The sequence below is a fragment of the Ornithorhynchus anatinus genome, unplaced genomic scaffold (assembly GCF_004115215.2).
Source record: "Ornithorhynchus anatinus isolate Pmale09 unplaced genomic scaffold, mOrnAna1.pri.v4 scaffold_264_arrow_ctg1, whole genome shotgun sequence".
Lineage (NCBI taxonomy): Eukaryota > Metazoa > Chordata > Mammalia > Monotremata > Ornithorhynchidae > Ornithorhynchus > Ornithorhynchus anatinus.
Genome location: NW_024396743.1, coordinates 1043272 through 1179520, shown reverse-complemented (window position 1 = coordinate 1179520; position 136249 = coordinate 1043272). Strand labels below are relative to the sequence as shown.

Genomic DNA, 136249 nt, shown 5'->3' with positions numbered 1-136249 from the left:
ACGGTTAAATTGTAAGCTCTTTGAGGGCGGGGATCGTGCCTTCTATTTCTATTGGACTCTCAAGTTCTAAATACAGTACTCAGCATACGACCAGCGCTCTAAAGGTACTAGGGATGGAACGATTATTGTTTCAAACTCCATCCTCCATCCCACTCTGGGACAGGACCACGGGCCTAGTGGAAAGAGCCCGGGTCTGGGAGTCAGAGGACCTGGATTCTGATCCCGGCTCTGCCACGTGTCAGCTGTGTGACTTTGGACAAGTCACTTCCCTTCTCAGTGCCTCATCTGTAAAATGGGGATTAAGACCGTGAGCCCCAGGTGGGACATGGGCTGTGTCCAACCTGAATCTACTCCCACCCTTAGTACGGTGCCTGGCCCATAGTAAGCGCTTAACAAGTACCATTTAAAAAAACCCTTTCCTGTGACTCCATCAGCTACTTCTGTTGCTATACCGCCCTCTCCCAAGTGCTTAGTACAGTGCTGTGCACACAGTAAGCGCTTGATAAATACGATCGACTGGCTGCCCGACTACTTCTAGAGTGCCCTCCACCAGCGTCCTTGCTCTCCATCCGGCAGCGTCGGCCCCAGAGCCCGGCTCAGCCTGCCCGCTGCTCGGCTCCTCTCCCCAGCGTGGTGCCAGGAGCCCTGGCAGGAGAAGGGCATCCACCATCCAAGTTCTTATTATTTTTAGAAATAAAAATGTCTCCATCCCAGCCCAACCGGGGAGCGTAAATGGGAAAAGGCCCCAGTCCGATGGGGGCTGTTGGTCCCGAGTCCAGCTGCCCCATCCTCGGCCACGGGGGCGGACCGGCCGGCTTGTCGGCCTGGAGCCGTCTGACTTGAACCGCCAGGCCACCCAGGCCGCTCTCCTCTGCCCGGTCCACCAGGTAAGGGTGCATCTCCCTGCCCTACCGCTTTCCTTCCTCTTTTCCAGGGAATGGCAGTCAAGCAATTCTTAGTATTTACTGAGTGCTTACTGTGTGCAGAGCACTGTACTGATGCTTGGAAGAGTACAGTACAATAGGGAAGCAGCGTGGCTCAGTGGAAAGAGCCAGGGTTTGGGAGTCAGAGGTCATGGGTTCTAATCCTGGCTCTGCCACTTATCGGCTGTGTGACTTTGGGCAAGTCACTTCACTTCTCTGTGCCTCAGTTCCCTCATCTGTTAAATGGGGATGAAGACTGTGAGCCCCACGTGGGACAACCTGATCACTTTAATCACCCCAGCGCTTAGAACAGTGCTTTGCACATAGTAAGCGCTTAACAAATACCATCATTGTTATTATCATTATTATTATTATTAAGGTCAGTAGCCACATTCCCCACCCATAACAGTAAGGACTCAATAAATACGACTGAATGAACGAGGTTACAGACTAGCTTACATAGACTGGAGAGGCAGCGTGGCCTAGTAGAAAGATCCCGGGCCTGGGAGTCAGAGGACCTGGGTTCTAATCCTGGCTCTGCCACTTGTCTGCTGAGTGACCTTGGGCAAGTCACTTCACTTCTCTGGGCCTCAGTCACCTCCTCTGTAAAATGGGGAGTAAGATGGTGAGCCCTGTGGGGGACAGGGACCATGTCCCACCCAGTCGTCTTGTATCTACTCCAGCACTTAGTACAGTGCCTGTCAGTGAGAGCTTAACACTTTAAAAAAAAACAACAACAACAAAAAACCTAGAACCCAGGTCTTCTGACTCCCAGGCGCGGCTCTCTCCCCAGCCTGTGCCGCCTCACAGCAGCTCACGCTTTGATCAGAGTAGTCACTAGCCTCACATCGCAGCATCGGTTGAAGGAGTCGTTGTACTACGATTTTGAGTCACTGCAGGAGGCTGCAGAGGTAGAAGCTAGATCTGCTGACTGCAGTGGGAGTTCTGCAGCTTCTGGGAAGAACTTGCCCTACTTAAGTTGAACGGCAAAAAGCCTCCTTTTCTTCCTAAAGACCTTATGGCAGGTCTGCTCCTCCGGACACTCCTGCTCATTTTGGATCCGCTTTCCCTTAGGATCTTTCTCTTTCTTTTATGGTTTTCATTAAGCACTTACTGTGTGCCAGTCACTGCACTAAGCACTCGAGTACATACGAGCTAATCAGGTTGGACCCAATCCGTGTCCCACATGGGGCTCACGGTCTTCATCCCCCTTTCACAGATGAGGGAACCGAGGCACAGAGAAGTGACGGGAACTCGCCAGACAAGTGGCAGAGCTGGGATTAGAACTCAGGTCCTCTGACTTCCAGGCCCATGCGCTATCACTGCTTCTCTTGTTGGTTGATTTATCTCAGCCCAGGGGGTGGAGGAAGCAGAGAGGGTCTTACCGTCTTCACCGGTGGCTTTGGGCAGGCCAGAATCGGGCATGTCCCTTGGGTTAGATGGATTGCATTGTGTGGAAGCTGTAATCAGTCAATCAGTGGTATTTAGTGAGCACTTACTGTATGCAGAATGCTGGACTAAGCACTTGGGAAAGCACAAAATGGTAGACGGATCCTAGCCAAAAGGTGCTGACAGTTTACAGGGGAAGGCAGGCAGGCATCAAACTAAACCACAGATGTGTGGGGAGGGTTAGATCTGTAAAATTTTTCCCCTCTCCGAGGGCACCTTCTCTTCCCTATTGTATATGAGCATTCAACTCCTGCTGTGTTGGCTGCTGGAGAGGAGAGGAGACAGGTGTTAACAAAAACAGCTCCACCTGCTTTTCCCCACCTAAGTAGGAGTCATTGAATGATGCTATTGTTTTCCCTCATTCCAATGAGATGCTGCTCGGGTTGCTTGTTTTCTAAAGTTTCAGCCTTGGACTGACTCAGGTTGTAGTGTGATACATATTAATCATATAACAGAGTTGTTAGACCCATTCCCTGCCCACAAGGAGCTACAGTCCAGAGCGGAGGCAGATTTTAAAATAAACTGCAGATATATACGTAAATGCTGTGCATCTGGTGGGATGAATATCAAGTTCTTAGAAGGGACAGATCGATTGCATGTCCCCAACCTTAAATTCCCTCCCTCTCCAAACACACTCTTCTTCAAAGCCCTCCTCCTCCTCCAGGAAGCCTTCGCCAATTAATTCCCAACACTCAAGTGGCATATTCTAAAACAGCCGTTCATAGCACTTAGACAATGATTCCCAACTCAACCCTTATGTCCATTCACTCTACATTCCTCACACTTCCTTCTGCTCCTTGGTATTATAAACTCCTTGAGGGCAGGGATCGTGTCTAAAAACTTTATTGCAGTCCCCTGAACGCTTAGTACAATGCTGGGCCCCTATTAGGTGGTCAGTAAATGCTGTTGATTAGTCATTTGTCAATGTAGTCTGTAAGCTCTTGTAAATTCTTGGAAGCTTAGTAAGCTGTTCACCGTCATAAAACTGTCTGCTTTAGAGTAATAGTAGCATTGACTGAGCGCTTACTGTGTGCTGGAAAGGAATATACAGTTGGGAATTAGATATGGCCTTGTGGGGTTCACAATTTTAAAGACAATCTCAGACTTTTAGTTCTTTGAGAGCAGGCACTGTGTGTCTTGTACAGTCCTCTGCGCTCCTTAGACACTCCGTCCACGCCGATGAGCAGCGTGGTCCGATGGCTAGAGCATGGGCCGGGGAATCAAGAGGACCTGGGTTCTAATCCCGGCTCCGTGACTCGTCTGCTGTGACACCTTGGGCAAGTCTTTTCATTTCTCTGGGCTGCAGTTCCGTCATCTGTAAAACAGGGATTAAGATCGAGTCCCATGTGGAACAGGGACTAGGTCCAACTCGATTTGCTTGTATAGAATAGATCCCAGCACTTAGTACAGTACCTGGAACATAGTAAGCACTTAACAAATACTGCAATTATTATTGTTATTGTCAATACATTCGATTGACTGACTTGGACATCATCGGTCAAGGATGCATACGGCACGGACAGCCCTGCCCCTCGAGAGCTAAGAGAGCAGTTTGGGGTCCTTGGGCACCTTTGCTCCAAGAGAGTGGTGGGGGGCGGCAGAGGAGGGTGGGAGGGAGAGTGGGCAGGTGAAAGTGGCAGGCAGGGTATCTCAGTGTCAAGAGCATGGAGTTGGGAGTCAGAAATCCGCATTCCAGGGCCAGCTCTGCCCTGGCCTGCTGTGTGACCCAGGGCAAGTCACTTACCCTTTCTGGGACTCAGTGTCCCCCTGTGCAAAGTGGGAGTAATGATACCCACTCTCTCTCTCTCTGAAACCACAAGCCCCTGACTGTACCCGATCTGATTACCCTGCTATCTACGGCAGAGCTCAGCAGAGGACAGGATAAATACCATAATAAAAAAATCATCATTTTGATTCTCATGCGGTACGCAGGGTCGGGAGTGGGGGCATGGAAGAAGTGACTTTGAGCCAGCAGTGTTTATCTGCACAGATGGAAACTGATGCCTCCTGCTTCAGGAAAGAAGCTGAGCCAAGACCAAAAAAAACCCCACAAAAAATGTAAGTTCCTAGAGGAAGTCATGAGAGGTCGAACTTAAAACCCAGTGTGCACTTTGCCCTGGGCAAAGCAAACCCCAAGAAATCGCTCCTCCATCCTCCCACCCTCCTATACAACTTCAGAACAAACAGAAACCTGAGGCCCCAACTATCTGCCTTATCTCTAATCTTCATTCAGTCGTATTCATTGAGCCCTTACCGCGTGCAGAGCACTGTTCCAAGGCTTGGGAAAGTACAATACAACAATAAATAGTGACATTGCCTGCTCCCAACGAGTTTACAGTCTGCAGGGGGAGGGGCTAGGTCAGAGACAGACATCAATACAAATTAATAAAATGAAATATATTTGCGTAAGTGCTGTGGGGCTGCGAAGCGGTGAAGAGCAAAGGGAGCAATTCAGGGCACAGGGTGACGTAGAAGGGAGTGGGAGATGAGGAAAAGTGGGGCTTAGTGAGGGAAGGCTTCTTGGAGGAGATGGGCTTTGAAAATGGGGAGAGTCATGGTCTGTTGGATTTGAGGAGGGAGGACGTTGCAGGCCAGAGGCAGGACGTGGCCTAGGGGTCGGTGGCAAGACAGGTGAGATGGAGGTACAGTGAGAAGGTTAGCACTAATCTATTTTATTCTACTTTAATGTCTGTCTCCCCCTGTAGATTGAAAGCTCCTTGCGGACAGGGGTCACCTCCACCAACTTTACTGCACTGCACTTTCCCCAGCACTTAGTACGGTGTTGTGCTCAGAGGAGGCGTTCAATAAATACCACTGGTTGATTGCATGGGTACTCCCTCCCTCTCCTCGGAGGACTTTCTGGCATTCCTCGGATCTTGTCAGTGGAATTACCCGTTCACCCACCCCGGCGCTTAGTGCAAAGTAAGCGCTTGGTCGATGTCATTGTTCTTTATACTCTGTTGCTTCCCCTATCTGGAATTTATTTTACTGTCTCCACCACTAGATTGTCAGTTCCTCATACCGTGCTCTTCAAAGCGCTTAGGACACTCCTAAATACTTAAATACTGCTGATTGACTGGGCACAATGGAACAAGAGCCAGGAATCCCTTCTAGTTAGTCACGAAGCCAAGGTGAAAATGAGTGTTGACACTGTTTCTGCTTTTGGTGTGTTCTGCTTCGAGGAACTGGAAGCAAATTTGGAAATTAACCTGGAAATGTGGGGGGGAGGGGGGGGTTGTCTCATTTTGGGTTTCAGAGGGCAGATCTGGCCTGGATCACTCTGGGCTGCAAATAAGGGGGAATTAATCAATCGATCAATGGTATTTATTGAACGTTTACCAAGTGCAGAGCATTACCTGGCGGGGGAGACTGCCACTAGAATTAGTTACAGGCAAGAGGATGATGGGCTATGTACAGGACCATAACTAATCCAGTGTGCGAGGTGTGCACGGAAGTGTTGTCGGAGGTCATGAATTCACAAGCGTGGTGTGACCTACTGAAAGAGCACCTACCTGCTGTGTGATCTTGGGCAAGTCACTTCTTCATTTCTCTGGGCCCCAGTTTCCTCATCTGTAAATTGGGGATTCAACACCCGTTCTCCCTCCCCTTAAGTCTGCGACTGGGACAGGGATTGTGTCCGATGGGCTTATATTCTATCTGCAGTGCTTAGCTCACGGTAAGCACTTAAAGACCACAATTAATTACCATTATTATTAGGCGACGCGGAAGTGCTGAGGTGGTAATTGCTAATTGTGGGGCGTAACCTGGTTTTATAGAAAATAACCTATCATTTTGGTAGATGAATCTCGCAGGGCCCCAGAGGCCTGGACCGAAACTCTGGAGGTTTATCACGCTGCAAAACTGCTCTTTCGGCCCCCGAGACTGGATAATGGAGAACAAAACAGTCCGACCATGCGGAGGCAGGACAGCCACCTGGACTGATTACCTGCGGGCAATGACCGCCCCGAAGGAGCGGCTGATAGGGAAGACAGGTGCGTGTGAGTCGGGTGCCCGCCTCCCTTCCGGCTCCAAGACGTCGACCTAGCGGGCACCGGGCGCAGAGACAGCCGTCTGATTCTGTACCGTGGGCCTCATCTCTAGCCAGTCTGCCCCTTGACCGCTCCGGCCATGGCACTGGGCACTTCTAAGTCCGGCGTGTTTATTGACAGAAAGCCCCTCGCCTTCACTTCTGCTGTCGAGTGCCAGGGCTCAGAGGTGGTGCCCGTGCGGCAGGGGACACAGGCGCCTCCAGGGTGAGAGGGGTGGTCGGGGTCCCCAGGCTTTTCAGTTGTTTTGAATGCCATTTAAAAAAAAAAGGTTGCGATAGATGGACTTTCGTAATTGGCAGTAGCACGTGACAGTGCATGCCAGCGTGACACATACGATGTCATGTGTCTGCATGTCTGGTGCACATGGGAGAGTCACTGCCACCTTATTTGGAGAAGAAATGACCTTCCCCCACTCCCTCTTACAGGAAACCAGAGTGCCCCATACTTGGGGGGGGTGGGGCAGAGGAGCTGCAATTCTGGAGTTTTCTGGCCCCCACGTCCACGACCATCCATTTCCTGCCAAAACTGTCCTGCAGGGGGAAGTCGCCAAGTGGTTTCCATCGGTCACATTATTGCTGACCTGACTGGCAACCAAAGTACAGAGCAAGGGAGAGAGTGATAGGTCCAGGGCAAAGACTGAATTCCTTGGAATCAAAGACAATAATAACATTAATAATAGTACTATTATTATTAATAATACTGTTTGGTTAGTACTTTTGTGCCACACACTGTACTAAACACTGAGGTAGATACAAGGCAATTAAATGGGACACGGGCCCCGTCCCCCAGATTAAGGGGGAGGGAGAACATGTGTCCAATCCCCATTTAACAGATGAGAAAGCTGAGATACAGAGAGGTTGAGTGACTTGCCCGTGGTTACACAGCAAAGTGACAAGAGCTGGGATCAGAACCCAGGTCCTCTGCCTCCCAGGTCTATTCTCTCTCCCCTAGGCCACATTGCTTCTTGAGGAGGTGGTCTTTCAACAGAGCTCTGAAAGAGGAGAGGGGAGTCGCCTAGGGGAGCCAGGGAAAGCAGAGAGATCTACAAAGAGGGGGAAGTGTGGGAGCCGTGAAAGGGGCAGAATTCCAGCAGGAATTCCGTGGGAGAGCAGCATGGATAGAGCAGTGGCCAACACCTCGGTGAAGAGCCTGGAGGCCAGCAGTTGGGAGTTTCTGTTTTCTTAGCCCTGCCTAACCTCTGTGATTTAGTGAGAAGTTCCACAGGTGTATCAGGTCACTGGGAAAAACAGCTCATATAGGAGTTTCTCATGTGAAAGATGTTCCACAGGCCCACTCAGAAGGCAAATGGGATCCTTGGGGAAATTATTAAACTGAATTTAATTTAAATTGAATTAAATGTAGATTCTTAAATTCTCCGAAAAATGACTGACTGAATGAACAAAATTCTTCTATTGATCCTTTGAATTTACTGCTCTTTTCAGCCTCCCCACAACTTGATGTAGGGAAGTAAACATGTTCCATTATGTTTATTGCCTGTTGTGCTCCGTTCACTTCCATGAGGTGGGAGAATAGGCTTTGAATTCAGATGAGGAAACTGAGGCACAGAGAGATTCAGTGACTCACCCAAGGTCACGTCCTACCGCTGTCCGGAACGCCCTCCCTCCTCACATCCGCCAAACTAACTCTCTTCCCCTCTTCAAAGCCCTACCGAGAGCTCACCTCCTCCAGGAGGCCTTCCCAGATTCCTCTGCTCCCCCTCCCCCCACCCTCTGTTCTTCCCCCTTCCCCTCAGCACTGTACTCATTTGTATATATTATTTATTACCCTATTTATTTTGTTAATAAGGTGTATGTCTCCTTGATTCTATTTATCTTGATGATGTGTTTTTGTTTTGTTCTAGTTTGGCTTTGCTGTCTCCTCCGTTTAGACTGTGAGTCCGTTATTGGGCAGGGATGGTCTCTGTGGCCGAACTGTACACTCCAAGCGCTCAGTACAGTGCTCTGCACACAGTAAATACGATTGAGTGAATGAAGAATGAAATCCGTGGCAGAGCTGGAATTAGAAATCAGGTCCCTCGACTCCTAGTCCTGCGCTCTTTCTTTACGTCCATGTTAGCAGTCCATGTGGCGATTAGACTATAAGCCCATCATTGGGCAGGGATTCATTCATTCATTCAATAGTATTTATTGAGCGCTTACTATGTGCAGAGCACTGTACTAAGCGCTTGGATTGTACAAGTTGGTAACAGATAGAGACAGTCCCTGCCCTTTGATGGGCTTACAGTCTAATCGGGATTTGTTGCCAAAGTGCATATTGCAAGCAGCGTGGCTCAGTGGAAAAGAGCATGGGCTTTGGAGTCAGAGGGCGTGAGTTCAAATCCCAGCTCTGCCACTTGTCAGCTGTGTGGCTGTGGGCAAGTCACTTAACTTCTCTGTGCCTCAGTTCCCTCATCTGTAAAATGGGGATGAAGACTGTGAGCCCCACGTGGAACAAGCTGATTCCCCTGTGTCTACCCCAGCGCTTAGAACAGTGCTCAGCACATAGTAAGAGCTTAACAGATACCAACATTATTATTATTATTAAGCGCTTAGTACAGTGCTCTGCATATAGTAAGCGCTCAATAAATACTATTGAAGGAATGACAGAGTGAAGGTCCTCACGTCGCCCCGATATTATTGATGTCGCGCCAGAAGGAGGCGCTGCAGGCGGTCCCCCTGCTGGACAAGTCCGAGCACTGCGCGTCCCCCGCCGTCCCTCCCAAGCCCCGCCCTTCCTCCCGGAGCGAGCGCCTTCTCCACCAATCGGCTCCTCGTATCCTCTCCCTCCTTGAGGCGGCCGACCAATCCCCGCCCAGTCCTCGCCTCGGGAGCGCCCCTGCGGCCGTCGATTGGCCGGTCCCCAATCATTCCCCGCCTTCGGTTGTTCAAATAAACCGGAGGTTGGCGCATGCGCCCGGGCGGCTCCCTTCGTCCCTATGGGCTGTTCCGCCGGGCGGGGGGGGGGGGGGGTGAGGCCGTCGCCGCCATCTTGGGTGAGGGCAGGGCGAGTAGGGAGTCCGGGGGCCGGGCGGGCTCGCCCGCAGTAAAGATGGCGGCGCTCGGGGCGCTCTAGGCGGGCGTCTCGGTGGTGCTGGCGGTACGGCGGAGGCCCGAGCGGGCCTGGCGTCGCGGGCCGGGCGTTGAGGCGTCTGCTCCCGGGCCCGCGGCCTCCATGCGGCCCCCGGTCGGGTTGCGCCCCCGCCCCCGCCCCGGACGATGCCCAAGAAGCTGGTGCTGCTGCCGCCCCCGCGCCAGTCGTCGGCCCTGCGCGCCCCGCGGGCTCCGCCCGCCGCCTTCCCGGCCATGAACGCCGCCCGCACCGGATACCGCGTCTTCTCCGCCAACTCCACCGCCGCCTGCACCGAGCTGGCCAAGCGCATCACAGAGTAAGGGCCGACCCGCCCCGCCCCGACCCGCACGGACGCCCCGCACAGCCCGCCGGGGGGCCGACGGGGGGCCCGGGGAAAGTCAACCCCCATTGCATTAGCCAGGCCGGACGCCCAACACAGTCTTCTCTTCTACACTTCTCGTCCTTTCCCTCCTCTTCCTTTCCCACACCTCCCGCTACCTTTCCTTCCCTCCCCCCCTTTTCCTTCTTCCCCTCCTCCTTTTTCCTTCTTCCCCTCTTCCTTTTTCCTTCTCCCCCTCTTCCTTTTCCTCTCTCCACGTTCCCTTTTCCTTCCCCCCCTCTTCTCTTTTCCTTCCCCCCTTGCTTCCTTTCTTGCCCCCCCTTCCTTCCTTTCTTGCCCCCCTTCCTTTCTTGCCCCCCTTTTTCTTTTCCCTCCCCCCCTTCCTTCTCCCCCCTCTCTTCCTTCTCCCCCTCCCCCCCGTATTTGGTAGGCACTGTACTAAGCACTGGGTGCATACAAGTTAATCAGGGTGGACCCAGGCCATGGTGCTCACAGTCTTAATTCCCATTTTACTGTTGCGGTAATTGAGGCTCAGGGATATTGACTTGGCCAAGATTACACAGCAGACAAGTGGCAGAGCCAGGATTAGAACCGAGGTCCTTCTGACTCCCAGGCCTGGGTTCTATCCCTTAGGCCGCACTGCTTCTCCCTTTCCATTCTCCTCTCTTGCCTCCCCGACCCCCCCTTTCCCAACCCTCTATTTTAAGGGAACTAGGAGTCAGGAAAAAGGAGTAGGAGCCTTGGGGTAACTGCAGACAGCTGATTTTCTTAGCCCCTCAACTAAGGGTGTTAGGTTATCAGTAATATCGTATTCCACCCACCTTTAGAACTCTTTACTTTTGTTTTTCCTTTTTTTTTTTTTTAATTCCAAGGCACTTTCATCTATGTTCACTCGTTTTCTCCTTACTAGAGATGGAGAAACTGAGGCAAGGAGAGGTCAAAGGGCATGCCTTCGGTCACAGACAGCAGATAAGAACTCAAGCCAGCTTCCCAGCTGTGTTTGCAGTAGACTTCCCCACTGATACTTTTATCTTTTTATCTCTCTGATTTAGTTATTTAAGGAGCTTAACTTCACTGTAGTTGTCACTCAGTATTTATTGAGTGCCCAATCTGTGTAGATAAAGCATAGTATTAGCCAATAGGGAAAGTGTTCAATCAATCAGTGGTATTTATTGAGCGCTTACCATGCACGAAGTGCTGTACTAAGCACTTGGGAGGGTACAAGAGAATTAGCAGAAACATTCCCTGCCTGTTACAAGGGAGAGGCTGATTAAGGACATTGGATAATCCCGACTACCAGAATCAAGACGTTGGGTCCGGAACGTACCGATTTTGGCTCTTTTAAGTCGAATACAAGTGGGCTTTTGCAATGCAGGATCTGGAGCTCGGTCTGACGGGTCACCGAGACCCCCGGCCTTGAGGGTCAGGGGACAAACAGGAGTCTTCTCAGGGAGGATGCTCCTGGAAGCCTTCCTGGAGAAGATGAGCTTTTCCAGGACTTTGAGGATGGGGGGAGCAGTGGTCTACTGTAGTCATAAATACCATCCCCCAAATCGCTGTGAGACCTCGTCGTCCAAGCCTAAAGCCCACTTGGAAGATGTGAAGTAGACTGTAGTGAGCTGCAGTGCGGTAAGGACAACCTAGTCCAGGATTGATTTTGCTACCGGGCTGGAGTGGGGGTTGTGTGAGGGCCGAGCCCAGGGCAGAAGCCAGAAGTCAGAGGGAGCCGTGTCTCCCGGCTACAGTCTTTCCAGCTCAGAGACCCTTGCATTCTGGAAAAATCCAGCCGGACAAGGAGTGCCATCAAAATAATGTCAGCGATTTGGCACTCCCTCCGTCATGTCCCGAATTTAGGGCTAAAGTATCTGTCCCTTCACCAGCCTCCCAGTCTAAGGAGGAGGGGAGCAGGAATTGGATCTCCCTTTTACAGATGAGGAAACTGAGGCCCGGAGAAGTGAAGTGACTTGCCCAAGGTCATCCAGCAGTAAGCTGCTTGTGGTCAGGGAATGTGTCTACCAACTCTGTTATACTGCACTTTCCCAAGTGCTTAGTCCAGTGCTCTCCACACAGCGCTCTATAAATCCAGTGGATTGAAGCGGCACAGTTGGGATTAGAATTTAGGTCCTTTGAATCGCCGGTGCGGGCTCTTTGCTTGGCCAGTCTGCTGCCGCCTTCCTCGCATCGAAAGGTGAGTCAGAGATCCAGGCGTTCTGTGTTTGCTCATCCGAGGGCACGGAGGAGCATTCCAAAAGGTTAATAACTCAACCGTTAACTGGTAGGGCTGGGTATCACTTCAGAGGCAGGTCAGCTGGAGGTGCCAGGCAAGGAGGCTGATCAGGGCCCCCCAGCCTTCCCACCCCTGCCCCAGCTGAGGGAGGCCCGCTTGTAACCAGCCCCACTCGGAGATGTTTTCTCTCAGTTTCTATTTCTCAGTTTCTGTCCCTCCCCTCAGAGAGTTTACAGTCTAGTGGTGGAGAGAAACAGTAAAATAAACCATAGCTAGGGGAAGAGGTTTCTGTATCTTTTTGTGTATTTGCCCCACTGTGTAATTTTGGGAACCCCAAAACAGGGTAGGGGTTGTTACATGGGGAATTAAGACTAGCAATAAGAGAGGTTGGGGAGGAATAAAGGAGGAGGAGAAGGGGGTTGAAGGAAGAAGTAGGTATGAGAGCATTTGAATATGCACGCTTTCTGTTGCACTCTCCTAAGTGCTGTCTACAGGAGTCAGTTGGAGAATTACAGTCTAAGCCTGACTGCCTCCCTGCCTCTCCTCCCTTTCTCCTCTTTCTACCCCCCAACACCCTCTGGAGTTCTCCCATCTCTGCTAGTGAAGCAGTGCTCACCCTTTTTAGGGCTGGAATAGGAGGCCTGGGAATTGATATTTATTGAGGACCCGCTTTGGGGTGCAGAATCCCATGTTGGGGGTCCTGGAACCGACCAGAGAGGGATGGGGACGGGGGCCCATCTGCTGTCAAGCGAGCACTTAGCAACTACCGTGGTGATTGTTGTTGGGAAGCAGTGTGGCCCAGTGGGTAGAGCCCGCGGGCCCCGGTAGACAGAGGACCTGGCTCTCATTCCGGCTCCGCCACTTGTTTGCTTAATGACCTGGGGCAAGTCTTTTACTTCTTGGTATGTCAATTACCTCATCTGGAAAAGGGGGATTAAATCCCCTCCCCCTTTTTATGGTGTTTGTTAAGCATTTAGTATGTTTGGCGTACTGTCCTAAGCACTGAAGTAGGTACAAGCTAATCAGGTTGGGCATAGTTCCTCTCCCATTTAGGGTTTACGGTCTTAATCCCCATTTTACAATTTACTTTGTACAGTTCTACTCCCTCCTACTTCAACTGGAAACCCTGACTGGAATAGGGGCTGTGTCCAACCTGATGATCCTGTATCTTCCCCAGTGGTTAGAACAGTGTTTGGCACATAGTAAGCACGTTGTTGTTGTTATTACGGTTTGGCCACCACCCCTATAGCAACATAATCCTGGCTGATGGTGACATCTCTCCGGAGGCCTTAATGGAATAATTCCCCCTGCCCCTCGGTGGGGACCTAGGTTGTGAGGACATCCTGCTTTCAACCGATGGTTTTTATTGAGCATTTACTGTGTGCCAAGCAACACAACGAAATCGGTGGACACATTCCCTCCCCATAACATGCTTACAGTTCAGAGACTCATCACTTTTGAATCAGTCTCTAGTGTGTTGCGATCCTGGGTTGAATTTCACAGGGCGCTGGTGTGTGTTGCACTCCCTTGCATTGAGTAGCACAGATGGAAACCTGCATAACTGTCATTTTCTCTCCTGCAGACGCCTTGGTGCAGAATTGGGGAAATCTGTAGTCTACCAGGAGACAAATGGAGGTGAGAATCCTGCCATGCCCCTTCACCTGGCCCGTGCAGACAGCCAAGGACAATTCTGAGAATGAGTGCCTTCTTGGACAGTGCCTTTGTCTTCTCAAAGTGCTTTCTCATGAGCAATCTCATTTTTTCTTCTCCAGCGTCCCTGGGAGGCGGGGAAAGGCCGATTTGATTATTCCCATTTTATGGTTAAGGAAGTTGAGGTCCAGATTGATTAAGAGACTTTCCCTGGGACACGTAGCAGAGCTGGAGCTGGAACCCGAGGTCTCCTGGCTCCTGGGCTGGAGCCGTTTCCCCTGGACCATTCTGCTTCTTGGGTGGTGATTTTTTTAAAAACAAATCTGAACTTTTCTTGTTTCTCATCCAACGGCACACCCATGAAATCATCCCACGTTGAGGACTTTAGCAGCACCCCTAGAACATTAGGCTTTTCCCCCCCGCCCAAGAACGGAAGCTCACCGAACCATGGCGCCTCTCTGTCTTTCAGAAACGAGAGTTGAGATCAAGGAGTCAGTCCGTGGCCAGGACATCTTCATCATCCAGACGATTCCCAGGTGAAGAGGGGTTGGAGAGGGGTGCCTGGACCCAGGACTTGGGTTGGAGGTGGGGAGGGGTCTGGGAGCCTCTCTGGAGTGGGCGTTTGTTTCGGGGGAGAGAGCTCAGTTGGTCATTGTAACCCAGAAAGGGAGGTCAGCAGGGTGCTGTCCCCTTCTTGCTGGGCTCCAACTGGATAATAAGAATAATTGTCAACGCTGCGGTGTTTAAGCGCTAATTCTATGCAGAGCTCTGTTGTGAGCCCTAGGGAGAGCACAATAGTAGATATGATCCCTGCCTTCAAGAAATTCTATCTGTTGGGTGCAGGCACTGTATTAAGTGCTTGGGATTGGCAGAGAAGGTTAGAGTTAGTAGACATGATCCCCGTCCTTAGTCAACCGATTGCAGAGTGTGGTGCTAAGTGCTTAGTAAAGGACAGTACGGTAGAGTTGGTAGATCTGATCCTTGCGCACAGGGAGCTTTCAGTCTTCAGGGAGAGGGGAACACAACCCCATTGGCACAGTGGCAGGGGTGCCGCTTTCCCTGGCAGCGAGAGGTAGAAATGATGCGCTGTCGGCTTAGCCTGTTGCATGGCAGAGAGCTGTGTGGGAGTCAGAGTTACCCGTGACTGAGGTCTCCCGGCAAACATTGGCGATGTCTGGAGCCCGCGCCCTCGGCCGGGACCAGCTGGGCAGGGGAAGGGGCCGGGGATGTAGTCCACCCAGCCAAGAGAGAAGAATGGGGTCAGCGTCCGGGCCGGGGAGAGAGGCGGTGGGGACACTAATTGGACAGCGGCCCCATCGGGCCGAGACAAAAGCAGAGAGGCATGCTGCCCAAATTCCTCTGGGGGCCTAGCGGCTTGGGGATCTGGGAGAGGTGGCCGGCCGCCTGGGTTCTATCCCCATGGGAGGGGGCGACACGCAAAGTCGTTCAGAAGGGAGAGGACAGTCTTGCTCGTACGTGTCTCCCGGTCCCCTGGGCTAGGGGTGTGCCTAGGAAAAACCAGGCACGAGATGGCGAGGGAGATGGTTGACTATTTCGGCCAGTCGATCAACTCCCACACACTGCTGGGGCTGGGGGGAACGCTTGAAGACGTTGCCCTGGGCCTACTGGCGTTCTTCCGGTGGGGGGACGGTGGTCTGCGGTCCTAAGGGCTCTCCGTGAACTGTCGCAGGGACGTGAACACCGCCGTGATGGAGCTGTTGATCATGGCCTATGCCCTGAAGACCTCCTGTGCCCGCAACATTATCGGAGTCATCCCATACTTCCCCTACAGCAAGCAGAGCAAGATGAGGAAGAGGGGCTCCATTGTGTGCAAGCTCCTGGCTTCCATGTTGGCCAAAGCCGGTGAGGAGCAGGGGATCCCTCAGGCGGAAGCTCTCTGCTTCCGCGTCAGCCACCTCTCCGCGGGCCACAGGCCGGTGGGGGTGGCCGGAGCCGGGGCCCTGCCCACCGATTGACCCAGCCATTACACCTGTCTTGAACGTGGCAGGTTTGACACACATCATCACGATGGACCTTCACCAGAAGGAAATCCAAGGCTTCTTCAGTTTCCCCGTGGACAACCTGCGAGCCTCCCCGTTCCTGTTGCAGTATATCCAGGAGGAGGTGGGCCTGGGGGAAGATTGGGGTTGGGGGTGGGGCGAGGAGGGGGAGCAAGGTAGGGGAGAGGGCCCTTCTCAAACTACCTCTCTCCCAAGGCGAGGCCCACTAACTGCTCGTGAGAAGCCCAAACCCGTTGAGCCTTTGATCAATAAGTGGTGTTTACTGAGTGCCTACCATGTGCAGAGCACTGTACTTGGCGCTTGGGAGAATACAGTATAAGAGTCAGTAGACACATTTCCTGCCAACGGTGAGCTTTCCCGTTACCTCGCAGGGTCACGTCCTCTTACGTAGGCATTGAAGGTTTCCCTGAGTGGAACCAGCCCCTCTCCATCCTCCCAAGCAAGAGGTTGAGGACTCGGTTGATTCTAACCCGCACCGGCTCCTCCCCAGTGGGAAAGGCTTCGTGACTCCTGGCTGCGATTGTCCTGGGAGTTTTCCTCTTCAGTGATTGACCCGGGTGACCTCTGGCCTATTGGGGGGAAAAGCCCCAAGGGCTCCCACAGGAATTTTCGATCCTTTGTCGTGTTTCTTAGCCCCGACCTCCCAAACCCCATCCTCTTGAGAAATATAACATGGATAGAAGCCTCAACCCAGGTGCCATTTTAATTCCACCATCTCTCGTCCCCTGCCCAGATCCCGAACTACAGAAATGCGGTGATTGTGGCCAAGTCTCCCGATGCGGCGAAGAGGTAAACCGGGCTAGGGAGGGTGGCATGGCTGGCGCTGAGATGGGTTCACTGATTTCCCTGCCCCCACCTAGGGGCTGGAGGAGAGTCAGGTCTCTCGGGAACTCAAGGAAGCAGTTTAGACAACGTGGTCGCTGCTGGATTTGTGAGGCGAAAGGGGAGCGATGGTTCCCTGGTCCCTGTCGGGGACTTCTGGCCAGACCCTTTCCGGTTCCTCCTCTGTCCCCCTCCCCTCCGGACTGTCTCCTCGAGAGCAGGGATCATGTCTCCCACGGAGATGGTCCTCTCTCCCAAATGCTCAATTCAGAGCCGGGCACCCGGGAGGCGCTCAGTACATACCGACCGATTCTGGGCATGGTGGTGAGGGCGGATGGAACCGAGCGGTCATCTACCCCAGATCCCCAACGAAATGGTCATGTAGCCAGAGTTTTCGAATCTGGCTCAGATAGCAGGGCCGCCCCTTGCTACGGCCATGTGAGTTTAGACCCTCCCGTGAGCACCGAGTTGATCGTTCAGCGGTAGCTGTTGAGTGCTTACGCTGGGCAGGGCACTGGATTGAGCCTTTGGGATAGTACAGTGGAGTTAATAGACACGATCCTTACTCTTGAGGAGTTTACAGTCTACCTGGGAAGACAGACACAGATATAGGATCTGTGTAGGCAGGTTCTGAGAGGAGGGGAATATCTAAGTGCAGAGGGTGGGTTGGGGAGGGAATCTCAGGCAGGAAGGTAGGTGGGGGGGAGAGAGGGACAGTGAGTAGGTTGGCATTAGAGGAACTGCGTACGGGCCAGGGGCTAGTGGGAGAGGAGTGAGGGGAAGTCAAGAGGAGTGAAGGGATGGAAGGGTGATGGAAGGAAGTAGTGAAGGGTGGCAGTAGGGTGATAAAGAGCAGGAAGGTGTTGACCTGGGAATCAGTCGTTTTTTTTCCGAGCACTTGTTGCGTACAATATAGCAGTATAACAGAGTTGGTAGACATGTTCCCTGCCCGAAACGAGCTGTCAGTCTGCAGAAGTAAATCGTGAATAGGAACATAAGTGCTTTGGGGCTGAGGATGGGGTGAAAAAAAGGAGTAAATGCAAGGGCGATGCAGAAAGGAGCGGGAGAAGAGGAATCGAGAGCTTAGTCAGGGAAGGCCTCCAATAAGCCTTTGAAGGGGGGAGAGTCGTTGTCAGATATGAAGAGGGAGGGTGTTCCAGGCCAGAGGCGATGAGGTGGAGGTTATGGTGAGAAGGCCGGCATTAGAGGAGCAGAGCATGTGGGCTGGGTCATTGTAGGAAATCACGGAGGTAAGAGATGGCGAGCTAAGTGCTGTAAAGGGTCTCGGCCACCTGCTGCTCATGCCTCACGCTCCCTTTGTCCTCCCCAGGGCTCAGTCGTATGCAGAGAGGCTGCGGCTGGGCTTGGCGGTCATCCATGGAGAGGCCCAGTGCACCGAACTGGACATGGACGATGGGCGGCACTCTCCCCCAATGGTCAAGAACGCCACCGTGCACCCGGGCCTGGAGCTCCCGCGTAAGCTGTGGGGCAGCGGGCTGAGGCCCCTCTCCAACCCTGTACCCCCAGGATGGTGCCCGAAGGGGGGTTGGGGACTTGATTGGAGCAGGGGGTGAGGGCTTGCTCGCTCGCATTTGGTTGAGGGAAAGTTGCCAGTTTCAAAGCAAAACCCAAATTGCTGCTTGTCCATCGGGAGTCCTGGGAGCTGTTTGGCGAAAGGAGCTGCTCTGGGCGGCTCTCAGAATTTAGTTCTGCCGGCTTCAGGGCTACCTGCTACCTCCCACTCTGGTCCCACACTTCCTGGAGAGCCATCGGGCCCTGGTCCCTGGGACTGCCGCCAGGCGGAGGGGAGATGGGGAGAGCATCATCACTATAGGCTCACTCTGTAATGGGGTCTTGTTCTCCGCTAGTGATGATGGCCAAGGAGAAGCCGCCCATAACCGTCGTCGGGGACGTGGGAGGCCGGATCGCCATCATCGTGGTAGGGGGCTGAGGGGTGGGTGGGAAAATCCCTCAGGGATCGGGGTCTGCATGGTGGGGGCTGGAGGGTGGGCTCCCAGGGTGGTGCCCCACTAGACCCCAGCAGGCTCCCCTAGGGAATTCCCTGTGGTGACTCTGCTTCTGGTTCTTCTGAGAGATTTGGTTGCTGGGGAAGCCTGGTGGGCCTCTGGTCAATTGGTCATTAACCAATGGTATTTATTGAGCCTTCAGTAGGTGCAGAGCACTGAACTAAGTGCTTAGGAAAGAACGCCACAGCAGAATTAGCAGACACGTTCCCTGCCCAAAACAAGCTTCATAATCACCATTCTCTCAGTGCTGTGTACTGAGCACCAACCGTGGGAAAGAGTCCGCATCCCCAGCCTCTGGGTGGCTCACCATCTCGGTGGGTTTTCGGGTGCCTGGCCCCCTGGGCCCCCTCCAAACTGTCGGGGAGGTCCAGGCCCAAGCTGGTGTGACCGGGAGCTTCCTGGTTCTCCCGTCAGGATGACATCATAGACGACGTGGAGAGTTTTGTGGCCGCGGCCGAAATCCTGAAAGAGCGGGGGGCTTACAAGATCTACATCATGGCCACCCACGGCATCCTGTCCGCCGACGCCCCGCGCCTGATCGAGGAGTCATCCATCGATGAGGTGGGTGCCGTGGCCGCTCTCGCTACTGGCTGGTTGATGCCGTCGAGTTGAGTGGGGCCTCTGGGGTCCAGCACGGCTACTGAGTGCTTTGGGAGAGTCTTGTTATAGAAGGGACACCTCCCCTCAGGAAGCTTGAGAAAATCCAGTCGTTAATAACAGGGTCAATCGAGGTATTCTTTTAAGGCACTTACTGCGTGCCAAGCACCGTGCCAAGAGCTGCGGTAGAGACAAGATAATCAGATCGGACCCAACCCTGTTTGGGGCTTACATGCTAAGGGAGAGGGAGGATAGGTGAGGAGACCGAAGCCCAGGGAAGCGACTTGCTCGAGGTATCGTGGGCAAGCAAAAAAGCTGGGATGAGAGCCAGGGTTTCAGTCTCCCAGGCCTGCACACTTTCCACTAGGCCATATTGCTTCTCCCCTTAAGCCACAGTCCCTATCCTAAGAGAGCATGGGAGGATCCAGTTGAGAGAGACCCAGTCCCTGGGCTTGTAGTCTCCCTTCTGGCCTCGCAGGACACCTGCCTGACTCCTGTGGGAGTGGTGGGGGGGGGGAGAGTTATGTCAGCCAGTGACCCTGTTCCTTTGGGGCCCGCCGCAGGTGGTGGTGACCAACACTGTGCCCCACGAAGTGCAGAAGCTGCAGTGCCCCAAGATCAAGACGGTGGACATCAGCCTGATCCTTTCAGAAGCCATCCGCAGGATCCACAACGGCGAGTCGATGGCCTACCTCTTCCGGAACATCACCGTGGACGACTAGAGCCCGGGCAGCCTTCCGCCCGCGGTGCCCGGCCCAGAGGAGAGTCTGGTGCCAAAGGCCGTCCTCCCACCCTCACGGAAGTCTTCCTAGGGAGCGGGAGAGGTGCCCCAAGATGGTATTGTTGCTAGGCAACCCCCATCCATCCATCCCCTGGGACTGGGAGCCGTTTCCGCCTTACAGGAAAAGTAGACAGGTGCATCCTCCCACCCCAAACCTAGGGACCCTTTGATTGGGGGATAGGCTCGTAGCTGATTCTGCTTCCTCCTTGCCTTCTGGGCTGGTTGAGCTCTCCAGAAGGGAATCATTCCTTTCGAGAGTGATCCAGGCAGCCTGCCCTCCCTCCCAGCGTCTCTCTCTGTTTCCCTCCCGCTCCTCTCTCACCACCCTCGCCCCTTTGGTGTCTTTTTTTTATAAAGCGGGAGGACCCAGGCCCCGGATCCGTTCCCCTCCGTCCCCACCATGGGCACTCTGGGAGGGGAGTGGTGGGCAGCAGGGGAAAGGGATGAGGGTAGGAGGGAGAACTCTTCCCCCTCCTTCCCTCGCTGGAGACCTGGATCCTTTCAGGCTGCAAATAAACAATTTTGGTTCATTCCTGGCTTGTGGGCAGTGCTCGCTCTTGGCCCCTGGGCCCGGCCTCCTGGAGAAGGGGAGGGGAACGTGCCTACTGGGCGAGGTCTGCCAGGTAGCCTTTACTTTGGAGCGGTGACAGCAAGAAAGGGTCCCTGCTCCCTTCACCTTCTTGGGCCCCGCCCCCCACTTAACAGTAAGTTAAGCGCTCACTATGTGCAGAGCACTGTTCTAAGCGCTGGGGTAGATACAGGGTAATCAGGTTGTCCCATGTGAGGCTCACAGTTATTCCCCATTTTACAGATGAGGTCACTGAGGCCCAGAGAATAATAATATTAATAATGTTGGTATTTGTTAAGAAGTGAAGTGACATGCCCACAGTCACCCAGCTGACAAGTGGCAGAGCAGGGATTCGAACCCATGGCCTCAGACTCCCAAGCCCGGGCTCTTTCCACCGAGCCACACTGCTTCTCTAATCCCAACTCCGAGGCTTGTCAGCTGTGTGACCATAGGCAAGTCACTTCACTTCTCTGTGCCTCAGTCACCTCATCTGTAAAATGGGGATGAAGACGGTGAGCCCTACTTGGGACAACCTGATTACCTTGTACCTCCCCCAGCGCTTGGAACAGTGCTCATAGTAAGCGCTTAACAAATACCATCATTTTTATTTATGATGATGATGAGGTTTACTGAGTGCTCCCTAGGCCCCAAGTGCTGACTTTTGGGGCTTGTCCCTGGTCCATTGGCCTTCTCTCCCTTGCTCTTTCCACTGGTCCACACTGTCGGTCCTTTGACCAAAGTCCCCCACCCCTGGCCTTGGCTCTTGAGGGAGAGCGAGTGCTGTTAAGGGTGTTAAGGTGAATGGCTGTCACTTGGCTCAGTGGAAAGAGCCTGGGCTTGGGAGTCGGAGGTCATGGGTTCGACTCCCGGCTCTGCCACTTGTCAGCTGTGTGACTGTGGGCAAGTCACTTCTCTGTGCCTCGGTTCCCTCATCTGTAAAATGGGGATTAACTGTGAGCCTCACGTGGAACAACCTGATTACTCTGTATCCACCCCAGCGCTTAGAACAGTGCTCTGCACATAGTAAGCGCTTACCAAATACCAACATTCTTCATATTTCCGGGGTCGGCCGCGGGGCACTACTTTGTCGGGCCGACCGGCGCGCTCTCGGCCGGGCCTGCAGCGGGGACGCCGCGTCCGTTGCCGGGCAACCACAAAGGCTAAAAGGGGGCCAATGAGAGAGCGGCCGCCCCCCGGAGGCGACCAATGGGAAGGGAGGGATCCCGCGCGCGCGGAGGAGGAGGCTGAGGGAGGCGGGCCGGCGGTGGCGCGCGCCGCGTCCGTTGCCGGGCCACGGCGGAGGCTAAAAGGAGGAGGCCTTCCCGCCGGCGGGCGGACGGACGTCCGGGGCGGCCAATGAGGGAGCGGGCGGCCCCGGAGGCGACCAATGGGAGGGGAGGGAGCCCGCGCGCGCGCGGAGGAGGCTGAGGGAGGCGGGGCGGCGGGGGCGCGCGGCGGCACGAGGGCCGGGGGGGAGGGCGGGCCCGGGGACGGGCCGGGCCCGGCGCACGGGGACATGGAGCCGGTGCCCGGGGGCGGCCGGGTGTCGGTCAGGGTCAGCCTGAGGGAGCTGGCCGACCTGTCCATCGGCACGCCCGAGGCGGGCAGCGTCAACTTCAACGCCCTTCACACCTTGCTCCTCGCCATCCTCCGCCACCTCAACCTGCAGGACGTGAAGACGGAGCTGCCCTACGTGAGCACCGACATCTCCCGGGTCTCCTCCATCGCCTTCCCCCTGGCCGTGGGCGGCGCCGCCGCCGCCGAGGACGACCGGAGCGTCGAGGGCCCGGAGGCGTCCGGCCGGAGGGACGGCGAGGACGAGCCCGCCGGCAGGACCGGCCAGGAGGCCGAGGAGGACCGCGCCGCGGCCGGCCCCGAGCGGGACGTGGAGGCCCGGCTGCGCGACCTGGAGAGGAAGATCCGCGGCCTGGGCGACCGGGTCCTCGGCCTGGGCGACCGCGTCCAGGGGGTGGCCGAGCAGGCCCGGGGGGTGGCCGAACAGGTCTGGGACGCGGCCCTCCGGGCCCGGGAGGTGGAGAGCCACGTCCAGGGGGTGGAGGGGCAGATCCAGGGGGTGGCCAGCCAGACCCGGGAGGTGGAGAGCCAGGTCCAGGACATCGGGGCCCAGGCGGAGCTCTACGGACAGCGGCTGGCCGCCCTCGACGAGGGGCCTCCCGGGCCCGAGCGGCCGGACGGGGCCCGGAGCGACGCGTCCGAGAAGCAGATTTTGCAACTGAAGCGGAGAGTGGACGCCAACGAGAAGGGCGTCGCCGAGGTGGGGAAGGGACGGCGCCCGGAGCGGCGTGGCTCAGTGGAAGGAGCCTGGGCTTGGGAGTCCGAGATCATGGGTTCCAATGTCGGCTCTGCCGCTTGCCAGCTGTGGGACTGTGGGCGAGTCACTTCTCTGGGCCTCAGTGACCTCATCTGTAAAATGGGGATTAACCGTGAGCCTCCCCCAGCGCTTAGAACGGTGCTCTGCACATAGTAAGCGCTTAACAAATACCAACATTATTATTCCTCCCTCCCTTCTTCCACTCTCCCTCCTCTTCTCCTCGCCTCCTCTCACCTTCCCTCTTCTCCCTCCGGCCCCCTCTCCTCCCACGCTGCCCCCGGCAGGCGATGGCACTGATACAAGACGTCGTGAACAAGCTGGACGGCTTGAAGACGTCCCGGGACGACTTGAAGTCGGCCCAGGACGGCTTGAAGACGGCCCGGGACGGCTTCAAGACGGCCCGGGACAGCTTGAAGATGGCTCGGGATGACTTGAAGACGGCCCAGGATGAGGATTCGGGGGTCCGCGAGGAGGGCATCCCGGTGGGTAGGCTGCCCCGTCCCCGGCATTGCCCCCGGAGTCGGGATGGGGGGAGGGGACGGGGGAACGGGCAGGATGGGGTTGCCATGGTGATGCCTTGGCAGACCCTGCCGTCCCGGGGCGGACTCTGATGCTCCTCTTCTACCTCGCCGCCCCTGGGGCGGACCCCCAATTCTCTTCCCCTTCCTTGCTGCCCCTGGGGTGGACCCCACTTCTCTTCCCCACTGCTCCGGGCCCCCTATGGCTCCGGTGGGGGCCCAGGCTGCTGACACTGTCCGGCAGGCGGGCCTTTTGAATGTGGGGCAACGCCTGGCTGCGCTGGAAGAGCTGGTCACCGCCCAGGAAGACCTCCTGGTAAGCCCCACCCGGCTCGGAGACCTCTCCCTCTTTGCAGAAACAGGGGTGAGGGCTGGCCCCCATTGGGACAGAGTTAGGGGGTGGGCTGACCTCAGCTTCGGAATTCCGGATCGATAAAGCACTTATGAGGTGCCCAGCACAGGGTGGCCACAATTCAGCCCCTGCCCCTCACCAGCCTCACAGCCCAAGGGTGGGAGGCAGGGATCTTCTCCCCGTTTTTCCGGGGAGGAGTCTGAGGTGAAGTGATTTGTCCAGGTGACACAGCAGGTCGGGGCGATCTGGAATTAGTTGTCTGGTCTCCTGTTTGCCAGCCCTTTGCTTTTGGCATCAGATCACTATGACTTTTGTGGTCTCGGGCCGGGGGGAACCCTCTTCCCAAAGATGAAGGGCAGCTGTCCGGTGGGGAGGATCCCCCTTAAGGGGTCTGCGTGTCTTCTTGGACCTTCCCAGCCTCCCCCTTCTCTTGACACACTGCAGGGGCCAGGAGGAGGCGGGGTGGAGGACCTGGAGGGTTTGGTGGGGGACAGAGAGGGTGGCTGGGTCCTGACTGTTTGTTGCCTGCCACAGCAAAATGTGGAGGAGAAGTTGAGCCAGCTTCCTGGAGGAGAGAGTGTGAACGTGGTCACCTGGGAAGACCTCGACCAGGTCTTGGCCTCTGGCTGGGACAAAAGCCCCACCGAGGTGAGTGCTGGAGATCCTTTCAATCACAGCACCTGTGGCACTGGGCCAAGCAGTGCGGCCCTGGGAGCCAGGAGGATTTGGGTCTGCTACTTGTCTGCTGCTGTATGACTTTGGGTGAGTCATTTCACTTCTCCAGGTCTCGGTGACCTTGTCTGTAAAATGGGCAGTCAGACTGTGAGTCCAGTGTGGGACAGGGACCGTTTCCAAACTGATTAGCTTGAATCCACTCCAAGGCTTAATATGGTGCTTGGCCCATAGTAACAGCTTCACCGATACCTTTTATTTTCCTTAATTAAAAAAAAAAAGCACTTGCAAATGTACAGGAGAATCAGTTGGGAGGGAACAGCAAGGATTAGAATCCGGTCTCCTGACTCCCACATCTTTCTACTGGGCCGCTCTGCTTAAGTTCCCAAAGAGGGTAAGAGACCTGGGTGAGGGGAGAACTCAGGCAGGGACGGTCTGTCCAGGAGCACCTCAGTCAACCCATCGATGGTCTTTATTGAGCGCTTACTGTTTGCAGAGCACTGTACTAAGCGCTTGGTTGAGTCCAAAACAACAGACACGGGTTTCCTGCCCACAAGGAGCTTACAGCCTCATTTATCCTCTCATTCAAATGCGTCTGCTTGGGCGCCTTCTGGGTGTGGAGGCTGATTCAGGAAAGTTCAGCAGAAGTCAGGCATCCACTTAGCTTGTGAGTCCCATGAAAGAAAGGGACTGTGTCCTACCTGATTATCTTGCATCTACTCCAGGGCTTGGTTCATAGGAAGTGCTTAAACAAACACCCCAGTTCTTCTTATTGTTACTGTTCATGTTATTCCCCGCTCCCTGACCTCCCTGCTTCCAATCCAAGGGGGTGGAGAAAAGCAGGCAAAAATGGTTTACAAATAGGGGGAGCAGAAGGATGTAGCAGGACGGAGAATCAGAAATGGATTCAGTGATTAATAACTGGAACAATAGTAGAGCAGTAATAATCCAGTGGGCTCTACACCTGTCCGTATTCGGTGAGCATAAGTGTGAGGAGGCATCAGAGCTGTAGGAGACCCATAGCGGGGCTGCATGGGAGGGTTTGGGAAGCAATCTGAGAAGCCTTTCTGGAGGAGATGAGGTTTTCAGAGGGCCCCGCACCGTGCCCCACAGGCTGCCAGGTGTGGAGTGGTTGACTGACAGGTGCTCTTGGTGGGTGGGAGCTGCCGTGACCTGCTTCAACCGCCCCTCCCTCCCCCACCGCCGCAGGCTCGGACATTTACACGCCGGCCCCCGCTTCACGCCGGCCCCCGCTTAACGTCTCCGTCTCCTCGCTCCCAGGTCTCTCCGGTGCCATCGGCCAGGTCTTCCAAGGTGACTGTGGGAGGCCCCGGCCGGTCGAGGAAAGCCTCGAAAGGCACCCTTGGGCCTTCAGACGCCGCCACGGGTGCTGGAGGGCCCACGCCCGCTCAGCGCCCCTCTGCCCTGGGTGGGGCAGACCGCCACCCGTCTGGGGCACCGCCCTCTTCCCGCCCTAGGAGGCCAAGCGCTACCCTGCCCCAGCCCGGACACCCTGGCGGTACCCGGCGACTATCAGGACCACCTGGCACCACCCAGCATCCGCCTGGACACCCTGGCACAGCTCGGCATCTGTCTGGACCTTTTGGCCTCACTCAGCATCCGTCTGGACCCCCTAGCACCGCCCGGCGTCCGCCTGGACCTCCTGGCACCACCCGGCGTCTCCCTGGCACCTCCTGGGGTCCGCCTGGAGCCCCCGGCACTGCCCAGCAGCCCTCAGAGACTTCTGACGCTGACCACTGTATCCCCGAAGAGCCAGACACTGCCCAGGATCTCCCTGAGGGGCAGGACACTGCACAGTACCCCTCTGGGGCACCCGGCACCACCCAGAGCCCCTTGGAGACTTCTGACATGGCCCAGGATCTCTCTGAAGAGCGGGGCACTGCTCAATACCCCTCACAGATCCTTGAAACAACACAGTACCCACCTGGACTCCCGGGTACAGATCAGGTTCCGCCTGGGTCCTCAGGGGCGGATCAGCGCCCCCCAGGCGTTCCCGGACTTACGGGGGCCAGGCAGGCCGGCAATGGTCTGCAGCCTTCTATGGCTCCCACTTTCTCCCAGGCTGAAGAGACGGGCGCGGGCCAACCTCCCTCAGCGGCCGGGGGCCCAGCACAGAGGACTGCTACAGCCCCTGGTGCCACTCCGACTCATGGGCCGGGCCCAGCTCTGCGCCCCTCTGGCACCGATTGGATTCCCTCCCAAGCCCATTACCCTTCAACCACTGCCGCCCCTCCGGACGCTCAGTGGCCCTCCTGGCGCCCAGAAGGTGCCAGCCCCGGCCTGGAGGGCCCCACCCCTGGGGCCCTCGCTGGTCCTGGGCCCTGGCCCGGCCAGGAGCCTCCCGCTGCCCTCCAGCCGCCGGCCGGCCCCTTCCCTTTTGCCTTGGAGACGCTGTACCTGATGAGTGAGCTCGCCACCCTCTACCTGGTCCTCAAGGGTCAGCTGGAGCAGCTGGACGGCACCGCGGCCGGAACCACCACCAAGGACAAGCTTCTGTACCTGCTGGGGCAGCTGGGTGGGTATCTCCCCGGGCACTAGCCCTCTGCTCACCCCTGGGCACAATCCACCTCTTTAGCCGGCTGGACGGGAACAGTGAAGACTGGACCTAAGAGGGCAGGGGAGGCAGCACGGGCTGGGGGCGGCGGGTTGTGAGGAGTAGGTTCCCACTTCTCCGTGTGTCGGTCCCCACAGGAGGAGGAGTTGGGAGGAAGGTCAAGGGGGCTGCCGAGCTGGCCCCCTTGACCCTTCCCGCCCTGGTAGGTGGCATCCCAGCCCGTCCCCACAGCACCCCTACCCCACAGCCTCTTATGGCGCGAGGTAGGGGAGGGAAAGGGCCCAGCTCTGCCCAGACCCGACAGGCCAGAGCAGAACCGAACGGGCCTGGGATCCATCCGGGCCCACGGACGGCGGGGCTCGGGCTGGCCACGATCCTAGGCCCAAGGACCCAGATGGAGGAGCCCGGAGGGTGTTCGGAGCCCCCGGAGAGGAGGGGAGGTGGTAGAGCCTGGCTACCTCTCGTCCAGCCAGCTCTGGGGTTGGGGTCAGGAAGCAGACCCCTCTGACCCTGCTCTCTTCCCCTGCAGTGCGTAGAAACCTGCCCCCGGACCTGCCGGGGCAGCTCTCTGCTCTAAAGTGTCTGATCTTGGAGGTGCAAGCGGACAAGGACAAGGTGAGGGGGTGGGTGGTTCTGGTTGGGGGCACCCACCCACCCAGGAAGAGCCCTGCAGGTGCCGAGCCCTGCCCTGGCACCCGCAGGCGGCCCCACAGCTCTCCTGGTTTCCCAGAACCAGAAAGAGGCCCGCTGGTCGCGGTCCCCGGAGGCTGAGGCCGTGGAGGCTCTTAAGGCCCCTCAGGACTAGCCAAGAGGATTGGTCTCGGAGGCCAGGGTGGTGGGAACGGAGAGCTGGGGCCTTGGGGACAGGGGCAGGGGTCCATTGTGGGGGAGCAAGGGATGCCCCCCCAACCCCTGTGACTCCACTCTCCCGTCTCAATGACCGTAGATGTGGAAAATACTCCAGGGCAAGGGCCTGGAAGAGGCCGCAGGAGCTCAGCGGAGCGAGAAGGAACCTGGCCAGCTGGGTATGCAGTTAGGGTACCTCAGGTAAAATGCCGCCCCCCCCGAAGCGGACGTAGCCCGTCTGGGGCCTGTGGGTATCTAGGGGGGAGGTGGGCCCAGCCTGGCTCTTGGGCTCTGACCCAGGAGGAAATGCGTTGACCCTCCAACACCCTACACCCTGTCAAATCCCCCACCTCCGTCCTGCCCCAGGCCTGCTGTGTGACCTTAGGTAAATCGCTAAACCTCTCTGGGCCTCGGGGTCCTCATCTATAGAACGGGGGTAAGACCCCCGCTGTCCCCACTTTTTATGTTGTGAGCCCTTTTGAGGCAGGGTCTGTGTCCAGTCAGATGATCCTAGATATATGCCAAGGCTTGGCGCAGAACTTTTAATCAATGCCATAATCAGTGGTATGTGTGCACAGCATTGGGCTAAGCGCCTGGCAGGGGATAAAACAACAGAGTTGGTAGACCCGATTCCTGCCCACAAGAGCTTAGTATGGGAGACGGGCTTGGACGTCCAAGGGGCGCCCGGGTGGACCCCTCCCCACCGCCCCCCGGGCCTGACGTTAGTCCCAGGAGAGAGGAGAGGGTGGCTCTGTCTCTCTTCTTCCAGCCCTGGGGGTGGCGTCAGCACCGGCATAGTCGGTGCCAGTGGGCTCACTGGAAGAACGAGGAAGAGGCCTCTTCCTCTGTCCCCAACAAGGGCAGCCCCCCAAGCCAGTGCCAGCCCCCGCCCCCTCCCCACCCCCCCAGACCGTGGCCCAAGATGGTCTGACCCACTGGCTCTGTGGCCTAGAGGGACCATACAGGACATTGAGAAGGAGCTGGGGGAGCTGAGGCACAAGCAGGAACAGGGCAAAGCCAAGCTGGAGCAGTCGGTGACCGACGCCTCCATTTACCTGCAGGACCAGGTCAGCGGGGGAGCGGGAGGGTGGCTCCATCAGTCCCTGGAGCTGGCCGGGGAAGGAGGGGACCGCCCCTAGACTCCCACCCTCGGCCCGGGGCCCGGACCGCCTCCCCCCAGCCCCAGAGCCTCGGCAAACGGAAACAGCGTTGCCAGGAGACCACGCACCCCATCCCCTCCCCGCTCAACTCTAGGAAGAGGGAGCGGAGCAATGGCGGGGGGCTGCCTTTGACAGCAGTCCCATGCCCACGGGGCCACGAGCCTCCTCTCCTGCTTGCAGTTGGACAAGCTCCGGTCCATCATCGAGGGCATGCTGACTTCTTCGTCCACCCTGCTGTCCATGAGCCTGGCCCCGGCCCCATCCCCGACCCCTCTGGAACCCAGCGAGATAGACCCTCACGCCACCTGCCCGGCCTGCAGCCTGAGCGTGAGCAAACAGGTCAGCCAGCTGGTTCAGCGCTACGAGCAGCTGCAGGACCTGGTCAACAGCCTGATGGTCCGGCAGGCCGAGAGCCGGTCCACCCGGAAGCCGCAGCTCCGGGGCCAGGTGAGGTCCGCCCCCTGCCCCCCCTTGGTCTTCGGGAGTCTCCCCACGGGGTCTGAACACAGGAGACAGAATGGGTACCAGCCAGCGGGCACCATCCCAGCCCTCAGGCCCTTACTTCCTCAGTGAGGATGGCGACGGTGTACCCAGTGGAGGGCACTACTAGAGAGGAAGGCAAGGGGCAGCATATGGGGCGGCTGCCCAGGGAGCGGCCACCTCATTCTCGCCTTGGCTGCTGGTTGGCCTGGTCACTGCTGCTTCTCCCGGGACCCTGGAGGGCCCCCATTCGGACCCTCATCAGCGTCCTCCCTACATGAGGGGTCCTCACAGACAAGGCCCGGGGTGAGGGTTGGGGGGGCGGCGGTAGGGTCGGGAAGCAGCGGGGCAGAGCGAATTCAGGCCTGGGAGTCAGGAGACTTGGGTTCTAGTCCCAGCTCGGCCTCTTATCTGCTCTGTGGCCTTGGCCAAGTCTCTTAACTTTTCTGTCCCTCAGTGTCCTCATCTGTAAAATGGGGATGTCCTCCCTCCCCTTTGGAATTGGGAACCTCATAGGGGCCAGGGGCGTGTCTGATCTATGAATGAATGAATGATCTGCCTAGGATGCATCTGCCCCAGCACTTAGCACAGAGCTGACCAGATCCCACAATTATTCTTAAGAGTGAAATTCTTCCCAGAGCCGTCGCAAGTTCAAATCCAACTCGGGGCAGCCGCGGGGTGGGGTCCCTTTCCCCCGGAAGGGGCGGGGAGTGGGACGGGCTGCCTGAGGGCTCTCTGGCCTGACCACACAGGACGAAGAGTTGCTGGACCGCATCCAGGCCACCATCCTGCAGGTGCAAGGGGACTGCGAGAAGCTGAACCTCACCACCAGCAACCTGATCGAAGACCACCAGCAGAAGCAGAGAGATATCGATGTGAGGGGTGGGGTGGGACCCTCGCATGGGGGAGGGCTCCGGAAGCCATCTGGGACCCCCTGCCCAGACCCCCACCCCCAGAGCCCCATTGAGGCCGGGTTTGTACCAGAAGGGGTTGTGGGGGGACGTCTTTTTGCTCTCCCTGAATACTCCCATTCCTGCTTCCCCCAGTCTCTGTACCAATCCCTGGAGAAGCTGGAGAAGGAGAAGGCAGACAAGGAGCACCTGGAGATGGAAATTGATATGGTGAGTGAAGGCATCTATCCACACATGCCTTCAGGTGTCTGCACTCCCTCCTCACACCCCTCGCCCTCTTCAGCCACTTGTTTGTTCACTGTTGTGATGTGTGGGGGCTGTGGGAGAGTGGAGATGGCCTAGGGCCACAGCGGGGGTGAGGGGAGCAGACTTGGGGCTGGGGGGCTTAGGGGGGAGGGTCTGACTGAGTGGGAGATGACCAGGGGAGGGGGAAGCTGAGTCCTCTCCTTTCTCCCCACGGCAGAAAGCAGATAAGAGCTTGTTGGCTGCCAAGGTCAGCCGGGTCCAGTTCGACGCCACCACGGAGCAGCTGAATCGGATGCTGCAGGACCTGCTGACCAAGCTGACCGGCCAGGAGCAGGACTGGCACAAGGTCCTGGAACAGCTCCTGCTAGAGATGGACAACAAGGTCAGGGCTGAGCTGGACCCTTAGGGAGAGGGGGTGGGAGAGCTCCAGAGAGCCCGACCCCACCCCATCTCCCCGGTGAGGGAGGCAGCCAGGCTGGCTCGAGAGGTATGGCCGAAGCCCCAGGGGGCCCGGCCCTGAGCCCGGGCCCTGGTCGCCTGACCCCAGCCCCGCGGTCGGCCGCCCGCCCCCACAGCTGGACCGCCTGGAGCTGGATCCCCTGAAGCAGCAGCTGGAGCAGCGCTGGAGGGCCCTGCGCAAGCAGCTGAAGGAGCACCCGCCGGAGTTCACGGCCGACGATGCCGCGGGCATCCGCAGGTGGGTGCCAGTGTGGGCGAGCCCGGCCGGGGCTGCCCCCGCCTCCCGCCCCGCCCTCGGTCCCTGGCCCATAGACCATGTGTGGCCTCCATTCTGCCAGGTCAGATGAGGCCGAGGTGACCGCTGCAGGAAGGATCACCGGACCTAATAATAATTATTAATAGGTGTGGTATTTGTTAAGTGCTTATCACGTGCCAGGCACCGTTCTAAGCACTGGGATGGATGTGGGCAAATCGGGTTGTACATAGTCCCTGTCCAACATGGGGGTTTCAGTCTTAATCCCTATTTTACAGATGAAGTAGCTGAGGCCCAGAGAAGTGAAGACTTGCCCAAGGTGTGTGTGTGTGTGTCTCTCACACACCGTCTCTCCCTCTCTCCCCCCAACCTGCCAAGGATATCTACAAGTTCTTTGCCCCCGTGGCAGGCCAGGATAGCACTGCTGGAGGAAGCTGTGTGGCCTAATGGATGGAGCCCAGGCCTGGGAGTTAGAAAGACCTGGGTTCTAATGCCGGCTCCACCGCTTGTCTGCTATGTGACCTTGGGCAAGGACTTCATTTCTCTGTGCCTCAGCTGCAGACTGTAAGCTCGTTATGGGCGAGAAACGTAACTGCTGTTTCTGGTGCACTGAACTCTCCCAAATGCTGGGGACAGTCCTTAATACATTCCACTGATTGATTGATTGATTGACCAAGACTGTGAGCTCTGTGTGGGACGTGGGCCGTGGCCAACCTGATCAACCTGCATCTTCCCCAGCACTTAGTAAGTGTCTGGCATATAGAAAGCACTTAAGAAATCTCACGGTGGGGCGTCGGGATGGGGGGAGAAGTGGCCACCCATGGGCTTTGTAGGCATGGGGAGGACACGGTCTGCCTCAGGGCCACTACGGGGCGCCACTGCCCCACACGTGGGCACCGACAGGGCGCACCGGAGCAGCCTGGCACACCAAACAGAACCCCCAAGGGGGTGCAGGGGCAGGGGCGGGAGAGGGTCCCGCCTTCCCACCGTCGCAGGGGTGGGTGAGGAAGTGGGACAAGTGGGCAGCCCGCCCCAGTGGCATCCTCAGCCCTTCCTTCTGACACCCACCATTGGCCGGATTTTTCCCAGTATGCCTCCCACCGTGGATTGCACTGAGCTCGTGGGCCGGGGATGAATGTCCGGCCGCTCTGTCGTGCTTGGCCTGAGCGCGTAGCACCCCGGGGGCGCTCAGGATGAACTGTCAGAGGCTGTGGGGCTGGACCCGAGCCCGGACTGGGCAGGGGATGGGGGCTGAGGGGGAGGAAGGGGGCAAGCCGGCCAGGCCCTGCTCACTCTGGTTTTACCCCTCCACACACAGGCAGCTGTTAGCACATTTCCACTGCATCTCATGTGACCGGCCCTTGGAGATGATCGCCCCCGGACCGTGAGTGCCCTTTCGAGATTCTTCCCCGGGGGAGGGTTACCTCCCGCCCGCCTCGCCGTATAATAGTCGTGCTTCCTAGGTGCCAGCCACTGGACTAGATTGAAGATAAGCCTATCGGGCACAGTCCCAGCACCAGGCGGGGCTACCAGCCTAAGGGGGAGGGAGACCGGGAGTCCGTTACTCCTCCCCCCCAAGCCCCTCAGTCTTCCCTCGACTCTGGCCAGGATGGTGCTGTCCGTCCCCAATGTCCCCGGGCTGCCCGGGCACCGCTCCACCCGGCCCTTCACCATCTACGAGCTGGAGCAGGTCCGCCAGCAAAGCCGCAAGTACGGGCAGGCTCCGGAGGGATGAGGGAGGAGGAGGAGGTCCCCTATTCACGCCCCCTTCCTCCAACTCCACGGGGCTGGGGTCTCGCCCTCTCCACGTTCTCCCCGGGGCACCACCTCCGGCAGGACCGGGCCCGCGTCGGGGCGGGCCGCGGCCCGGCGCAGCCGAACCTCTGCCGGCCGGGAGTCTGACGCCGCGGTCCCCCTCCCCCTCTCGCTGGCGCCCAGCCTGAGGTTGGGCAGCGCCCTGCCCCGCCTGGTGCAGGTGGAGCACAGCGTGGGCCGGCTGTACTCCATGCACTCGCGAATGCTCCAGGACATCGAGAAGGTGCAGCTCCGCTTCGGCGGCTCCACCAAGGCCAGCAGCCAGGTCATCCGGGAGCTGCTGCAGGCCCAGTGCCTCACCTCCGGCCGCTACCTCAGACGGTGAGGGGGCCCGGGGATGCGGGGGGAGGCCGAGGGTGGCCGGGCGTTCGCCAGGGCAGGGCGGCTCCGGGCAGGCCCTGACCCGATCCTCTGATCGCCCTTGGGAGGGTGAAGGCCAGGTCGCGCTGACCCCCTGGCCTCTCGCTCCCCCTGCCCCTGGCTCTGGGGCTCCCTACCCTGCTGCACCCCCGAAAAGAGTCAAGGGCGGAGTTTTGGAAATGGCGGTTGGTGGGGCGGGGATTGAGTGAGCGCCTGCTGGGAGCAGAGAACTTGTACTAAGCGCCCAGGAGATAGAACAAAACCACAAGGCACGTTCCCTTGCCCATCCAGAGCTTCCAATTTTAACAAGTCTGACTTCTCTATCTGCAGGCCCCTACTACCATATGCTATCATTTTTTGGTGTGTGTGTGTGTGTGTGTGACACAGATAGTAAGTGGTATGTGGGTATTCTGTCAGGTGTGTGTCTGTGGATCAGGTTTGTGTTGGATGGAAGACAGATGCCTTAAACCAACGAGAACGGTTGTGTATTGGGCTGGTGGGGAGGTGCACTTGTGTGTATAGAAAATTATGGGTATTGAGGTATGTGTGTAAGTATCTATAGAGGCCAACTATGTAACTGTGTGTGTGCTTGTCTCCCTACCAGTCCCATTGCTTACCTTCTACCGACCCGCCCAGGCTGAGGGTCCATGGGGGAGTGACCGCCTCTAAAGTCAGGCAGCCCCTGGGCACCCCTGGCCTCACGGGCATCCCTTAGCTACCCACCTCTCTGACGGGTCCAGGACGTCCCCCGTCCCGGCACTAAGGACGGACAGGCCTCCTTGGCCCCAGCCTAGAGTCCCAGGAGGGTCTGGGGAGGAAGGGGGTGGGAGAAGGGAAGGTGGGCAGGGGGACCCCGCGGCCCCGGCCACACCTCCCCTCCCCTGCCAGCGACAAGCCGTTGGAGCTGAGTGAGTGCACTCCCCTGTCCGTGCCCCGCCGCTGTGGAGGCAGCCACACGATCACCTACCCGTACCGCCGCTATGCCCGCCTACAGTACCTGCCCCCGGAGGGGGAGACCCCCCAACCCATCCTGAAGGTAGTGCGGGGGCGGAGGTGGACGGGTGGGGAGCGGAGGGGGACCGGCAGCCGGGCACCGCTCGGTCCCCGGCCTCGGAGCCTGGATTTTCTAATCTGGGTGGGTCAAAGGTCATCTCTTCAATCCCCCTGCCTCCCCAGCCCAGGAGGGCCTCATTCTCCCTCCACGCCCTTCAGTCTCTCCCGGGGCGGGGTGGGGGGGCCCGGCCGGTGACGGGGAGAAGCAGCCAGCGCGGTCCGGTCTCTCCCCAGCAGGACGAAGTGGACATTCTGGGTCTGGACGGGCATATCTACAAAGGCCGCATGGTGACCCGACTCCCGGCCATCTGCAAGGAAGGTGAGTACCCGGGAGGGACCCCAATCCCAGCCCTGAGAAGTCTCTGCCCTGTCTCTTCTCACTCTGCCCCTCCCAGCCCCTCAACCAACCAACCGATCTCAGGTGCCCAGAGGAACAAGCAGGAACTGGTCCAGGCGTCCGCAGTCCACGACCCCTCCCGGGGTGATAACGACCAGCTCCCCTGGCGCCCCCACAGCGCCAAGATGTCCACCCGGAACAGTTCAGGTAGGGCTCCCCCACCCCCCACGAGGGTCCTCGGCCCGTGGGCTGGCCCCGGCCCCGACCCCTGTCCTCTCTTGCAGCTAGCAGCCAGCTGCTGAAGGAGCGTCCCGTGTCCTCCATGGGCCGCCTCTCCCAGCCCTGCCTCGACGGCGGCCCCATGGACCTGCGCCTGTATGGGAGCCCGGGCCCCGGGGAGCAGCTCCCATTCCTGGTGCCCCCCGGGATGCAGTGACCGGAGCTGCCAATAAAGTTGGAGCAGAAAGCTGTCTGGGCGGCAGGATGCTGGGGGAGGGTGGCGGGGGCATGGCGGGATGACCCTCCAGCAGCCCCTCTCCCTCCTCCAGCCCCTTGAGCTGGATCCAGGGCACCCCCCCCACACCAGTGCCCCACCCTTCCACCCCTGCTCCTTGGCCCTATGGGGACCCATCCCACCGACTTCTGTGCCCAGCACCCCCACCCCGCAGCCTGCCCCACCGGCACCAAGCAGAGAGCAGAAGGCCGGGACCTGTGGCGAAAGGGACAGGTGCTAGCCTCCCCTAATGGGGAGGAGGGAAATCCTCGCCTGCCTCCGTCTCCTTCCCAACCAGATGCAAACAGCCCCCCGGGAACCCTCCCCGCTGCAGCTAGAGGATCCGAGGATCCGGGCCCAAGTCTGAGGGCAGAGGCACTGGGGTCGGGAGGTTGGTGCCCGTGTCCGTCCTCCAGTGCCTCCCAGTTTCTCCCCCTCCTGTCCAACCTCAAAAAGGGAGTGGGGCTCGTCTCCCCATTTTGCAGAGCAGGAACCTGAGGCCCAGAGTGGGAAAGGGAGTCGTGCTCAACGCGGAGCCGGGTCCAGAACCCGGGTCTTTCGACCCCCGGGGTTCAGGCCCAGTGGGTCCGTGCTGCCCCTTGGGCTCACCTCCCCGGGAGGGGCCTGAGCTCCAGGGTGGGTGTGGACCCCCGGGGAAGCGGTCAAGAGGCTCCCCGGCAGTGAGCCAGGCTGCCTGCCAGGCCCTACCACCTCAGACGGTGGCAGAGATGAGTCCTGCCCCTCTCATTTCCCTCCTTCAAGGGCCTTCCCCCACCCCCTCAGACGTCACAAGGTCAGTACCACCTCACCTTCCTCTTTCTCTGAAATCCAATACACCCTCCCCTGGGGGGTGGCACACCCACCCCCGAATCCCATGACACATGCATTCATCTTGGGCCTTTAAGGGAGTCCCCCCCTTTCCCTCGGGGTGGGGCACAGGTGCAGGGAAGGGGGGAGGGGACGCATGCCACCGAAGTAAAACTGAAGTCATGTCAGGAAGTAAAACCAAAAGGGGCGGCCCAGGGTGAAACTGCCAGCAAACACCCTGGCCTGGGAAGCAGGGGGACTGTTGTTTTTTGTGTGCATGAGGTGGGTGGGGGCTGCCCCCTCCGGCAGGGCCAGGGCAGGGGTTAATGGGGTGAAGGGTGGGCGAGCCAGAGAGAGGCCCTGGCACCTCTAAAACCCGGCACAGTACACTATGTGCCCAAGACTCGTGACCACCTCAGAAGGGAGACAGGAAGCCCCACAAAGGTTTTGGCCTTTCCTGTCTACCCAGGGCACCGGTCCCCCCCAGCCCACACACTCCTTCAGCCCACAGGAAAGGGGGGGGTGGAGTTCTGTCTTCCCCTACAGAAGGGTGGACACCACCAGCTAGGCCACTGCCCACAGGTTCGGGGCTCTCGTGCACCCCTGCCCAACGGGACGCCAACCTTCTCCACCCTGGTCCGGTGGTGAGAGCCCAGAGCTGGGAGGCTCAAGGCCTGGAGTCAGTTTCCTCTTCCATCCCTTTTGGCAGGGCTGGTGGAGCCTCAGCAAAATTTGGAGGGCGATGGAGGGGTTCAAACACCTGCACTGGGACCCCTCCAGGCGCAGCCCCCCAGTCATGGGCCAGGCTGTTACAGACTCTCCACCCCGCCCCTCAACTCCGCTCCACCTGACCCCTACCCCTGCCTACGAGCCCAGACCCCAGCGGGAAAAGAGCGGCAGTGACCGAGTCCACCGGGAAATCACGCTGCCCGCCCGACAAGGTTAGAAAAACTTTGCTTTTTTGTCTTTTTTTCTTTTTAATTTTTAAATAATAAAAAAAACCCTCAAGCTGGCATGAGCAAGATTCAGATGGGAAACAATGTCACGAGAAGAGTCTTGGGGTATCCTTGGGCACCCCCCCCCGCCCCATGCCCTTCAGTGTACAGGGGGCTTTTTCTGAAATCCATAGCTGAGGGGGGAGATCTACACAGAAGGAGTCCCTTCACCCCTACCCGCTCAGTCCACCCTCTCCAGCCCCCCAAGACCTCAGGGGAACAGTACGGATGTGGAAGCTGCGTGCCCTGCCAGGTCTGAGCACCGGAGGGGGGCCAGGCCAGCTGCTGCACGGGAAAGGGGAGCCTGCACTCCCGCACTGTTGCTACAGCAGGCGCGGGGCGGGGGGGGGGGATGTGAACCCCAAGTTGGGACCTGCCCCTCCTGCTGCCTTCAGCATCAGTGCTCAATGCCTCCACCTCCCCCAAATTGCCTGACACCCCACTTCCTTCCACCTCCTGGGGCAGGGCCTCACTCCCCTCAGCTGTACACCCCTTCTCCCGGCCCTGACCCTTCCCGCCACAGACTCAGTCTCCCCAGGGCCGGGTCCCCCCCTCTTACATTAGATATATTTATATATTTATATATATTATAGTTATATATTAAAAAGAGAAAAGACCAGTCACTGATTTTCCTGAAGAAAAAAACCCCGTGGGACCCAAACGGCCCAGGAAGTTTAAAAAAAAAAAAGTCATATAAAATTTTCCAGTGCGATCTTCAGGAAATTTTCCCCCACCCAGCTCTCTCTCTCTGCCCCCCCTGCCTCCCCCCAAGCTCCCTCCCGCCCCCCACCCCTTCAGCAACCCCTCCCGCCCCCCGCCAGCCCCCCATCCAGTCTTATCTCTGCCCATTTAGCGCCACCACGGCTTTCTGCTGGGCCGGGCCCTGAGGGGCCCCGGGGGGCCACGTGGGCGGAGGGTGGTGCAGGTGGTGCAGGCCATGGGCCGTGGGGGACGCGGGGGGCACCCAGGAGCCCGGGTGGCCGGACGGGGGCGGCGAGGCCCAGAAGGGGCTGAAGCCGGCGGGGGGCGAGCAGGCGGTGGGGGCCATGGGGCCGGGGCTGCTCTCGGAGGCGTGTAGCTTGGAGAACATGGCCAGGGCGTCGGGGAAGTTGGGCGGCGTGGCTGGCGTGTTGCTGGGCGTGCACATCTGCGGGGGCGGAAGGTGAGAGAAAGAAAGAGAGAACACACATGGAGGTCGGGTCAGCCCGAGCGGGGAGGCCGGGGGCGGAGGGGAGGCCTCGACCCCTACCCTGCCAACACCTCCTAGGTCAGGAAGAAGATGGGGCAGAGCAGGAGTGAGAGGAATCCCTTCCTCCCCCCCTGCTCGCTCCCCACCACAGGGACACGTAGCCTGGTGGAAAGAGCCCAGACCTGGGAGTCAGACGACCTGGGTTCTAATCCCGGCCCCGGCCCTCGCCTGCTGCAGTGGGACTTCAAACGAGTCCCTTGACCTCTCTGAGCCTTAGTTCCCTCACCAATAAAATGGTCCCCGTTCTCCCTCCTGCTTAGACTGGGAACCCGCGTGGGACCCGGACGGTGCCCGACCTGATGACCTTATAGCTGCCCTGAGCTTAGCAGCGCTTGGCACAGAGAAAGCACTTAAATACCTGTTTTGTAATAATAATAATGATGGTATCTGTTAAGCACTTACTATGTGCCAAGCACTATTACTACCGTGCACCCCTCCCTCCTCCGCCACGCCCAGGGCCCACTTGCGGCTCCGAGGACCCCAGCCTGGAAGAGGCAGGCTAGAGTGGACGTTTGCGGGAGAGGCCGGGATCTAGGCGGAGCTCGCCCCGACCATCCGGGCTCTCCGGCATCGGACGGGGGGCCGGGGTCCCAGAGCCGCCCACCTCCGCCCGGGCACGGACTCGGCCCTCACTCTGTGCCAAGCGCCACGCCGGGGCGGATCCAAGACGATCGGATCAGACGTCGTCCCCACCCCCCCGCGCGGGGCTCCGGGTCTAAGAGGGAGGGAGAGCACGGAATCATCCCCGTTTTACGGTAAGCGACCGCCTCCGGCTCGCCGGGCCACCGCGGGCGAGAGCCAGGGCCAGCAAGCGGGTCTCCTGACTCCCGATCACGGGAGTCCGGCAAAAAGGGAAGTGGTCCCCACAGGCCGGGCGGTAGCCCCACCCCTACGTCCTGGCCGGGGGTGCGGGTGGGGGGGTGGGGGTAAGCACGGAGCAGAAACCGAGGCAGCACAAATGGAACTGAGGTGACTTGGCATCTTGTTTCTCTCAGCCTTCTCTGAATCTCTCCTAATTTTAGCCGAGGCCTTCCCTCCCCCAGCCCCTCGGGGAGCGGGGCAGGAAAGGCTCAGCGCCCCAGCCCCCGGGGGAGGGGAGAGCCCCAGCTCTGAGGCCGCAGCCACCCCCTTCCCAGGCAGGAAGCGGCCCCCGGGGGAGCCGGCCCGTTGCATCACCATCGACTACCGGCTTGCTTCCTTCCGCTGCGGGCCGGGGCCGGCCCCCTTCCAGAAACCGGGCCCAACCGGGCCTGGGAGAGCCTCACCCCGCCCCACGCACACCCCGACCGGAAGCAGCGTGGCCTGTTAGATAGAACCGGGGCCTGGGACTCTGAAGGACCTGGGTTCTCGTCCCGGTTCTGCCGCCTGTCCGCCGAGTTACCTCAGACGAGTCGCTCCACTTCTCTGGGCCTCAGTTCCCTCAACCATAAAATGGGGATGAAGACGGTCAGCCCTCAGCGGGACAGGGACTGGGTCCATCCTGATTAGCCTGTATCGACCTCAGAACAGTGCCCGGGACAGTAAAAACCATCGACTGACTTGACTGACTGGCATATAGTAAGCACTTAAGCACCATTTTAAAAAAACACCCAGGCCAGGTGATTCAGTCAACGGTCTCTGAGTGCTTACTGTGTGCAGAGCACTATACTAAGCGCTTGGGAGAGCCCAATACAGCTGAATTAGCAGACATGTTCCCTACCCACAGGGTGCTGAAGCGAGGGGAATGGAGGCTGGTGAGGTGGGCGGCGGCCGGAGCCCCAGGGCCGAGAAGCCTGCTGTTCTCTGGCCCTCTCTCGGTTCCTCCCTTAGGCGCTTGGGCCTCCCCACTGACCGGCGGGACGGCAATGGGGAGGCCGAGGCAGGCAGCAAACCGGGCAGCGGGAGGGCTCAGTAGAGACAGCCCAGGCCTGGGTCTCAGAGGTCCTGGGTTCTAACCCCAGCACCACCACTTGCCTGCTGTGTGACCCTGAGCAAGTCACTGCACTCCTCTGGGCCTCAGTTTCCTCCTCTGCAGACTGGGGGCTTAATACTGTTCTCCCCTTTAGCCTGTGGGCCCCTGTGGGGCTGGAACTGTGCCCAATCTGCTTGATGTTGTATCTACCCCGATACTTAGCATAGTGCCTGGCCCAAGGTGTCTGCACGTTATTATTGTTATAGGAACCGGTCAGCTGCTTATTTCTTCTGACCCTCAACTACTATTTCCCAGGATGCCCTGGGCGGGCAGCTCCACCTATCAATAATACTAATAATTGCTAGTATTTTCCCAAAACGCTCTCACATTAATCTTATATTTTTTTTGAATCCTCACATCTCTGTGAGGGTCGGCAGGGATCTCATCCCCATTTTGGGGGGGGAGGAAACTGAGGCCCAGAGAGGTTTAAGTGGCTTGCCCAAGGTCACACAGCCAGTCAGGAGCCAAGCTTTATTTTTCTTTTAATGGTATTTGTTAAGTGCTTACTATTCATTCAATAGTATTTATTGAGTGCTTACTATGTGCAGAGCACTGTACCAAGTGCTTGGAATGTACAAGACAATCCCTGCCCAGTGACAGGCTCACAGTCAAGTGCCAGGCACTGTACTAAGCGCCGGGGGAGGGGGCTACAAGATAATCAGGTGGGACGCAATGTCCCGGGGGGGGGGGGGATCACAGTCTTCATCCCCATTTTACAGATGAGGTCACGGAGCTGCAGAAGTTTAAGCCCGCCTTGATCCCAGGCCAATCAGTGAGGGTCGTCAAGATTGAATCCCCCTCCCCAGTGGTTTCTCCTCTTCCCCATTAAGGGTTTATCCTTCCTCAGGAGCCAAGTCAACCAAATCTCTCCGGCAGCCCCCTGGACCACCCCTGCCCAGCCCCACAGGGCAGGACAGGGGGTTGGAAAGGAGGTGGGGGAGCAGCCCCCTCCCACGTTAACCCCCGAGCAGGAGATGGAGATGGGTTGGGCGGCAGTCCAAGTGGTAATAGCATTTACCTAAGCACTTGGATCCTCACGCCCCTGTAGCGCTTATCTCCTGATCTGTGAACTCTGCGGCTTTCCCTTCCTTGTAATTTACTTTAGTGGCTGTCTCCCCGGCTACACTCTAAGCTCCTCGAGGGCAGGGATTGTGTCTGCCGATTCCATCGTCCTTTCCCAAGCGCTCTGTAGGCCCCACTCCAAAAATAAGTGCTCGCTAAATACCACTGCCGGGCTGTAAGTGCTTTCTGTGTGCTGAGCACTGTGCCAGCGCTTAGAACAGTGCTTTGCACCTAGTAAGCGCTTAATAAATACCATTATTATTATTATTATTATTCTGAGCTCTGAGAAAGAGCACAGCAGGTAAAAACTAGACAGGCCCCTGGCCCTCAAGGGGCTCAACCCAGACCAGTGAATGGCAAAAGTCTAAAAACACAAAAAGACGATCTTCCCCTATTAAGCCCTCTTTCTTCCCTTACTCCCTTTCTGTCGCTTCTGAACTTGGATCTCTACCCTTTGGCGGTCACACCACCCTTCGCTCCACAGCCCTCATCTACACATTTATTTACATTTTCTGTCTCCTTAGGGGCAGGGATCGTGTCTACCAACGCTGTGGCACTGTACGCTCCAGAGCGCTTCAGCCAGTGCTCTGCACACAGTCAGCGCTCAATAAATACCATCGATTGATTGGAAAGTCCCACAACTGCCACATCTCCCCCCAGCCAGGTTTTGCCTCCGGTTTCTCCCACTTCACAAGGCCGAGGGGGCCCCCTCCCCAATCCTCAGGGGCAGTGGGGTGGTGTTTTGGTTTTTTTTTTTTAACATTTTTGTTTTTCATTCCCTCCTCAAAAGGATCAGCGTTTCCAAAGGAATAATCATCATCATCATCATCATGGTACTTGTTAAATGCTTACTAGGTGCCAAGCACTGTTCTAAGCACCGAGGTAGTTAGAAGTTGGGTTGGACACAGTCCCTGCCCCACATAGGGCTCACACTCTTAATCCCTATTTTACAGGTGAGGTCACTGAGGCCCAAAGAAGCAAAGCGTGCCCCAGGACACACAGCAGGAAAGTGGTGGAGCCGGGATTAGAACCCAGGTCCTTCTGACTCCCAAGCCCCGGGGACCATCCAGTAGGCCACGCTGCTTCTCAGCCGGCACCCAGGCAAACCAGCCTTTCCCTAGGAATCCTCAACCCCACCCCCTCAGGAATTTCCCTGTTTTCAGGCTGCTTGACTGACACCTTTCCTTCGGCCTCACCTGGCTAGGTGAGCGAAATCCACTGTAACCATCTGTTCTCTACTCGGTTTCCCTGATTTCTGTCCGTCTCCCCCGTGAGCGTAAGCTCCTTGTGGGCAAGAAAATGAGTCTTCCGTATCTCCTGTACCTTCCCGAACACTTAGCGCAGCGCGTCCAGGGAGCGCTCGAAAACCCCGTTACCGTCCCTACTACCCCCTCCCTCCCTCTGTCCCGCCCCAACCGTTGGGATCAAAACTCCTTTTTCGGAAAATCTAAATGGGGATGAAGACTGCACGCGCCATGTGAGACGGGGACTGTGTCCAACCTGAATACCTTGTACTTACCCCAGCACTTAGAACAGTGCCTGGCACAGAGTAAACGCTTCAAAATACCGTTTTAAAAAAAGAAAAAGAGCGGGTCAAGAGGAGCCGACTGTGGGCAGGGAACGGGTCTACCGACTCGTACGCCGTACTCTCCCAAGCGCTTATTGCAGTGCCCTGCTTCCATTAAACGCTCGATAAATTTGATTGATAGGTTTGATTGATAGCGAGGGAGTACAGAACACCCCCACCCCCCACTTCTGGGGTTAGGGCCCGGGCAGGTGAAGAGATTAACCGGCAATCTGGGCCTTATCTTTCCCAAACCAGAGTCCATTGGGCCTCCGGGTGTGTCTCTTAGGGAGGCACCGTGGCCTAGTGGCTAGGACCCGGGATCGAGAAGGGGCTCGGCCACTTGCCTGCTGGGTGACTTTGGGCGAGTCACTTGGCCTCCCCGTGCCTCAGTTGCCCGGGCTGTAGAAGGGGCCGGGGGCCCGCGTCCAACCCCGTCGGCCCGCATCCGCCCCAGCGCTTGGAAGGGCGCTCGGCACAGAGTCGGCGCTCGACGCGGCCGGTCGCGGTTATTGTCGGCAGCCCCCACCGTGCTGGTTGGGGAGGTGCGTTAGACGGAGTTGAGGAGTTATCCCAAAGATAACGACGCCCTCCCCTTGTCACCACGGGATCTATGTCGACGATGTCTTGTTTTTGTTTCCTTCCGTCTTCCTTTGCCGTGTCTCCCCCCTTTAGACGGGAGAAGCGGCGTGGCTCGGTGGAAAGAGGCCGGGCTTGGGAGCCGGGGGTCTTGGGTTCGAATCCCCACTCCGCCCCTGGTCAGCTGGGTGACCGTGGGCAAGTCCCTTCATTAGCATTTATTGAGCGCCTACTACGTGCAGAGCACCGGACTAAGCGCTGGGAATGGACAAATCGGCAGCAGCACGTCACCTCTCTGGGCCTCAGTCCCCTCCTCTGTAAAATGGGGAGGCAGCCGGGGGGGGGGGGCCCACCCCACGACCCCGTATCTCCCCCAGCGCTTAGAACAGTGCTCGGCACATGGGAAGCGCTTAAATACCCCCATTTTTATTAGCCCGGGGGGGCCGGGAGGGTCTCCCCGGTGCCCCATGGTGCGTTCCGAGCGCTCAGCCCAGCGCTCTGCGCACAGTCAAGACAGACGACCGACTGAACGGGGGTGGAAATGGCCGCCGGTGGGGGGGAGGGGGGAAGCCCCTGCCTCAGTTTCCCCGGCCCCCGCCCCCGTCGGGGCCGCGGGAGGGCCGGGCCCTCCGGAGTCGCTCTTTCCTGGAAGACATTTTGCCTCTTTGTTTACATTGGCAGGCGCGGCGCTCCCGGGGAACATGGCTGTCACCGGGACCGGCCGGCGAGGGCGGGGGGGGAAACGGACGGCGGCGACCCTCCCCCCTCCCCCCCCCCCCCGTGACTTACCATCTGATGGTGCGGGTGGCTACCGGGGACGTTGCTTTCTTGGAAAAACGCGCTGAGGGCGGTCTGCGGGCCAAGCGGAGGGAGGGAGGGAGGGCGTCCGGCCGTCAGCGGGGGGGGGGGGGGGGGGAAGGGGCCGCGGCCGGGCCCACGTGGAGGCGGGACCGGACCCCCCTCCCCCCTCCCTCCTCCTCCCCGGCCCCGGGGCGATGCAAAGCCCCCCTCCCTCCCCCCCTTCCCTCCCCCCGGGGGGAGGGGCACCGGGCCCGGCCGCCACGCACCTCGAACTGCCAGTGGGCCGCCTGCAGCAGCTGCTTCGCCTGGTCGGCCGCGCAGCCCGCCGCCAGCACGAACTGGTTGATCATGACCTGGTGCCTCAGCTCCTCCATGTTCACCGACATGGCGCGGGGGAGCGGCCCCGGCCTCCCCTTCCTTTCCTTCCCTTCCCCTCCTCCTCCTCCTCCTCCTCCTCCTCCTCCTCGTCGGGCCCCACCGGCCGAATGTTGTGTCGCCGGGCGAGGGCCGCCCCGCCGCCCCAAACAACAAGGCGGGAGGGGAGGGGGGGGCGGGGAGAGCCGCCCTCCCATTGGCCGGCGCGCCGCCGGCCCCGCCCCCCCGGGCGCGCCCCGCCCCGCCCCCGACGCGCCCATTGGACGAGCCCCGGCCCCGCCCGCCCCCCCTCCCTCCCCATTGGCCGCTCGCCGTGTTTTGGCCCGGCCGGCGCCGCGATTGGCCGGACGCGCCGAGGGGGGCGGAGCCGCCCGCGCCCATTGGTCGGACGCGCTCCCGTTTGAACGCGACTTCCAAGCCCGGACTGGACGCTGATTGGTCGACGGCTTGGGGCGGGGGGAGGGGGGGGCGCCCGGCTCCATTCATGACTTCGGCCGGGGGGGGGGGGAACGCGCCGGGCTGGAAAAGTCGGCCCCGCTGCCTTTGACTCATTTCCTTGCGGGGGATGGGCTCATCCTCACCCCCCGCAACAGCGAAATAGAAAACACGCCTACTGACTGCCGCCCCTCGCACTGCGCTTCCTCATCGTAATAATGGTGGTATTTGGTAAGCGCTCACTCGGTGCGGAGCGCCGGTCTAAGCGCTGGGGGAGACACGGGGGAATCGGGTGGTCCCCCGTGGGGCTCACAGGCTTCATCCCCATTTTATAATAATGTTGGTGTTGGTTAAGCGCTCACTCTAATAATAATGTTGGCATTTGTTAAGCGCTTACTAGGTGCCGAGCACTGTTCTAAGCGCTGGGGGAGACACAGGGGAATCAGCTTGTCCCACGTGGGGCTCCCCGTCTTCATCCCCATTTGACAGATGAGGGAACTGAGGCCCAGAGACGTGAAGTGACTTGCCCGCGGTCACACAGCTGACAAGTGGCAGAGCTGGGATTCGAACTCCTGGCCTCTGACTCTTTCCACTGAGCCACGCTGCTTCTCACTATGTGCAGAGCACTGTTCTAAGCGCTGGGAGAGACACGGGGGAATCGGGTGGTCCCCCGTGGGGCTCACAGTCTTAATCCCCCATTTTCCAGATGAGGTCACTGAGGCCCAGGGAAGTGACTTGCCCACAGTCACCCAGCTGCAGAGCCGGGATTCGAACCCATGATCTCTGACTCCAAAGCCCGTGCTCTTTCCACTGAGCCAGTAGTGTTGGGATCTGTTAAGCGCTTACTATGTGCAGAGCACTGTTCTAAGCGCTTACTATGTGCAGAGCACTGTTCTAAGCGCTTACTATGTGCAGAGCACTGTTCTAAGCGCTGGGGGAGACCCAGGGGAATCAGGTGGTCCCACATGGGGCTCACAGTCTTAATCCCCATTTTACAGATGAGGTGACTGAGGCACAGAGAAGTTAAGTGCCTTGCCCACAGTCACCCAGCTGCAGAGCCGAGATTCGAACCCATGATCTCTGACTCCAAAGCCCGTGCTCTTTTCACTGAGCCAATAATGTTGGGATCTGTTAGGCGCTTACTATGTGCAGAGCACTGTTCTAAGCGCTGGGGGAGACCCAGCGTCATCAGGTGGGCCCACGTGAGGTTCCCGGTCTTCATCCCCTTTTTCCAGATGAGGTCACTGAGGCCCAGAGAAGTGAAGTGACTTGCCCACAGTCACAAAGTTGACGAGTGACAGAGACGGGATTCTAACTCATTCATTCAATAATATTTATTGAGTGCTTACTATGTGCAGACCACTGGACTAAGCGCTTGGAATGGACAATTCGGCAACAGATAGAGACAACCCCTGCCCAACCTCTGACTCCCAAGCCCGGGCTCTGTTCCACTGAGCCACGCTGCTTCTCTGATAATAATAATCACACTTCACTTCTCTGGGCATCAGTTCCCTCATCTGTAAATAATAATAATAACGATGATGATGGCATTTGTTAAGCGCTTACTATGTGCAAAGCACTATTCTAAACGCTGGGGAGGATACAATAATAATAATGACGGTATTTGTTAAGCGCTTACTATGTGCAGAGCACTGTTCTAAGCACTGGGGTAGATCCAGGATCATCAGATTGTCCCACGTGGGGTTCCCAGTTTTCAACCCCCATTTTTCCAGATGAAGTCACCGAGGCCCAGAGAAGCGAAATGACTTGCCCAAGGTCACACAGCAGATAAGTGGCGGGGCGGGGACTAGAACCCACGACCTCTGACTCCCAAGGCCGGCCTCTTTCCATTAAGCCACGCTGCTTTCTACCGTCAGCCCCACAAGGCTTAGGTATGTAAGTGTAACTGATTTCTTTACCAACCATTTAAGGGTGTTTATTGAGCGCCTACTAGGTGCAGATCACTGGACTGAGCGCTCGGGAGAGCCCGGTATCACAGAGTTGGTAGGCGCCTTCCCTACCCACAGGGAGCTTACGGTCTCCTGGCGGAGACAGGCATTTAAAGAAATTACGGCCATTAAAATATACTACGGATGCAGTGGTTGGTAATCAGTCAATCAGTGGCCCTTAATGAGTGCTTACTGTGTGCAGAGCCTTGTGCTAAGAGTTGGGGAGAGTGCAATACCACACATTTAGTAAGAATGATAATGATAGTACTAATCACGCTACTTGTTAAGCGCTTACTATGTGCCAAGCACTGTTCCAAGCGCTGAGGAAGATGCAAGCTAATCAGGTTGGACACAGTCCCTGTCCTACATGGGGCTCGTAGTCTTAATCCCCATCTTCCGGATGAGGTAACTGAGGCCCAGAGAAGTGAAGTGACTTCCTGCAGTCACACAGCAGACAAGGGGGATTGGCACCCAGGTCTTTCTGACTCCCAGCCCCATGCTCTCTCCACGAAGCAAGGATGTTTCTCAGTAGCTTTTCGTACACAGCTTCCCTGCCCACAATGAGCTGATAGTTTAGGGGAGCTCAAGGTCCGGAGGAAATGGTAATCAAGTGAGAAGTCAGGATCTGGTGCGGTCTGTACATACACCCCCCCCCCCCATATTTTATATTTGTGATGGGGCTCTTCTTGGCTATGGAGACAGGCTAAAAACTTTAATGGCCTCTGAGAGTATCTTCGATGGAATTTCCCATCAGGAGCCACGGACGAGCCTCAGCCCCGAGATGCCAGGAATAAGAACCTATGTGGAGGAATTGATGACGGCACGGGTGGTTTGCCCAGTGCCTCTCCCGCTCTCTCGCCCCTGCCCGCCACGTTCCCATGGGGGCCCGGAGCGCAACGAGCCAACAGACGGGCAGCGGTGCAGCACTTGACCGGATGCACCAGCGCTTTCTGCCCAGGTTCACCAGCGACGGGAAGAGCAGGGACTTAGAAACCCAGGTCTCCTGATTTTTTTTTTTTATGGCATTTGTTCAGCACTTACTATGTGCCACACACTGTTCTAAGCGCTGAGGTAGATACACAGGTTGGACACAGTCCCCGTCCCACCTGGGGCTCTCAAGCGCTGGTCCCCAGACCGTCAGAACTGTGAGTGAACGTGAAAAAGATTGAACCTGGATTCTAATTTGGTTTGAAAACTGGGACCTTAGGACGTTAGGACACACTTGGACAGGTTTTCAAAAGGGACCGAATTAGGCATTTTACCTGCTCAGACTTGTATGTTTCTCTTGCGCTAATTGCACCAGAGACACCTGAAACAGAACAGGGCAGGGGCACCCAAAGTAGAGCCAGAAAGTCAAGAACAACTCCCGGTTGATCTCTTCCTGTAATCGCGGGCACAACGAAAGGAAATGGCCACCCCTCTCTACGATCGGGGAACTCAGACGACAAGCAAACACAAGCCAGGGAAGTAATTGTAGCTGTGAGAAAATAACGAGAACTATGTATAAGCAACCATAGGGACCGCGAGACCCATGAGTAACCTGGCACGTATTGACACAGAGGATTTCAGACAGGACGGGTTAATGCTGCAAAAAACGAAAAAGAGCTTTAGTTAATGAACTGGGGAGGCAGCGAGGCTGCAAATGTCAAAATAGCAGAACGGATTATTGTCAAGGCATAATCCTATGATGCTCCCCGGGCCCTCTGTCAGCAGGTAGGTCCAGCTCAAAGGGTTCCGGGGAGGCAGTGATTTCCCCCTCAAGATGCCTGACCGTGTTCTGTTGTCCTCTCCCAGTGCTCTGCATGCTGTAATTGCTCAGTAAATGCGCGTGACTGACTGAACTCCCAGGCTCATTCAGCACAGCATCCTGTCAAGACTCAAGGGTTTCCAGTCAAGGCTGAAAAGACTCAAAATGGTGGCTCAAGGCCCAGGGGTTTCCAGTCAGAGTTGAGGAGACTCAAAGTGACGGCTCGAGGCCCGAGGGTTTCCAGTCGGAACTAAAAAGACTCATAATGGTGGCTTGAGATCCAAGGGTTTTCAGGCTGAGAGTCAATCAATTAATTGATGGTGATTATTGAGTCCTTACTCCGTGCCGAACACTTTATTAAGCGCTTAGGGCTCTTCCCAGCATGGCGGCTCTTTGACAGGATGCAGGAAACGTGTCTACTGACTGTTGGATTATACTCTCCCAAGCGCTTAGTTCAGTGCCCTGCACACAATAAGCATTCAATAAATACCACTGATTGATTGATCAGTGCATACAAACAAGCTCTGGAAAAGTGCTAAGACGAGAGGAGGAGAGTAGGGAGAAGAGAATCAAGAGAAGACCTCCTTTGGGGGTGAGCAGTGATAATGTCTGTATAAAACACCCGCTTAGTATATGCCAAACACTATACTAAGCTGGGTTAGAGACAAGATAAATCAGGTCCTTCACAGTCCCTGTCCCATCTGGGACTCACAGCTCAAGTAGGAAGAACGGGAATTGAATCCCCACTTTGTAGATGAGGAAACCCCAGTATGGAGAAGTGAAAAGACTTGCCCGAGGTCACGTAAGAGGCAAGTGGCAGAGTTGGGACTAGAACCCAGGTCCCCCGACTCCTGGGCCCAGGCACTTTCAACTAGGCCGTGCTGCTCCTGTCAGCTCCCCCACTCCACTATTTCTCCCTGCATTGCTAGCTGGGCAGCATTAACAGGGAGGAAAAGGGGCAGGGGAAGACCCAGTTGGTGCCCACGGCAGGTAGGACCCCTGGTTTAGTCCCTGCTCCCCTGTGGCCTCATGGAAAGAGTCGAGACCTGAGGACCTGGACTCTAATCCCAGCTCTGCCATTTGCCTGCCGTGTGACCCGGGGCATATCACTTCACTTCTCGGTACCTGCATGTCCTTGTCTGCAAAATGGGGATTCAATTCCAATCCTTCCTCCCCCTTAAACGGGGGGCCCAAAGCGGAGGAGGAACTGCGTCCCACTGGATTATTTACTGTGTCTGCTCCAACGCCAAGTACGGTGCTCAGCATAGAGTAAGCGCGTAACAGATAGCACAGTTATTATCATTATTAGTGTGCTCTGCCCACAATAGATGCTCAGGCAAGATGATTGATTCCAAACAGAGAGTGAGCTCTCTTAATGCTGTGATTCTGGGGATTTGACCAGAGGTGGGTGGTGGTGATTACAGGGATTCTTTGTGCCAATATGGATTCAGTCAGTCAGCATGAAGCAGCATGGACTAGTGGATAGAGCACTGCTCCCGGGAGTCAGAAAGACCTGGGTCCTGATCCCGGATCCGCCGCTCGTCTGCTGCGTGACCTTGGGCGAGTCACTTCACTTCTCTGGGCCTCAGTTCCTTCATCTGTAAAATGGGGATTATCACGGTGAGCCCCGTGTGGGACAGTGACTAGGTCCCACCTGATTAGCTCCTAACTCCCCCCGAAGCTTAATACGGTGCCTGGCCAAGAGTGAGGGCTAAACACCATAAATTAAAAAAAAAAATCAGTCAATCTTTGGTATTCATCGAGCACTTACTGTATGCTGGGCACTGTACTAAACTCTTAAGGGGAGGATGACACAGCAGAGTTGGTAGACATGTTCTCTGTCCCCAAGGAGCTATTGGCAGAAGCGATGAGGTCATCTTTGCTTTGAGTTCTTGGGATGAAAGGTATTCCAAGTACAAGGTGTAATTAATACAGGGTGTTATTAAGGTAATCTGAAAGGACAATGTGCAAGAAGCAGAGCAAAGCACGAGCACTAATGACAATAATAATACACCGGTTGTGCCAGGAAGAAAAGTTCTCGTTACATTAATGGGTCGAGTGATCTCGGCCGCACGGTCGGTGGAGGCGAGCGGCGGGGCTCCCCAGAATTTCCTCTGCGAAAGATAATGGAGAACACATCGGGTACAAGGGAGGGAGTCGACCCGGAGACAGGAACACCGGAGTCGAGTCTTCAGGCTGGGGCAGAAGAGGGCTTATCACAGGGACATCTAAGCGTTCTCCGATACAGGGTGATCTGTTTCCAGTAAACTCCGTTAAAGACACTGCGTGCCCCAGGGACTCTGTAGCAGGGGAACCTAGGCTGGAAAGGAAGTGGAGAGGGAGGGGAGGGTGTCTGAGCTTTGATGGGGGCAGTGTGGTCTAGTGGAAAGAGCCCGGGCCTGGGAGTCAGTGGCCCTGAGTTCTAATCCCCGCTCCACCTGCTGGGTGATCTTGGGCGAGTCACTTCGCTTCTAGGTGTCTCAGTTCCCTCAACTGCAAAACAGGGATTCAGTCCCCATTCTCCCTCCTTACTCTGTGAGCTCCACATGGGACCTGATTCCTTTCAACTCCCCCAGTGTTTTCTGCAGTGCTTGGCACACAGTAAGCATTTTAATGATAACCGCAGTTATTATTATTATCGGGTGGAGGTTGCTGACTCTACCCTGGACTCGATGTCTTTTCCAGGGGAAGGCGGTGAAAGGAGCAGAGAGGAGACCCCTCAAAATATCGAAGGAAAAGGTGGTTAGAGAGAAAGAGTCCGGGACTCCTGGAAACGATGCTGATTAAGCACCTGCACTGGGATACATGCTGAGATAGAGTTAAGACAATCAGTCAGCCGGTCAATGGAATTTATTGCTTACTCTGTGCAGAACGCTGTACTAAGCTCTTGGGAGAGTGCAACAGAACGATAGAAGAGGCACATTCCCCACCCACAACGGGCTTACAGTCTAGAAGCGGAGACAGACATTAATATAAATAAAGAAATTACAATCAGATCAGGCCTACTCCGACCCCGACAAAGTCTGAGAGGGAAAACAGGGTCCTACTCCCCATTTTACAGATGAGGAGACTGAGATTCCGAGGAATCGAGGGCCTGGCCCCGGGTCACGGGGCAGGGCAGGGGGCAGAGCCGGGACTAGAGTCCAGGTCTCCCGACTCCCGGCCCCGACACGCTCTCCGCCAGGCCACACTGTCTCCCGGCTGACTCAAGGAGAGTTGGGATCACCCCCGAGGGTCTGGGATCCCCGTTTCCGGGCATGAAGGGGGAGCGGAGAGTGGGGTGCGTGTGTGGGCGGGATTCAGACCTGATAGTTCCGCCTCTGCCACACCCCTAGCTGCAAACTCAAGTGACACCGTTGGGAATGTTGCCAGTTCCCAGAAGCTCCCCTTCCACCCTGGAAGTGCCACTTTCCAGAGCCTTTCTCCAGCTGAGGGGCATTGGCTGATCTTTTTGTGTTGTTTTTATGGTATCTAATAAGCGCTTACTTAGTGCCAGGCGCTGAACTCAGTGCCGGAATAGATACAGGCTAAGGGTTGTACACAGGTCCTGTCCCACGTGGTGCTCACTGTCTTAATCCCCATTTTACAGCTGAGGTCACTGAGGCACAGAGGAGTGAAGCGATTTGCCCAAAGTCACACAGCGGATGAGTGGCGGAGCCGGGATTAGAACCCAGGTCCTTCTGACTCCCAGACTTGTGCTCTGTCTTCTGGGCCTTGCTGCTTCTCCACTCCGTTCTGCCGGGACCAAGACAGGTTGATGGCCTTCCTCTTCTCTTTCACGTGCAATCCGGTTCTTCCCCCTTAGCCGCCGCACCTCCAAATCTTTCCCTCCCTTTACCTCCCTGAGCTGGAATAAAAACGCTCTCACACCTTTCTGGAATCATCAGAAAAATCTCCAAGAAAGTAGAGATTTTTTTTTTTTCTTCGCCTCAGGTCCTACGAATATCTGAAACCAGGCCTGCTCGTCGAATCCTCGAGGGCAGGGCCCAGGACTTTAACTTTTACCACCTGCTCCCGCCACCCAGAACAGTGCTCTGCCCAGAATAAATGCTCGACGAATCCTGATGACTGAAGCGATTCCTCACCGGCTCCTGGGAAGGCAGGCTTCGCCCAGATGGAGCGGTTCCCCGAAGGTCAAAGGTTGGGCCGCTCCCCCTCGGCCAGACCCTTCCCCAGGACATCAGTGGGTACTTTCTGTGCTAGGCCACCGTGCTCTCTGTCCGGTACAGGCCAAGGTAGCGATAAGCCACATTTTGTGTGGCTGGGTGTGTCCCCTGGGGAAAGGTGAGGCTTTGGCAATGATTGCCCATGTCAAGGCAGAATCTTCTCCGTCTGCTAAGTATGGGGCCCTCCGGTCCGAAGGCCAGTGGCGGGTTCTGATCTGGGAGCGAAGCGGGTCACTCCTGACTGCCTCAGGCAGTCTATTGTATTTACCGTGTGCAGAGCACTGTACTAAGTGCTGGGTAGAGCACAATAGAAAATTATAACAGACATATTCCCTGCCCACAACACGTTTAGAGGTAGAGACAGACATTAATATAAATCAACGAATTAACTGTGGTATTTGTTAAGCTCTTACTATGTGCCAAGTGCATTCCCATTAAATTCTGGGGCAACGCTTTTCTTGACTGTTAGGAGGTCATTTCCAGCGGGGCTGATGGGAGTTGTAGTCCACTGGTGGACCAGCAGGATGAGCGGCAATCAGTGGTATTTATTGAGCGTTTACTATGTGCAGAGCACTGTAATAAACACTTGGGACTGTACAAGAAAACAGAATCAGCAGGCATGTTCCCTGCCCATAATGAGCTTACGCTGTAAGCGCTGGAGTGGGTACAAGCAAATCGGGCTGGACACAGACCCTCACAGTCTAAATAGGGACATAAGTGCTGTGGGGCTGGGAAGGGGATGAATGAAGGAAGCAAGTCAGGGTGATGCAGAGGGAGAGGGAGAAGAGGAAAGGAGGGCTTAGTTAGGGAAGGCCTCTTGGAGGAGATTTGCCTTCAATAAGGCTTCAAAGGCGGCGAGAGTCATTGTCAGATATGAAGAGGGAGGGCGTTCCAGGCCAGAGGCAGAAGATGGGCGAGAGGTTGGCCCATGCTGGGCCCATGGACCGGGCAGTCATGTCACTTCTCTGCCCTCAGCCTTCTGGGCAATGTAGTCTCTGCCGCTCAAAAGGGGGAAGGAGCGCCCATCTCCAGCAGTTCATACCCCAGAAGCGAGTTGTGTAGCGATGAGGGCTCATGCTGATCCATCCACACTCCCTTGCCCGGTCGGTCACTACTGTGGACCTCCCTGAGAGACTCCTGCCTGGGAGAATTTGGGGGGCGGGGTTGGTCACAAATCCCCCTAGTGAGATGTGGGAGCCAACTGTTGTTTTCTCAGAAAATCTTCACTGAGGAGGAAATTAAAAAAAAACACTAATGAAATCCTCTCTTAGGAAAGACTAATTGCTACATTAACCAGTTGACACTCGTGTTTTATTTCAGTCATTCAATCAATAGTATTTATTTAGCACTTACTGCATGTAGCGCACTGTCTTGAGCACATGGGAGAGTACAATAGATTGTAAACGGAGGGCAGGGATCATTCTACCCCCTCAGTCGTATCGTACTCTCCCACACTGATGGATTATTATTACTAATAATAACAGGGGTGTCTCTACGGGTCTTACTGTGTGCTAAGCGCTGGGGTAGATATACGATAATCAGGCGCCACATGGGGCTCATATTCTAAGTAGGAGGGAGCATAGGTAGTGAAACCTCATTTTGCATATGAGGGAATTGAGGTACAGAGAAGTGAAGTGACTTGCCCAAAGTCACGCAGCAGGAAAGTGGCAGAGCTGGGATTAGACCCCAGGTCCTCTAACTCCCAAGCCCGGGCTCTTTCCATTAGGCCACGCTGCTTCTCTGTTGATTACAATAGTGGGGTTTTTTAATGGTATTTCTTAATGGCTTACTATGTCGTCAAGCACCGTTCTAAGCACTGGGGCAGATGCAAGTTGATCAGGTTGGTCACACTCCCTGTCCCACATGGGGCTCACGGTCTAAGTTAGAAGACACGGTCTCTGCTCTCAAGGAGCTTACAATCTAGCACGGGAAACAGACACTTCAATAATTACAGCTTAGAGGAAGTAGTAGAGTATATAAGATACGCCTGAGTAAGCAAGCGTCCTGGAGGAGATATGATCTCAAATGGGCTTTTGAAGAGGGGTAGCACTGTGTTCTGTTGAAAATGAATGGCAAGCCAGAGTAAAATGCAGATGAAGACCGTGAGCCCCATGTGGGTCATGGACTGTGTCCAACCTGATTAGATCGTGTCTATTCCAGCGCTTAGTACAGTTGCTGGTACGTAGTAAGCAGTTAAACAAGTACTATTTATTTATTTTTTTTTAAAGATAAGCTAGCTTGAATGTTGTTCAAGCGAAAAGAGGAAGGAAGCATTTGTGGAGAAACCCCATTTATAGTGCTGTACACATCAGAATGGAGAAACAACCAGAATAGAAAGTCGGGGCAAAACCATGATTCATCATTGTCAGAAATAACAAACTTTTTTTTGCAGTGGGTCGGTGTGGCTTGAAGCTCTTTGTGGGCAGGGGTCATGTCTACCAACTCTATTGTGTTATACTTTCCCAAGTACTTAATACAGTGCTCTGTATACAGTGAGTGCTCAATAAATACCATTGATTGATTAATTGAGGCCAATGGAAGAGGAGTCAGATTCCCTGGCCTCCTGGGACATCAATTCTAAGATTAAAAATATGGAGCAGAACAAGTTTTAGGGCCAGGAAAATGAAAAGCTCTCCTTAGATTTTAAGCTCCCGGAGGGTGGGCAGGATGTATCTTGCTTTTAGTGTACCCCCTCAGATTTTTACTACAGTGCTTTGCACTCAGTCGGGTGGGAAGTATTAAATCGTAGCTGTGGAATTTGATAAGTGTTTACTATGTGCTGAGCACGTGAGAAGCAGCATGGTCTGGTGGATAGGGCATGGGAGTCAGAAGCACCTGGGTTCTATTCCTGGCTCCACCACTTGCCTGCTGTGTGACCATGGGTAAGTCACTTCACTTATCTGGGCCTCAGTTCCCTCATCTGTAAAATGAGGATTAAGACTGTGAGCCCCACATGGGACAGGAACTGTGTCCTACTTGACTGCCTAGTATCTATCCCAGTGCTTAGACCAGTGCCTCGCACATAGTAAGCACTTAACAAATACCATTTTAACAAAAAGCACTGTACGAAGTACTGTACGAGATAATCAGGTCAGGAAAGAGTCCCTGCTCTACATGGGGCTCACAGTCAAAGGAGGATAGATTGTGAACTCCTCGAAGGACAGGGTCCATATCTAATTCCCGCCTGCATACTCTTTTCCAGTGCTTAATACAGGGCTCTGCGCCCAGCAAGCACTTAATAAATACTATGAGGGGGGAACAGGTATTTCTTCCCCATTTTACATATGATGAAATTGAGGTAAGTGACTTGCCCAAGGTCACACAGAAGGCAAACAGTTTCTGGATTAGAATCCAGCTCCTTCGACTACGCGACCCAGGCTCTTTCTACAAGGTCACGCTGCAGTAGATTGTGGAAAGGGCTCTGCATCAACACTTTGTGGACGGTAGCTTGGGGTCACTATTGGTCTGCACAACCTGACCCAGTGTTCATTGTAGGCAGGGAACGCATCTACCATTTCTGTTTTATTTTACTCTGCCAAGCGTTTAGTACAGTGCTCTGCACAGAGCACTCAAAAAGTACGATTGAGGGATCTCTATCCAGGGGTGGTGTGGCTCTAGGCCTGTCAGTAAATCAGTGGTGCTGATTGAAACTCTACCGTGTGCAGAGCACAGTACTAGGTGCTTGGGAGCGTACAAGATTAGATCCCTGCCCTCAAGGAGGTTAGAGTCCAGTGGGAGAGGATTGCATCTGACAGTCTTCCAGGTTGCAGGATCGACCAGGTGGAAGCAGGCAAAGCCCCGTGGATAGAGCGTGGGCCTGGGAGTCAGGACCTGGATTCTCTGTGCCTCAGTTACTGCGTCTGTAAAATGAGGTTTAAGACTGTGACCTCCATGTGGGACAAGGATTGTATCCAACCCCATTAGCTTGTATCTCCCCCAGCACTTAGTACGGTGCCTGGCACATAGTAAGCGCTGAACAGATGCGATGAAAAATACCAAAACCCTGTCCATTTGATGGTCCCTGCAGGCTGCAGGGGAGAAGCCCGGTATCAGTTTCATCATCGCCAACTGGGACTTTAATGACCTCACGTGATCAACTCTGCTCTCAGCAATCTGGCCTGCAAGAAGGCAGTTTGTGAGCTTCTGCACCTGCTTCTGTAAATCACTCCTCGCTGGAATCTGGGGCTCCCTGGTCCAAATGGGAGAGCACAGGGACCGAGAGACAGGAGAACGTTAGTTCTAGACCTGGCCCTGCTCCTGACCTGTTCTATGACCGGGGAAATTTCTTAACCTCTGTTGTCACACACTCTTCATCTGAGAAGTGGGCTTAATAATACCCTTCTCTCACTACACCACAAGGATGTGGAAAGGGTGAAATGAGATGGGTAAAGCGAAGGTGCTTGGGGGAAAAATGAAAAAGGGCTCTACAAGTGCAACATTTCAACGGTTGAAATAGTTGGGTTTCCTGTGGCCCCAGCCAATTAAGCAATGATATTTTCTGAGTTCTACTCTGCAGAGTGCTGTTCTAAGAAGCACTTGGGAGAATACACCAGAAGCTCTCTCTGCCCTCAAGCAGTGTACAGTTTCATAGAGGAAACACACAGTTAATAACATACTGTTATAGGAAAAGAGTTGGGGGTGTTGTTAGGCTCCAGGAGGCTTTTTTTTTTTTAGAGGTATTTGTTAAGCACTTACTACATGCCAGACACTGTTCTAAACGCTGGGGTAGATACAAGATAATCAGGTGAGACACAGCCCAGTCCCACTTGGGTCTCACGGTCTTAATCTCCACTTTACAGAGGAGGTAACTGAGGCACAGCAGGTAAGTAACTTGCTCAAAGTCACCCCGGTCCTTCTGACCCCCAGGCCTGTGCTCCAAACATTAGGCCACACTGCTTCCCTAAGGCTTTGGAGAGGTCCATGGAAAATAGGCCCATAAGAGGTTATTAGGAGATAACATTCTATTTAGAATTGTATATTCTAATCCATTCTCTTCTTCCTCCTCTCTGAAAATTACTTTGTGTCTGTGTCCACTATTAGATTGTAATGATAATTATAATGTTGGAATTTGTTAAGCACTTACTATGTGCAGAACACTGTTCTAAGCGCTGGGGTAGATACAAGGTCATCAGGTTGCCCCCACGGTCATACAGCTGACAAATGGCAGAGCCGGATTTCGAACCCAGGACCTCTGACTCCCAAGCCCAGTCTCTTTCCACTGAGCCACACTGCTCTGTGGGAAGAAATTGGGTTTTCTAATTCTGTTGAACTCTCCCAAGCACTAATACCGTGCAGAAATTCACAATAGAATACACTACACTATGTGGGTTCTCAGTAAATGCTGTTGCTCCTACTGCTCCTCCTCCTCCTAACGCTGAAGGAGGCAATAAAATAATTTTCAGATGGGCTGAAGAAAGCAAAACTGGTTATGCAGATGAGTGAGTGCTTAAGTAATGAGATGTGTAAAGTCACTATGTACTGAATTGCTACAGGAAGTTGTTAAATCAGTCGTATGCATTGAACACTTACTGTGTCCAGCACACTGCACTGTGCACTTGGGAGAGTACGATATAACTTGGACCCTGGGTCTTGGTTAAAACCAGTGCTATGAAGACTAGTTTATTCAGGACCTTGAATAATAATATTGGTATTTGTTAAGCGCTTACTATGTGCAGGGGCACTGTTCTAAGCGCTGGGGAAGATTCAGGGTCATCAGGTGGTCCCACCTGAGGCTCACAGTCAATCCCCATTTTACAGATAAGGTAACTGAGGCCTTGAATGTTTCTTCTGGAAGGGGAAATATGACTAGACAAAATGATTGGGGAATAACCAGTTTTCAAGATAGACCCTTTACAAGCTGTGTGGGAAAAAAATACGGTAAAAGGAATGAAGCGCCCTAGTATGATCTTGGAAAGAAACAGTGTTGCTTGCCAGAGGTCGAGTCACTTCACTTCCCTTGCCTCAGTTTTCTCATCTGTAAAAACAGTACCTGTTCCCCCTCCTCCATAGACCGTGAGCCCCATGTGTGTCAGGAACTGCATCTGGCTGGATGGATAATCTTGTATCTACTCCAGCAGTTAGTACAGAGAAGCAGTGTGGCTTAGTGGAAAGAGGGAATCAGAGGTCATGGGTTCTAATCCCGGCTCCACCGCTCGTCTGCTGTGTGACCTTGGGCAAGTCGCTTAACCTCTCTGCACCTCAGTTCCCTCGTCTGTAAAATGGGGATTAAGACTGTGAGCCCCAGCTGGGACAACTTGATTACCTTACATCTGCCCCAGTGCTTAGAACAGTGCTTGGCACATAGTAATCATTTACAAATACCATTATTATTATTATTACGATAAATCAGGAGTTGAGTTCTAGCATTAGAGATGATTGACAGTCTAGGCTCAGTCCTCAGGCTGTTGGAGGTAAAGCAGGGGAGTTGGGCGTGGGTAGGGAGAGGGGGTTCGTTCCTAGCCTAAGCTTCCTCTCCATCCTCTGGCCTTTCTGAAAAGAGGAAACTTAATAGCCCAAACCACAATTCTAGAACTTCTGGTGTTTGGTTTTAGGAGATTTTGGTTGTCTAAACTTCCCATTGCGGCTCTCTGCTTTCTAAAACATGGGTCACAATTCAGTTGTCAAGCTCATGGGAATTCATCAATATTAATAATTATCATTAATGTTATTTGTAAAATTAATGAGACCCCATGAATAATGAGACTAGTAGTAGTGTCAAGAACTTACTCAGTGCCAAGCGCTGGGGTAAGAACTGTGCTCATTTGCTCATTTGTATATGTTTTTATTACCCTATTTATTTTGTTAATGAGGTGTCCATCCCCTTGTTTCTATTTATCGCTATTATTTTTGTCCGTCTGTCTCTCCCGATTAGACTGTAAACCCGTCAATGAGCAGGGATTGTCTCTATCTGTTGCCGAATTGTACATTCCAAGCGCTTAGTACAGTGCTCTGCACATAGTAAACGCTCAATCAATACTATTGAATGAATGAACAAGATATAATTAGGCTGTAAGCCCGCCGTTGGGCAGGGATTGTCTCTATTGGTTGCCAAATTGTACATTCCAAGTGCTTAGTAATAATAATAATGTTGGTATTTGTTAAGCGCTTACTATGTGCCGAGCACTGTTCTAAGCGCTGGGGTAGACCCAGGGGAATCAGGTCGTCCCACGTGGGGCTCACAATCTTAATCCCCATTTTACAGATGAGGGAACTGAGGCACAGAGAAGTGAAGTGACTTGCCCAAAGTCACACAGCTGACAAGTGGCCGGGCCGGGATTCGAACCCATGAACTCTGACTCCAAAGCCCGTGCTCTTTCCACTGAGCCACGCGCTCAATAAATACTATTGAATGAATGAATATAATCAGATCAGACACATTCCTCCTCCCACATGGGTCTTACAGTCTCAGAGGGAAGGGAGAGCAGCTATTTCAATTCCCTTTTTCCAGAGGCGGAGGCTGAGGCACAGGGAAGCTGAGTGACGTCCCCAGATTCACACGGTAGGTAATCAATCACTGGTATTTATTTAGCACTTACTATGCAGACTTGGTCGCCGCCATTCTCTGCCCACAACAACCGTACAGTCTACAGGATGTGGTGGAGCTAGAATTAGAACTCAAGTCCCTACTTTCAAATCCTGTACTCTACCCAACAGGCTGCGTTGCTCCTTTCTCCCTATAATGCCAGGTATGACTCATTTTCCTTTGGGGTGGGTTAATTTTTTTAAATACAGTTTCTTGTCGTGAGGCGGGAGTTTGCAGACTAAAGGTTAAAGGGATAAGAATAGTGCTGTGAGCGTCTCTGTCTTCTTCAGACTTAGCCTGGGAGTCCCACGTGGGACAAGGACTCACTGAATTATCCCGTTATCTACCCCAGTGCCTACAACAGTGCTTGGCACATAGTAAGCGTTTATAAATTCCATTATTATTATTATTATGATGATGTCAGGAGTTGGGTTCTAGCATTAGAGATGATTGACAGTTGGGAATCTAGGCTCAGTCCTCAGGCTGTTGGGGATGAAGCAGGGGAGGTGGGGGTGGGTGAGGAGAGGGGGCTTCACAAATACACGATTATTATCATTCTTCAGGACTGATCCTCGCAGCCTCGGGATCCATGTGAATTGCTGCTGCTGGAATCGTAAGGGATGAAGGTTATCATCAGGTTTTTCAGTCATCCAAACACACTTCCACCCAGTTAACCCTCCCAAGCTACCGGGAATGTGCAAAGGACTCAGGCAACCTTGGGGTTAAGGCATTAGCTTCCCCCCCTCCCTGCGAAGTGTTAATCCCAAATAATCCTCAGTCTCCCCCTCTGGAAATCCTTCAGCCGGGCAGGGGAGGGAGAATCGAGACCACAGAGAGACTAAATGCTCTCCGGAGAGGGTGTTTTTTTAAATGCACAGAGGGCACTGAGGTTAGACTCTGTGGCCACCCCCAAAGATTTACTTGGGGAAATCCAGCCGGGGGCGGGAGGGAGGTCTGGAAGTAGCTGCCACACATGGAGAGCAGGAGGTGCAAACCTCTGCGTTTCCTGAATCAGGGAATTAACAGTTTTTTAAACCAAGTTGGGGGTGTAAACCAAATTCTGCAACCTGAAAATGCTTCTACCTTGCTGAGATTTCTCCTCTGAAAGGTCACTTTTCCCCGCTCCACCTTTCTCTGCTGTCAGTCTCCCCCTTGGCCCCCACCCCCAGCTCCTGAAACCTTTGTGCTAAAAATAATAGTAGTATTTGTTCATTCATTCATTCATTCAATCGTATTTATTGAGCACTTACTGTGTGCAGAGCACTGTACTGAGTGCGTGGGAGATTACAGTCAATCAAATAATGGTATTTAGGAAGCACTTTCTGTGTGAGAGCACTTGGGAAAGTCAATCAATTAACGTTATTTATTGAGCACTTTCTGTGTGCAGAGCACTGTACTAAGCAATTGGCAGAGAACAATCAGATCAAACTACATGGGCTTCCCAGTCTAAGGTGGGTGTGGGGGTGGGGGGAACAACAGGTATCGTTTACTGTTATTTTGTCCTCTTCCAAGCACTTACTACAGTGCTCTTGACACAGTAAGCGCTCCATCAATACGATGGAATGAATGAATCTCCATTTTACAGATGAGGAAACTTAGGTGGGGGGATGACATGTTCTGGCCTGGAACACCCTCCCTCCTTAAATCCTCCAGACAATGACTCTTGCCCCCTTCAAAGCCTTATTGAAGGTCCAACTCCTCCAAGAAGCCTTCCCAGACTAAGCTCCCCTTTTCCTCATCTCCCACTCCCTTCCCCGTCGCCCTGACTCGCTCCTATTGTCCTTCCCTCCTCTCCTCGCCCCACAGCACTTATGTATTGTACTTTCCAAGCGCTTAGAACAGTGCTTGGCACGTAGAGCAAGGGCTCAGGAGTCAGTGGTTCAAGATTCTAATCCCGCCTCTGCCACTTGTCAGCTGTTTGACTTTGGGCAAGTCACTTCACTTCTCTGGGCCTCAGTTCCTTCATCTGTAAATTGAGGATGAAGGCTATGAACCCCACATGGGACAACCTGATCACCTTGTATCCCCCCCAGTGCTTAGAACAGTGCTTGGCACATATTAAGTACTTAACAAATGCCATTATGAGCAGCAGCGTGGCTCAGTGGAAAGAGTCCAGGCTGGGGAGCCAGAGGTCATGAGTTCTAATCCTGGCTCCACCGCTTGTCAGATCAGTGACTTTGGGCCAGTCCCTTCATTTCTCCGTGACTCAGTTCCCTCACCTGTCAAATGGGCATGAAGACTGTGAGCCCCACATGGGACCACCTCATAATAATAATAACGATGGCATTTGTTGAGCACTTACTATGTGCAAAGCGCTATTCTAAGCGCGGGGGAGGATACCATGAGCCTCAAGGGGGACAACCTGATTACCCTGTATCTACCCCAGTGCTTAGAACAGTGCTCTGCACATAGCGCTTAACAAATACCAACATTATTATTATTACAAGGTGATCAGGTTGTCCCATGTGGGGCTGACAGTCTTAATCCCCATTTTCCAGATGAGCTCACTGAGGCCCAGAGAAGCGAAGTGACTTGCCCACAGTCACCCAGCTGGCAAGCGGCGGAGCCAGGATTAGAACCCATCACCTCTGACTCCGCAGCCTGGGCTCTTTTCACTGAGCCACGCTGCTTCTCCTCACCTTGGATCCCCCCCAGCACTTAGAACAGGGCTTGGCGTGTGGTAAGCGCTTAACAAATACCCTCATGATTATAGGTCATGGGTTTGAATCCTGGCTGTGCCACTTGTCAGCTGGGTGACTGTGGGCAAGTCACTTCACTTCTCTGGGCCTCAGTGACCTCATCTGGAAAATGGGAATTAACTTGCGAGCCTCACGTGGGACCACCCAATTACCCTGTATCTCCCCCAGCGCTTAGAACAGTGCTCTGCACATAGTAAGCGCTTAACAAAGAAGCAGCGTGGCTCAGTGGAAAGAGCACGGGCTTTGGAGTCAGAGGTCATGGGTTCAAATCCCGGCTCGGCCATTTGTCAGCTGTGTGACTTTGGGCAAGCCACTTCACTTCTCGGTGCCTCAGTTCCCTCATCTGTAAAATGGGGATTAAGACTGTGAGCCCCACGTGGGACAACCTGATTCCCCTGTGTCTCCCCCAGCGCTTAGTGGTCTGCACATAGTAAGCGCTTAACAAATACCAACATTATTATTATTATCTCCCCCAGCGCTTAGAACAGTGCCCTGCACATAGTAAGCGCTTAACAAATACCAACATTATTATTATTATTTAGTGCCGTATTGTATCTTCCCAAGCGCTTAGTGCGATGCCCCGCCGGCGGCGAGCGCTCAGTAAGTAGAACCGAGTGAATGAATGAAGGAAGGGAGGAGGCCCGCCCCTCCCCCCTCTCCCCCCTCTCCCCCCTCTTCCCCCCTCTCCCCCGCTTCTCCCTCCCGCCTGCGGTCGCGCGCCGCTCCTCCACACGTGTCCTCGCGCCCCGCCCGAGGCACGAGCCGCGGATCCGCGCTCCCATTGGCCGAATTGCGAAGGGGCCGCCTCCCCATTGGCCGCCGGGCGCGGCTGACGTCAGGCGGGAGGGGGCGCGCGCTGCCTCGGCCCCTCCCCCCCTCGGCCCGTCGGCCCCTCCCCTCCCTCCCCCCGGGCGGCGGCGGCGGCGAGCGGGCGGGCCGGGGGCGGACGATGGTGCCGGCCGCCTGCGGGGGTCCCCGCCGCCCCGACCCGCGGCCATGGGGGCCCTGACCAGCCGCCAGCAGGCCGCCGTGGACGAGGTGGACATCCCCTGCGGATCCGTCTACCGATACCCGCCCAAGTCCGGTCAGGCTCCCCCGCCCCCACAGCGCGGACACGGGGGGGGGACGGGACCGGACCGGGGAGGGGGGGGGGGCAGGACCGCCATCCACCCCTCCCCACCTCGGGGAGGCTCCCCAGGCCTGCCAGCATGCATTCATATTTCCTGAGCGCTTACTCTGTGCAGAGCACTGGACTAAGCGCCTGCAGTCCCCACATTGGGGGGGGGTCCCCAGGACTGGCATCCAGGGGTCCCCCACATTGGAGGTCCTCAGGACCGGCATCCAGGGCTCCCCACCTTGGGGAGGGTCCCCAGCCCTGCGATTGATCATTCGTATTTATTGAGCGCTTACTATGTGCAGAGCACTGGACTGAGCGCTTGCGGTCCCCACCTTGGGGAGGGTCCCCAGGCCTGCGATCATTCATTCATATTTATTGAGCGCTTACTATGTGCAGAGCACTGGACTAAGCGCTTGCGGTCTCCACCTTGGGGGGGTCCCCAGGGCTGGCATCCAGAGGTCCCCACCTTGGGGAGGGTCCCCAGGACTGGGATCATTCATTCAATAGTATTTATTGAGCGTTTACTATGTGCAGAGAACTGTACTAAGCGCTTGCAGTCTCCACATTGTGGGGGGGTCCCCGGGGCTGGCATCCAGGGGTCCCCACCTTGGGGAGGGTCCCCAGGCCTGCGATCATTCATTCATATTTATTGAGCGCTTACTATGTGCAGAGCACTGGACTAAGCGCTTGCAGTCTCCTCCTTGGGGGGGGGGGGGTCCCCAGGGCTGGCATTCAGGCGTCCCCACTTTGGAGGGGGTCCCCCTTGTTAGAGGAAGCCCCCTTCCCGGGCCAGAGGCTTGGATGGGGAGGTGGGCTAGACGCGTCCAGCACGCAGCCCCTCTCAGTTGTTAGGATCCGGTCAGCTCCCACCCGCAATTCCTTGCAGCCAGAGGGAGATCCCTCCACTGCAGTGTCCGTGGGGCCGGGGACCGCAGTGGGATCATCGCCCTCCTGGGCCGGGGGTCATCGAGGACATGCGGCGGGTCTCTGTCCCCTCATCACCCCTCCCCTGCCTTCCCCACAGCCCCCTCCCCGTTGCCCCTGCCATCCCCCGGGGTCCCGGGCAGGGTTGCCCCACGTCTCCCGGGCGCAGAGAGCGGCTCTGGGTGCCACCTAAATGCCGCATCCTCACCCTGGCTCCTCCGAAAAGGGACGACGGGGCTCGTGGCGCCTCGGAAATTCTCCCCGTTGCCCGCTAGCAGACGGGGAGCCTCCCTCCGCGGCCCAGTTCTTCTCCAGATGGGAAGGCCGTCGGGAGAAGAAACCGTGGGTCACCTCAAATCACCTCAGACCGAAATAGTTCTCCTGACAATGAACTAGCTGTGTGCACATGTGTGAACACATGTAGGTGTATGTGCATGGGGGGGGGGGTACATGCACACATGTGGAACACATGTAGGTGTTGGCGGTGGGATACGTGCACATGAGCATGGGCACCTGCAGGTCCATATGTGGGTATGTGAGTTTGTGGGGTCGCCTGCATGTGTGTGAACGTGTGCAGAGACGGGCATTTCTTAGTGTGTGCACTTGTGTGGGTGTATGTGGATTTGTCTGGCTACATGTGTGTGTCTCCTCTGACCTTCAAATGGGAGGTTGCCACTCCCTTTTGGACCAGGACCGGCCGGAGAGCTTCTCGGCGCTAATTGGCCTCAGCGGGCAGCCCTGCGCTGCGGAGGAGCGGGAGAAACGTTAATGGAGCGAATGAGGTCCATCAGCAGTCCATCTCGCCGCTGCCAAGGGAGGGCCTGTGGCGGCGGCGGCCGCGGCAGACAATGAGCCCCGTCCTCCCGCAGAAGGATCTGGCACAACCGGACCCCTCGCTGGCTCCGTGCGCTTCCGGGCCAAGAGGAGCCGCGGGGTTTTAGCGGAGTCCTACCTCTTGGTAAAGGAGGGAACTGCGTAAGGGAGAAGCCGAATGGGTCATTAGTACACTGACAAGCCTTTAGACGGTTATCTTTTTTAAAAAAATGCATCGTTTGTCTCTGGGCTGCACCGCTGATTGGGGGGGATGGAACAGCCTTAGATTTCGTGGCATATAACTCGTCATTAATTAATTAACCATCCAAAAGAAGGCCTGTGGGCCTCAGGAGGCAGTGCGGTCTAGTGGAAAGAGCACGGGACGGGAAGCCAGGAGACCCGGGTTCGAGTTCCAGCTGTGCGGCTGGCCCGCTGCACGACGTTGGGCGGGTCACTTAGCCTCTCTGGGACTCGGTTGCCTCATCTGTAAAATGGGGATAAAGATACCTGCTCTCCACCTTCGTAAACTGCGAACCCCGCTGTGTCCCAGAGTCTGTGTCCCATCTCTTTTATCTTGTGCACTTGGAGCATAGTAAATGTCGATATCACAGTTATTACATTAATAAGGCAGATTTGACAACTCCTCTGTCTGGCGGCGGATTTGAGGCTAGACTGGTAGCATGTGGACTGTAAGCTTATTATGGGCAGCGCACGTGTCTGCTAATTTTGTCAAAGTCTCCTAAGCACCTAGTACAGTGGTCTGCACATAGTAAGCATTCAATAAATACCATCGATTGAGTGACTGATGTCTTAAAGTCATTTTTCCTTTTTGAGTTTCCAGAATGTTTATTAATACGGGCGGTGCACCTCAAGGTATGAATGAACCCCAAACTGTCTTTAAAATGAACTCTTGGGCTAACATCATGCAAATGCCATGTTCTCTTTAGATAAAAAAGAAATCCAACAATAGCAATAGTTTTAACGTTCCCCCCTGGGTTTACATAATTGTAACTAAGCTTCTAATCGGAAACCATCTGAGCGAGAAATCATTGTAACAAGATAAATGAACTGCATTCTGAATCCCGAAAGCACTCCCGGAAGGAAGGATTGGGAGTGGAATTCCCTGTCTGAATTGAGCCCCAGCTTAGCATGTTTGGGAGAAAATATTTTGGGGTCCTGGGCCTGAATATTTTTTTATGGCATTTATCCTGTGCCAGGCACTGTTCTAAGCACTGTTATCTTGTATCTACCCCGGTGCTTAGTAAAGCCCCTGGCAAATAGTAAGCACTTAACGGATACCATTCCGAAAAAAGGTTTTAAATCCTGGTAGTGCGTTTTTAAATTTTGCCCAAAAGTTCATGAATATAACTTGGATCAGAAGCCAAGAGATGATCTTTCTCAGCCAGGAGACCAAAGCATGATCCTGTCGATCGAGCCTGCCTTCTAGAAGCTACAGCCTCCTGTGTGCAGAGCACTGTATCGAGCACTGGGGAAAGCACAGAAGAGTTACTAGACCTAATCCATGCCCTCTGGGAATTTACAGTCTAGCGGATGACCCTGTGAATCCTCTTAACTTGCCTCTGGCCAACAGGGCAAAATGAAAATTCATTTTCATTTGCGGGGAAGCGGGGAGGGAAAGGAGGGGTTGACGCCATTCCCTTGTCAAGCCTTGCAAAGGCCCAGTGGCCTCAAGGACCCAAAAGCTGTGTTCAGTCCAAGTCCGAAGTCTGCTGAACAAGGCATTTTGCTCATCCAGGCTTGTCTGTCGCCGGTGCCATCCATATTAATGAAATATTACTGGTCCTGTTGCTTCCATCTAGGAAAGATGAAGGAGACCACAAGGACGATTAAGTGACATTCACCACAAGAGAGAAAGAGAGTCCTCGTTTCTCTGCTTTCAGTCGAGCATTCTCCTCTCCTAGATGGAAAATGAAAAAAAAAAAAGAAAAATTCCATTTCCCCAGGCTTTGAAAATTTCAAAACAGAAGACATTCCTTTGGTGCAGAACCCAGATCCCAAGCTACTGACTTCTTTGTTTTGAATGATGAGAGCGTTTGGAACGTCTTATATTTACCGTAATCATCCTCTAGCGCCCTTTCCCGGTAGTGCTATTGAATTTTAATGCCGTACTATAAGTACAGTGCGCTCTCACTTCCAGGTAATGCTGCCAAGCCTGCTTTTCCTTTAACACCTCCCTTCCTCTGCTGTTCAGCTTTTGATGTATTTTGACTCACATGAATTCCTTAGGGCATTAGAGTCCGTTTCAACTTAGCAGAGATAATGGCAGATCTCTTCAGCTTAGACTGGCGAAGGAGGACAAAGATACCTCTCGTGCAAAACTGGGTTTTGCTACTTTGTTTTAACATTCTTTTTGTTGGATTGTTGATTCAGTCAGTCAATCTGTCCCTTGTGTTGTACTACAATTGTACTGTGCTTAGTATAGAGTTCGGCACACAGTAAGCACTCAGTATCATTGATCGATCCATTGATCAGGCAGACCTGCTTACCCTGGAACCCTGTGACAATCAATCGTTTTTATCCAACACTTACTGTGTGCAGAACAGTGTACTAAGTGCTTGGGAGAGTACTCTCTAACAGAGCTAGTAGACCTGTATCCTGCTCCCAAGGAGCTTAGGATCTAGAGGGGGAATCAGTGGTATTTATTGAGCACTTACTGTGTAGTCAGCGCTGTTCTGAGCGATTAAGAGAGTATAATAGAGTTGGTAGACCCTTGCCCTGCCCTCTAGGAGCTTGCAGTCTGATGTGTGCAGCACACAGGCCAAAAGAGTTAGTAGACAATCCCTGCCCTCAAAGAATTTACAATCCAGCGGTTGACCTTTAGAATCCTAGCAGATTGTCTGTAACCAACAGGGCAAAACCAAAATCAGGTTCATTTCATTTTCTTTACTCACCCCAGTACAAAATCAGTCTGTTGAATGACTCCCTGCCCCACCCTTCCCCAACAACCTGAGGAGGGGTCAGAGCAAGTCATCGATTTTGTCATTGTTGTCGTGTTTTTTAATGGTTTTATTAATCACTTACTTTATGCCAGGCACTGTCCTAAGAGCTGAAGTAGGCACAAGCTTGATCAGGTTGGACACAGTCCCTGTCCCACGTTGGGCTCATAGTCTTAAACCCTATTTTACAGAAGAGGGATGTGAGGCCCCGGAGAAGTGAAGTGACTTGCCCGAGGTCACAGAGTATCATACAAGTGGTGGAGCCAGAATTGGAACCCGGGTCCCTTCTGTCTCCCAGGCCTGGGCTCTTAACCAGTAGGCCACGCGGCTTCTCTGCAGTGTCAGTTACCCTCATTACACCCCAACGTGCTGTAAGAATGAGGTTTGAAAAAGCTGGTTCTGAGACAGGGGCCGTGCCCTCTGGTGCCTTTTTGGGACACCACGGGTTTCCTCCTGCACTTTGGGAGGGTCCCCGCCAGACCCCCGCCCACCCTCAGGGCCCCAGAGAGCCACTGGTCAGTCCCCGTAATTAGATGCCTGAGCAACGATTGATTTTGTCTCTGTTCCTTAATCTTGTATTGATTACACTGACCGAGCCAATCTTATAGCTCTGTCTTTTATTTCTTACATAGTTCATCTAGGTGGTATTTTGGGGGGAGGGGTTCGTGTGTGTGTGCGCGCGTGCATTTGTCAATGAGCCGCTGAGATTTTATTTCACCTTTCTGAAGAAGAGCGAGTCGAGTCGCAGTTCAGAGATTACATCTCTCCTGTGAGGGGCGGCTGGCTGTTTATCAGCAATTTAATCCATCGGCCTGTGGTATTTCTGGAGTGTTTACGGTGTGTGGATTCCGTACCTCTTCTCTCTCCCCTTTAGACTGTGAGCCTTCCCTAACTAAGCCCTCCTTTCCTCTCCTCCCCCCTTCTCCATCGCCTTTACATTTGGATTTGTGCCGTTTCTTCACCCCACCCTTCACCACACTGCACTTAGGTTCCATAACTATCGTTTAAGTATATTAATGTCTCTCTCCCCCTCTAGGCTGTAAGATCCTTGTGGGCAGGGAACATGTCTGGAAATTCTGTTATATTGTACTCTTCCAAGTTCTTATTACAGTGCTCTGTAAATACGATCAATTGACTGAGCCCCATATGGGGCAGGGACTCTGTCTGACTTGACTTCATTGTATTCACCACCTTTGTTAGCACAGTGTCTGGCACCTTGTAAGCACCTGACATTTATTATCATTATCATTCCAACTTTTGCCCCAGATGCGCAGCACCTTGAACAAATGCATTCTCCAGGTATCGGTGGTTCACTTCCCCAAAAAGTCAGACCGAGGGCGTTTTCAGAAAGCGTGCTGTTCTTACGTGATATAGAAGCCAAATTCAGATGCTAGCAGCCAGCTCGCAAAAAAAAGGTGGCCCCCACAATGTTTGGATTGCTGTGTGTTTCTAAAACTAGGCTAATGATTAAAAAGCAGAAACAAGCTTCCAACTTCAAGGCATTAAATTAGCTCTGTCCCTCTTCCTTATCCACTCTCTCTCCCCTCACTCCCAGCTCGCACTCTGCGTCTCTCAAGCCACTCTACTCACACGGCCTCATCTTTCAGACCCTTCCTTCTACCTGGAATAATAACGATGATGATGACTGTAGTATTTGTGAAGCGCTCACTCTGTGCCAAGCATTGTACTAAGCGCTAGAGTAGATAGAAGATAATCGGGTCCGTCAAGGGGCTCACAGTCTGAGGAGGAGGGCAAACAGTGAACTCGTTTTGGGTGGGGAATGTGTCTATTGTACTCTCCCAAGCACTCAGAACAGTGCTCTGCACACACTAAGCGCCCGATAAATATGGCTGATTAATCGATTGACTGCCCATTTTGCAGATGAGGAAACGGAGGCACAGAGAAGGGAAGTGACTTGCCCAAGGTCCCACAGAAGACAAGTAGCAGAGGCAGGATTAGAACCCAGGTCTTCTGACTCCCAGACCCGGGCTTTTTCCACTAGACTATGCTCCTTCCCCCTCCACTTGCCATCCTTCAAGCCACAGCTGCCCCCATCTTCAAAACCCTTCTGAAATCCCTCCCCCTCCAGAAAGGCTTCCCAATTATTTTCTCTTCTCCCCATGTCATATCCCGTTACTGGCATTCCAGCACCCCAATAGCGCGTCTGGAACTATTAACTACCCCCCTCCTATCCCCCCCACCATTTCCATTTTGTCTTCTACCTGTAAATTTTTCCTAGCCCGTCTTCCCACTACTTCTACCTGTAAATTATTCTGAGCCCATCTCCCCGCTACCCTGGAAGCTCCTGGAGGGCAAGGATTCTGTCTTCTAGTTCTGTTGTGTGCAGTGCTTGGGACACAGCAAATGCTCTGACCATAATTGAGGGATCGAAGAAACAATATCGGCTAGGTCCCCAGGTTCCTTTACTCTTGCGAACAAATCAATCTGTCGATCGAAATAAAACCTGCACATCATATTGGATTCCTCCTCCTCCTCCTCCTCAAACATGTGCAGCGAATCAATTTTACCGAAGTCCCGGTGGTAAATGGCCCCTGGATTCTTTCAGGCCATCTCTTTCTCTTACTACCTTCCCTATGAATTATGCAGGTGGAAAATGAAGCTCGCCAGCGGTAAGCATCAATAATTGATCGGTGCATCTTGAGCGGGCCGTCTGGTGCCGAGCACAGAGACTTTCCATGTGCCTGACTTGGGTTTTTGCTGGCCACCTTTCATGCCGTTGCCGCCAAAAGTTTGTTTTCCTGAATTCTGTCCCCCCCCCCTTTTTTTCTTATGGTATTTGCTAAGCGGCACTGTACTAAGCACTAGGGTAGATAGAAGCTCATCAGGTTGGACACAGTGCCTGTCCCACATGGGGCTCACAGTCTTAATCCCTATTTTACAGATGAGGTAACAGAGGCGCAGAGATGTTAAGTAACTTTCCCGAGGTCACCCAGCAGACAAGTGGCGGAGCAGAGATTAGAACCCAGGTCCCTCTGACTCCCAGGCCCGGGCTTTATCCACTGGGCCACGCTGCTTCTCCACCCTCCACTTCCATCCATTTGCCTAGTTGGCTTTGAATTTCTGCCAGGAAATTTCTTGCACACAGTACTTTTTAATTGTTATTGTTATATTGTACAAGCCCAAGCGCTTAGTGCAGTGGTCTGTGCACAGTAAGGACTCGAGCAATGCCATTTATTGATTGGTTAATTGACATTATCCCCGCCGTGATTTTTCCATTTGGGAAAGAAGGGGAAAAGATAAAGCATCTATGATTGAAAATAGTTCTTTCATTCCGGATGCATTCCGTAGCACCGTCAATCCATCACACAGGCTTACTGTGTGCAAAGCCCTGTACTAAGTACTTGGGAGAGTATAGAACAACAGAGTCTGTAGATGTGTTCCCTGCTCACAAGGAACTAACAGTCTAGTGCCCTCGTTTATCCCTTGCATTTACTTGGCGCGGAGGCTGAAGTGAGCGCTCAGGAGAGTTGATAGACACGTCCCCTGCCTACAGAGAGCTTACTGTCTAAAGGGGGAGAGAGACATTACTATCAAAAAATGTGTAATTTATCATTTAGAGAGATGAACGTAAGTGGCTCGTGGGCAGGGGAAGGGGCTGTTTATTGTTAGATTGTACGCTCCCAAGGGCTTAATACAATGCTCTGCACACAGTAAGCGCTCAATAAATATGATTGAATGAAGTGCTGAGGGATTGAGGGAGGAGAGACTATCAGATGCCCAAAGGGGCAGATCCAAGTGCCCGGCTTTTAGCACAGTGGTTTAGTTTGACCCTTCCTGTGTGTCTGTCCCCTTCAGGAAGCTACTTTGCCAGCCATTTCATCATGGGAGGAGAGAGGTTTGACGCCACCCACCCCGAAGGCTACTTGTTTGGCGAGAACAGCGATCTGAACTTCTTGGGGAACCGGCCGGTGGCGGTAACCAGCCCTTCTGTTGAATCCTCTCGCGCGGGGGACGGGGCAGGTCCGGGGTCGATCCTCGTCCAGGCCGTTCGGCCAACAGACCTGGAATCCCCAGGTCGGTTCAGTGCCGGAAGTAGCGGGGGCCCAGTGAAAAGAACCCAGGGCGGGGAGTCAGAGGACCTGGGTTCTCATCCTGCCTCTGCTGCTTTATTTTTTTTAATGGTATTTGTTAAGTGCTTTCCGTGTTCCAGGCATTGTACTAAGCACTGAGGTAGATACAAGGTCATCAGGTTGGATACAGTCCCTGTCCCACTTGGGGCTCATACTCTTAATCCCCATATTACAGATGGGGGCCCAGAGAAGTGAAGTGACTTGCCTAAGGTCACGCAGCAGACATGGGGCAGAAGGGGAATTAGAACCTAGGTCCTTCTGACTCCCAGGCCCAGGCTGTATCCATTAAGCCATGCTCCTGCCCCACCTGGGTTCACGAGTCTCTGAGGGAGGAAGAGCAGGTCTTTTCATCCCCATTGGACCAAGGCTGACACTGAGGTCCAGAGAGGTTAAGTGGCTGACCCAAGGTCACACAACGGACCGGGAGCAGAGCCGGAACTCGAACCTGGGCCTTCCGACTCCGGCCCTGGGATCTCTGCAGCGGTCCCATTGGGGTTGGGGCTCGGGCCCCAGGGCGTCACCACCAAGGACGAGGACGTTTCCTCGAAAACAATCAGAAATGTGCCGAAATGAAACATCCCGTCCCACACCTCTTTGTTTCCTGTCATCATGGTCCGCCCCCGCTTTACGGGAAGACCGCTTTGTCACAGGGAAATTCAGGTAAGTTTTGCAGTCTTTTGAAGAGCTGAAAAGCACCTCCCCTCAGGCTGGGTTTTGTCAAGACAGTTCCATCGTGCGCCGGGAAAGGCTTAGGTGTCTGCAAGCAAGTGGCAGAGCCAGGATTAGAACCTGTGACTCCCCACTGGCGGGGCTGGGTTTTTTCCACCAGGCCACCCTGCTTAAGGTCCTTGAGGGCAGGGGAATCGGGCTTTCTAACTCCAGATCCTCAGTCCAGTGCTCTGCACAGAATAGACTGGAAGCTCCTCGAGGGCTGGGCTCACGCCTCCTAACTCGATTGAATTCTCCCAGGTGCTCAGTCCAGGGCTTGGCTCACAATAGGCAGGTATTCAGCCAAACTTATCGATTGATCTGTAGAAGGGTCCCGGGTCCTAGCAGAGCATTGGAACTTTAATAAGAGAGCAGCTAACGTCTCCATTTGGTGACAGCAGAACGCTTATAAGTAGAGTGCTTTCCCGTAGAAAGTCACAAATAACTCTACACATTGATGGATGCACAAATATACATAATAAGCACTGAACAGGTTGCCTTTCGGTGTCGTTCTTGCGTCATTTGATGTAGAGTGAGAAGGGGGAAGAGCTTTTGGCAGAACAACAGAATTTAGCTCTGAAATTGCAGGAATAATGGTAATTGTTATTTTCATTACTGTATGCAGAGTGCTCACTACAGTGCTCTGCACACAGTGCCCCATAAATGCCACTGGTGGTGATGATGATTTTGGTATTTGGTAAGGGATTGTTACATGCCGAGCACTGCGCTAGGCCCGGGATAGATTGAGGGCGGTCGGATCAGACACGCTCCGTGTTCCGCACAGTCTAAAGGAGAGACAGGGCATGGATTTAATCCCCATTATATAAATGAGGAAACTGAGGCACCGAGAAGATAAGTGATTTATTTTAATGCCCATTTCCCCTTCTTGACTGTCAGGCGGGGAACACCTCTAACCAACTCTGTTGTATTGTACTCTCCCGAGCGCTGAGCCCAGTGTTCTGCACAGAGTAAGCGCTCAATAATCACAATCATAATGGTGGTATTTAAGTGCTTACTGTGTGCCAAGCACTGTGCTAAGCATTGGGATAGATACAAGGTAATCAAGTTGGACACAGTCCCTCTCCCCAGTGGGGCTCACGGTCTTAATCCCCGTTTCACAGATGAGGTAACCAAGGCACAGAGAAGTGAAGTACTTGTCCGAGGTCACCCAGCAGACATGTGGCACGGCCGGGATTAGAACCCACGTCCTCTGACTCCCAGCCCCGGGTCCTTTCCACTAGACCGTGCCGGCTTCCCCAGATAGGATTATGATCGATCGATTCCTCCAGGTGATTGAAAGGTGTCTATCCGCCTCTCCTACCTGAAACCTGGGTGGGGACTCGGTTTATAAAATGGGGTTTCAGATCTGGACTGCCCTTGGAGAACAATGGGTGGGCAAAAACTGACCTCCTCCAAAGCATCCACGAGCCAGTTGGTCTCTCTCTCTCTCTCTTGCTCAGGGATGCAGCTGGTTGATGGGGAAATTTGTATTCACGCCGTAGCAGCCGGGCAGAGAATAGACTCTTCTCCCCGGACGCCAATCTAAGAAAATGTTCTACGGCATCAGCGGTCTAAAAATAGCTCCTCCCGCTAGCTGTGGCCCCGCAGCATATCTGACGGGGAGAGAGGGGGGCCGGGAGGAAGCTGGGGAAATTATCTGGACCATCGAAAGGAAGCGGAAATTCAGAGCGGGCAAGAGGAACGCTGGGATTCCGACTCAGAATCCGTGGAAGATCGTTCCCCCCGCCCACCAGAAACGAGGCTTTGGTCTCGTGATATCCCGAGAAGCAGCGTGGCCCTGTGGGAAGAACACAGGCCCAGGAGACGGAGGACCTGCGTTCGATTCCCACTACTGCCGCTTGACTGCGGTGTGACCTTGGGTAGGTCACTTAACTTTTCTGGGCCTCAGTTCCCTCATCTGCAAAATGGGGATGTAATACCTGTTCTCCCTCCTACTTAGAACGGGAGCCCCATGTGGGACCTAATGATCTTGTATCTGACCCAGTGCTTCATACAGTGTTCGGCCCATCGTAAGAATTTAACAAATACCACTATTATTATTATTAGTGTTTCCTATAATAATAATGAGAGTGATCATTGGGATCTTCATTAAGTACTTGTGTGTACTCCCTGCCAAGCCCTGTGCTAAGCATCGGGGCTAGATAGAAAATAATGTGATCAGACGCAGTCCCTTTCCTACATGAGACTCGCAGTCTAAGAGGGAGGGAGAACAGGTAGTTTATCCCCATTTTACAGATGAGGAAACGAGGCACAGAGCAGTCAAGTGACTTGCCTAAGGTCACACAGCACACAGAGCCAGGACCAGAACCTGTCTGTACTGATTCTGGCCCCATGTCCTTCTTGCAAGACCACACTGCCTCCTTCATTATCACCGTACGTTATATACTGAGCGCCCCTGGTATGCAGAGCAGCGTGCTTGGTACTTACTGTTGGTGAAGCAGGATGGCCTGGTGGAAGGGGCATGGGCCTGAGATTCAGGATCTGGGTTCTAATTCCGGCTGCACCATTTGCCTGCTGTGGGACCTTGGTCAATTCATCGATTCATTCAGTCGTATTTATTGAGTGTTTACTCTGTGCAGAGCACTGGGCCTCAAGATTCCTCATCTGTAAAATGGAGATTAATACCTGTTCTCCCTCTGATTTAGACTGTGAGCCGCACGCAGATATAAGGTCTGTGTCCAACCTGATTATCTGGTATCTCATCCTAGCGCTTAGTATAGTGCTTGGCACATGAAAAACACTTAACGACACCATTATTATGGCACACTTGAACAAGAAGACCCAGTGTCAGCCTTTAAGGGACTTAAAATGGAAAAATGGGGCTTTTCAGATTTCATTTCATGTTGTGTAATATAACTATATTACATTTCCTATTGGAAGCAGAACTAAGTTTTCCAATTTTAAACTCACATGCCATCACAGTCAGTTGCAGTTATGAAACATCTACTGTGTGCAGAGCACCGGCGGAGAGTGCTCCAGAGTGTTCAGTGGAGTAAACAGACCTAATTGCTGCCCTCAAGGAGAATACAGTCCCATTGCATTTAACATTCCTCTTCCTTTATTTCCCCCTCAAAAAACACAAAGCAAGTGATTGCTTGATTACCGAGTGAGTGTATTTAAAAAATGAAATGAGATGGGTGAGGTGATAGCTTGCTTTAGGGGTAAATGCCTGGGGATCTAATCCATCAGTCGGTGGTACTTATGGAGGATTTACTGTTTGCAGAGCACTGTACTAAATGCCTAGGAGAGCCCAGTGCAACAGAGTTAGTAGGCAAGGACCAGCAGGCCTCGCAGAGGCCCTGCTCAGAGGAGTCGATAATAGCGCTCGTGGCTTTATTATTCTTCGTGGGGTGCAGTTGGCCAGGGAAACTTTCAGAGGGCGGCACCACCTATGGGTTTGCACCACCTGTGTGAACGTCCAGATCGGCTTCCGGTCTTCATCCCATTTTACAGATGAGGGAACTGAGGCACAGAGAAGTGGAGTGACTGGCCCAAGGTCACACAGGGGACCAGTGGCGGAGCTGGGATCAGAACCCAGGTCCTCCTGCCTCCCAGGCCTGGGTTTTCTATCCACTAGGTCACGTTGCTTCTCTTGGCTTCCCTCAAGGTTGCTGTTCCTTGAACTTTTGTGCTTTCTAGTGCTCAGTCCAGTGCTCTGTTGACAGTAGACTGTCAGAAGGGTAAGGACAGGAATCGCCCTTTCTATCTCTAATGAACTCTCCCCTGCCCTCAGAACAGTGTACTGCAAACAGTGGATTGTAAGCTCCTGGAGGGCAAGGGTCATTCCTACTAACTCTATTCTGCCCTCCTGAGCACTCAGTATAGATCCCTGCATAGAGGAAGTGCTCAGTATGTGCTGTTGATTGACTGATTAACTGACAACCCATTAGTGGCAAGACAGAGTACCTATAGAAGGGGAGTGCAGCTGGCTTAGTGGAAAGAGCACTGGGCTCTAGTCCCATCTCTTTGACCTCGGGTAGGTCACTTTACCTGACTGGGCCTCAGCTTCCTCATCTCGGAAATGGGGACGGGACCACGAGTCCCGTGTGAGTCACGGCCAGACTCCGATTGGATTATCTTGTATCTACCCCAGCACTATTTGGGGGCAGATCTTAAACCCTTAGCCGACACCGTAATGATGATAATCGCGGGATCTGTTAAGCATCTAAGATACGCCTAGTGCTGTACTGAGCCCTGGGGTAGATACAAGATAATCAGGTCGGACTTAGTTCGTGACCCACCTGGGACTCGCAGTCTAAGAAGGTGGGAGGACAGGGATTGAATCCTTATTTTTCAGATGAGGGACTTGAAGCCCAGCGAAGTGAAGTGATTTGCCCAAGTTCACAGAGCAGGCAAGCGGCGGGCTGGGGTTAGAACTCAGGTCTCCCGACTCCCGAGGCTGGGTTCTTTCCATTAGGGCCACGCCACTTCTTCAGAAGGGCCCAGGAAAGGCCTGTGGAAACTGTGCCAGGCCAAAGCCTCTGTCCCACTCTGGGCTAGGGGTGTAGGGCGTGGGGCCCCCGTCGGACCCGCGCCCGGGGGTGGAACCGGTCCCCCCACGGACCCAAGCTTAACCCATCTCGTCTCCCGTCCAGTTTCCATATGCCGCCCCGCCTCCCCAGGAGCCAGTCAAGACCCTCCGGAGTTTAATCAACGTCAGAAAGGACACGCTGAGGCTGGTCAGGTGAGTCCCTCGCTCTCCGGGCCGACTGGGGCAGGGCCCTCCCCAAGTCAGGAATTAACCCCATGGCAGGAGTCCCCCTCCACCCCAGGCTGGTGCTGGGGATGGATGTTTTTTTCTGTGGAGAATCTTTTCTCCAAATCACTTGGCCCAGGCAGAGGTGACGGTGGCAGGCCAGCAGACCGAACCCATGGGCTTCCCCAGCCCTGGCTTCTGTCTGCTATGGGGCCCGGGGCCCTCTTCACGTCTGGGGCGTCCGGATGGAGGCCTTCACCTGCCTTCACTTTTTAGAACCTAACCCTCTCCAGTCTCCCGAACCGGCTGGCGGTACTTCCGTTTTACAGATGAGAGGACTGAGGCCCGGAGGATGAAGTGGGTTGCTGCCAGATGCTCAGCGGAGATCTTTCATGCATCCCTTCGACCTTCATGGGCCCTTCCTCTGGTGGGTGGTGGTGGTGGTGGTGTTGGCGGGGGAGGGGTCTTCTTCCTCAGCCAATCACATTTCACCCATTTGGGGGCCTGGGACAGGGGCACCCCGCCACCTGATTGCCTTTCTGACCCAGTGACGTTGCTGCAAACAATGATGCTGATGGGCCTGAGATTTTCCAGGTGCCCCGAAGAAGCAAAGACCCCCGGGGAGGAGGCGAACAAAGCCAAGGTCCAGTACAATGTGGAGTTCACATTTGACACCGACGCCCGGGTGGCCATCACCATTTATTACCAAGCCACGGAAGAGTTTCAAAACGGCATAGCCAGGTGAGAAGTACGGGGCCCGGAAGCCAGCCTGTCCGGCAGTAGCCCCGACTGACGTCTTCTGGGGGCCGAGCGCTGTGATGAGCTCTTGGGAGAGCCCAGGAGACTTAGTGCATGTGTTCCCTGCCCTCAAGGTGCTGACAGTCTAATAGTACTGACTGAGCGCCTACTGTGGGCAGAGCACTGTACTCAGCTCTTGGGAGGGGACAGTAAGGGTTAGACAAGATCCTGGCCTTCAACGGGCTTGTGGTCTTGCAGGTGCACAGCCCTTGGAAAGTACAGCGGAGTTAGTAGGACACAACCCTTGCCCTCAAGGAGCTTCCAATCTAGTTGGGGGGCCAGAGCCTAAAATAATTTAGCGGCTGATTGAATGTTTCCCAAACCCTGGGCATCCCTCCCCAGAGCCCGGCTTGATGTCTCCTTTCCTTTCATTTGGCTTTGTGAGTCTCCCCACTTCCTGAAGTTTCCCAGTGATCAGCCTCTGCCCAGAAGGCTGTGGGGTCCCCTGGCCCTCTTTTTATTTAATTTTCATCAGTCAGGGCTCTTTTGAGGGATTTAAATGTTGAGTCATTTGATTGGCACCATCTGACCTAGAGCAACATGCACGCCAGTGCTTTCATCATCATCATCAATAGTATTTACTGAGCGCTTGCTGTGAGCAGAGCACTGTGCTGAGCGCTTGGGAGAGTACAGTATGACAGAATTGGAAGGCACATCCCCTGCCCATGACAAACTTTGTAGGAAGAGTGGTAGTATTTATTAAGGAAGTGCTCTGGGTAAAGCACAAAGGGTGAGACTTAGACAAAGGACTGACCATCTAAGAAACACCCCTGGTGGTACATCACGCCCAGGGTTTGTGTTTGTGTCAGTCACTCGGATAACCCCCTCCCTCAGCCTCTCACCAGCCCCTCAGAAAAGCAGGAGAGAGCGTGGGGGTCCAGCCTCCTCCTCCCCACTACACGGTGCCCACTGCCCGTTCTCCCCCTGTCCTGACCCGCCAAAGAGCCGGCTCTTTCTCAATCACCCACCCCCAACGGTGAGTCCTGGGTCTGGCCAAGGGAGGCAGAGACCCCGTATCTGATGGGTCAACAGGGTCACCTCTGCCCACATCTTGCCTTTGGCCCGGAACGCCCTCCCTCTTCATATCCAACAGACAGTGACCTTCCTCTGCTTCAAACCTTTGTTGACGCCACACCTCCTCCAAGAGGCCTTCCCTAACTAAGCCCTCCTTTCCTCTTCTCCCACTCCCTTCTGCGTCGTCCTGTCTATCTCCCTTTATTCATCCCCCCTTCATCCCCACAGCACTTACGGCCGTATCTGTAATTTATTCATTTATATTTGTTTCCCTCTCCCTGTAGATTGTAAACTCATTGTGGGCAGAGAATATGCCTGTTTATTGTTGTGTTGTACTCTCCCAAATGCTTAGTACAGTGCTCTGCACCCAGTAAGCGCTCTAAAATATGATTGACTGGCTCACTGACCCTCCCTGTCCCTCCCGGCCCAAGCTACGTCCCCAAAGATAACAGCCTGCAGTCGGAGACCGTCCACTACAAGCGCGGGGTGTGCCAGCAGTTCGAGCTGCCTTCCCACACTGTCGATCCTTCTCAGTGGGCTGAAGAAGAGGTATGTTGGGTCTGGGCCGAGCCCCGGGCCGCCCCTCACCCCCGGGCGAGAGAGGGGGGGCTCCCAAAGTGAGGGTGCAGGGCTGTCATTGGCAAATGCCAACTCGTTGGTTCCAGAACACAGGATATAAGGTTGAAGAGGAAACCCCTTTCACTCAAAACCCACCAGCTTGCTCTCTCCAGTCAATCAATCCATCCATCCTATTTGTTGAGCCCCTATAATGTGTTCTATATATTTGGTAGTTAGTAGACACCATCCATGCCCTCTGGGAGTTTACAGTCCATCAATCCATGGTATTTATTGAGCATTTACTATTTAAAGAGCAGTATGCTGAGTGCTCAGGAGAGGACAATACATCAGATGTAGAACTTATTGGAAAGAGCCCAGGCCCGGGAATCAGAAGATCGAGGTTCTAATCCCAGCTTTACCGCTTGCCTGCCGTGTGACCTTGGGCAAGTCACCTAATGCCTCTGGGCTTCAGTTCCCTCATCTGTGAAGTGGGGATTCGGTACCTGTTCTCCCTCCTCCTTAGACTCAGCCCCACATGGGACAGGGATGACATCCAAATTGATTGTCTCTACTCCAGTGTTTAGTTCAGTGCTCAAAACATTGTAAGCACTTATCAAATAACATAATTATTTTCATTATTATCTAAAAAGAAGCTGGATTCTGCCTCCAGTTCAACTGATCCATGAAACGAACCCAGTGAGCTGCAGGAGAAGAGTGATGATGGTAAAAAATCACAGCCATCTCGCTAATGCTGTTATATTAAGTGCTCACTGTGGGCTAAGTGCTGAGATAGGAAGCAGATAATCAGATCACACCCGGTCCCGCACAAAGCTTCACAGGGAAAGCAGGGATCTGATCCCCGTTTTTACAGATGACGACACTGAAACCCAGAGAATTTAAGGAGCTTGACCAAGGTTACACAGCAGACAGACGGCCGAGCCGGGATTAGAATCCGGGACTCCTGAACTCTGCTAGGCCGCACTGTGCCCCAGAGTTCCTCTGTATCACTCAATTAACCTCTAGTATTTATTGAGCTCTTACTGTGTGCAGAGCACTGTGCTAAATGCTTGGGAGAGTCCCCGCCAACCAGGAGCTGACAGTTGGCTACTTTATGGTGTCTCGGCTCCTCACTGCCCATCCTCGATTGTGTCCCCGCAGCTGGGCTTTGATCTGGATCGAGAAGTTTTCCCGCTGGTGGTTCACGCCGTGGTGGATGAAGGAGAAGGTACGGCTGACTTCGGTCTGCCCCCTCCCCTCACTGCCGGGTGCACCTGTCTTCTGCTCCCCCCACCCCTCCCCAGTCTCTGGCAAGTTGCCAACCAGGGGATCCACACCCACCCCCAGTCAGTCAGCGGTATTTACTGAGCGCTTATTTTGTGCAAGGCACCATCCTAAGCTCTTGGGAGAGAACAATCCAGTGGAGTTTATAGACCCGTTCCCTGCCGGACAAGCTTACAGTCTAGAAGGGGAGGCTAGGTTATTACGGACTTCCAGGATCCAGCTTTGGAAGTCTCAGGAATTGACAAAAATCCCCACGGTGCCAGGCGGGGCTGTGTCCTGCGGCTTGCCCCTCAACCTCACGCCTTTGTGTTTTCTAGAACATTTTGGCCACTCCCACGTGCTCCTGGCCACTTTTGAAAAGGTGAGCGATTCATTCTCTTGGTTAGTGCCTTCCAGGATGGGCTACTTAACGCCCTCGGTGGGCAGGGGGAGGGGTGTCTGCCTGCACCTTGGCAGCGAGCAGCAGAGAAGACCTTTGGGGAGGCCTGGGTCAGTTGGGCGGTAAGGGGTGGATGGAGGGTAAGCGGCCCCTGCACCGTATTTTGCTGCTGCCGACTGTGTCTATTTATCGTTGTATTGTACTCTCCCGAGTGCTTAGTCTGGTGCTCTGCACACAGTAAGCACGCAATAAATATAATCAAATGAATGAATGAATGCATTGCTCCCCTGGGTCACCTTGTGTTCTCGTTTCAGCACACAGACGGCACTTTCTGCGTGAAGCCCCTCAAACAGAAACAAGTGGTAGGGCTCGGTGGGCCAGGGATTGACTTCGAGCCACCCACACCCAGGGTGGAGGTGGGGGTGGGTGCCAGGGGTGGGCAACGCTCCTGGGGGCTGGAGACCCCAGGGCCGGCCGGAGGCGGGCCCCGGTTCCCAGCGGGCCGGGGGGTTCCCGCGTTCCCGGGTCGACGCCGGGGTTGGGGATGGTGGCTATGCCGGGGAAGACCGCTTTACCGTGGAGAGGCTGGAATCTTGGGAGAGAGCCTCCCCGGGGAAGGCGGGGGCAGCCTATCCCCCCAACCCCCTCCTCAGCCCCGCTCTGACGGGCGGTTCCAGGTGGACGGGGTCAGCTACCTCCTCCAGGAGATCTACGGGATCGAAAACAAGTACAACACACAGGACTCCAAGGTTAGATGCGGCACCGGGGAGCCGGCCACTCCCCAGACAGTCAGTCAGTGTGGGATGTACCGGGGCCCTCCTGAGGGGAGAACGCTGGACCGAACGCCTACTGTGTGCAGAGCACTGGATGGAACACCTACTCTGCACTGTGCCTTCAAGGGGCGGGAGGAGCGTGTGCTCACGATGTCCAGTGGCAGCAGAATCGTGGGGCAGGAGACGCGCGTGCTCGCGGTGTCGGCCGGTGGCAGAGACGAGGGGCGGAAGTCGCGTGCTCCTGGGGATGGGGCAGCTGGTTTCGGCTCGACCCGGCAGGTGGCCGAGGACGAAGTGAGCGACAACAGCGCCGAGTGCGTGGTGTGCCTCTCGGACGTCCGGGACACCCTGATCCTGCCCTGCCGCCACCTCTGCCTCTGTAACACCTGTGCTGACACCCTGCGTTACCAGGCCAACAACTGCCCCATCTGCCGACTGCGTAAGCGCCCGGGGCAGCGAAGCGGAGGTGGGCTGCGGAGTGAGGGGTGACCCCCAACGGTTGGGAGGACGGTGCCATTCCTGCACTTGGAGTGGTGCTCCCTACCGGGCCCTAGGGAAATTCCATCTCCTCTAGGAAGCCTTCTTTGACTAATCTACCATCTGTCCACCCTGGGTACTGAGTCCTCCCTTCTAAGCCCTTAGATACCCTCCCCACTCCCCTTCCGCCCCCACGGCATTTTTGTCCAGATCTTTACCCTCAGCTGCTTCCCCTACCTGTAATTTATTTTGGTGTCCTTGCTAGTTTGTAAGCTCCTTGAGGGCAGGGATCATGTCTACTAACTCTACTGCGATCTCTCGACCACCCAGTAGAGTGCTCTGAAAGTTCCTTGAGGGCAGGGATCGTGAATAATGACTCTGTTGTGATCTCCTAAGCGCTCAGTACAGCACTCTGCACAGAGTAGACTGTAAGTTCCTCGAGGGCAGGGACCGTGGCTACTGTTGTGTTCTCCCGAGCGCTCAGTACGGTGCTGTCTGCCCAGGGGAAGGGCTTTGTAAATGTTGTCAATGGTGAGTCTCTCTGAAAGGAAAAGTATCGTCCTGCAGGCTGTAGGTTTGGGGCCTCCCTTGCCCCGTCCCCCACCCCCAGGCAACCAGTTGGGATTCCCTAACGCTTGGTGGTCTTTCTTCCCACCTCCCGCTCCCCCTGCAGCCTTCCGGGCCTTGCTCCAGATCCGGGCCATGAGGAAGAACTTGGGACCGTTGTCTCCCACCGGCTTCAACCCCATCATCTCCGCCCAGACGTCCGACTCCGAGGAGCACTCGGTGAGTCGCCGGGGGGCCGGAGTGGGACCACATCCCCTCCCCCTGCGCCCCCCGCCCCTGGTCGGGGGTGGGAGTCGGGCCAGAGCAGCTGGAGAGGCCTTCCAGCTCGGCACCTCACTCCTCCCTGTCTTCTGTGGCGGTCTTGGTGCCCGGAGACTGTGGGAGCGGGGTGTCTCCGGATGCTACCTCCTTGCCCTCAGCTCCTCCTGGGGAGCCGCTCATCCCACCCACCCCCCGCCTCGATCTCCCCTCATCTCTTGCTCCGCAGTCGTCAGAACACATCCCCGCGGGCTACGAGGTGGTGTCCCTGCTGGAGGCCCTGAATGGCCCCCTGACCCCGGCCCCGGCCCCGGCCCCGCTCCCCAGCCTGACAGACGGCCACCTGGCAGGGATGCTGCCCTCGTACGGTAGCGACGGCCACCTGCCGCCCGCGCGGACGCTCTCGCCGCTGGACCGCCTGCCGGACTGCGGCGGCCCGGGCCTCAAGCTCAAGAAGAGCCTGTCCAAGTAAGTGGCGTCTCCTAATAATAATAATTGTGATGTTTAAGCACTTACCCTGAGCCAGGCACTGTACTAAATGCTGGGGTAGATACACAGTAATTGAGTTGGACACAGTCCCTGTCCCACGTGGGGCTCACAATCTTAATCACCCTTTTTATAGGTGAGGTAACTGAGGCACAGAGGAAGTGAAGTGACTTACCCAAGGTCACGTAGCAGACAAGTGGCAAAGCTGGGATTAGAACCCAGATCCTTCTCTCTCACAGGCCTATGCTTTATCCACTAGGCCACACTGCTTTTCTGCAGCACCCCGGCGGGCTGGTGTCCTTCCTCCCTGCTTCCCTGGGCAGAAGGCACTCTGGTGGTTGGGTAGACCGAGGCTGACCACCTCCCTACCCCTTCACCGAGACCCTCAGGACCCTGGCCCTGGAGCACAAATCCTGTGGGGGAAGGACACTTGAGGGGGCTCTGCTAGTTCAGGGCTAGCAGCACTAGCGAATAATCAGAATCATAATAATAATAGTGGTACAGTCAGGCGCTTAGTCTGGGTCAAGCGCTGTGCTAACCACTGAGGCAGATTCAATCTGATAATAATAGTGTTTGTTAAGCCCTTACTACGTGTCAAGCACTGTTGTAAGCGCCGGGGTAGATACAAGTTCATCAGGTCGGACTCAGACCCTGGCTCACGTGGGGTTCACAGTCTAAGTGGGAGGGAGAATGGGTATTATTCAGTCCCCATGGTACAGATGAGGAAACTGAGGCACAGAGAAGCTAAGTGTATTGCCAGCCAGCAGCTGGAGACATGGAAGAGATTGGAACTGTGACATATCTCTGTGTCTGTACAGGCTCTGGAAGAAGGGTCTTCCCAGACCCCGTAGAATCTCTAGGGAATAGAGAGCGGAGGGGTACGATCCGTATTTTGCAGCACAAAAGAGGAGGAAATGTTGAGTGGCCAGTTAGGTTGTGACTTGCACAAGTAACCGGTCTGAGGGAGAAGAGAGTGGCTCCCTGGGAAAGTCCCCTAACTGGGGTTGAGTGGCAGCAGATTGGCTAACTGGGCCGCTGACGGAGTTTCTGTCCCTGGGGCTGACCTAGGTCCACCTCCCAGAACTCGTCCGTCCTGCACGAAGAGGAAAATGAACAGTCCTGCAGCGAGTCCGAATCCTGCCTCTCCCAGAGGAGGTCCCCTCGGCAGCCTGGAGAGGTAATGATCCCCGCTTTCCCCGTACCTGGCACCCCCCTGGGCCTTGATTCCAGGCGTGGGGGTGGGGGATGTCCCCGAGGGGCGGCAAGGGCTCGGATCTGTTCCTCCTCCTCTCCCGGGAAAGTTGATCCCCGGAGGTTCGCGGGTCACAGCTGTTGGCCGGCCGGGGTGACACCTGAGCCCAGGGGGCCAGCAGGGGATGGTGTCCAGCGGGGGGACTGCAGTCATCTCAGCCCCAGGAAGGGGTTTGGGGAGAGGGGTTGGGAAACAAACTTCAGAGCCAAGCTACAAATCAGTGGTCTTTACTGAGCGCTTCCTTCTCGTGGAGCACCGTACAAAGCAATCGGGAGAGAACAGTGGAGTTAGCAGACGTGATCATTATAATTGCAGTATTTGTTAAGCACTTATTTCTTGCCAAACATTGTGAGTAGATACAAGGTAGTGGGGTCAGATACAGTCACTGTCCCACATGGGGCTCCCGGTCTAAGCGGGAGAGAGAGACAGACATTGAATTCCAATTTTCACAGATGAAGATACTGAACCCAGAGAAATCAAGTGACTCGACCGAGGTCACGCAGCAGGCAAGTTGCGGAGCCGGGATCAGAACCCTGGGTCATGTGACTCCCAGGCCCGTGCACTTTCCTAGTAGGCCACCCTACTTCAGCAGCCCTCAAGGAATTTGAAATCTGTTATGTGCAGGGCACTGTGCTAGGCACTTAGGGGAGGGCAGTGGAGTTAGCAGACATAATCCCTGCCCACGAGGAGCTTTACAGTCTAGCAGAAGGATGGTGGTGGCAGAGAAACTGCCACTGCTGCTGTCTGCTTCCCGTGGCCTCTCTTCGGCAGATCGTGGCCCCGGGGTCCAGCTGCCAGTCTCCCTCCCACCGGCAGCCACCCCCGGGGTCCCCCAGCCGACAAACACACCCCGCCGCCCGGGCCTGCGGCCGTTCTCATTTACAGGAGCGAGGCGTCACCCCGGATAGTGAGAATCTCACCCTGTCTTCGTCGGGGGCCATCGACCCGTCGTCCTGCACCGGGACGCCCCTCTCCTCCACCATCTCCTCCCCGGAAGGTAGTTAAAAGGAGGGCAGCCCCAGGCCGGGACAGGGAGTGGGACTGAGGCATGTAGCAGGGGATGGGTTCAAGGGACGAGGCGGGGGTGGACCCAGGGGTATGGCAGGGAGTGAGCCCGAGGGCCACGCCAGCTCCCTGTCCTGCCATTCTGGTCTCGCGGAGCACAGGCTGAGCCACCCCCCCCCAACCCCATTGGACTGCCTCTAACTTTGGACAGTGGCTGGGAAAACAGTCCAATCCATAGCCAACCTCTCTCAGGGGCCACAAAGCAGTGGACTTGGCGAGGCTGGCCCCGGGAAAGTCAGGATGAGTACAGCGGGCTAGCGTGGACTTCCCCGCTCAGTTTCCACCGTGCTCTCTCCGGGTGCCCGGCCCCCGGCCTCTTCTCTCCAGACCCAGTGAGCAGCAGCCTGGGCCAGTCGGTCATGTCCATGGCTTCGTCCCAGAGCCAGCACTCACAGCTCAGCACCGACACCGTCTCCTCCATGTCCGGCTCCTACGTCGCTCCCGGCCCCAGAGGGGAGGCAGATGCCCTCCCGTCTCCCCTGGCCGCCAGCGGGGCCCCGTCAGAGGAGGGTGAGGTAGGTGGGCCTGGTTCCGCCCCCAACCCCCCCGCGCCCGGCTCCAGCCCCCGAGCCGGCAGAGGGGTGACCCTTCCCTTTCATGTTGCCCTTCTGCAGCTGACCCCAGTGGAGTCCCCCGATGTCAACTTCCTTGGTGTGCGCCCCGAGGAACGGGATGCAGAGGTAAAGTGCCCCGATTGGACAGCGCCTGGCCCGGGGACTCCGGGGAGCCAAGTTTCCCTTCCTTTGGTTCCAGCCTGGTGCCCCAGAAGGTCCCGGGGGGTCCAGGAGGGGAGCGGTTTGTTCATCAGGGAATCGTCCTGATCCGGGACTAGAATCATGTGACGCTTGTGGAGAGGTTCAGCTCGTGGCTGTCAACCCCTTGATTTCACTTCCAGGGAAACCCAGCTACTGCTGTAGATATAATAACGGTGATAATTATGGTCTTTGTTGCCCGCTTACTCGCTGCCAACAACTCTAATGAATTCTGAGGTAGATATGATACAGCCAGATTAGACACGGTTCCTGTCCTTCACTGGGCTCACAATCCAGGGGGACAACAGGTATTTAATCCCTATTTTGCTAATGAGGGAACTGACGTTCAGAAAGATTAAGTGCCTTGCCTACGGTCACACTGAAGGCGAATGGTGGAACCAGAATTAGAACCCAGATCTCCTGACTCCCAGGCTTGTGCTCTTTCTCTTAGATTCTGTGGCTTCTCTGGTTGTAGAAATAGTATTTACTGAGCTCCTGCTGAGGGTGAAGCCCTGTACTGAGCGCTGGAGAGTAACATCAGAAGTCCAGGACACGTTCCCTGCCCAAAGGGAACTTCCACTCTAACCGGGGAGAGAGAGAGGTTTCCCAGGGGCATCTAGGAAACCCCTCCCTGATCCTAGGGAGCCACTGACCCTCCCAGAAAATAAGTCCTGGATGAAGCCTTGAGCCACAGATGGGGAAAATTGCTCAGCACCCCCTCCTCCGCCCACACCAGCCATCTGCGCTCTGCCCTTTCATTCACGGCTCTTTTCCTGTGTCTTAGGGGAATGACGTCTTAGAGGAAGAAGATGCATCCCCCACCCAGGAAGACGGTAAAAGACCTGGCCCTTTGCCTCTCTTTCTTGAAATTTCTTCGTGGGGTGGTGGGCCTGGGGCAAAGTCGGCCGATCGGTGCTATCGTTTGAGCGCTTACTGTGTGCAGAACACTGTACTGAGCGCTTGGGAGAGGACGACAGAGTTAGTAGGCTCTGTGCCCGCCCTCAAGGAGCTGACAATCTAGCCGGGGAGGCAGCCGCATTAGGTACCTATAGGACGGGGAGTAATAAGAGTGTAGAACAAGAGGTGGAGGGGAAGGCGTTTAGGAGGTGCAGAAGATCTGAGGTTGGGGGTTATGGGGGGGGAGGGGGGCGTGGTCCTGGAGGGATTTGGATGCCTCCACAGTGGCATGGCTCTTGGAGAAAGGGGCTGGGATAATGAGGCATAGGAGAGGGCCCCAAGACAGTGGAACGTGGAGAGAAACGAGCAGCAATCAATGGATCAGTGGGATTTATTGAGTGCTTACCACGTGCAGAACCTGCAGCCTTGCAGGAAGTCCCCCAGCCACACCTCCCCCTCCCACCAGCTTCTCTGCCAAGCCCCCGAAAGGGCCTCAGGGCACTGAGCCGCAACAGAAATAGTTCAGTTCCTGCCACCATTTCTCGGGACCACCACCGTCTTTGGAGGCAGAGAGCACGCCCCTCCCCGTAGTGGGAGATGGGAGCTGGACTCGATGGCCTTTATCGACCCCCACCCCCCAAGTCCTGGCACTCAGAGGCGGCACTGGGGGGAACCAGAAGTCAGGAAGGCAGAACCACACTGGTTTCTATTTCCCAACGTCCCCCTGGCCAGCGCTGCCGGGTTTAGGGCCAATAGCTCTGCCCCGAGGGCCTGGTGAGGATGGTTCATCATTTTCTGCCAGGACAGGGAAACCAGAGGCGAACCTGAAAAGAAGGTGCTAAGAGGAAGAGGAAGGGAAGAAGGAAAAAGGGGAAGGGGAAGAGAAGTGGTGGGGATGGGATTTATGAAGCTGGCGCTATACGAAGCACCGTGCTAAGCTCTGGGATGGAAACCCGCCGCCCCGGAATCGAGCCGACGACACTCCATCTAAGCAGATATATCTCGTGAGGGAGGGTGGAGGTCGGGGGGCAAGATCGTGGCCCATTAAGGGTTCCAACTAGACCTCTGCAGCCTGGACTGGCCCCGGGTACCCCCTCCCGTCCATGTGCTTTTGCTTCAATCTTGGTCTTGGCTTGGGGATTTCAGTGGGTGTTGCATGCTGGCTCCTCCCTCCGCCCGCCGGCCCACCCTAAACCGCCTTAGGGACCACCTGCCCCTGAGCCTTGCTTGGGGAGAGGGCTGAGAGTCAGCTACTCTTGGAACTCAGGCTTCTCAGACCCCGACCCCCGTCCCCCCCGCCCAGTCATTGCTCTCGCTTGCTTGGGAAATCCTTTTCCCATCCGTTAAATTGGTCCCATCTAGAGGACAGGGCCTCCAGAACGTTTCCTGAGCCCAGACCGAAACCTGCTGCTTCCCCATGAGGAAAACCAGCATCCCTCTCAGTCAGTCCGTCAGCAGATCGGTCGTATTTATCGAGCCCCTGCTTGGTGCAGAGCACTGCGTTGAGGTCTTGGGAGAGTATAACAGAGTTAGGAGACAGATCCCTGCCCTCGAGGAGCTGACAGTCTACCGGGTGCAGAGCACTGGACTAAGCGCTTGGGAGAGGATGGTAGAGGAAGTACACCGTTCCTGCCCTCAAGGAGCTCGGTCTTCCGTGTGCGGAGCACTGTGCTGAGCGCTTTGGATAGGCGTCGGGGGTCTTTGCTGGAGCTCCCCTCAGTTCTCCTAACCCCTCTCGTCTGCCTTCTTGCCGCATATGTGCTGCCCCTAGGGTCCACTTAATCGTCTCTCTCAATACATATATCCTTTGGTACTTTTTTTTCCCCTTTTTGGTCTCCCTCCGGCAAGATCTAAAAGACAGTAGAGCGGAGAAAGGTCAAGCACCCCACCTCTCTAACTGCGTTAACTCCATTTCAGGCCAGAGGACAGGCTCATTCCTAAGTATGGAGTGTGACAATAACAATGCCATCGCCAGTGAGAAAGGTTTGGACAATAAGCTGGGCTCTGATGTCTGTGTACCCGGTGAGTGGCAGTTTACTGGACGTGAACTCGGTGGGAGAAAATGCCTCTTCTGTCTTCTCTCCCCCTTCTCCTCCCCCCCTCCCCCAACCCCACACCCCAGGGTCCCCGGGAAGAAGACGCGGGTAGTCCCGGGGTTTCTGGACACCAGTGGAAGGGACCCCGACGCTAGCAAAGGGCTCCCCCTATCTTCAGTCCGAGGGACTACGGTAGGCCAGGAGGGCGCCTCGTAATCAATCCATCAGTCAATAATCATTCGATCAGTGGTATTTATCGAACGCCTCCTCCGGGCCGAGCCACGTACCGAGCACTCGGGAGCGCAGCGTAGAACAGAGCTGGGAGTCGCCAGTGAGTACTGGTTGAATGTCTGCCGTGTGCAGAGCCCTGTGCTCAGCGCTTAGGTGAGCGTACTAGTTAGGAGGCATAGAGCTGGGTGGCGGGCAGGCACAGAGTAATTGCAGCGTGGAGGAAAATGAGAAGAAAGACTCTCCCACCCCCAGAGTCCCCACGTGGTCTTTCCTGCCGGTTGCACAGTTCCCCCAGGGGAGAGCTTGAAATGTAGATGGGGTCAGTTCTCCGATGCAGGAAGACCGGGTCCTAGGTGGGGCAGAAAACACCCTGCAGCAGCACGTAGGTTGGGCCGGACCCCACAGGCGGGCCCACCGCAGTCCCTTCCAGTCTCTTCCGGTTCCACACACGTGCCCGCCCTCGTCTCTCCCGACACCACCGATGGATTTCCAGTGGATGTTCCCTAATGCCCCAGTCAGCAGACGTTCCTCCGTAGGTAGAGGAAATGCACGTTCTGGGGGAACTGACCGGGATTTCAAGGCCAGCGCGTTGCTCAGTGATTGAGTTAACTATCTCAGGCTGTGGGATTGGCTCATGTCATCCCCTGTTGCTCTCTGAAGACTTGTAGTACTGATGATGATATTTACTGAGCGCTCACTGGGGGCAATAGGCTGTGGTAAGCAACTCTAACATCTGTCAACATAATTTCCTCCTCAGAAGGCTTTGTGTAGATATTCTTTTTTTATGGTATTTGTTAAGCACTATGTGCCAGGTACTGTATTAAGCACTGGGGTAGATACAAGGTGATCGGGTTGGACACAGTCCCTGTCCCACAGGGACAATCCCCATTTTACAGATGAGGTAACCGAAGCCCAGAGGAATTAAATGACTAGCCCAAGGTCACACAGAAGGCATACTGTGGAGCCGGGATTAGAACCCAGGTCCTCTGACTCTGAGGCCCGTGTTCTTTCCGCTAGGCCATGCTGCTTCTCAAGTCTGTTCAGTTTATTAAGTTGTCAGTATTTTTATGCTTGTCACTCCCTTGGGGTATAAAACTCCTTCCCAAGCGCTTAGGATCGTGCACCTGCCAGGTGGGCACTCAATAAATGCAGTTAATACTGTTATTTTTTGCTGTTAGCACTTAACCCAGTGCTCTGCACACAGTGAGCGCTCAATAAATACCACTGATTGAGTGTTACTACTGCTACTAAGCATCTGAGAGAGTACGAACCCCGAGTCAAGTTCCCTGCCCACAAGGAGCTTCCACCATAACCAGGGAGACAGACATAAAGGAAAAGAGGAATCGGCCGAAGTAGTCGTGTGACCCCCGGAGATAGCTGGCTCCCCGGTCCCTCCATCCTCCCCGACGAGATAAATCAATAAATTAGTTGCAGGTCGACCCTTTTCAGTCTTTTTTGGGTCCCCGGAGCCCTGTCGGAAAGGGCCCCGAAACCACTCACCAGAGCACAGCCCTGCTCCCGGGCTGTGGGCCAAAGCTTCCCATCCCTGGGGATTCTGGGAGCCGGGCATCGGAGGGCTTCCCCGAAGCGGCCCCTCTGCCCATGAGCTCCTTGCGCTCCATTAAAGGATTTCCCAAAACAAAGGTGTTTGGTAATCGGACAAAGCCCCAGGGAGACGTGCCCGCTTGCTGTGAGAAGGGAGACCACCCCCCACTAGAAAAAGGGAAGAATCAGAAAAAAGTTCCAACAGCTGCAAAGTCAGAGCTGAGAAAATCACCCAATCCCCCCCACCCCCTTGTCTCCCGATCTCTCTCTACCCCAGTCATCCCCATGTCCAGGGAGGCCAAGTGGAGTCGGTATCTCCTGCCCAACCCTTCTCTTCCCCTCCCCTAAACAGCCACTAAGGAAAGCTCAGCTGAGGGCGGAGCCCTAGACTGGCCCTCGCTGAGCCCCTCAGGGTCCCCCAGGCGCAACCCTTTGGCTCTATGCCAGCACCATCCCAGCGGCGGGCCATGCTCTGCCCCCCCTTTACGCAGGGTTGCTGGGACGGGCACAAATTTATTGACACTCTCTCATCGAGGCGGGGCTGGGGGCAGTGATTTTCAATTGGCTAGAGCCCAGTTGGGGCTCTGGGGCTGCACCCCAAAATCATATCCTGAAAGAAAATTGACTCTCGTCGGCCGGCACCGAGGGAGAGCCCCCAGCCTGCCCCGAGCGGCCTGGAGTCGGCAGGGAGCCATCCTTGGCTGGGGCTTCCTATGGGTCAGTAAATTTGTGAGGGCAGCCCCGGGGTGGCTGGCCTCTGGGAATCCCGTTGGGCTTCCGGCCGGGAGCAGGCAGAACATTCCCACATCTCCTCGGAGATGTGGCTTCTTCACGGTTACCAGAAAGCTTTCCCACCCCACAGCACTGGTGCAGCCTCCAGCTTTCTCCATCGCTTCGCCCCTCCCCGCCCCCCCCCCCCAGCCTTTCCTGCCCATCTGCACCCGGGTCACAGAGTTGCCACGGGGGGCTCACTGCCCCCCTGGCAAGGGGCTATGTCTCCTGGCTGGAACTAACGTGGGATACACCAAGTGATCTGCCAAGATCCCAGTGGGATTGAAAACCCAAGTCCAGCCAGGGGACTCCAGCTGCCCCAGGGAGGGGCCCAAGTCTGGGATCAAAGGTTTTAAGGAGGGAGATTGAGTGGAGGTCCGGTGGGGTGGGCGGAGGGGGGTTGGTGCCTCCGCTCAGGCCCGCCCCGACGGCTGGGAAGGCCCGGGGACGTTCTGGTCCGCAGCCCACCATCGGGAGGGTCGACAGCTCAAGAATCAGCGCCGTGGACCTGCGGAATGAGGAACGAAGCCACGGGGGCCCAGCAGGGGAGGCTGGGCGTCCATCTGATCGCTGGGCTGATGGCTTCACCAGGGGACCGCCCCCCCTCCCCGCTTGGCACACGCCCACTCTGCTTGGGTCCATCACCTGCCTTCGAGTGCTCATTGGGTTGGGGAAGGTGAGACACATGCAGATGGAGACGGAGGCACAGGCTTGCCTGCAGGTGACCTGCCCTTTTGGGTTCCTGTTTTGCTGGGGACCCAGCCACCTGAGGTTCTCCCAACCTCTCCATCCCCTAGGGGCCCGCCCAGCCCTCTCTGGAACAAACACATTGTAGATTTTCTTCCAAAGGGCCCAGGAGCGATAAAGGAGGAAAGAAGAGGTCATAGCTGGCCAAGGCCGTTGACCCCCTCCCCTCCCTAGCCCCCCACCCCTCTGAGCCCAGTATGATGTATCAACAGGGAGGCCTGGGCGACCAACATGAGCGTTTTTCTTGGCTACTCTTCTTTCTAGAGGAGCTGGTCAGAAACTGTCTCTTCTGCAGCCCCCAGTGACCTCGGGGGCGTTCAGGGACCCCATTGTCCTGAAGAGGGGGAGGGTGTTCCTCAGCTCCTCAGGTGTAGCATCTCAGGTGTGCTGTCTCAAGTGGGAATCCCCAAGAATTGTACCTTGGGTGAAACTCCCCAGGTGGGGTTCACTGCACCCAAAAACGAAACTGCCTCTCTAGAAATGAACCCCCAGCTTTGTGGAACCTCTGTCAGCCTCTCCGTCTGAGGAAAGCTTGAAATCCATCAGTGGTATTTGTCGAACGTTTTCAGTGTGCAGAGCACTGTACTAAATGATTGGGGGCATACAACAGAATTGGTAGGCACATCCCTTGCCCACAACGGGTTTACAGACTAGAGGGATAAAAAAAATACTGATTAGCATCAGCACAGGTATGAAAAGGGGGGGTTGCCCCTCTGACCTGCCAATCTAGGGTGGGATGAGGGTCCGGGGAGAGTAGTTTGAGGAGCTCAGAGCACCCCCACCTCCCACCCCCTTCCAGAATCACACTCCCCAATCTCAAAGTTCAATATGTTAAGGACATTGCGGAGGGGTGGGGGTGGGGGATTGGTAAAGAAACTTTAGTAAATTCAGAGATCAGACTCATTTCTCACGGCCAGTCTCAAAGCCAAAGATTCGGCCTGCAGCAGGCCCTCTGTGTGGTGCGATGAGGGGTGGGGAGGGGGTGTTACTGTTTGCTTTGTACATGCCTGGTGTCTTCTCTCTGGTTCACCTTTTGCTTCTGGTCTCTTTCCTCCCCCACCCCCACCCCCACCTGGAACAGCAGCGGTGCCGGAGTCCTGCCCTGTAAACATTGACGAATAGGTACGACTGCCACCTGGTCCCCGTCAAAGCAGGCACAGCCCTTCTGAGGGTTGGGGGGCTTGCCGGGCTGCCGCCCGTCACGATGGAGGGACCGTACCCCCTCTCCCCACCCCTGCCAGGGGCCGCTCCTCCAGACCCCACAGACGGGCCCTGCCTGCACAGCTTCCTGCGGAAGGTCCCGCATGGTGAAGGAGGCCGCGACAGGCTTGCTCCATGGAAATAATTGAGCTGGCGATTAAACACGTACTGCGTGCGGAGCACTGTACTGAGCGCTGGGGTAGATCCAAGGTCCCGGGTTCAGACACAAGCCCTGGCCCACGTGGGGCTCACCATGCAAGGGGGAGGAAGATCAGCCTCGGGCCTTTCCAGAAGGACCAGCCCTGACTGCAAGAAGCTTCTCCCTTCTCCTTCACCTTCTACTCCTCCTGCTGCTGCTGCTATTCCAGGGGTCCTAGCCAGAAGCAGGATTGTGCTTGCCAGGGGTCTGAGGGAATGAGTAACCTACGCCCAGAGGCTGGTTGGTTTGTGCCACAGTGGGATCTCACTGTAAGCTCACCTGGACCCCTGATGGGGGATAGTGGGCCACCTGGGTGGTGCCCCGTGGGTGCTAGGGCTTCTGGCCTGCAGGGAGGTGGGAGGGGCAGTGGGGAGACACCTGGTTCTGTCCAGTCTGCCCCCCAAGGATGGGCTTGGCATTGGAGGGAGACACCTAGACAAGCAGAGGCAGCTAATGTATTTTTCTTCTCCCCACTCCTCCCATCTCTCCTTCCTTTCCTCTTCCTTTCCCTTATCCCCCTTTCTCCCTCCTTCTCCCTCTTTATCCCCCTCCTTCCTCCCTCCCTCCCTCCTTGCACTATGCCAGCCCTGGGGGGAGACAGCAATGCCCTCCTGTCCGGGGTAGCAGAGGGGTGCGAAAGCGGTAGGTGGGCAGAGAACTGTGTGAGTGAGCCCTCCCAGTCTCCTCCTCCTCCTCTGCTACTAATCCTCCGCTTCCTCACCTTTCCAACTCCCTCTGCAAACAATGACACCTCGGCCCAAATTAGCATGCATTGCTCCCCCTGTTCCTTCCTGGCCGGCAGGCCGGAGCCTCCCTGCTAGCGGCGCTCCAGGGTGAGCGGAGACCATAAGGTATTAAGAGGAGGTGGGGGAAATTTAGCAAACACCCTGTGTTCTGCGGTGGTTTGCATTGGCGGAGGTCTTTCCCTGAGCTGATTGCTCTCCACCGCCAAGGTGGGGGTGTCCCCTCCCGCCATCCACCACCGTAGAGGCTCCGTGGCAGGGCAGCCTCACTTCTGCTCCACTGGCTGGCCAGGTGATAATAACTGGCGTTTCTTATGTGCTTACTACTTTCCAGGCACTGTACTAAATGCTGGGGTGGGTACAAGCGAATGGGGATGGACACAATCCTTGTCCCACATGGGGCTCACAGTCTTAATCCCCATTTTCCAGTGATATCGAGGTCACAGAGCATAACGTGGGGAGCCTGGGATTAGAATCCAGGTCCTTCTGACTCCTAGTGCTCTATCCACTAGGCCACACTGCTTTGTGGGTGATGCCCCTGACCCTCATTTTTCTCCCCTCCAGGATGCTGGCGGCCATTGCGGATGCCGTGGACCACAGGGACGCCCAGGGCCCTGCCCGCTGGCCCTCAGCCTGGTGGACCCTGTCACAGGCCCCTTGGGAGGGGCCCTGAGGCTGCCTCCTGGGTCCTAGGCTCTCTCCTCTGCCCTTCCTGACCCAGTGCTCTAGCTTCTTCCCAGGGTCTCCCCCGGACCCCACCTCTCTGGGGATCTCCTGGGACCACTTTTGATATTCCCCTATCTCGGGGCCCCAACTCCCCCCTCCCTGTTCCTAGCTTGGCCCAGATTGTGGAGTTGAACCCCTGGTGGTGAACCTCAGCCCTTTTAGGGGGCTCGGAGGTGGGGAGGGGGTTCTCATCCACCTCTCCCCTCTCCTCCCTGTCCTGGCAGGAGCAGGAACTGCTGGGGGCCTTCCTTGTTTCCGCTCCGATATTCTGTATTTCCCTCTGCCTGTAGGCCTCGCTCAGGCTCAAACTCCATCAGCTCTGCCCGGACTGGGGGTCCCGGGCCTCCGAACTCCCCGCCGGTTCCCAGAACTCCTCCAAAAGAGCAATGTGCAGTGAAACCTGGTCTTCCTGGAAGAGTAGAGGCTGGTGTCTCCTCACCTTTCTGCCGCTGGGGCCTGTGCGGGTGACTGGGGCTCCATCTTGGGGGTAGGGAACACTGGCCACCTCCCACCAGAATTCCGGAAAAAAGGCTTGGCACAAAACCGACAGGAAAAGCATTGATTCCTGCCAGGAGGCGGTTCCTAGCGTGCTCTTGGGTTTCTGCTTCCTTGACTTGTTGGTCGGGGTTATGATAAGGGGATTCCTAGGGCCTGTGAGCAGGGTAACCGGAGCTGAGCTTCAGCGTGTGCTTAGCTGTGCAGGAGGGTTTCTGTGCCCCCCAAAAGCTATGACGACTCTCAGGCTAAGGGGGGCTGTGCCCCCGAGAATGGTACATTTTCACCGTTACTTGCAGATAGTCCCTCTGCCTTGTGTTTCTGGAAGCCCAGGGCCCAGAAGCAACTGGTTATAGGTTCTCTGCAGGCACAGCCTGAGGGAGAGCTCCCAGCTGGATTTCCCCTTGATCTTCCAACATCCTCCCCCTCACCCCCTGGCGTCCAGGTCTCCCCCACCCTCCAAAGCTCCTCGAGTGGTGTGAGATATAGCCAAGCAATAATGTGGGCCTGGTCTCCAGCCCCTGCGGGCAGCAGTGAGTGTAAAGCGGGACACCCCCATTCGCCCCCCAGCCCCCACCATCAGCTTTCAGAAGGAAAGGGGGCCAGAGACAGAGCTAAAGGAGGTCAAAGCTCCCCCTCCCACCCCCAGCCAAGGCTGGTTGTCGTTTTAAGTTGTCGGGTTTACCTCCGTGTCAGCAGGAGGATTTAGGGAAGGAAAACAGGGCCTTGCTAGCAAGCCCATAATGACCTAGCCTCGGTTCAGAGTCCCAACTCCACTTCCTCCACATACATAGGCGCACGCACCCTGGGATAACTGGATAGGTGGATGCTTGTTGCTCAAAGAGTTACTGTTTCCCCGGCTCTTTTCTGACCCATTGGAGTTGGAGGAACATCCTGTCTTGCAGGGCTCCCCAGCAGTGTTTCTGTCCTAATACTATTATTGTCATTATATTTGTTAAGCGCTTACTATGTGCCAAGCTCTGTTCTAAGCGCTGGGGTAGATACAATGTAATGAGGATGGACACAGTCCCCATTCCACATGGGAGATGAAGCCAAGGATCAACTGCCCTCCCACCAACCAATAGTGGGTTATCTTACTACCTACTGTATGCAAGGGACACTGTGCTGAGCCCTGGGAGGGTAAAAACAGAGAAGACGCGATCCTTGCTTTCAACCAAGCAGCTTTGAAAGTTAATCTCCCCCAACAACAAAGGCCATTTGGATCCCTCCTGGCCCCTTAAGTTACAAGTGTACAGAGTGTCTGAGACAGAAGGGGAAGCTGGGGCAGGGGGTGGGTAGCCTGAAAGCCCCCCCCCACCTCCACAGAGGGAGTTAGGGGTGAGGCCCGAAGACCAGCGTTGGCTTCGGACAAGGGGTGGAGTGGGGTCTTACTTGAGCTCTGGACCTGCAGCTCCTGCACCCACCAGGGCATTTTCCCATAAATGTGAAAAATGCCAGAACTAAGACCGCCCCATTATCCCGTCTCTGATTGGCACCGGAGCGGGCTTGGAAGGGGCAGCGGCTGCCCTCTCATCAGGCCTCTGTGGGACTTGCACTCTCCCAAGCTCTTAGTACAGTGTTCCGCACACGGAAAGCGCTTAGTAAATAGGATTGATGGGTTGATATGATTGATATGACTGTGTTGGGGTGTATCCGCAGAACAGTTTAGCACCTCCTTCCCCTCCCTCCTGTTTTCTAGCTGGGGCACGAGCCAGAGCCGAGTAGCAGCCTCTCACCCCGCCGAGGTCAGTGCCCTGGGGTGGGAGAAGGGGCATTTTGTGTGGAGATTCACAAACCATCATGCGTGCACATGTGTTTTGTGCACTCCTTCCTCTCCCCTCCTCCTCACACCCAGGCACGCTGGACCGGCAACAGCAACGATGCAATATTTATAGATTTGCTGCATGATTCCACAAATGAATAAAACTGTTTACAAGGGAAGAGTGTGTCCAACGCGTTTCTGTGCTCCACGCCACCCCCTCCACCGATGGCTCCTCCCTCAGCAGCTTCTAGGGAGGGGAGTTTGCGGTAGAGACGAGGGAGAGAAGGGGTTGTTTTGGAGGGGGATGGAAAGTGTGGGCATCGAACTGGGCGGGTCAGCCCTGGCCCCCTGCAACTGTTTGGTAAAATGGCATCCTGAGCTGGTGAGAGCTGACTTGGCCAGTTGAGGCCCCGCTGGTGGGGACCCTCCCCTCCCAGGGTCAAGCTCCTGCTTTTGCTCCAAAATGGGCTAAACCCACGTAGCGGAGGCTCGGGAATAAAGCAGCAGCCAGGGGCTGTCGGGTGAGGAAGACGGAGGAGAGGAGCTGCCTATGGAGTCCCTCGGGTATTGCCTTATCCGGCAGCTAGGAAGTCCAGGCCGGGAAGGGAAAAGGGTGGTGGACAGCTGTCTGGCCACCCTGTCCTTGTGTAATGTAAGTTGGTTATGGGCGGGGAACGTGTCAGTTTATTGTTAGACTGTTCTCTTCCAAGTTCTTAGTCCTGTGCTCTGCACACAGTAAGCGCTCAATAAATGTGACTGATTGACTGTACTCTCTCAAGCGTTTAGTCCAGTGTTCTGCCCCCAGTATGTGTTCAATTAATACAATTGATTGATTGATGATGGATTGATCAATAGCGTTGATTGACTGAAGTTCGACGGGAGCCGCGGGCAGTGGTTGCAGGTGGCATCGTTGAGTCGTGCGGGCTGAGAGCCGGGGCACGGAAGGCCCTGCCCTCCACCCCGCCCCGGGAATAATGATAATAATAACTGTGGTATTTGTCAAGCACATACTATGTGCCAGGCACTGTACCAAGCGCTGGGTGGACGCAGGCCAATCGGGTTGGACGGTCTCCATCCCAGGTGGGGCTCAGAGTCCCATTGTACAGATGAGGCAACCGAGGCCCAGAGAAGTGAAGCGACTGGCCCCAGGCCCCACAGCAGACAGGTGGCGGAGTGTGGGGATTGGAACCCACGACCTTCTAATAATAATAATAATGTTGGTGTCTGTTAAGTGCTTACTATGTGCAAAGCACTGTTCTAAGCGCTGGGGGGTTACAAGGTGATCAGGTGGTCCCTCATGGGGCTCCCGGTCTTCATCCCCATTTTACATTCGAGGTCACTGAGGCCCAGAGAAGTGAAGCGACTGGCCCCAGGCCTCACAGCAGACAGGTGGCGGAGTGGGGTGATTGGAACCCACGACCTTCTAATAATAATAATAATCATGTTGGTATCTGTTAAGCGCTTACTATGTGCAAAGCACCGTTCTAAGCGCTGGGGGCTAGAAGGTGATCGGGTGGTCCCTCATGGGGCTCCCGGTCTTCATCCCCATTTTACAGACGAGGTCACTGAGGCCCAGAGAAGGGAAGCGACTGGCCCACAGTCAGTCACCCGGCTGACGAGTGGCGGCGCCGGGATTGGAACCCAGGCCCGAGCTCTTTCCACCGTGCCACGCGGCTTCTCCGAAAGGCATCCGGGGGGGGGAGGGCGTCGGGGCGGCCGTTGGGGCGTCGGGGCGGGGTCGCCCGGCGGCCTCGGGGCGAGCGCGGGCCTCCAACCCGCCGCGCGGGGCCCCGGGAGCTCGGAGCGGGAAACGGGCACGGGGGGGGAGGGAGGCAGGGAGGGCGGGCACGGGGGATGCGCAGCCCGTTCGCGCGGCCCGGAGGGGCAAGCGCCCGCCGTCGCCATGGAGACGCGCGGGCCAATGGCGGCGGGGGAAGCTGTTTATGGGGGCGGGGCGTCGCCGTGGCAACGAGAGAAGCCTTTCGGAGCGGCTACTTATTGCCCGGGCCGGGGCGGCGGGGGCTCAGAGCGGCGCCGCCGGGCGGGGGAGAGGGGCGCGGGGCCGGGGCCGGGGCCGGGGCCGGGCCGGGGGCCGCCGGCGGGGGGCCGGACGGGGGGAAGGCGGGCGGGCGGGCAGGCGGGCGGGCCGGCCGCTCCTTCCAGAAGGTTCCTCCGGCGGGGACAGGTAAGGGCGGCCGGGCGGAGGGAGGGACGGGGGCTCGGCCCGGCGCCCCCCAAGTCGAATCCCCCTCCCCTCTGACCCCCATCTCCAACCCTCCCTCTGCCCATCGCCCACCCCCCAGGGAGGGAGTCAGATACCGGGCCCGGGGGAGAGGAGACAGCTCCCCCATCCTGGGGCATTGGGGGGCGGGACCGTCCCTCTTCTCCCTCTCCATCCCCCCCGCCCTTGGCCCCTTCGCCCCAGTCCTCCGGGGGAGGGGGCTCGTTCAAACCCGGCTTGGCCCTCACGGTCCCCCCCCGGTCCCCCTTCCCCCCAACAGCTGGCTCAACCGGGGCCTGCCCACAGCCACCTCGGGGGCCGCAGGATGAAGCCGGGGGCCCGGGAGGGCCCGTGACCGCAGCCCCGGGAGCCGCCCGACCGCAGAACGAGGACCCCGGTGCCCCCCCCGACCCTCCCACCCCCAACCCCGGGCCGGGGTGTAACCCGGCCATGGCCGAGTGCTGGCTGCAACTCTCCGGAGCGGGCTCGGCGGAGGAGCCCGGCGCCCTGGACGACAGTCTGACCAGCCTGCAGTGGCTGCAGGAGTTCTCCATCCTCAACGCCAAGGCCCCGGCCCTGCCCCCCTCGGCCGACCCCCACGGCTACCACCACGTGCCCGGCTCGGCGGCCCCCGGCTCCCCGCTGGCCGCCGACCCCGCCTGCCTGGGCCAGCCGCACACCCCCGGCAAGCCCACGGCGTCCTGCACGTCGCGGAGCTCGCCCCCGGGCCTGCAGGGCCCACCCCCGGGCGACGTGGACTACGCCACCAACCCCCACGTGAAGCCGCCCTACTCCTACGCCACGCTCATCTGCATGGCCATGCAGGCCAGCAAGGCCTCCAAGATCACCCTGTCCGCCATCTACAAGTGGATCACCGACAACTTCTGCTACTTCCGACACGCCGACCCCACCTGGCAGGTAGGCGACGTGACCCCGGGGCGGCCTTGACCCCGTCCCCAGATTCCCGTCCCGTCCCCGGGCCGGCCCCGGTGCCCTTCCACCGGGAGGAGGGAGGGAAGCCGTGGGGGAGCAGAGGGGGAAACTGAGGCCCAGGGAGGAACCTTCCCCGAGGTCGGCGAGAGGCGAGGCCGCGGCCCGGGACCCAGACCCCCGAGAGGCCGGAGACCCAGCGGGGTCGCCGGCCGTCGGGCCGCCGTCGTGAGCCCGGCCACCTGCGCGGGAGGGCCGGGGGAAACGACTCCTTGTGGGCGCGAGGGTGCGCGAGGCCTTCCCGCAGCAGGCCTCCCCATCCCCCCCCATCCCACCGGCGCCCCTCCCTGGGGGGCAATCAGTGGCTCAGCTCTCCTGCCCCGGGAGCTTTCCTGCAGTAGTTTTCTCTCTCTCTTTCTCCCACTCTGTCTCTCTCTCCCCACCTTCGCCCGACTCCCGCAGGTCGGGCCCTGCCACAGTCGAAGCGCTTTCCGTGGGGCCGGGGTGGGGAGGGATCCGGACACTCGGGGAGAGGGAACTAGCCCCAGGTCAGGGCTCCCCCAGGCCAGGCCCACACGGGCAGCCGCAGGGACCCCGGTTTCCGGGAAAAAACCCTGTCTTCAGAGCTAGAAGAGGGCAGAAACCGGACCCCGAGATTCATCGAGAGCTTCAGCCGACGGGGAGAAGGGGACGAGGTGTGGGCCAGTCACGGGTTTAACCCGTGCCCCCCATCTCCACCTGGAGGCCATCCCCCCCTCAATTCCTTCCCGAGCACTGGAAGCCGAGGGCCAGGGTGGACCTGGAAGAGCTGGGTCTCTGGCCGGGGGCCGGGAAGCTACGGAGGGAGGAAAGGGGAGGGGGGCGGTCAGATGCTCCTGCGGCCGCAGCGCGGATGGCTGAGCAGACAGATATCCCGGCAACCGGGAACAAAAGCCCCCAGCGGCTCGCCCCGGCCCCCGGCGGCCTACAGCCCGGTGGTCCGGCCCCTCGTGATAACAACTGTGGTATTTAAGTGGTCGCTAGGGGCCGAGAGCTGTGCTAAACGCTGGGGTAGATACGAGATAATCAAGTCGGACAGAGTCCCCGTCCCACATGGGGGCTCAGGGATTAAGTAGGCAGGAGAGCAGGTATCGAAGCCCTGTCTTTCAGATGAGGAAACTAAGGCAAGGAAAAGTTAAGTGATTCACCCAAGGTCATACATTTGGCAGAGCTGGGATGAGAACCCAGGTCCTCTGGCTCCCAGCCCCGGGCGCTAGGCTGTGCCGCTTCCCCAGAAGACCCCGGTCTGGGCCCCGGTACTCCATCCCGCCATCCAGGGCCGCGCCAACCCCAGCCGTTCTCTCCCTCCCAGAACTCCATCCGTCACAACCTGTCGCTCAACAAGTGTTTCATCAAAGTGCCGCGGGAGAAGGACGAGCCCGGCAAGGGCGGGTTCTGGCGCATCGATCCTCAGTACGCCGAGCGTCTGCTGAGCGGTGCGTTCAAGAAGCGCCGGCTGCCGCCTGTGCACGTCCACCCGGCTTTCGCGCGGCCGGCCCAGCCCGGGCCCGGCGGGGCCTTGGCCGTCAACCCCGAGGCCCAGCAGCTGCTGCGGGAGTTTGAGGAGGCCACCGGCGAGGCGGGCTGGGGCCCCGGTGAGGGCCGGCCCGGCCACAAGCGCAAGCAGCCCCTGCCCAAGCGGGTGGCCAAGGTCCCCCGCCCGGCCGGTGTCCCCACCCCGCTGGGCCCCGAGGAGCCCGAGGAGCCGGCCGGCCTGGGCCCGCTCAAGGGCGATTTTGACTGGGAGGCCATCTTCGACGCCACCCCGCTGAACGGCGACTTCGGTGCCCTCGAGACCCTGGAGCTGAGCCCGCCGGGCAGCCCGGCCCCCCGCGACGTGGACTTGACCGTTCACGGCCGCCACATCGACTGCCCCACCACCTGGGGCCCCACGGTCGGGCCGGCCCCCGACCCCCTGGACTTCGACGAGACCTTCTTGGCCACCTCCTTCCTGCAGCACCCCTGGGACGAGAGCCGGGGCGGCGGATGCCTGCCCCCCGAGCCCCTGTTCGAGGTCGGAGAAGCCGCGCTGGCCGCAGAACTGCATGACTGGGCCACCGTGGGGGCCTTCTTGTGAAGGCCGGGCCGGGCGTCCCCGGCCGGCCGGTCCTCCCCTCCCTCACCTCGCAGCTGGCCACACACACACCCCGTGGAGAGGACCAGTCCGGACCAGACCGAGGGCATGCCCGAGCCCCCCGCCACGGGCCCGGCGTCCCCGGTTGGGGCCGGCCAGAGGATCGGAGCTCAGGAGACCCGAGGGGACCCCTTCCCCAGACCTGGGGTCCCCCATGGGGTTGCGAGGCCTGAGCCCTCCCCTCCCCGGAAGGAGGACCTCCGAACTGTAGCCAGCGGGGCACGTCCATCCTGAGGTGGGAAGGGTCCCGATCCGGACTGGTAGTGGGAAACTAGCGCTCTTCCTGGGCACCCCTCCCAGCCTCTCCCCGAGCCCTCCCACCTCCATCCCCCCGCCCCCTCCCCTCTCTGCCCCGCCTCTCGTCTCTTCCTCTCTTGCCTCATTCCCCGAGCTGCTGTTGAGGGAAGTGCCCAGGTACAACAGGCGCTAATTAGATGGCAACAAAGTAAACCCGGTGGGACTTCCTGGAGGCAGGTAGAGGTGAGGAGGGATGGAGCTAGGGGGCGGGGAGAGGATGGTCTGAGGATGGCTCAGCGGGGGAGGGGGGTCAGCAAGAGCCAGAGTGACCTCTCCCTTCCGGCCGGGGGCTTCTCCCTGGGGTAGGTGGGGAAAGACAGGCCCGCAACGCTGGCCTCCAAAAGGCCAGGGGAGGAGACAGCAGAGAGGGGTGTGAGGGGCTGGAGGTGGGTCAGGGAGCAGATTTAAATAAAGTAGGTAGCCGTAGGTAGGTAGCCTTAGGTCAGTAGCTGTAGCCAAAGCTGGGAGAGAGTAGTAAGTGGTTAACCAAGGTGCCCCGCGCCCCCCCACCCCCCATGACTAAACAGCTTTCTGGGGTGCTGGGAGCCAGAGGGAGGAGGAGTTGGGAAAAGGGGATCGTGACCTCCCGAGGTGGGTGGGGAGGGGGCCCACCAGCCTGGACAACCCCCCAGCTCCAGGGAAACTGCACCCTCACCTTCTTCTGTAGCAATTTAATCTTTTTCATGGCAAGTTATTTCCAATAAAAGAGCTGAAAATTGTGTGTCCCTCCTCTCTGGTTGCAGGACCGGAGGGAAGAAGCGGTGTCCTGCCCTCCTGCTGCCCCCACCCCTTCTCCATCAAGCCCCCCATTTCAGAGATAACCCCCCCCACACACACACACAGGGAACAGGATCCCAGAGGGAAGGAGAAACCTCCCAGGACTCAGTGCTTCTCCCTTTAGGAAAAGTGGATTCCCACCACCACCACACACACACATATACACCCCTTGAGTGAACCCAGGCCAGCTCCTCAGGGGACCCCAGGCCCCTAGGGGCTTGTTAGGTGGTGCCCATTGGGGGAAGGGGGGAAGGAGGGAAGGGGTCCCCATTGGGAGAAGGGACTCAGGCCCGAGGGGATGGTGGGAGAAGAGCCTGACCCTGGTCCCCATGCCCCGGGGAGGGGCTCCCAGCCCAGTGTCAGCATCGGTGTAAGAGGGAGAAGACCTTAACCTCTTCTTCCCTCCACACCCGTGGAAGGGGTTGGCAGGGCTGGGCGGCAAAGAATAGCCAGCCTGGCCCAGGTTGCGGTTCTGCACAAAGCGTTGTGTTTGCCGGAGGACCGGTCCACCCCCACAAGGGCTGGCCTGCCCGGACTTGCCCGGCTGGCCCGGCCCCGCCCCGTCCTCATAGCTGCCATGGGGATGGGGGAGCAACCTCCAGGCCAAGCCCTTCCTGCTGCTCCCTGCCCCGGCCCCAGGCCCACCCTCTTCACTTTCCCCTGTGCCAGCCAGATTGCCCAACTTCCTCCAGGACAACCCCCCACCCCAAACCCACGCCATGTCAGGCTCCGGCCATGGACCTATTGGAGAAACTGAGGTACAGAGGGGTTTGGTTTGTTTTTTTTGTTTGATTTTTTTCGTGGTACTTGTTACGCACTTAGCAGCGTGGCGCAGTGGAAAGAGCATGGGCTTTGGAGTCAGGGCTCATGAGTTCGGATCCCAGCTCTGCCACTTGTCAGCTGTGTGACTGTGGGCAAGTCACTTAACTTCTCTGTGCCTCAGTTCCCTCATCTATAAAATGGGGATTAAGACTGTGAGCCCCACGTGGGACAACCTGATTCCCCTGTGTCTACCCCAGCGCTTAGAACAGTGCTCTGCACATAGTAAGCGCTTAACAAATACCAACATTATTATTATTATTAACCACTGGACCAAGTGCTGGGATAGATACAAGATCATCAAGTTGGACACAGTCCCCATTCCACATGGGACTCACAGTCCAAGTAGGAGAGAGTAAGATTTCATCCACTTTGCAAATGAGGTAACCTAGACACAAAGAAGCGAAGTGACTCGCCCAAGGTCATACCGCAGACAAGTGGCAGAGCTGGGATTAGGACACCAGAACCTCTGACCCCAGGCTCACACTCCTTCCACCAGGCCAAGCTGCTTCCCCTCAGCAACGGACGGACGTGCCTCATCTCGGTGCTGTGACTGCAGGCAGCGGTAATGGTATTTATTGTCTTCCTCCACCTCTCACCCACCCACCCTGGAGACCCTGTGTGGAGGACTGGTTTCAGCACTTAGAACAGTGTCTGCCATGTAGTAAGAGCTTATCAAATACCATTTTAAAAAAATTTAATGCTGAGGACTTGGGCGGTGCTGCCACTTGCACTCTTTCGTCCCTGCATGACATGTTTCTGCCGAGGCCACCCTAGTGCCACGAGTGAGCGGGTGGGCAGGGGGCATCCTCATCCCTGATGGCCCAAACCCTGATCTCCGATGCCCAGAGCTGTGCTCTTTCCCCTGGACTCACACAGCAGGAATAAAGTCTACACACACACTGTGTCACACACGTGAATACCGAGTTGTGGGGAGAAAACGTGTCTACCAACTTGCTCTCCCAAGTGCTTAGCACACAATGAGCACTCAATAAATACAACTGATGATTCACACTCAGAAACAAAACACACAGGTGCCCAACCATGCTGAAGCAGACACACACACAATCAATCAGTGGCATTTATTGCGCACTACTGTGTGCAGAGCACTGTACTAAGCACTTGGGAGAGTACAATACAACAGAGTCGGTTGTTCCGTTCCCTGCCTACAATGAGCTTACAGTCTACACGTGCGGGGACTCCCAGAGACATAGGCACATGCATGCATACACAGGGACAGGCACGTGCACACAAAGGCCACAGCACATGTGCCCACACAGAGTGGCACACACGGACCCTTTTTCTCTCTCTGCCCTTTATTTTCTCCTGTTCACTCTGGCTCCGTGCCAGTCTGCTGGGGCTGCCGCTTTCACTTGCTAATTATTCCAAATATTTCAAATCTCTACCCGGAGTGCACAGATGGGCGGAGTTGGGGGGGGTGTGGAGGGGTGGGCTCTAATAGTATGCACGGGCCTGGCCGTTAGGAATGTGGCCACGCCCCCCATGGTTTAAACCCCTCCCCTCCAGTCCCTCCCCATCACCTTCCTGCCTCACCCTCGCCCCCTCCAGCCTCATCCCAAACTGAAAATCATCGCGTTTTAGTGGAAAGAGCACGGGCTTGGGATTCAGAGGTTGTGGGCTCTAATCCCCGCTCTGCCACTTGTCTGCTCTGTGACCTTGCGCAAGCCACTTCACTTCCCCATACCTCATCTGGAAAATGGGGATTAAAACTGTGAGCCCCACGTGGGAAATCTGTATCTGCCCCAGCGCTTAGAACAGTGCTTGGAACATAGTAAGTGCTTAACAAATACCATAACAATAATAAACCCCCCACTCTTGGCCCAGCGAAAAGGTCAGGCCCCGGGTAGATTTGCAGGAGCGTTTTCCCCTGCACCCCTGCACCCCAGCTAGAAGATGAATTGCCCAATTCTGCACCCCCTCTACGTATAACCCACCCAAATCTCCGGTTCCCTCACACTCAACAGAGTTCCTCCCCCCCGGCCCCAGCCAGGCCACCCACCCACCCAGCCAATCAATCAATAATATTCATTGAGCACTTATTCTATGTCGGACATTACTTTGGGATCAGGAGAGAGTACATTAGCCTAAATAGAAAGGAACCTTTCCCTGGAGGGCCCGACAGTATAGCAGGGGAGACGGACGTGAAAATAACTGACTTTTCCTGATTTGGTGAGGTGAAGCTGAGCCCCCCACCCAGGATCATTCCTCCTCCTTCCCCACACTGGCAAATGCCCCTCCCACCCCTTTGCCCTGCTTTCTCTTTTAATCAGTCAGTCAATCGTATTTATTGAGCCCTTAATGTGTGCCGAGCACCTGAGAGAGGACAACAGTATAACAGACACATTCCCTGCCCATAAGGAGCTTACAGTCTGGAGGGGGAGACAGACATTAATACAAATAAATAAATAAATTACGGGTATGTACCTAAGTGCTATGGGGCTGGGAGGGGGGATGAATAAAGGGAGCAAGCCAGGGTGACGCAGAAGGGAGTGGAAGAAATGTCAGTCTCCCCCTCTAGACTGTCAGCTCCTTGTGGGCAGGTAGCATGTCTGCCAACTCGGTTGTATTTTCCTCTCCCAAGTGCTTAGTTCAATCCTCTGCACATGGTAAACACTCGATAAATGTGATTGATTGATTCTCTTGCCCCCAAGCTGGGGTGAGTTGAGGCAGGGTCTGACAGGAGGTGGAGGGCGAAGGGTGGAAGCAGAGGTCTCGTAGCTGAGAGGAGGGATCTGTAAACACTGTAAACTCACTGTGGACTGGGAAAGTGTCTGCTAACTATTGTAAAGTACTCTCCCAAGCACTTAATTCAGTGCTCCACAAGCGATCAATCTATGGTATTTATTGAGAGCTTACTATATGCAGAGCGCTATACTAAACTCTCAGCAGAAGACAATACAACCTAGTAAGTGCTGGATAAATACCATCGATTGATTGATCGATAGATTAATCTGGCCCACTGCGGTGGCAGGGGAGCAGGGGCCCAGGGGCCACCCGAGCTCAGCCCTGCTGGAGGAGGGGCATCCACAGTGGGCATCCGTGGAGCAGGGCCACTTTTGGGAAGGGGCTTCCAGGGAAGGGCCCCCTAGACTTGAGGGTTTGGCGGGGAGGGTGGGGAAATCCAGCCAGATCCTGGGCGGGTCTTTGATTTCTCTACCTGCCCCAGATGTCCTGGAGGCAAACAGGTGTGGGCAGGCCCAGGCTTGCCAGGGAGCAGGTGGGGGGTGACGGGGGCATCGTTCTGACATTGTGGGTGCCGGCAACCCGGGGGCCCGAACGCATTCCTGACCGGGTCGGGAAGGAGGGGCTGGAGAACCGATACGGATCCCTGCCCGGCCCTGGCTTGTGGGGGTGGGGAAGGGGGGGAACAGAGAGACTCCAGAGTCAATGGCTGGTGACCGGGGAAGATAGGCCCAAGGGGCTGGGGATGGCCCGGGGAAGAAGAGAGACCCTCGGCTGCTTCATATGGCCCCCCTGCCAGGTGATAAAGGCCACCCAGGTGGGGGCCAAAGTATGGACGGGTCACAGGACCGAGGGTCGGGGGATGCTGAAATTCCCAGGGAGAGACAGTTGGACACCACGGACACCCAGGAAATTTCAAGCTAGGCGTCCGGCCTTGCCTCCTCTGCAGCGGGGAGGCCAGGGGAGTGGGCACACATTAACCAGGAGGAATGCAGCTCGGAGCAAAGGTCACTGCTGCCAGGGGCACCAGCCTGCTCCCCCCTCTCCAGGCCAGACCTCATCTCCTCAGTCAGGTCAGAGGGCCCAGAGGAGGGGCCACCGGGCCCACCCTCTCTGCCAGCCCAGCCAGCCGCCCCACACAACCGGGGGGACCCTCCTCAATTCCGGAGCCCCACATCTGCCCCAGAGAACAGCTGCCGCCGCAGCCTCGAACACGTGATCAGGATGGGGACTGATAGGAGAGGGGCAGGAGTGGGATAGGAGATGGACAAGAGGAGGTCAGGGTGGGGAGGAGAAGGGCAGGAGTGGAGCAGGGTGGGGCGGGGGCATTAGCTCTGGAGGTGGGGTGGGGGTTGGATGAAGAGAAGCAGTGTTGCCTAGTGGATAGAGCACAAGCCTGAGCTCTAATCCCAGCTCCTCCACATATCTGCTGTGTGACCTTAGGCAAGTTACTTAACTTCTCTGTGCCTCAGTTACCTCTCCTGTAAAATGAGGATTAAGACTGTGAGCCCCCATGTGGGACAGGGACTGTGTCCAAACTGATTAACTTGCAACTACTCCAGCGCTTAATAGAGTGCCCGGTACATAGTAAGCGCTTAATGAATACCATTAAAAAAAGAGAGGCCTTTCCCCTGCTCCCCCAAAGCTGTGTCACTCTTGGAGGGGAGAGTTTGGGGGTCGGGGTCCCTGAGGGAAGGGAGGGTCCCACTAATTTTATGCTAATCCAGGCTCCTTCAGTTTCTATTGTCTTGCTTTTGGAGGATCAGGATGTAGCTGAATTCCTCCTCTGTCCCCACCAAGCTCCTCCCCAACTCCAGCCCCTCTCCCAACTCTCCTACAGCTCTCCAGACCCAGCTCTCTTTCTGCTCCCCCCCCCCCCCCCCCGCCCACAGTGTGTTCAGGATTGATAGCTCTTCTCCCCACAAGGCAGGGAGAAATAAGGGGAAGTGGTCTCAAACTGTGGAAAGGGAAAATTGGGGGGGGGAATAGGAAAAAACTCTTGGCTTTCCAGCTCTCCCCACTTGGCCCCACCCCTTTTTACCCCCCCTCCCCATGTCCTGGGGGACCAAACCAACTGAGTCTTGATTCAGAAGTTTGGGGGCTCCTGGGGGAGCCTGCCAGGATTTTTCAGAGGAGAGGAGCTGTGAATTTGGGGAAGAACCAGAGGAGACGGAAAGAACTGGATGGGGTGGGGGGGGTCTGAGGAACGACTGGGGAAGATTAAGAGGAACGGTGGAGCCTGAGGGAAGATTGGGGAAGCTGGAGAGGAGTGGAGGGTGCTGGGGGAGGACCCGGGGAGCTAGAGAGAAGCTGGGATCTCTGAGCCAGTCCTCCCAGGGCTAGTAGCTCCCTGCCCCGCCACCCCTCGCCCCCACCCCAAAAGATGGGGCTGGAAGACCTCACGGGGACTGAACACGCCTTTGCTGACTGGGAAGTGGCAGTCACACATGGTATGCGCTCCTCATGTGGGCTCCTCACCATGTGGATGGTGCCGTTCGGGACCTTTTCCCAAACCTGGAGCACTTCCATGGAGGGCCTCCTGACCCTCTCACTTGCTCCAGAGCCACTGCGCCTCCTCCCAAGTCTCCGGGGAACGCGGATGCCGCTTCCGAGCTGTGGAACTCGACAGCGGGCACGGAAGCAGAGGGAAGTTGGGAACTGAGAGTAAAAGCCCCACACATAGAGGTTCTCGGTGCCGGGGCCACACCAGACAAAGTGTTGACCAGTGGGAAACCAGACAAATGGCCAATTTAGGAATGAAGGGCTCCTCCTTCTTCTGTCCGATGAGGGGTGTCACCAGGCCCCATCCCCTAAGGTCTGAGGTACCAGAGGTCCATCATTGGTTGCCGCCGTCTCCTTGTAGACAACAGCTCGGCTCGGCTCAGCTGTCCCTGGCTCGAGGCTCTGCGAGGACTCTTGCAAACAACCAAGAGAGAAGAGAGAGCCAAACGCCGGAGTAAGACCAGACAGTGTCCTCGGCAAAGGGCAGCTCCCCGCCGGCGGCTGCATTCCTCGTTGCCAGGAGGCTGTGGGACCGAAAATGTAGCCAGTGCCAGGAGCGTGACGTCACCGTCCGTCTGTCCGGGGGGCCGCCCTGGATGGGCCCTGGCCACCCGCCTCCCACCTCAATCTTCTATTTGGGGGGAACAATAGCCCTGGCCTTGGCTGGATGGGGGTGGGAGGGTCAGTGTGTGGGTGCTTACGCATGAATGTGTTTGACCGTGTGTGGGGGATGTGCTAGCAGGCGAGTGCTTCAGGAGTGTGGACATATGTGAGTGTGTGTATGAGTTGGTGCACCAATGTCACTGTGTGTGTGTGTGTATTCAGGAAACACAGAAGGGAGCAAAAGGAAGGGTTTTTAAGGCGATTAACCACTGAAGCAAAGATGTTTTCATCTAGTCCGGCAGTCGGGGGTCCCCGGGAGCTTTTCCTTCCCCATCTCTCCTTCTTCCCTTTCTCCTCTCCGTCTCTATTTTTGCATCTCTCATCCTCGGTCTCCTCCTTGGCTTCTCACTCCCTCTCCACCCTCCCTCCCAGTCCCTGGAGCCTCTCTCCTGGAGTTAACCCCCGTGGAGCCAGCCGGAGGTTTAGGCCGGAGCTTTAGGCCGGAGCTGGGTGACCTCTATTGGCCAACAACTCCTTGGCTCCTTGGTAGCCGCTCAGTTGAGTGGGGAGCCGGTTGTGGGTGTTCCCCCATAATGATCTTCTCTTTCGTCCCAAACAAGATGGGTCTAGTTTGTTTCCGAACGGAAAGGAGAGGGTGTAAACTCCATTAGATTGTAAACTCAATCAGTGGTATTTTTTGAATGCCTACCGGTTGCAGAACACTGTACTAAGCATTTAGGAGAGTAAAATACAACAGAGTTGGTAGACAGGATCCCTGCCCGCAAAGAGCTTACGGTCTAAAGAGGAGCTGAAACATCTTGGAAGCAGGACTTCATTGCGTTCTCCCAAGCGCCTAGTACAGTGCTCTTCCTCCAATAGTCACTCAGTAAATACCGTCAATTGATTCGACAATATTTGAATAATTTCAACAAAGAGAAGTAGCATGGCACAGTAAGAGCAAGGACCTGAGTTTTATTTATTTAATTTTATTTATTTACATTAATGTCTGTGTCCCCCCTCCAGACTATAAGATCATTCCTCAGTTCCCTCATCTGCAAAATGGGGATTCAGTATTTGTTCTCCCTCCTTCTTCTTCTCAGTTCCCTCATCTGTAAAATGGGGATCAAGAGTGTGAGTCCTACCAGGGACAATGGACTGTGTGCAACCTGATTTCCTTTTATCTACCCCCGTGCTTAGGACAGTGCTTGGCACATAGTAAGCACTTAACGAAGACCACAGTTATGATGATGATGATGATGATGATATTTGTTATGTGCTTACTATGTGCCAAGCACTGTTTTAAGCCCTGAATAATGATGGCATTTGTTAAGCATTTACTGTGTGCCAAGCAGTGTTCTACGCCCTGGGGAGGATACAAGGTGATCAGGTGGTCTCACGTGGGGCTCAATCTTAATGCCCATTTGACCTTGTATCCTCTCCAGGGCTTAGAACAGTGCTTTGCGCATAGTAAGCGCTTAACAAATACCATCATTATTATTATTATTATTATTATTACGTTGCTTTCACGTAGTAAGGGCTTATCAAACACCGCAATCACTATTGAGGTGCCCAAGAGGAATGGTGGCCGAGAACAAGGCCTGCTCCCTTCCCTTGGCCTGGTGCAGCCATATTAGACCACACTGGTTCTTATCTTGTGTCATCCACAGCTCTTAGTAGAGCGCTTGCACATAGTAAGGGCTTAATAATAATGATGGTTTTTAAGTGCTTACTATGTGCCAAGCACTGTTCTAAGTGCTGGGGAGGTACAAGGTGATTATGTAGGGCTCACATTCTTCGTCCCCATTTTCCAGATGAGGTAACTGAGGCACAGAGATGTGAATAAATTGTGTTAGTTGTTAAGCGCTTACTATGTGCCAAACACTGTTCTAAGCACTGGGGGATGCAAGGGGATCAGGTTGTCCCACGTGGGACTCACAGTTTTAATCCCATCACAGTCTCTGTCCCCATTTTTCAGATGAGGTAACTGAGGCACAGAGATGTGAATAAATAAATGGTGGTATTTGTTAAGCACTTACTATGTTCACTGTCCTAAGTGCTGGGGGATATAAGGGGATCGGGTTGTCCCACGTGGGGCTCACAGTTTTAATCCCCTCACAGTCTTTGTCCCCATTTTCCAGATGAGGTAACTGAGGCACAGAGATGAGAATAAATAGTGTTAGTTGTTAAGCGCTTACTATGTGCCAAGCCCTGTTCTAAGCGCTGGGGGGTACAAGGTGATCAGGTTGTCCCACGTGGGGCTCACAGTTTTAATCCCCTCACAGTCTCCGTCCCCATTTTCCAGATGAGGTAACTGAGGCACAGAGACGTGAAGCGACTGCCCCAAAGTCCCAGAGCTGACAAGAGGCGGGGCCGGCATTTGAACCCGTGACCTCAATCCCGTGCTCTTTCCCCTGAGCCAGGCTGCCTAACGAAGACCACAGTGCCTATGGCGAGAAGCAATGTGGCTCAGGGGAAAGAGCACAGGCTTGGGAGTCAGATGTCACGGGTTCGAATCCCGCCTCTGCCCCCTGTCCGCTGTATGACTGTGGGCAAGTCACTTCACTTCTCTGGGCCTCAGTTCCCTCATCTGGAAAATGGGGATGAAGACTGTGAGCCTCACGTGGGACAACCTGGTGACCCTGTATCTCCCCCAGAGCTTAGAACAGTGCTCTGCACGTAGTAAGCGCTTAACAAATACCAACATTATTATTATTATTATTATTATGGAGGTAGGTGACAGGTATGGCGGCCTCGCACAGGGCCCGCTCCCTTCCCTCGGCCACAGCAAACATGGCGTCGTGAGGCGGCGGGACTCAATGCGCAGGCGCGCGGGCTTTCCCTCCCGCCCCTCCCAACATGGCGCCGAGGGCGGGGAGAGGTGGAGCCAGAGGCGGAAGTGGGGCAGGTGAGGGATCGGGCCGCGGTCCTGGAGGCGGCGGACCCCGCAGACATGATCCCCCCTCAGGAGGCGTCCGCCCGCCGGCGGGAGATCGAGGACAAGCTGAAGCAGGTGAGGATGGCGCGGGCGGGGGCTGGGGGAGGACGGGCCTTGGCCTGCGAGAGACCCCGCCACCCCCCTCCTCGCCATTGATGCTGCCCTGCTTGGCCTCCCCCAGGAAGAAGAGACGCTGTCCTTCATCCGAGACAGCCTGGAGAAGAGTGACCAGCTGACCAAGAACATGGTGAGTGAGCCCGGTCGGGCCTGGGACATCGGGGGAGGAAGGGTTTGGGCCTCTGGTCACCATGGCCACTTGTCAGCTGTGTGACTGTGGGCAAGTCACTTCACTTCTCTGTGCCTCAGTTACCTCATCTGTAAAATGGGGATTAAGACTGTGAGCCCCACGTGGGACAACCTGATTCCCCTGTGTCTACCCCAGCACTTAGAACAGTGCTCAGCACATAGTAAGCGCTTAACAAATACCAACATTATTATTATTATTATTATTACCATGGCAACGGGCGCCCGCCTTCAGCCTTCCCCCTCTCCGGACGGTCAACAAGAAGGAGCAGCAGCGGGGCTCAGTCGAAAGAACCCGGGTTTAGGAGTCAGAGGTCATGGGTTCTAATCCCGCCACCTGTCAGCTGGGTGACATTGGGCCAGTCACTCATCTGGACCTCATCTGGAAAAGGGGGATGAAGACCATGAGCCTCACGTGGGACAATAATAATAATGTTGGTATTTGTTAAGCGCGCACTATGTGCAGAGCACTGTTCTAAACGCTGGGGTAGACACAAGGGAATCAGGTTGTTCCACGTGGGGCTCACAGTCTTAATCCCCACTTTACAGATGAGGTCGCTGAGGCACAGAGAAGTTAAGTGATTTGCCCACAGTCACACAGCTGACAAGTAAACAACCCGATGACCTTGTATCTGTTATTATTACTATAGTATTTGTAAAGCGCTTACTATGTGCAGAGCACTGTTCTAAGCGCTGGGGTAGACACAGGGTAATCAGATTGTCCCACGTGGGGCTCCCATTTTTTAATCCCCATTTTTACAGATGAGGTCACTGAGGCCCAGAGAAGTGAAGTGACTTGCCCGAGGTCACCCAGCAGACGAGTGGCGGAGTCGGGATTAGAACCCACGACCTCTGACTCCCAAGCCTGGGCTCTTTCCACTAAGCCACGCTGCTTCTCTTACCTTAGCGCTTAGAACAGTGCTCGGCTCATAGCGCTTAACAAATACTAACATTATTATTAATAATAATAATAATTATAAGCAAACAGACACAATCCCTGACCACAAGGAGCTTGAGAGGCAAGCAGCATGGCAGAGTGGATAGAGCAGGGGCCTGGCGTACCCTAAGCGCTCATTTCCTCTTGGCCCATTCCCTTCTGCGTCATCCTGATTTGCTCCTTTTATTCAGCCCCACAGGACTTATGTCCATATCCATAATTTATTTACATTAATGTCTGTCTTTCCCTCCAGACGGTAAGATGATGATAATTGTGGTATTTTTTAAGTGCTTACTATGTGCCAGGCACTCTACTAAGTGCTGGGGTAGATTCAAGGTAATTGAGTTGAGCACAGCCCCTGTCCCACACGGGACTCACAGTCTTAATCCCCATTTTATAGATAGGGGAGCTGAGGCATTGAGAAGCGAAGTGATCACCAAGCAGACAAGTGGCAGAGCCAGGATTAGAACCCAGGTCCTTCTTATTCCCAGACTCTTACTCTATCCAGTAGGCCATGCTGCTCCTGACTCCCAGAGCCAGCCTCTTGGCCCTGGACTGACAGCAGGGGCTTGAGAGGGAATTGGGCAGGCGTGGAGGGTGACGCTGGCTGGGGTGGAGGTTGTTCTTTTCAGAGCAAGCTGGCAAAGTGGATCGCCCCTGCAGTCTCTTGACTCTCAGCTCGTTGTGGGCAGGGGATATGTCTACCGACTCGGTTATAATGTACTCTACCAAGAGTTTAGTACAGTGCTGTTTACATGGTGCTCAGTAAATAGGATTGATTCACTGATTGCAGGTCAAAAGCAGCTAGTGAATCCTGGCAGCTTAATCCAAGATCCCTGCACCACCCCTGTTCCGCTTCCCCAGCTGTCTGTCTCCCCCCATCTCCTAGGTGTCCATCTTGTCGTCCTTTGAGAGCCGGCTGATGAGGTTGGAAAACTCCATCATCCCCGTGCACAAGCAGACGGAGACCCTGCAGCGGCTGCAGGAGAACGTCGAGAAGACCCTGTTCTGCCTGGACCACGTCATCAGTTACTACCACGTGGCCAGCGACACCGAGAAGGTCATCAAGGAAGGGTGAGCTAAGCCCGGTGCCCTTTCACTCCAAACTCCCCCTGGACCGGCCCAGACCGGGTGAGAGGAGGAGCTCGGGGGTGAGCCTGGAATTCCTTTGAGCCCCTTCTTCCCCAAAACTGCCGTGAGGCCCCTCAGGCCTCTTCCTCACTCTTGCCCCCAGATGGTGAATTCCCTCTCCCCCATAGGCTGCCCGCCTCTAACCCCCTCGCTGACTCTGCTCACTCCCCCCAGCCTCCTGACCCTGGCCCTCTCCCTTTCAGCCCCTCGGGCAGGCTGGAGCAGTACCTGGGCTGCCTGGCCAAGATCCAGAAGGCGGTGGAGTACTTCCAGGACAATAACCCAGACAGCCCGGAGCTGAACCGTGTGGTAGGGACAGTGGGCACCCTCAGAGCAGCCTAGGCTGAGGGGCTGGGTCGGGAGGTGGCCACTGGGCCTAGGGCTCCTGTGCCTAGACAGAACTGCAGAGGCCAGGCAGTTGGGCTGTGCTGTCTCTTAGGAAGCTCAGGGGAGGGAAGGGGGAGAGTTGGGGTGGGCCGGGGTCAGGGAGGACAGTTCCTTCCCACCCCGGCAGAAATCCCTGTTGGAGAGAGGCAAGGAGTCCCTGGAGTCCGAGTTCCGCAGTCTGATGGCCCGGCACAGCAAGGCGGTCTCCCCTGTCCTCATCTTGGACCTGATCGCGGGTGAGGAGGAGCAAGAGGGTCCGGGGGGCCCGGCGGCCCCGCCCCTGGAACACCTGCCCGAGGCCGCGCTACAGGATGTGGTGCGCATCTCCCGCTGGCTGGTGGAGTTTGGCAGGAACCAAGGTGAGGCCACTGAGCCCCACCTGGCCCCCTCATCTCCGGACCGAGCTGGGCCCCCAGGGGGCTTCTCCTCCTCGCTCTCCATCCCTCGGCTGGCCGACCCTCAGCCGCCTCTTCTGTTCCCCCAGATTTCATGAACGTCTATTACCAGATTCGGTCCAGCCAGCTGGAGCGCTCCATCAAGGGCCTGCGCGAGCATTTCCGCCAGAACAGCTGCTCAGTGGGGGTCCCCTACTCCCCGGCCGTTACCACCAAGAGGAAGGACACGCCCGCCAAGAAGGCCATCAAGCGGCCAGGTGAGCCTGGTCCTCCCTCCCTCCCTCTCTGGCCCCATCAGGTCCCCGGTCCCCTCTCAGGAGCACTGGGTGCCCCCCAATCCTGCCACCTCTTCCCAGCAGCTGGGCAACTGACCTTGCCCTCTGGGCCGTGACTCTCCCACAGGGGACTCTGGGAGCTGGACTGGAGATGGTCCCCAGGGGCATCGGAAGCCTCCGAGCGAGGGGATGGGTGGGATTCGGGGGCCAAAGTGACCAGAGAAGGCCACTGATGGACAGAGATGGTCCGAGGCCACCACCATGGTCACCATCCGTAGTTCAGGTCAGGTATTTGGCGTGAAAGAGTGGGACTGGTAGGCTTGGAGCCAGTCCTGGTGAACCCCCCCTTCCCCTGTCCCTGTCCCCGTCCCCATCCAGCCTCTCCCACCACTCCGCTTCTCCCGTCCATACTGATGAACTCGTTAAGGTTCTAATTGGCTACCGAGCTGGCTCGCTTCCCTGCTGGAACCTGATGAGCTCATTAGCATGGACTTTGCCGCCCACTGAGCTCAGAGGACCCGGGGAGACAGACGTTCGGAGCCGGGCCGGGGGACCGGGCTCTCCGGTTCGCACAGCCCCGGGGAGGGAGAAGCCCCAGCCATCCAGCTCCGATCTGGGACACATCTGCTTCAGGAAGCCCCCTTGTTTATTAAGTGCTCAATAAACAGCACTTAGCTGTTTATTAAGAGCGTACTGTGTGCAGACTGCTGTTCCAAGCACTTGGGAGGGTACAGTACAACAGTGTTCAGGTGTCAGGAACCATCTGGGGGAAGGGAAGTTAGCAATTGCCACAAGTGGTGTTATAGTTATGTGCTTACTATGGGCCATGTATTTGTACTGAGCGCTAAGGTAGATAAAGGATTATCATATAAAGTCATGGGCCCTGAGCCATATGGGGCTCACAGTCTAAGAGGGAGGCAGATCAGGTATTGAATCCCCATTTTACAGATGAGGAAACTGGGGCCCAAAGACACTAAGTGATCTTCCCAAGGTTCCCCAGCAGGCAAGTGGGGGAGCTGGGTTGAGAACCCAGTCCTTCTGACTCCCAGCTCACTTGTCTGTCCAGTAGGCTACGATGTCCTTCGAATTATGGTATTAAGCATCTCCTCTGTGCCAAGGTCTGTGCTGGGCTCTGAGGTCAATACAAGATAGCCAGATCAGACACAAGCCCACTTCCACGTGGGACTCACTGTCTAGGAGGGCGGGAAAGCAAGGATTTTATCCCTAGTCAATAATGAATGGCATTTACTGTGCTCTTTGGGTAGAATACTGTACTAAGCACTTGGGAGAGTACAGTTGAGTTAGCAAACTGGACCCCTGCTTTCAAGGAGCCTCCAATCTAATAGGGGAATTGGAAGCAGCAGAGCATAAGGATCTGGACGAGAAGGTTGGGGGACAGGTCAAGTGTGAGTCATTTTACAGTTGAGGGAATGAAGACCCAGAGAGGATAAGGGAGTAGCCCAAGGTCACACAGCAGGTACTGGAACCCGGGCTTCCCAGCGCCCAAGCCGCGCTAATCCCTCAGGCTGGCACCGCAGCCGTGGTACTCGGAACAAGGTAGATGATAGCTGAAGCATCCGAGGAGGTGACGGATGGGGCATTGCAGGGGAGGGGAATCAGCAGTCTCCATCCATCCCCAATCCCAGAAGGGGCCCACTCGGCTAAGTGCTGGGGAGACCACTGTCCCCGACTCCCGATGGTGTCACTGCTGACATGGTGATGGATCGTGGTTTAACCCTTGGTGTGTTCCCCCAACCGCCACCAGCCCTGGGCTTTCCATGCCTCTTGGCAGTTCCAGTTACCATTGGCTCTGAACACCCGCTGCTTATTATTAATCGTATTTATTGAGCTCTTACTGTGTGCAAAGCACTGTATTTCCTACTAACTCCTCCGATTCCGCTATCCTTCATCTTGAGGACCGGCAGTGAGCATGCCCAGAGGGCCCCGCCTGCAGTGTGGGGCCAATTCAGGGTAGGGGCCTGTCTGGAAGTCAGGGGGACACGCTGGGCTGTCCCCTTCTGGTTCAAGAAGTACCCCGGGTCCTTCCCCATTCACTACTCTGCCAATTTGTAAATTCGGCCCAGACTCTGGAGAAACGGGCCCCGGAAGACTCTAGAGTGGGCTTCCCCGGCCCTCTGCCCCTACCTGTGTCCCCGGGAGACTCGAGTAGTGGATGGGCGGTTCTGGGCACGCTCACTGAGGTTTGGCAGGGGGCAGGGAGGGCCAGCGGGGGCTGGGGCGGGGGGCCTGCTGCTCTTTTCTCTCGCTCATTCCTCAGGTCTCTTCCTGTCTCCTCTGTATGGCTCTGGTGGCAGGGACGATCCGTAAGGCCCAGAGCCTCCTGAAACAGTATTCCCAGCACGGGCTAGATGGGAAAAAGGGGGGCTCTGGCCTGGTTCCTCTCGAAGGTAATTCCTTCTGACACTGCCTTCTTCTCTCTCTCTCCCTATCTCTTTCTCACCTCTCACTCCCACCTTGTGCTTCTAACCGGTGAGGCAGGGCAGAGTCTCTGTGCACCCAGCACCCCCTGGGTCTCGGGGGACCGCAGAGGGAGCGGGATGAGGGGAGGAGGTACCCAGATGGTGCTTGGCCCAGACCCACTTGACTGACAGGCTCTGTCTTCCCTGAGGACATCCCTCCTCCCCCTTCGCTCCCCTTCCCCCCCCTTCCCTATTCTTTCTCTCCCCCCCTACCCCCCAATACCTCCCTCCATCTGAACTATGAGGAAAGAGGTGGTAGGTGGTTCAGTGGGGCCGGGGCCCTCGAGTCTCTCCCTCCCCCTATTGGGGTCGGTCACCTTCCGTGGCTAAGCGGACTACCCAGGGGACAGAGGGGCTATCTTCCCCCTGCAGTGACAGTGGCATCTTCGCCCTCCGAGGTGGCAAGGATGTACCCCCAGCCTGACCTGGGACCTCTGAGTCCCTCCCCAGCCGAAAGGACCCCTCCTTTTCCTCCCACAGCCTCCAGTGGGATGGAGATGCTGGGGGGGATTGTCCCTGAGCGCAGCCTGCCTGTCAGGCTTGGAGGGGTCTCTCCCCAGCTGTGGGGAGAGAGGCAGGCTTGGGACCCTCCAGCTCAGCCCCCAGGCAAACCACTCTCCAGGTTCCCCTGGTCCAACGATTATCCGAGGCACTGACCCCAGGCTGCCAGCCCCTGAGGACCATGACCGCACAGCTCCCAAATGGGCTGTACTTCCCAGGTGCTGCCTTGGTGGAACCCCCTGCTCATACTGGAGTCTCGCCTGAAGCCCTTTCCTTTCTCTACTCCCACCCCTCTGGGGCACCAGGCAGAGTGGTATGGGCTGGGCTTCCCTCCATCCCTCCCTCCTGTTGAGCAGGAAGCAGGCCAAAGTGGAGAAAGATGGAGCATGAGCAGGTCGGAAAGGGGCAGGGGCACCCGGATTTGATACCCCAAGCCCTTGCACCCCAAGTATCAGGCCTGAAGCCCGCCTCTGGGCAGCGAGCCTGCCAACCTCCAGCACTGACTCCCCTCTTAACATTCTTCCCCGGCCTGGGGTGGCCGGGGGTCTCAGGCTGGATGGAGCACAGTCTGTATTGCTTCCCACTTCCTCATCCTCACATCTGCTACTGAGTCACCACCTCCCTCCCCATCGAACTCTTAGGGGCCGCCTTAGGGCCTCGCCTTGCTGTGGTAGAGCAGGCACCTGGGCACGTGTCTGAGGCCTGCCTGGTCCCTGAAGTCCAGACCTCCTCACTGATGGCATCATTCCCCCCCCGCACCGCCCCCGGCCTCCCCAAGTCAGGGCCAGACCTACTTCTCTGTGACCATAGCCAATCGGGGCTTGTCCTGGCCACCCTGGAACCCAGAGCAGGGCCTGAGAGCCACCCGGCCAGCTTGACGGAGCAATTCTCCCTCCTCTGAGCCTCTTGGCCCCGGGGCTCTGCCTCCAAAGGGGCCCCCAGGGACCCCGGGACAGGGAAAGCTGGGAATCCAGGAGTTGGGTTGTGCTCAGTGGCCTTTCCTGTTCAGTTCCTGGGGCACCCGCACTCCCCTGCCCAAGGAACACCTCTCCTCACACCGATACTGGGCCGGCAGTGAGGACCCCGGTTTACTGGGCTCCCGCAGCCCATTAGTTCCAGGCGGGCTTGGGCCATCCTGGCGGGTGGGGAATGAGTGGGAGACCGCCGGCACTCAGGGCTGTGCTGTCCGCCCCCCACCAGGCCGGGATGAGGTCCTGGACGTGGAGATCGACGCCTACATGCATTGTGTGAGCGCCTTTGTTCGCCTAGCTCAGAGTGAGTACCAGCTGCTGACCGACGTCATCCCTGAGCACCACCAAAAGAGGACCTTTGATTCCCTCATCCAGGTGCCTGCCCCTGTCCAGGGCTCCCCCAGCGCCCCCCCACAGCGCCCTTCGGTGACCCCGTTCCCTGCTCCTCCCCTCCCATGGTGCTCCGGATGGGCTGGTGATGGAGGGTGAGAAGATCATGGCGGCCGCCCACCCCTGCCTCTCCCTTTGCTTGGGCTCCCTCCCCCACTCCCTCAGTGCCCACCATTCCTCCCCTTCCAGGACGCTCTGGACGGGCTGGTGATAGAGGGAGAGAACATTGTGGCGGCCGCCCGCAAGGCCATCGTCCGACATGACTACTCCGCCGTGCTCACCGTCTTCCCTGTGCTGCGCCACCTTAAGCAGACCAAACCAGAGTTCGACCAGGTGCTGCAGGTCTGTGACACACAGGGCCCCAGGGATTGGGCCCGGGCAGAGGCCGGAGCCCCAGCTGGAAAACAGCTGCAGGGTGACCAGAGTGGATGTGGTCACCCCCACCCTGACACCCGGTGAGGTGCAGGGGCTCAGGGGGAGGGAACGGGGGGTCTCATTCCCATTTCACAGAGGAGGAGACCGAGGCCAAAAGAAGGTCGGTGGCTTGCCCTTGGTCCCACAGCAAGCCATGGGCAGAGCTGAGATTTAAACCCCAGGCTCCCTTCTCCCAGCCCCCGTGCTCTCCCCGCTAGGCCGTACTGCCTCTCTTCCTGCCTTTCTCCCACCCCAAGCCCCCTGTAGGGTCCTGAGGGGCCTATTCCCCTCTAGTCGGGGTTAGGAAGTAGGGCTGGCTGATGGACAATAGCGACCACTGGCATCTCGGCGGCCACAGCTCTCCGTGCCCCCATTGGGTATGCAGCATCCCCCCATCCTCTGTCCCTCTCGTGCAGGGCACAGCTGCCAGCACCAAGAACAAGCTCCCCGGCCTCATTGCGTCCATGGAGACCACTGGGGCCAAAGCCCTGGAGGACTTCGCAGACAACATCAAGGTACTCGCCCCATAGCCCGGAGGGAAGAAGGGCGAGGAAGGCCCCATTTCTCTCAGAAAACCTGCCGGGTTGGACGCAGCCCACCCACAAGCCCCAGGGTCCTGGGAACCTTCCCTTCTTAGGGCACATCTCTCACCCAGACCCTCCCAAGGCCCCAGGGGGGCAGATGGACCGGGCGGACCGGCCGACGTCCTAGGAATGGCCGGGCAAGTCCCCGTTGACCACAAGATGGCGCCGCAAGGCAGGAGGCCGGAGAAGGAGGGAGAGGGCGGGAGGCAGGAGAAGGGTTTTTCCCTGGCCGAGAAGGAAGATCATCCCGACCTCATTTGGGCTCTGGGGTCTCGTTCCCACAGAATGACCCGGACAAAGAGTACAACATGCCCAAAGATGGCACAGTGCACGAGCTCACGAGCAACGTAAGTTCACAGGAGACCTTGGGACAGGGAAGGAGGGAAAGTGGGAGGGAAGGGGGTGAGGACCGGAGGCTGGGAGGAATGGGGGAGATCTGGGCTAATAATAATAATAATGGAATTTAAGCACTTACTATGTGTCAGCCACCCGTTCTGAGGGTTGGGGTAGATACAAGATAATCAGGTTGGACACCATCCCTTCCCCACAGTAGGGCTCAGAGTCTTAGTCTCCATTTTACAGATGAGGGCACTTAGGCACATAGAAGTTAAGCGTCTTGTCCGAGGTCACACAGTAGACAAGGGGCAGAGCCGGGATCAGAACCCAGGTCCTTCTGACTCCCAGGCTCACGCCCTATCCGGTAGGCCATGCCGGCTCTAAGACCCCCCTGCCCTCCCCGCCCTCCAGAACCCACCCATTATGGTTGGGCTTGGGGGCTCTGGGTCGGGTAAAAGGGAGCTGGGTTCTAACTTCTCCCTGTGCCTCTTCTCTCCAGGCTATCCTCTTCCTACAACAGCTTCTTGATTTTCAGGAGACAGCGGGGGCCATGCTGGCCTCTCAAGGTACCCAGGGTGCTGCCCTCCTTACCCCCTGCTGCCAGCCTCTGCCATATGGCCAGCTACCCAAGGAGGCACTAGACCACTCTTGGTGGTGGGCTGAGGTTCAGGTGGTTGGCGAGGGCAGCGGGGTGGCCTACGAGCCAGCCTGACTTCATGGGGGTGGGTTTGACTGAGGCCTCTGACCCTGCCCCCCTCCCCTCACCCCTCATCTCTCCTAAGCTCCATGCACCCGTCCCACCCATCACCCTGTCTTCCCCGTCTCCAATCAGTCCCTCGATCAGGGTCACGTACTGAGTGCCTACTGTGTGCAGAGCACTGCACCGAGGCACTTGGCAGAGCACAGTAGAGCGTATACATGATCCTTGCCCTCCAGGAGCTGACAGCTACTAGCTCTCTCCATCTCCTCTGCCTGCCTCCTCCCTCCTCCCCTCTCCCGTCTCTCCCGCCTGCCTCTCCTGCTTGTTCTCTTCTCAGCCAGAGGCCGCGGGGGGACCTGTCAGGACTCAGAAAGACTCGGCTGCCTGGCCGTCCAGGCTGCTGTGGTCCGGTGGTCGTGTGGAGGGAGGGTGGGGCGGCGGTTGGAAGCACTTGGCAGGTGGGGCCTAGGGTGGGGTTGAGGAGAACAAGATAGGGCATTTCTGCACCGCCTGCAACCACGCTCCCCCTCCAGCTCCGCCCTCCCGCTTGGTCGGTCAGCAGTGTGGGCAGATTTTTTCCAAACCTGCAGGCAGTCCCTGGTCTCCAATCCAATTAATTAATCAATAATATTGATTGAACACCTGCTGCTTCCAAAGCCCGGTAATGAGCGCTTGGGAGAGAATAGCATTAGTAGGCACGATACCTGGCCTTAAGGAGCTGACAGTTTACTGCGTGCAGAGCACTGGACCGAGCTCTTGGGTGAGTCTGATGGAGTTAGTAGACACACTCCATGGCCACAAGGAGCTCACAGCCTATTGGGTGCACAGCCCTGTACTAAGCACTTGGGAGAGTCCCATAGAGTTAATAGGCATGATCCCAGCCCTCAAGTAGCTTGCAGTCCTCTGTGCAGAGCACTGTACTAAATGCTTGGGGGAATTCAACCAAGTTGGTACATACAATCTCTGGCCCGAAAAAGCCTACAGTCTGTGCAGGGAAAGAGACGCAAGTTCAGTGTAGATACGGGGAAGCGTTTGGGGGCACACAAGATCTGCAAATGGCTTCCCCCGGGAACAAGTCGGTGCCATATAATCCCGTCTGTGCTTCTGGACTGTCTTGGGAGGAAAGGGGCTGGGTTCTGGGAGAGGCGGCTGTGTCTAACCTGTTTTTTTTGCACTTTGCATCTCTCTTTCTCACTCTCTTTCCTTTTTTCTGCCTCCCCTCTCCTCTTTCTGCTTCACCTCTAACTCCGTAGTTCTTGGGGACACATACAATATTCCTTTAGACCCCCGAGGTAAGCAGTGTGGGGGGTGGGTCTCTGTTCCTTAGGCGGGCTCCCCAGGGGCCACAGGTCGCCTCAGAGGAGAGAGCGGGGAGCCCCGGGCTCCCGTCCTCCGGTTCTCGCCTCCCAGCTGGTTTCAGTCTGCGCCTGGCGGGTCTCCAGCCTGTCCCGCGGCCGGCCAGCCGGAGATACGGCAGACCCTGCCGGTCCCTCCACTCCTCTCTGTCCCCTCTCTCCCTCCCACAGACCTCCAGCTTTCTGCGGTTCCCACTGCCTGGCTTAGTCTGGAGGGGAGGGGAGCTGGGGAGAGGGGAGCGTATCCACCACCGAAGCCTCTGTCAGTGAGGGGTGAGGAAGGGGCCTGCTGTTTTAAGGCAGAGGGGATGGGGTTAATGGGGCCCACCAGGCCCGCCCCTAGCGCCTTCCCCACCTCCGTCCCCCTGCCGCTTCACTGGACCTGGGCCGGCTCCTGGCTCCCACTAGCTTGGAGCATGCTGGGAGCACATATGCTGGCCAGGAAGGAGGGAGGACCTGGCCTAGCTGGGTACTCTTCTACCCTACCCCCACCCTCCAGGGACCTGGGACCCTCCTCCCCTAGAGGCTTGGAACTCTCCTCTCCTCCCCCGAGCAGGAGCCTGAGGCCCTCCTGCTTCTCTCCCAGGGCTCTGGCTGGGCTTGTGTTACATGCTGGGGAGGAAAAAGGCCCCTCTCTCCCATGTCCCCCCGCCCCATCTCTGGGAGAAACACTCACCGGAGGGGTGTCTTTACAGAAACCAGTTCCTCCGCCACCAGTTACAGCTCTGAGTTCAGCAAACGTCTGCTCAGCACCTACATCTGTGAGTTTTCAGACTCCTTTCCTCCCAGGTCTTCCTCCAAACCTGTCCCCTCATCCCTGGGCACCCCAGTACTCTCCACGCCCCAGCCCACCACCACTCTGTCCCTTCTCTGGTGTCCCCCAAAGCTGCCATGGCCTGGGCCCTGGGACCGGTGGCTCAATAGAGCCAGAAATAGAACGAGGGGGGAGCGTGGGGGGAGCAAAGGGGTTGCCCCCTTCACGTGCCCTTCCTGCGCAGGCAAGGTCCTGGGCAACTTGCAGCTGAACCTCCTGAGCAAGTCCAAGGTGTACGAGGACCCGGCCCTAAGCGCCATCTTCCTGCACAACAACTACAACTATACCCTCAAGTCCCTGGAGAAGTGAGCGCACCCCGCCCCCTTCACCCCCCTCCCCCACCCCCCATACATAAACGCCTCGGAGCCTGGGCTCTGCTGTATACCCCCGATCGCCAGACCTGCATGCTACCCTGGCCCTTGGGCACCTGCTTGTTCGGGATCCAAGGGTAGGTGAATGTCCACTGTGCTTTCGACGCCCTCTCACCGGCCCCGGCCATCTCCCTCGGTCACCTCCCCGCTGGTGAGGCCTAGGGCCGAACTGGAGCTTGGAGAAGCCAGAGGGCACATTGTCTCTGCTGAGAAGAGGCTGAAGCTGCCTGGAGTCTTCCTCCCCCACCACTTCCCCCGTCTCCTATCACCACCCACCCCATCTCCCACCACCAACCCATCCCATCCGTCCTCCCCCACCTCCTCCGGCAGGTCGGAGCTGATCCAGCTGGTGGCGGTGACGCAGAAGACAGCCGAGCGCTCGTACCGGGAGCACATTGAGCAGCAGATCCAGACGTACCAGCGCAGGTCAGAGGGCCAAGCCTCCCCTGCCCCACTTTGCTCCTGAGTCCTGCCTCCCTCACACCCTCCTCCTCCCTGCCCCTTCTGTCCCATCCCCCCCCATTCTGTCCATCAGTCAATCAGTGGAATTTATCGAGTGTTTACTTTGTGCAGAGCACTGTAGTAAGTGCTTGGGGATACGACTGAATTAGGGGATAAGATCCCTGCTGTGTCTCCCATACACCCGCTCCACCTCTTTCCATAATGCCTCTCGGCCCTTCCACCTCCCCACCCTCCACCTCACCCCAGAGTCCACCCTCTTGTGCCCATCCTGCCCCTGCCCCCAGGCCTCTGGGCGCGGGGGGAGTAGGGGCAGGAGGCTCCTGGCAGGCCCAGCATGACTGGGCCACAGCAAATGCACAAAAGCACGTGTGTATGCGGAGATGCTGTTGGGCCACTGTGCTCGGACTTCAAGTCCCAGAAGTTCCCTGGAAAGCATCCCCGCAGCTAGCCCCAAGTGGGACCCATTGTTGTCAGGCCCGCCCCGAGCCTCCCCGCCGTCCCTGACCGGACCAGACCCCAAGACCGCGGTTCTTGCCATATGTCGGACTCTTACTTCCCTCTCTCCTCGGCCACCTGTTTGGCAGCTGGTTAAAGGTGATGGATTATATCTCTGAGAAGAGCTTGCCCGTGTTCCAGCCGGGAGTCAAGGTGAGGGGTGGGAGTCGGGGGGGGGGACCCGGGAGGGCCCGGGCGGCAGGTGATCGGCCCTGTGGGCCCAAGGGGCGAGTAGGGACAGTCTGGTCAGTAAGATGGGAGTGGGGAGAGGGAGGACTAGAGTCAGAGAGGCAGCAGCTGGGTGGACGAAGAAGGGAGCATGGTGCAGGACGAGCCTCTCACCTGGCTCCCCCACCCCCTCTCCAGCCCCACAGCACTTAGGTACGCACCTATAATTTATTTCTATTACTGTGCCTCCCCCTGTAGACCGTAAGCTCGTTATGGAAAGGGAATGTGTCCCTCTGTTGTTATATTGTACTCTCCCCAGCGCTTCGTATAGTACTCTGCACGCAGTAAGAACTCAATAAATACGATTGAGTGAATGAATCTTCCTCTTCCTTCTGCCCTCTGGCCGGCTGGCTCACCCAGCTCCGAGACAAGGAGAGGCAGATGATCAAGGAGCGCTTTAAGGTGAGTCTTCCTCTTCCTCCTCCTTCTTTCTCCGTCCTTTCCGGGCCTTCATCACAACGACAACCTGGGCCGGCGACTGAGATCCTGACCTCCGTGTCCCCGGCCCTGTCCTGCCCCGCCCCACGCAGGGCTTCAATGATGGCCTGGAGGAACTGTGCAAGATCCAGAAGGCATGGGCCATCCCCGACGAGGAGCAGAGGGACAAGATCCGGCAAGCTCAGAAAACCATCGTCAAGGATGCCTATGGGGTCTTCCTGCACAGGTGCTGCCCCCTCCTTTACCCCTAGTTCCCAGCCCTGGGCGGCTGGCAGTTGAGAGCCCCCACTGCCCCATCTCGTCTCCATCCTTGGCTGTCCCCAACGGTCCCTGGGGGTCACCGATGAGTTATTGTCACTGATGGACCCTGATTGACCCCTGGGGGTCCCTGATTGGGGGAGGGGGGTTAAGAGGTTCTCTGATAGTCCCTGACGGTCCCTGTCCTGCAGGTACTGCACCCTCCCCTTCACCAAGAACCCCGAAAAATACATCAAATACCGGGTGGATCAGGTGGGCGACATGATCGAGCGGCTCTTCGACACCTCGGCTTGACCCAGGTCATTCCCATGGCAACCTTCCCTCCTCACTGCCCACTCCCCCCGCCAGCTGCAACTGGCCAAACCATATTTATCAGACAGATAAACCAGTACCTGTGCTGTTCTTGGCTTGGTGTGTTTGACGCCCAGAGGGGGAGGTACCCCAATTTCGCCCTGGCCCCAGCCTTCCAGCTCCTAGAGGGCACAGCCACCCTCCTTCCCCTCCTCCCACCATCACTGCCCAGGTAAAACAGTGCTTCATGGCATTGCCCGCCTTCTGTGGCCCTGACATAGACAACACTCGTTCCCTGCCTTGGGCTTCTCCAGAATGGGGAGAAGGCAGAAACTGTCTCCCCAGGTGCTCCGGGAAGCCGAGGCGAGGACTCGCGGCTCCCGGGAGTTCAAGGATGCGAGCCCCCTTGCCTCTGCACCCCCTCCGGGCGGGAGGATGGGGCAGCTGTCTCGTACCCTGAGCACCCAACTCAGAAATAGGATTGACCACGTGCCCCGAGACTTACCGGCAGGAGCACTCCCACAGCCACTTTCCCCATCTTCCCCACCAGACAGCTGATCCCCCTCACTGGGCAGGTGCCCCATTCCGGCCAGGGCCAGAACCGGGCCCTGCGGGCTAAGCACTGGGCGGAAGAATGATCGGGATGGACCAGGAGAGCCCTCTTGCAGGCCCAGAGAAACCTGCCATATAGGAGGCGGTAGGAATTGCAGCCCTCCACCGAAAATGGGCAGGGAGAGGCTGTGCTAAGCCCCTCTTGTCTACACTGCTTCTGCCAACAGCACCAGCCCACCAGGGTGGGCCAAGAGCAGCCACCATTTGATCCCCCTGGGGCACCGGTGCTGGCTTGCAGCCTGGCCTCAGTAAAGTTGGGGCCTGGAGTCTCCCCGGGGTGGTGGGGAGTGGGGTGGGCCTCAAGCAGATGCTGAGCAGAGACTCAGGCCACCCTCCCCGAGACGGTCTGTGTCTGCACATTTGGGGCCCCCAACAAATTAATTGCAAGTACTTATTGAGTAATTACAAGATTTTTTTTCCTATGGTATTTAAGTTCATTCTATGTGCCAGACACTGCCCTAAGCACTAGGGTAAGTACAAGTTAACTAGGTCGGACACAGTCTCTGTCCCATGTAGGGCTCACAATCTTAGTAATATTTACTGAACTCAATGAAATTCTTCTCTCTCCTAAGGCTGCACCCACTCTCTTCCTGTGTACATTTCTCATCTGCAAAATGGGGATTAAATAGCTGTTCCTCCTGCTGCTCAGACTATGAGCCTTGGGTGGGCAGAGACACTCTGATCTGAGTGTAGTGTATAACCCAGCGCTTGATAAGTAATAAACACTTAAGGTGCCCCCCCCCGCCCCCCGCAACTCTCCCTGACCCCACAAAGCCCCCGCCCATCTGGGAGTGACTCATCCTAATTTAGCACCTGCCTGCCTGGTACCCAGAGCAGATGACTGCTTTCCCCCGCCCTCCCCCAATCCGGCACCTTGTGAGAAGTGTCAGAGACACAGCAGCGGAAGGGTTAAGCACGCTTTAATGAGCCTCAGCTGGTGGCCCGTGGGGGCCCTCTGGTCACATTGAAGGGAAGGACAGTGGTGGGAGTGGGCGCGTCCCCCCAGGGCAGATCGGGCACCGGGGCCAGGGCGGCAGCAGGGACAGGAGCCTCGCTGAGGTGGGTGGCGACAGAGGTGTCCCGCTCCGGGCTGGCGCTGGGGGTGGCCAAGGGGGCAGCAAGTACAGGGCCCGGGGGACGGGGCGGGGAGCGGGGGCGGCGTTGACGGCCGGGGAGCAGCCCCACGCAGATCCTGCGGAAGCCCTTGCGGAAGTGCTTGGAGACGAGGGCGTAGACGATGGGGTTGACGCAGGAGTTGGCGTAGGAGAGGAGGTGGGAGAGGATGCGCAGGATGTATGTGGCGCGGGTCAGCGGGAAGTGGCCGAACCAGACCGAGAGGAGGAGCGCGTGGTGGGGCAGCCAGCACAGGCAGAAGAGCATGGCCACGATGATGATCACGCGCGTGACCTTGCGCTTGGCGCGGTTGGCCTCGGACGGCCCGGCCACAGGGTCCACGGCGCTCCACAGGTAGCGCAGTGTGCGCGCGTAGGCGCCGCCCAGCACGAGCACCGGCAGCAGGTAGCTGAAGACGAAGGTGCACAGGTCCAGGGCGCGGCGGTGCGGGGCACTCCAGCCCGGGTGGCACACGGTCAGGTTGGCCAGCCGGGTCTGGCGGTAGTAGCCCAGGTAGGGACCCGAGAAGGCCAGTGCCAGCCCCCAGATGAGGCCGATGGCGGCCAGCGCATTGCGGGGCGTCCGCAGCCTTCGAGAGTGCAGCGGGTAGCGGATGGCGAGGTACCTGCAGGGTCGGGGAGAAAGCCACTGTCATGGGGGTCGGGGGTTTGGGTGTGGGGGCCCTGGCCATGGTCTTTCTGCCTCACCCGGCCAGGGATCAAGGGACATGGTAGCCACATGCATTCGAAGACACGTGGCCAGTCCACAGACAGCTACGAATGCACTCTTCCACTTCCAGACAGGTGTACATCTACACGACCACATATATACCTGATCACAAACATAGCTGGCTACAATTGCACTTTTCTCTTTGTCATATAAACACACCCGGCCACGTTCGCCCATTCTCCTCAACACATGGCAAAATCCACACTCTCCCAGACATACACACATTCCCCCAAAACACACGGCCACACTCATACTTCCGGATTACACCGCCCCTTCCAAACGCAGTCATACTCTCCCGCATTCCCAAAATGCGTTCACACAGTCACACAACTCAACACTGGCCCGCACACACACGGACACAGCCGTGCTCTCCCACCCTCCCAGAAATGGTCTCACAACCCAAGACACGCTTTCACAGGGGCACGGAGATGCCCGCCAAAGTCACCCTCGGGCAGGTATCACTCTCCCTGCCTGATGCTTCCAGACACTCACAAACCTACTTACCTCTTCTCCGTGCTTCTCTCTTTCGGGAGGGAGCCCCAGCCACCCTGGGGGAGGGAGTGTGCTGTCCGACATCCCCTTTTGGGGGGCGGGGGTCGCGGATGGTCCTAGCCTTAGAGGGGTGGAGGGGAGGGGTCCTGCGACATGGGCTGGGGCCGAGGCACAAAACTTCTCCATTTTAAGTTCTTCCAGCACCTGGCCGTGTCCTTGGCAAAAACCCTGTTTCTGCTGCCTGCTGCCCACCTATAGTACCACTACAATCTATAGGGCAGCTATATGACCACTATAGTCTCTCCTCGCCCTCCCTCCCTCCCTCCCTCCCTCTCTCTCTCTCTCCTTCCCCCCACCCCCCCAAGTCCATGAGCCCCCTGCCCCACTGGCTCCTCGGGCTGGGGACGGCCAGGGGATAAACTGCTAGGAGCTCTCTGAGGGCCCTCCCACCCCCACTTTGTCCTCGGGCTAAGGGGTATCCCTGCTGCCACCCCCTGCCTGGCTCAGTGGGGACCCCCGAGGGGACCCCGCCCTGGAGCTCGAATCCCCCAGCCCAAGGGGACCCCAGAGGAGGCTCCCACCCCAAAGCTGGAATCCCCCAGCCTAATGGGGACCCCGTTGGAGGCTCCCACCCCAAAGCTGGAATCCCCCAGCCTAATGGGGACCCCGTTGGAGGCTCCCACCCCAAAGCTGGAATCCCCCAGCCCAAAGGGGACCCCGTTGGAGGCTCTCACCCCGGAGCTCGAATCCCCCAGCCCAAAGGGGACCCCGTTGGAGGCTCCCACCCCGAAGCTGGAATCCCCCAACCCAATGGGGACCCCAGGGGAGGCTCCCACCCCGGAGCTCGAATCCCCCAGCCCCATGGGGACCCCGTTGGAGGCTGTCACCCCGGAGCTCGAATCCCCCAGCCCCATGGGGACCCCAGGAGAGGCTCCCCCTCCCCGGAGGTCGGATCCCCCCCGCCCCCAGACCCCGCGGAGATTCCACGGGAGGCTCCCGTCCCCGGGTCCTTGGGGGCTCACCGGTCCAGGGAGACGGTGGCCAGCGTGAAGCTGCTGGCGTACATGGTGAGGAAGATGAGGAAGTGCACGGCCTTGCAGACGAGCGAGCCGAAGACCCAGCCGTCCAGCGTGTACACGGTGGCCTGGAAGGGCACACAGCAGACGATGAAGCCCAGGTCGGCCACGCCCAGGTTGAAGATGAAGAGGTTGGTGGTGCTGGCCAGCTGGCCGCCGCGCAGGAGCACGGCCAGGACCAGCGCGTTGCCCACCGTGCCCACCACGAAGATGAGGGCGAAGAGCGCGGGCAGGAGGAGCGCCTCGGGCCCCCAGCCGGCCTCCCCGGGGGTCGTCGACTCGTTCATGCCGGGAGGGGCGGGAGGGACCCCCCCCGGCGCCCGCAGCCCCGGTCCCCGGCGGCGGAGGGGGGCGGGGCGAGCCGAGGACACGGGACCGGGGACCCCCCCCCCCCCAAACCGCGCGGGACGCTCGACGGCGCCCCGGGTCGTTCCCCCTCCCCAGCTTCCTCCTCTTTGGCCGCGGGAAGGGGAAACTGAGGCCGGGAGAGGCCCGAGGGGCTAGGGAGAACGGGAGGGATCATCCGTACACTCCGTCGCATCTATTGAGCCCTTGCTGCGTGCAGAGCGTTGGACTAAGCGCTTGGGAGAGAACAACACAAAGCCTTCATTCATTCAATAGTATTTATTGAGCGCTTACTATGTGCAGAGCACTGTACTAAGCGCTTGGGATGAACAAGTCGGCAACAGATAGAGACAGTACCTGCCGTTTGACGGGCTTACAGTCTAATCGGCTGTAAACCCGTCAAACGGCAGGGACTGTCTCTATCTGTTGCCGATTTGTTCCGGCAGCGGGGCTCTGGAAAGGGCCCGGGCTGGGGAGTCAGAGGTCTTGGGTTCGAATCCCGGCTCTGCCACCTGTCAGCTGAGCGACTGTGGGCAAGTCACTTTACTTCCCTGTGCCTCAGTGACCTCATCTGGAAAATGGGGATGAAGACTGTGAGCCTCACGTGGGACAACCTGATGATCCTGTATCTACCCCAGCGCTTAGAACAGTGCTCGGCACATGGTAAGCGCTTAACAAATATCAACATTATTATTATTATTATTAATCCCGGCTCCGCCACTTGTCAGCTCTCTGTGACTTTGGGAAAGTCACTTTACTTGTCTGGGCCCCAGTTCCCTCATCTGTCAAATGGGGATGAAGCCTAGGAGCCCCACCTGGGACAACCTCATCACCTTGTGTCCTCCCCAGCGCTTAGAACAGTGCTAGGCATAGTAAGCGCTTAACAAATACCACCATTTATTTCTTTATTTTATTGAGTGTTAGTTCATCCCGGGTGTCACGTTTCATAACCTCCGTCGGTCCTTCTTATCTCCCATAAAGTGGCTATTGACGGTTTGAACCATCGAGGGAGGGGGCGGGATGTAATGGAAGAGCGCAGGTCCGGGGACCTGGGTTCGAGTCCGCACCCTGCCCCCTTTCTGCTGCATCACCGTGGCCACGTAGCTAATGCCTCTTTTTCTTCATTTGCAAAATGGGGCTAATGATCCTCTCCCTTCTCACTCATCCCACAGGGTTTTTGTGAGGGCAGAAGTGAGATAGGTAATGTGAGAGCGCATTGGGAAATAAGAGCGCTGTACACAACCAAAGGCTCATTGTCGCTCTTATCGTGGAGAGCGCTTTTGCGGTTGATCGAGGCCCAGAACGTTGCAGAATTTAGATTATTGCCGTTGTAGTCATTCAATCGTATTCATTCATTACTCAATCGGATTTATTGAGCGCTTCCTGTGTCCAGAGCACTGTACTAAGCGCTTAATCGAGAGTGCTGTTGGGGGCTAGCTCTCGAGGACCAAAACCTCGAGGGATTTTTCAGCTCCGGGGTCCCAGGCTTGTTTTTTGTTTTTAAACTGTATTTGTGAAGGGCTTACTACGTGCTAGGCACTGTTCTAAGCGCTGGGGCAGACACCAGCTAATTAGATTGAACGCAGTCCCTGTCCCACATGGGGCTTACAGTCTTAATCCCCATTTATATTCTCCCCAAGAGTTTAAGTACAGTGCCCTGCGCACTCGACAAAAACCATCGACTGATTTTACAGCTGAAGGGCGGGGAAGTGAAGTGACTCGCCCCAGGTCACCCAGCAGAGAAGGGGCAGGAAGGACAAAAAGCCCAAACCCGTCATTCA

The 136249-nt window shown here is 56.4% G+C and overlaps 7 protein-coding genes, 1 long non-coding RNA gene and 1 other non-coding gene across 27 annotated transcripts; 6 read left to right on the top strand and 3 right to left on the bottom strand.

Annotated features, from left to right (window-relative positions):
* The first annotated feature begins 9493 nt into the window (after nt 1-9493).
* Nucleotides 9494-20488, top strand: PRPSAP1 (phosphoribosyl pyrophosphate synthetase associated protein 1). The gene is made up of 10 exons (XM_029057016.2): nt 9494-9806; nt 13640-13692; nt 14177-14243; nt 15398-15570; nt 15716-15831; nt 16462-16517; nt 17881-18026; nt 18419-18489; nt 18992-19138; nt 19738-20488. The coding sequence occupies exons 1-10, from the start codon at nt 9637-9639 to the stop codon at nt 19894-19896; spliced, it is 1158 nt and encodes a 385-aa protein (XP_028912849.1). The 5' UTR covers nt 9494-9636; the 3' UTR covers nt 19897-20488.
* Nucleotides 20489-22014: 1526 nt separating this feature from the next.
* On the top strand, nt 22015-35363 carry QRICH2 (glutamine rich 2). 4 transcript variants are annotated; one of them, XM_039911031.1, is made up of 20 exons: nt 22015-22798; nt 23140-23337; nt 23597-23689; nt 24260-24373; nt 25679-26933; nt 27502-27587; nt 27919-28019; nt 28771-28885; nt 29159-29425; nt 30211-30333; nt 30505-30579; nt 30833-30997; nt 31191-31312; nt 32646-32711; nt 32936-33037; nt 33266-33463; nt 34391-34538; nt 34793-34874; nt 34977-35099; nt 35177-35363. In XM_039911031.1, the coding sequence occupies exons 1-20, from the start codon at nt 22040-22042 to the stop codon at nt 35326-35328; spliced, it is 4344 nt and encodes a 1447-aa protein (XP_039766965.1). In that variant the 5' UTR covers nt 22015-22039; the 3' UTR covers nt 35329-35363. The 4 variants fall into 4 exon arrangements, with proteins under 4 accessions (XP_039766965.1, XP_039766964.1, XP_039766966.1 ...); XM_039911030.1 differs by having other exon boundaries at nt 34790-34874; XM_039911032.1 differs by having other exon boundaries at nt 34790-34874; nt 34951-35099; nt 35177-35362.
* On the top strand, nt 23188-23245 carry MIR7404-2 (microRNA mir-7404-2). Its single transcript, NR_127384.1, has one exon. It is a non-coding gene; the product is annotated as a microRNA mir-7404-2 (primary transcript).
* Nucleotides 35364-37988: 2625 nt separating the features above from the next.
* On the bottom strand, nt 37989-44916 carry UBALD2 (UBA like domain containing 2). Of its 2 annotated transcripts, XM_029056953.2 has the most exons (3): nt 44660-44915; nt 44382-44444; nt 37989-38334 (listed from the first exon to the last, which is right to left on the bottom strand). In XM_029056953.2, the coding sequence occupies exons 1-3, from the start codon at nt 44777-44779 to the stop codon at nt 38023-38025; spliced, it is 495 nt and encodes a 164-aa protein (XP_028912786.1). In that variant the 5' UTR covers nt 44780-44915; the 3' UTR covers nt 37989-38022. The 2 variants fall into 2 exon arrangements, with proteins under 2 accessions (XP_028912786.1, XP_039766963.1); XM_039911029.1 differs by lacking the exon at nt 44382-44444 and having other exon boundaries at nt 44660-44916.
* A 19291-nt stretch (nt 44917-64207) lies between these two features.
* Nucleotides 64208-99804, top strand: RNF157 (ring finger protein 157). 10 transcript variants are annotated; one of them, XM_029056870.1, is made up of 22 exons: nt 64208-64370; nt 72914-73032; nt 78513-78601; nt 79208-79354; nt 80857-80974; nt 82142-82208; nt 82582-82625; nt 82958-83005; nt 83297-83392; nt 83696-83855; nt 84567-84679; nt 84948-85186; nt 86273-86381; nt 86909-86962; nt 87342-87453; nt 87849-88036; nt 88136-88201; nt 89058-89106; nt 91088-91192; nt 95585-95622; nt 96485-96541; nt 97207-98188. In XM_029056870.1, exons 1-20 carry the CDS (start codon nt 64283-64285, stop codon nt 95620-95622), a joined length of 2049 nt encoding a protein of 682 aa, XP_028912703.1. In that variant the 5' UTR covers nt 64208-64282; the 3' UTR covers nt 96485-96541; nt 97207-98188. The 10 variants fall into 10 exon arrangements, with proteins under 10 accessions (XP_028912703.1, XP_028912700.1, XP_028912705.1 ...); XM_029056867.1 differs by having other exon boundaries at nt 95582-95622; XM_029056872.1 differs by lacking the exons at nt 96485-96541; nt 97207-98188 and adding an exon at nt 99563-99804.
* Nucleotides 66960-75556, bottom strand: LOC120638190. The gene is made up of 2 exons (XR_005659712.1): nt 75304-75556; nt 66960-67956 (listed from the first exon to the last, which is right to left on the bottom strand). It is a non-coding gene; the product is annotated as an uncharacterized LOC120638190 (long non-coding RNA).
* A 1942-nt stretch (nt 99805-101746) lies between the features above and the next one.
* FOXJ1 (forkhead box J1) lies at nt 101747-105965 on the top strand. The gene is made up of 3 exons (XM_029056755.1): nt 101747-101810; nt 102127-102764; nt 104128-105965. The coding sequence occupies exons 2-3, from the start codon at nt 102297-102299 to the stop codon at nt 104890-104892; spliced, it is 1233 nt and encodes a 410-aa protein (XP_028912588.1). The 5' UTR covers nt 101747-101810; nt 102127-102296; the 3' UTR covers nt 104893-105965.
* Nucleotides 105966-115526: 9561 nt separating this feature from the next.
* On the top strand, nt 115527-130213 carry EXOC7 (exocyst complex component 7). Of its 6 annotated transcripts, none has more exons than XM_039911028.1 (20): nt 115527-115660; nt 115767-115832; nt 117715-117899; nt 118160-118265; nt 118471-118579; nt 118828-118995; nt 121329-121421; nt 123195-123340; nt 123545-123697; nt 124186-124284; nt 124638-124700; nt 125189-125255; nt 126643-126681; nt 127440-127505; nt 127743-127863; nt 128260-128355; nt 128976-129039; nt 129475-129516; nt 129645-129778; nt 130002-130213. In XM_039911028.1, the coding sequence occupies exons 1-20, from the start codon at nt 115601-115603 to the stop codon at nt 130102-130104; spliced, it is 1980 nt and encodes a 659-aa protein (XP_039766962.1). In that variant the 5' UTR covers nt 115527-115600; the 3' UTR covers nt 130105-130213. The 6 variants fall into 6 exon arrangements, with proteins under 6 accessions (XP_039766962.1, XP_028912813.1, XP_028912815.1 ...); XM_029056980.2 differs by having other exon boundaries at nt 118471-118702; XM_029056982.2 differs by lacking the exon at nt 121329-121421 and having other exon boundaries at nt 118471-118702.
* Nucleotides 130214-131643: 1430 nt separating this feature from the next.
* Nucleotides 131644-134410, bottom strand: GALR2 (galanin receptor 2). The gene is made up of 2 exons (XM_029056732.1): nt 134070-134410; nt 131644-132451 (listed from the first exon to the last, which is right to left on the bottom strand). Exons 1-2 carry the CDS (start codon nt 134408-134410, stop codon nt 131644-131646), a joined length of 1149 nt encoding a protein of 382 aa, XP_028912565.1.
* Nucleotides 134411-136249: the final 1839 nt, after the last annotated feature.

Bases quoted from the DNA above. Each gene is read 5' to 3' on its own strand.
- GALR2 (XM_029056732.1), bottom strand. From the start codon at position 134,410: ATGAACGAGTCGACGACCCCCGGGGAGGCCGGCTGGGGGCCCGAGGCG. The intron at 132,452-134,069 runs GTGAGCCCCCAA...CCGACCCTGCAG, and splicing joins GCCACCGTCTCCCTGGACCG to GTACCTCGCCATCCGCTACC.
- FOXJ1 (XM_029056755.1), top strand. From the start codon at position 102,297: ATGGCCGAGTGCTGGCTGCAACTCTCCGGAGCGGGCTCGGCGGAGGAG. The intron at 102,765-104,127 runs GTAGGCGACGTG...TCTCCCTCCCAG, and splicing joins ACGCCGACCCCACCTGGCAG to AACTCCATCCGTCACAACCT.
- PRPSAP1 (XM_029057016.2), top strand. From the start codon at position 9,637: ATGCCCAAGAAGCTGGTGCTGCTGCCGCCCCCGCGCCAGTCGTCGGCC. The intron at 13,693-14,176 runs GTGAGAATCCTG...TCTGTCTTTCAG, and splicing joins CTACCAGGAGACAAATGGAG to AAACGAGAGTTGAGATCAAG. The intron at 18,027-18,418 runs GTAAGCTGTGGG...GTTCTCCGCTAG, and splicing joins CCCGGGCCTGGAGCTCCCGC to TGATGATGGCCAAGGAGAAG.
- RNF157 (XM_029056868.1), top strand. From the start codon at position 64,283: ATGGGGGCCCTGACCAGCCGCCAGCAGGCCGCCGTGGACGAGGTGGAC. The intron at 80,975-82,141 runs GTATGTTGGGTC...GTGTCCCCGCAG, and splicing joins CTCAGTGGGCTGAAGAAGAG to CTGGGCTTTGATCTGGATCG. The intron at 83,856-84,566 runs GTAAGCGCCCGG...CTCCCCCTGCAG, and splicing joins CTGCCCCATCTGCCGACTGC to CCTTCCGGGCCTTGCTCCAG.
- QRICH2 (XM_039911030.1), top strand. From the start codon at position 22,040: ATGGAGCCGGTGCCCGGGGGCGGCCGGGTGTCGGTCAGGGTCAGCCTG. The intron at 28,886-29,158 runs GTCAGCGGGGGA...TCCTGCTTGCAG, and splicing joins CCATTTACCTGCAGGACCAG to TTGGACAAGCTCCGGTCCAT. The intron at 32,712-32,935 runs GTGAGTGCCCTT...GACTCTGGCCAG, and splicing joins GAGATGATCGCCCCCGGACC to GATGGTGCTGTCCGTCCCCA.
- UBALD2 (XM_029056953.2), bottom strand. From the start codon at position 44,779: ATGTCGGTGAACATGGAGGAGCTGAGGCACCAGGTCATGATCAACCAG. The intron at 44,445-44,659 runs GTGCGTGGCGGC...CTTGGCCCGCAG, and splicing joins CGGCCCACTGGCAGTTCGAG to ACCGCCCTCAGCGCGTTTTT. The intron at 38,335-44,381 runs GTAAGTCACGGG...CCGCCCCCGCAG, and splicing joins GCCACCCGCACCATCAGATG to ATGTGCACGCCCAGCAACAC.
- EXOC7 (XM_029056980.2), top strand. From the start codon at position 115,601: ATGATCCCCCCTCAGGAGGCGTCCGCCCGCCGGCGGGAGATCGAGGAC. The intron at 121,422-123,194 runs GTAATTCCTTCT...GCCCCCCACCAG, and splicing joins TGGCCTGGTTCCTCTCGAAG to GCCGGGATGAGGTCCTGGAC. The intron at 123,341-123,544 runs GTGCCTGCCCCT...CTCCCCTTCCAG, and splicing joins CCTTTGATTCCCTCATCCAG to GACGCTCTGGACGGGCTGGT.